The 144,179-nt window shown below is 42.5% G+C and overlaps 6 protein-coding genes across 11 annotated transcripts; 2 read left to right on the forward strand and 4 right to left on the reverse strand.

Annotated features, from left to right (window-relative positions):
* Window positions 1-4,166: 4,166 nt before the first annotated feature.
* Window positions 4,167-47,005, forward strand: slka (STE20-like kinase a). 4 transcript variants are annotated; one of them, XM_046358611.1, is made up of 20 exons: window positions 4,167-5,036; window positions 9,696-9,860; window positions 13,672-13,720; window positions 15,984-16,133; window positions 16,851-16,923; window positions 20,166-20,360; window positions 20,705-20,786; window positions 21,003-21,134; window positions 21,248-22,315; window positions 22,454-22,584; window positions 23,008-23,131; window positions 23,525-23,704; window positions 25,348-25,440; window positions 26,112-26,183; window positions 27,741-27,870; window positions 29,920-30,044; window positions 30,584-30,775; window positions 30,858-30,983; window positions 46,232-46,345; window positions 46,612-47,005. In XM_046358611.1, the coding sequence occupies exons 1-20, from the start codon at window positions 4,884-4,886 to the stop codon at window positions 46,756-46,758; spliced, it is 3,501 nt and encodes a 1,166-aa protein (XP_046214567.1). In that variant the 5' UTR covers window positions 4,167-4,883; the 3' UTR covers window positions 46,759-47,005. The 4 variants fall into 4 exon arrangements, with proteins under 4 accessions (XP_046214567.1, XP_046214568.1, XP_046214569.1 ...); XM_046358612.1 differs by lacking the exon at window positions 26,112-26,183; XM_046358613.1 differs by lacking the exon at window positions 25,348-25,440.
* Window positions 47,006-50,708: 3,703 nt separating this feature from the next.
* LOC124041248 (collagen alpha-1(XVII) chain-like) lies at window positions 50,709-65,422 on the reverse strand. Of its 2 annotated transcripts, XM_046358617.1 has the most exons (28): window positions 65,399-65,422; window positions 65,201-65,263; window positions 64,934-65,039; window positions 64,760-64,822; window positions 61,890-61,925; window positions 61,675-61,728; window positions 61,532-61,567; window positions 60,137-60,172; window positions 59,941-60,003; window positions 59,810-59,845; window positions 59,644-59,715; window positions 59,462-59,488; window positions 59,313-59,348; window positions 59,198-59,233; window positions 59,014-59,094; window positions 58,796-58,831; window positions 58,565-58,675; window positions 58,185-58,307; window positions 57,985-58,047; window positions 57,795-57,854; window positions 57,614-57,640; window positions 57,385-57,447; window positions 56,894-56,971; window positions 56,711-56,758; window positions 54,901-55,029; window positions 54,646-54,777; window positions 54,447-54,567; window positions 54,067-54,198 (listed from the first exon to the last, which is right to left on the reverse strand). In XM_046358617.1, exons 1-28 carry the CDS (start codon window positions 65,417-65,419, stop codon window positions 54,192-54,194), a joined length of 1,764 nt encoding a protein of 587 aa, XP_046214573.1. In that variant the 5' UTR covers window positions 65,420-65,422; the 3' UTR covers window positions 54,067-54,191. The 2 variants fall into 2 exon arrangements, with proteins under 2 accessions (XP_046214572.1, XP_046214573.1); XM_046358616.1 differs by lacking the exons at window positions 56,894-56,971; window positions 57,385-57,447; window positions 57,614-57,640; ... (18 more) ...; window positions 65,201-65,263; window positions 65,399-65,422 and adding exons at window positions 50,709-52,133; window positions 52,238-52,318; window positions 52,415-52,495; ... (3 more) ...; window positions 53,558-53,725; window positions 53,837-53,941.
* Window positions 65,423-85,024: 19,602 nt separating this feature from the next.
* cfap43 (cilia and flagella associated protein 43) lies at window positions 85,025-102,426 on the reverse strand. The gene is given in 39 exon segments (XM_046358618.1): window positions 85,025-88,212; window positions 88,443-88,596; window positions 88,682-88,762; window positions 90,514-90,678; window positions 90,846-91,005; window positions 91,230-91,342; window positions 91,645-91,719; window positions 91,722-91,860; window positions 91,976-92,064; window positions 92,160-92,246; window positions 92,710-92,817; window positions 92,919-93,038; window positions 93,158-93,286; window positions 93,483-93,563; window positions 93,779-93,868; window positions 93,984-94,190; window positions 94,708-94,902; window positions 95,049-95,165; window positions 95,260-95,364; window positions 95,537-95,662; window positions 95,783-95,860; window positions 96,569-96,679; window positions 97,094-97,265; window positions 97,487-97,617; window positions 97,860-98,024; window positions 98,230-98,393; window positions 98,645-98,797; window positions 98,899-99,002; window positions 99,128-99,276; window positions 99,456-99,536; window positions 99,629-99,745; window positions 99,832-99,963; window positions 100,128-100,210; window positions 100,492-100,636; window positions 100,791-100,941; window positions 101,103-101,273; window positions 101,376-101,472; window positions 101,593-101,846; window positions 102,067-102,426. Coding segments are annotated over 39 exon segments (5,058 nt in total). The 5' UTR covers window positions 102,150-102,426; the 3' UTR covers window positions 85,025-88,036.
* sfr1 (SWI5-dependent homologous recombination repair protein 1) lies at window positions 86,360-88,036 on the forward strand. The gene is made up of 3 exons (XM_046358619.1): window positions 86,360-86,725; window positions 87,054-87,419; window positions 87,539-88,036. Exons 1-3 carry the CDS (start codon window positions 86,630-86,632, stop codon window positions 87,728-87,730), a joined length of 654 nt encoding a protein of 217 aa, XP_046214575.1. The 5' UTR covers window positions 86,360-86,629; the 3' UTR covers window positions 87,731-88,036.
* A 10,922-nt stretch (window positions 102,427-113,348) lies between the features above and the next one.
* Window positions 113,349-115,415, reverse strand: LOC124040760 (interferon-induced protein with tetratricopeptide repeats 1-like). The gene is made up of 2 exons (XM_046357849.1): window positions 115,360-115,415; window positions 113,349-115,217 (listed from the first exon to the last, which is right to left on the reverse strand). Exons 1-2 carry the CDS (start codon window positions 115,383-115,385, stop codon window positions 113,900-113,902), a joined length of 1,344 nt encoding a protein of 447 aa, XP_046213805.1. The 5' UTR covers window positions 115,386-115,415; the 3' UTR covers window positions 113,349-113,899.
* Window positions 115,416-133,848: 18,433 nt separating this feature from the next.
* LOC124041251 (inositol 1,4,5-trisphosphate receptor-interacting protein-like) lies at window positions 133,849-139,915 on the reverse strand. 2 transcript variants are annotated; one of them, XM_046358620.1, is made up of 3 exons: window positions 139,782-139,915; window positions 137,671-137,746; window positions 133,849-136,636 (listed from the first exon to the last, which is right to left on the reverse strand). In XM_046358620.1, the coding sequence occupies exon 3, from the start codon at window positions 136,543-136,545 to the stop codon at window positions 134,923-134,925; it is 1,623 nt and encodes a 540-aa protein (XP_046214576.1). In that variant the 5' UTR covers window positions 136,546-136,636; window positions 137,671-137,746; window positions 139,782-139,915; the 3' UTR covers window positions 133,849-134,922. The 2 variants fall into 2 exon arrangements, with proteins under 2 accessions (XP_046214576.1, XP_046214577.1); XM_046358621.1 differs by lacking the exon at window positions 137,671-137,746 and having other exon boundaries at window positions 139,782-139,910.
* Between the last annotated feature and the right edge of the window lie 4,264 nt (window positions 139,916-144,179).

Raw genomic sequence — 144,179 nt, forward strand, 5'->3', positions numbered from 1 at the left:
ATGAGATCAATATCCTTCCAGGATACCCCGGCCAGGTCGATTAGAAAGGCCTGCTCGCTGAAGTGTTTCAGGGAGCGTTTTACAGTGATGAGTGGAGGTCGTTTGACCGCTGACCCATTACGGATGCAGGCAATGAGGCAGTGATCCTGTATAGCTCAGTTGGTAGAGCATGGCGCTTGTAACGCCAGGGTAGTGGGTTCGATCCCCGGGACCACCCATACGTAGAATGTATGCACACATGACTGTAAGTCGCTTTGGATAAAAGCGTCTGCTAAATGGCATATATTATCTTGGTTGAAGACAGCAGAGGTGTATTTAGAGGGGAAGTTGGTTAGGATGATATCTATGAGGGTGCCCGTGTTTAAGGCTTTGGGGGGGTACCTGGTAGGTTCATTGATAATTTGAGTGAGATTGAGGGCATCAAGTTTAGATTGTAGGATGGCTGGGGTGTTAAGCATGTTCCAGTTTAGGTCGCCTAGCAGCACGAGCTCTGAAGATAGATGGGGGGGCAATCAGTTCACATATGGTGTCCAGAGCACAGCTGGGGGCAGAGGGTGGTCTATAGCAGGCGGCAACGGTGAGAGACTTGTTTTTAGAGAGGTGGATTTTTAGAAGTAGAAGTTCAAATTGTTTGGGTACAGACCTGGATAGTAGGACAGAACTCTGCAGGCTATCTTTGCAGTAGATTGCAACACCGCCCCCTTTGGCAGTTCTATCTTGTCTGAAAATGTTGTAATTTGGAATTAAAATTTCAGAATTTTTGGTGGTCTTCCTAAGCCAGCATTCAGAGACAGCTAGAACATCCGGGTTGGCAGAGTGTGCTAAAGCAGTGAATAGAACAAACTTAGGGAGGAGGCTTCTAATGTTAACATGCATGAAACCAAGGCTATTACGGTTACAGAAGTCATCAAAAGAGAGCGCCTGGGGAATAGGAGTGGAGCTAGGCATTGCAGGGCCTGGATTCACCTCTACATCGCCAGAGGAACATAGGAGGAGAAGAATAAGGGTACGGCTAAAAGCAATAAGAATTGGTCGTCTAAAACGTCTGGAACAGAGAGTAAAAGGAGGTTTCTGGGGGCGATAAAATAGCATCAAGGTATAATGTACAGACAAAGGTATGGTAGGATGTGAATACAGTGGAGGTAAACCTAGGTATTGAGTGATGAAGAGAGAGATATTGTCTCTAGTAACATCATTGAAACCAGGAGATGTCATTGCATGTGTGGGTGGTGGATCTAATAAATTGGATAATGTATAGTGAGCAGGACTAGAGGCTCTACAGTGAAATAAGCCAATAAACACTAACCAGAACAGCAATGGACAAGACATATTGACATTAAGGAGAGGCATCCTTAGTCGAGTGATCAAAAGAGTCCAGAGAGTGGAGTGGTTGGTTTCGGGGTCAAGGCGATTTAGACAGCTAGCCAGGACATCGGTAGCAAGCTAGCATAGGAAGGGGGTCTGTTGTTAGCCACCTCTTGCGTTCCATCAGTAACAACAGACCCCCCCTTCCTCGAACTTGCCAACCTGTACATTTCACATACATTCTGCATTTGAAATGTGAGAGTAGAGGCCAGTGAACACCTCTGACAATGTTTTGGTTTGTTTGGCCTACTACACAATCCAAATACACTGAGACTGGAATATTTATTAAAGTAAAACATATTCGTTCACAAAGTTTGAATTGTTTGTTTTCTAATACTTGTTTGTTGTCTTTTGTTTATGAGTTTCTCTCAGTGTCGAATTGCCAGGAACTGAGGTGTGTTCGCAAAAATGGCAAACAAGAACTCCACCTGTTTTCACTGTGTGGACTCTACATTGGCCTTTTTTTTCCACATTGTCCTTTGAGAGGGATGGTATTGGTAGGCCTATTTTTTCAGACTATTAAAATGATTTGTCAATTGTTTAAATCTAATGCTCCTTGAATTATTTAATTGCGGTTTAAAATTGTATATAAAACAAAAAGGATCATCTAAATAATGCATGATATGCTACAAGAATAGGCCTATTCATGTTTAAATGATAGATTTCCTGACCCTACCTGTTGTTGGAATCTTCCAGGTTCAAGACGGAGCTATAGGCCTATAACCAGCTCTGTGGTACGCTTAACGGAAGGGCAGTGGTTGAGATCACACTAGACCTATAGGCAACAGCTATATTTGTTACATTCACCTTCTGGTGAGGTTCCCTATCTGGGCATAATGTTCTGCAGTTTTTGCAGTTATTCCAGTAATCTCCAAATGTTCTATTTAGCTTTGCTTTTTGATGCTATGCTACCAACCGACTTACTTTTTTATTAAATATGTTTGTACAAAGTTCCTGTGAACCTTTGTGCCTTATTGCTCACTGCAATAAGGCACATGTATGAGTAAGACTAGGCCATTTCTTACACATACAGTGGGGCAAAAAAGTATTTAGTCAGCCACCAATTGTGCAAGTTCTCCCACTTAAAAAGATGAGAGAGGCCTGTAATTTTCATCATAGGTACACTTCAACTATGACAGACAAAATGAGAAAAAACATTTTAGAAAATCACATTGTAGGATTTTTAATGAATTTATTAGCAAATTATGGTAGAAAATAAGTATTTGGTCTATAACAAAAGTTTATCTCAATACTTTGTTATATACCCTTTGTTGGCAATGACAGAGGTCAAACGTTTTCTGTAAGTCTTCACAAGGTTTTCACACACTGTTGCTGGTATTTTGGCCCATTCCTCCATGCAGATCTCCTCTAGAGCAGTGATGTTTTGGGGCTGTTGCTGGGCAACACAGACTTTCAACTCCCTATGGGGTTGAGATCTGGAGACTGGCTAGGCCACTCCAGGACCTTGAAATGCTTCTTACGTAACCACTCCTTTGTTGCCCGGGCGGTGTGTTTGGGATCATTGTCATGCTGAAAGACCCAGCCACATTTCATATTCAATGCCCTTGCTGATGGAAGGAGGTTTTCACTCAAAATTTCACGATACATGGCCCCTTTCATTCTTTCCTTTACATGGATCAGTCGTCCTGGTCCCTTTGCAGAAAAACAGCCCCAAAGCATGATGTTTCCACCCCCATGCTTCACAGTAGGTATGGTGTTCTTTGGATGCAACTCAGCATTCTTTGTCCTCCAAACACGACAAGTTGAGTTTTTACAAAAAAGTTATATTTTGGTTTCATGTGACCATATGACATTCTCCCTATCTTCATTTGGATAATCCTAATGCTCTCCAGCAAACTTTAGATGGGCCTGGACATGTACTGGCTTAAGCAGGGGGGACACGTCTGGCACTGTAGGATTTGAGTCCCTGGTGGTGTAGTGTGTTACTGATGGTAGGCTTTGTTACTTTGGTCCCAGCTCTCTGCAGGTCATTCACTAGGTCCCCCCGTGTGGTTCTGGGATTTTTGCTCACCACTCTTGTGATCATTTTGACCCCACGGGCTTAGATCTTGCGTGGAGCCCCAGAACGAGGGAGATTATCAGTGGTCTTTGTATGTCTTCCATTTCCTAATAATTGCTCCCACAGTTGATTTCTTCAAATCAAGCTGCTTACCTATTGCAGATTCAGTCTTCCCAGCCTGGTGCAGTTCTACAATTTTGTTTCTCGTGTGGACCTACATGTGGACCTAACCTATTTCAGACTGACAAGGGGGAGTGGGGTTCAAAAATGGACTGGCTTATTGTTAATAGACAGGAATAAATCAAGCCTTTCAGAAATACATATTTCTACAAAGCAGTGAGCTGGCTGCTTGAACCTCGATGTGAGACAGAAATTGCAAATGACAAAAGAGTGCGTGACAAAACAATTCAGAAGGTGGCGCCAATAGCACGGACTTCAATTATAACTCGCGTCACTATAGTTTGAACAGGGAGGGTGAGGGTCAATCCAATTGAAAAAAAAATTACATCAGTTAATTAAAATTAAAATATGGAAATGTAAGATTTGATGATGAACTGGAATCGTATTTAGGCCTCGGCTAATTGCACAGGAATAAAACATATCAAGCCTGTTAAATTTCAAATTGAGTCAGGTAACTGAATTGAACAAATTGATATGAAGAAGACTACATTTGAGTGGAATTTGTTTAATGTATTAGTAATCGGTTGGATGGAATTTATCAAATGCTTTGTTTGGCCATGTCAAGGCTTTCATTGCGGCTGCGCTTCACGGGTACGCGCTTTCCACAACATCCAGCAAGGAGGAGGTGGCAAAGCACTCTATCAATTCTGAAGTTGGTTCGGTATGAAGAAATATTCCCTATTAAAACCAACCGGAAGAAAATGAAATGTTTAGAAATGGCCACACCATAAATGACTACCGTCTCGTGGAGCTTAAAGTCTGAGAAACTTAATTTCATTCTCGCGTTTATTTTTCCGTTCCTTGTGACGACAGAGGACTTGTATTAGATTGCGTGGTGGGCCGTAACTACGGGTTATAAGTATGCATTTTTTTATGAAATCGCTACCGCTGAACTTCAAGAAGATGCTGCTAGTCTGTTGAGATCCATTTATTAAACCGGTTGTTACATAGTCTAAGAATGACCGTGTGTGTATTGGGGCAGTAACGTTAATCATCCCAAGACCACCCTTGTGAATTTGGTTGAGAATGATCAAATGTAGCCAACGTGTTATGTGAACTGTTTAATTTACAATAATAATAATGCGCGATTGATGTTTCAGCTCATGAGTAAATGCGGGTATTGAATTGTAGTTTATTATTATTGAGTTTATTTCAAGAATCGTCTGTCTACTTGTCTAGCGGCTAAATGGACACAGTGGCGCGAGCAAGCTGCCCTATTACAGCCTGATAGACACTTGGACGTTATTGGGGATTTTGGATTATTCTTCTTTCTTTGTGGGAGTTGCTGGAAAGGCCACTCATACTAAACTCACAGAAGATGTCGTCGTTCTTCAATTTTCGTAAAATCTTCAAGTTGGGGTCTGATAAGAAGAAGAAACAGTATGAGCACGTACACAGAGACGAGAACCCGGAGGAAATCTGGGAGATTATTGGGGAACTGGGAGATGGGGCCTTTGGGAAAGTATACAAGGTAAAACGAAGGGATATATTATCTTTCAATATAAAATCCATTAAGATCAAGTCTGTAACTCATGATACCTTCGTACAGGAAGTTCTACTGAGAGACATAACTCAACCCCTCCTATCACCAGCATGTCAAATATGCCTTTTTTGTCTCAAGTTGAATTCATGGCCCATCTCATTTTGTCGTTTTTGTTCACCCTTGACATGTCAAATACTAGGCTACCTCAACATGAAATATTGCAAGACTCATTACCTGCCTAAACAGTACCTTTTTTTACACAACCCAAGGGAACATGTCTCACAACTGTTCTATGAATGAATATTGAATATGGTAGTGGTATCCTTACTGAATTATATATTACTGGTAAACAATGACATTTTCAATGCTTATATGTGTCAAAAATTCAGTTTTCAAGGAGTCGCTCTCCTAGAACGGGGCCTCCATAATGATATGGTGGGTGATAAGTGAAAATATAAGGGTTCAAGTTCATACTCCCAGAACAGCAGTGCAGTGGGGTATGAAAGTCCTCATGGCCAGTTGGGAAGGGGAACTCTTTGGCTGCAAAACAAATCAGAATAGTTCACATTCAAGAAGAGCTTATTGTTGACTGTGAAAACGAGAGCAATATGGATTGTTTGAGGGTGTGAATTGCAGGCAGTAAACCTCATAGGAAACAGGATACAGTTGAATAGTTCCCTAGATAAGTGGGCCTTATCAGTCAGATAGGTCCCAGCAGTGTAGACACATCATCATTAGTGAACAGGTACTTTGTTGGCATAGCTCAGGGGTGAGCAGGATGTGCGTTAGTACCATATACTGTAGCAGGTTCTCATGTCGGAAGGTCTGTATGTGGGTGGAAATTTGTGATAATGTACATTGGCTATCTACAGGTAACTGCATAAATAATGGAAACATTTGAGTAATTTAGGGATACAAAGTATATAGAAAACAGGTGGCACCTGAGACAGCGTTTTCCATCACCATCAACAAAACATCAAATTATGGAATTTATCGTAAAATAATGGTGTCACGTCCCTCCAATAGAGTTCCAGACACTGGTAGAATCTATGCCAAGGTGCATTGAAGCTGTTCTCGCTCTTGGTGGCCCAATACCCTATTACGACACTTTATGTTGTTTCCTTTATTTTGCCAATTAACAGTTGTATTAGTCTATTCTTGGCTCTGCGGCTAGTAAGCGAAACCATTCAATAGCCGTCATGCTTAGTTAAGGCCTGAACATTACTCTGTCAGGGTTGGGACCAACACACTGTGAGATAGAACTGTTGATGATTTACCCCCTGCTGTACTTTCTTCGTTGTCGTGTTTGGGACGGGTGTCATCTTTGACCGAGTCAGCAAGATGGAGCAGAGGGAATATCACTGTTTGTTGCTGACCTGTTCCTACATGGTATCTGCTAGCGGAGCTTTGATGACCAAGAGAAAAATATACATTTGAAATCGATTTGATTTTTTCCTCGTGTTCATTAATGTCTAATGTAAACAAATTGTTATCGCATGCGCATGTTCAGGTATTCTATAGGTCAGAAGTCTCTTATTCAGTCCTTGGAGCCTTCCGTGTCTGCTGATTCTCTCCTTTTCCTGGAACTTAACTAATCAAATAATGTCAGTGATTAGCCAGTGAGTCAATTCTCCCCAGTTACCCATGTCTTCATTAGCTGATTAGCAGGCAATGACGAAAGCCAGGACTGGAGACACTGCAGCCCTCAAACAGAGATGGGGAAAACACCTACCTGTTGTCATTGTTTTGTAATTATTTTTCTTGTCATCTTCAGTCAAGCATTCTAATGTTTAATGTCTCTGTCAACATAAGAACATTGTTGGTGTTTCTAAACTGGATATCTTTTGTCATTAGTAAACACATCTTGTCAACTGTTTCATTGAGCTCAGCTCTAATATTATCAGTCACAGATTGTACTTATAATTCCTATCCACTCCCAGTCATGGAATGTAGTAAGTTGAGTTTGCCCTAATGGTTAACAATATTTGGTATTTTACTAGGATCACCATTAGCTGTTGCTAAAGCAGCAGCTACTCTTCATGGGGTCCACACAAAACATGACATAATACAGAACATCAATAGACAGAACTACATATATATTTTTTAAAGGCACACGTAACCTACATATCAATGCATACACACAAACTATCTAGGTCAAATAGGGGATAGTCGTTGTGACACGAGGTGTTGCTTTATCTGTTTTTTGATCCCAGGTTTGCTGTTTATTTGAGCGATATGTGATGGAAGTTCCATGCATTAAGGGGTCTATATAATACTGTACGCTTTCTTGAATTTGTTCTGGATTTGGGGACTGTGAAAAGACCCCTGGTGGCATGTCTGGTGGGGTAAGTGTATGTGTCAGAGCAGTGTGCATAGCCGATCACTTGACCAAATCTGTTACCATGTAATAACAATATCATACCCTGTACACTATTATCTTAGTCATCCCTTATCCTACAGCCATTGTTCCACACTGCTGTACCTTAAGGGAGAATTTTGCTCTTTCACAAACAAATCTCTATTTTTGATGTAAGTGCATGATATAAAAGGTTCCACACTCCTTTTTTCACTTGTTCACTTGTTTTTGAGAAACTTACCCCAACCAGCGATTTACTTCCTCATCCTCATTGTGTACTACAGGGGCTCTGAAAAAACATGGAACAAATGCTGCAAAAAACACCCAAATATGTCCTTTTAGAAACGCAAAAGCTCAGTATAGTGGTGCATGTCTTTAGATGTTGTACACGTGAAATTGTCATTCTATACTTTATCCGCAACATTATATTCCATTTACTTGCGAATCAAGCTGTACTTGGTTGTTTTTGGACCATTTTTTCAGTACCCCTGTACTGTACAACGAGGATGAGGAAGTGAATCACTGGTTTTGGTAAGTTTCTCAAAAACATGTGAAATCGACAAAAAAGTATCTGGACCTTTGTATATTACATGCCATGCCAATACGTGTATGTGACCAATAGCGTTTGATTTGATTTACATCAAATAGAGATTTGGTATAAATAAAAGTGATCCTTTTAATATCATATTCCATGTGTTATTTCACAGCCCTGTAGTGGGTGTGTCATGCTGAGGTGTGGTGGTGTTAGAGGTGGCAGCAATGGGTGAATCAGCTGGCTGGGTCTGGGAGGAAGGGGATTCTTGGCATTCAGTCTGAGTCACAGCTCTGAGCTCACCCCATGACGGGCCGTGGAGCACAGCCGCTGAAGTGGGTGTGAGGACAAGCCAAAGCTCCCTGTCACAACGGCTAATAAAAACAACTGATAGCCCTCTATTCACATACTGTAGCTAGGTTACTTTCCCCTTCATCATTTGAGAGTGCATTACCTTCTCTTCTGCGTGCTTGGGGATGTGCCCATGCTTCTTTAATGTAAATCCCTGGACATGTTTTGATTTGGTGTTCTTGCCAGTTTCCTTGTTATGCTTTGCTAAAGGTCAGACTGTTTCTTGGATATGAACCATCAGAGTTCTTGATGGAATGTGAAGGCTCATGCCCAGTAGAACTGAGGTCATAGAGCCCTCTAAAATAGGAAGGCAAATATGCACAGTGTCACAGGTATGACCTCGTGTTGAATGTGTGACTGCTAAGGCTAGGGCAGGCGTTGCCTGGTACAGACAAAAGGGAGTGACTATGTGTAAATATACATTCTGATGCAGTTCGCTACACTGACACACCCTCTTTCCCTCCTTAACTTTCCTTAACTCCACTAGGTTGGGTCTGTATCCATAAACATTACGGCCAAAGCTTAGCTCAAAATAGCAGCCCCGTCTGCATGAGCGAGAGGAAGTGGAGAATGGAACAATGTGTCATTCTCCCCTTTACATGTCTTCATTTTCAACTAGGTCAAGCCTTTGCAAGTAGCCAAAGGAACATGCATGTATCTATAAGCGTTTGACCATTACACATGGTTGCTTGTTTATGCTTCCTAAAGCCATAAGCTAATACCTTTTTCTATATATCTAATCAAACTTCCTCTTTTGTCAGACCTTGAGCTGGATCCTAAATCCCTTCTTTTTATTGTAATTTCCTACTGTCAATATTTGTGTCTGTTATATGGCTACTGGTCACAGTAACTTAACTGTCATGACAATGTTGTTGTTTTAAAAGCGGAAACATGCATATATTGCTATTAAACAGTATATAAAATATGTTTTGGCAAATGTTTCTACAGTAGTTATCACCGAGGATAGATGTCATAGCTTGGGCATGTGGTATCCGTTGTTCCTGAAATGAAACACATAGGAACAGTTAACCTTGACTCCACACTGTAATTGTCCTGACCCCAGATGCGAATTTGGCCTCTCCTCAAGCTGATTTTCCTGCAAATATAAAGCCTCTTATGTTTTTGTGTCTGAATGATGAAATACGTTCAGAGAAAGATGTGACCTTTTAAAAAAATTGCCTTCAGCTGCTCTACCATAAACCACTCCAATGCTAAATGCTCCAACTCCAAAATGGCAGTGGCCTTTTCATGTTATCGTTACCGTTCATAAATGTCTTTACATTAACCACTATCCATTAGTACGGCTATTAATCTGTTGCTCTTTTTCTGCGGTATGAGTTTGATCGAATGGTGCTTGTTATCAGGGGAATATATTCACTCATTTCCTTTGTCGGTGTCTTTGTTTCAGGCCCAGAACAAGCAGACTGGGACCCTGGCTGCTGCCAAGGTGATCGATACCAAGACAGAGGAGGAGTTGGAGGATTACATGGTGGAGATAGACATTCTGGCCTCCTGTGATCACCGTTACATAGTCAAACTGCTGGATGCCTTCTATTATGAAAGCAAACTGTGGGTAAGTGGGCTCCCTCTGGAGGGATTGAGTTTCTCAGATGTGGAGAACAGGGCCACTGACAGTGTTCACAGTTCACACCACTCACACACTTGTGTGTATACTCATGATCCTGCTAAAGGTCGGGAGTTCACCGTCTAACACTTGAGAAACATCAATCTATATGCACCTCACACAAGTCAAACATGATGATATTCCTAATTTATTCACAAACCAGTGCTTGAGAGATTAACCTTATGATTTAAATAAGGTCACCTCACATTCTCTTATCAATGTCGCCCCTTATTCTCTCTCAAGCCCCAGACTTCACATGGGGATAGTGCTGAGCGACCATTTTGTTTTTATGCATTTTTTCGATCATTTTCGGTTCAATTACTTGAATTCCGTTTAGTTTGTATTTCTGTGATCCCATTGTGCCGTTTCTCTAGAGAGAAATCAGATAATTCACAAGAGAAGTCAAGAACTATGGGACACTGGGTTGAAGGGAGTTGAAGTTTTCACTAAGGAAATATTCAACCTAGTTCAGAGCAGAAACGTGGAAATTAACTACAATGACCAGAATCCACTGCGCTGATTCTTTCGGATACACTTTTACACTGCTATGTAAGGTTAGATACACACAGAACGCATGAGAGAGGAATGTACACAACGACGAGAGGGATAGAGACAGTTTGTGAAAGTACCTTTTCTACTTTGAAGAACTAGTAAAAGGATTTTGTCAGAGAGCTCTGCAGCATCCTTAGGCAGTCTAGTGTATCTAAATAGGATGGCTAAAGACAGTACAGTATGGGGAGCACAGAGATAATGTTAGGTGGTCTGACTGCTACTGCCTGAGCAGAGATTAAATGATGACAAAGTCCTCAAATAAAAACAAAGTAATATACTCAACATAAATATCTGATTTTTTCATAGTAATTTCCTATTTCTGTATTTTTTTAAATCTTTATTTAACTAGGTAAGTCAATTAAGAACACATTCTTATTTTTAATGATGGCCGAGGAACAGTGGGTTAACTGCCTGTTCAGGGGCAGAATGACAGATTTGGACCTTTGTCAGCCCGGGGGTTTGAACTTGCAACCTTGCGGTTCCTAGTCCAACCACTAGGCTACCCTGCCGCCCCAGGTATTGATGTCTACCCAATGTGGACCTGACCTGAAATAATCATTGTCTTTATTTCATAATGCATTTACATTTTTGAAAAATAATCAAAACTGAAGCAAAAACCGTGATTATTTTTTCATAAATGAACCAACCTCAAAAAGCACTAATCACCATCAACTGCTGTGTGAACGCTGTCAGAGGATCCTGTCACACTGTTGGTGTGTTTGGAGAGAACAACAGCGCATTTATGTCCAGGTGGTATCATGTGATCCCCCGCTGTGGGGCTGCAGCCATGGGAAGATAATGGACTGCTACTCTGGGCTTGAGAAAGTGCTAATGAATAATTTAGAGACATCAAACCTTGTAGTGTGTGCCACTGGTTGAGTCCTGAGAGAGATTAATGTGTAACGTATGCCTTTAAAACATGTCAGGCGTTTAGTTAATGTGTGTGAACATTCCATTCAGCCAAAAAAAAGGACTCATTCATACCGAACCCTGTGCAACAGTAAGTGAATGTTGTGAAATATACATAAGGCAGGCACTGCCAGTAAAATGGTAGCTAGCGGCTGATGTCTTATGGCACTGTTAAGGCATAGTAATCAACAATGGAGATCTTTGCTGCTGTAAGGATAATTGTATCATATTTAATTCATGATAACATTAGTAAACCGTTTCAAATGGTTCATTATTGTAAAACGGTTAGCCCTCCATTGATGTGTATCATTACATAATGGATCACCAGTCTTTCCATCCTCTTTGTTTAACTCACTGAATGGGCGTTGTTCAGTGAGGGTTTTGATTGATTTGTGCATCCGATACCTCAAGCTGCTGTTTGACACGTCCTGGCTATGCTCTCATAGATCAGGTGATATAGTATAGTTCACAATAGCTTTTATCAGAGGCTGGTCAGTTTTCACATCTCCAAAACTGCATTAGTTCATGACATCACCTGATAAACCAGACGGAACCTTACCAGTAGGTTAGTGCGCTTACCTAATCCTGTGCAAGTCAAGAATTGCATTAGATCAGCTCGATGCGATGTCTTTGAATAATCGCAATGCACACGATAGTGATGTTTAGCCATGTTGGGGATGTGCATTTCAACAGAGAAATAAGGGTTGCGTTCAGTAGGACTCGGTTGTGTTCAGCAGCAGCAAACGGACAAACTTTTTAAAACGGAAAATGAGTGTTCTTATGTGACATGTTCCTGTAGTACCTCCTCAAAGCATTTTTTTCCATGGTGTGCCAACTGAACACAACACTGGTTTGAGGTTCTGTTCCTTCAATTTACAATTTGCTAAGCCCCACCCCCCTTGGTTACTGTTGCAACCTTGGACAACATTTTCCCGGGAAGCCCAATTCCCCATCCAACCACTGGCGAAATCCCCTCACAATGATCTCAAACGTTTAGCTAGCTACTGAAGGGCTCTGAATTCACTGTCAGCACGCAGTCAAAGCTATATCTACTTTTGGAGATAACTAGTGCTCTCAAATCGTATCCTGTTGTCGACAGCAGATTGGAGATGTATTCATAACGTTCCTAGCTTCGCTAGCTAACATATATTTTGAGAGAAAAAAAAACGTTATATTAAGTGGCCTAGCTAGCGTTAGAAACTTGGGGTGGTCAATAAGACAGAGCTAGCAAACAATATAACAAGTGTAATTTCAGATTTTAAAAAATTATCCAACAGGTGCTGCATTTCAGGAACAACAAGTAGCAAGTACCTCTGGCCTACTGTTCAATTATTTAGCCATTTAAACATACATTTTTAAACAGTTTTTGCCATATCCCTCACTGGCTTTCATGCAATACAAACGTGAGTTTGTCAGAGTTGTCAGATTTTACACAGTTGCTATCTATTGGAGTGCTGCAATTGGTTGCCCGACATTCTGGGATGGGGCTTAGCAAAGGGTCAATTGATAAAGTTCTGTTAATAGTTGTTGTAGAAAGTGTTGGAATGGTTCTAAGAGGTTATGTAGAGTAGACCTCTCATTCCTCTGCTGTGTGTGTGGACCATTGTATCTGAGGCAAGGGCTGCTACAATGACTCTTCCTCTTAGGAGCAACACTGGAGCAGAGCTCAATAGAGTAGGCATTTGTTTTTCCTCACATCTTCCTGTAATACAAATAGAGTGGTCAGATTTGAATTGCTTGCAGTGATGTTGTCTGAGGACTCCACACTTTCTTTGAAATAGAGCTGATGTAAAAACTTGATGTCGTTTCGGCTGCAGATTTATTGGCAGATTAACATCAAACATGCATGCCTAACTGAATCCCTTACAAAAAAAATGAGGAAGTCCCCTTCATGAAGTCTCACACTTGATAAGTTATTGCACTGGTTAGCATTGACCACGAGAATTTGAAGACCTTTCACAAGGTTGCTAAGAATTTCTGCTGTGAAGGATATCTGTAATTGAGTTGTCCCTTTTTTTACATGTGAATTAAGCTCACAGTTTACATACTAGAATGTGAATATATCCACTGTGAAACTCACTCATCTTATTAAATGACACGTTTGTGCATGCAACAGAGTAGGTTGAATCAAACTGTCTCGCAAACGCCTTTTGCGAAGTGCTGTTTTTATCCAGCGCCAAAGAATTTGACCTCAAGACTCCCTCAATTAAAACGTTGTCTTCTGCTTTGAGTGTTACTCTGAAACGCACATAACATTGGGGGGACACATTGGTACAGTAACTGTGTATTTTTCTCTCAGATTCTGATTGAGTTCTGTGCGGGAGGTGCTGTCGATGCAGTCATGTTGGGTGAGTATGGATTTTCAAAAAGGAATACATGGAAAATGTCACTCATCAGTCAGATCAAATGTTTTTTTCTATTTCAATACATTTCAACCAGTGTAGAATGTTCCCTCCACTCAGTGGTGGAAGTGTATCATTATCATAGTTCCAATTTCTTGGACTGGTTAGTCCAGTTTTAATGCCTCAGTACTTTCCTTTGTGTTATTTGGAATTTAAGGAACCTCCCACCATTGGTTTAGCGTTGTATTGGGAATGGCTGATTTGATATTTTAGTCATTTAGCAGATGCTAAGTCCAGAGCAACTTACAGGCGCATTTCGCTTTAAGTGCCTTGCTCAAGGGCACAGACAGATTTGACAGTCTGCTCAAGGATTTAAACCAGCGGCCTTTTGGTTACTGGCCCAATGCTCTTAATAATCGATAGGCTACAAAATTAAGCCTGCAGATGTAACTGGGTGTTACGAATCGCTTTGGCTCATAACAGTGAAAAAGTGAGAATAACCACAGACAACTTAAATTTACCGTCAAACACTCATGGTTTATTTGGTAAACACACAGTAAAGTGGGGCAGGAAAAGGGCCTGAGCTGGACCCAAAGAAAGAAACAAATCTCCCAAAAACACCCCTAAGTTAGTTAGCTGTATTGAAGTAGGCTAGTCTAACTAACCAAAAATACAGTGGGTGGTCCACCCAGTTCTAACTAGTGTTCTTAGACAAAGTATTCCTACGGGTGGTGTATGCCCATGGGCGACTTGTCTTGGTACCCCCTTTTCCCACCATCAAACAAACAGTCAAACACCATAACAAAACAATAATCACAGGATAACGGACAAAGTGACATGTAGTTGCTAAACCAAACGAGAGATTGAGCTCCAGAGAAGGCAACTGAATGGGTTTTTAAACCAAGGGAAAGGGAATGTGATAGGGTAAGGGAAAAGGAGCAGGTGTCTTCTGATTGATGATTGATTGGTGACTGATTGGGGAATGATGATTGTCACCTGTGAGGGGAGAAGGAGAGAAAAGAAATACACACAGGATACGTGTATCTTTAACACTGGGTGTCAGTCTTTACACTGTGATATGTAAGATATTAAATTAATCTGAGTCTTTGAGTTGAGACCACATGTCCTCCATTTTGTAACAACACCCTGTCATTATATTGTACCACACAGTTTATAGTGAGTAGATCACAATTTACACAGGCTGATAATGATAGCACAAATAGCCTGCTTGGGTAATGAGTTGACATAGGCTGCTACCATTCTTCACTCTAAGCATGTAAGTCACAGGGGGTTGGTGGCACCTTAATTGGGGAGAACGGTCTCGTTCTAATGACTGGAGCTGAATAAATGGAATGGTATCAAATACATCAAACACATGGTTTCAGTTTGTAGGTGTGTTTCCTGACCGATTCCGCGTTTGGTTGATGATGTTTGTCCCCCGTGAGACATGGTCGACATTAAAGCCTATTTCACTTCTTCAAAATCCCCACAACAAATCTAAGATAAAACAAGACATCTGTCATTCATTTTTATGTTTTTGCTGAGATTGTTTGAGTTGCGCAATTTGACATCTTAAGGAGTTTGTTGCAGGATTTCGCAAGTAGAAAATGTGCGACATGTTCTACTATGTAGATAATGCCAGGCTGCTGGGCGGGTATGCCTCATCGTGTATGCTATTGGATAGAGTGCAATCACCACAGCTCTTCACCCCATGTTAGTGGACAAATGGACATCATCAAATGAAATCATTTACCCGTTGTAACGCACGGATGGTCCAAACTCCGTTTTAGGTTAGACTGACTTAATCACCTAAATTATCCTATTTACACTTTGTAGTCAATTTTGACACTGGAATAACTGTTTCTGACTCATATTGATGCCACAGGCTGTTTTTCAAAGAGATTCTTTGCTTTTTAAAAGCATTCACTCTTTAAACAGAGAGGAGATGTCATGGTTGAACCTCTTCTGTTGGATCAGGAGTGGTCTAATGGTGTGACTCACTCTACCATGCTGTTGGTCCAGTTATGACTGCTGGCTGTGGGAAGAAGGGCATGGAACAGTGCTCTTTTGCAGTTGATAAGGGTTACAGCCCCATGTCTCCAAATTGTTATGTTTAGTGTGTGTTCACCATGTACTATGAAGGATACAGTACATAAAAGCATTGGTAAAACCTTCATGAAATGTCAACATACGACGCAGAAAGTTCCAGTGGATAGAGATTTTATGGTACACTAAATTCATGTGGATGCTTCCATCTTTGCCTCTGCAGAGCTTGAGAGGCCTCTGACAGAGCCCCAGATCCGGGTGGTGTGTAGGCAGACGTTGGAGGCCCTGGCCTACCTTCATGAGATCAAGGTCATCCACAGAGACCTGAAGGCTGGGAACATCCTTTTCTCACAAGAGGGAGACATCAAATTGGGTAAGGCCTTGCCTCGCTGGACTTCTATTGGCTCTTTGTCTAAGAATATCTCCCACTGTATTTCATGAGTAGTAGGCTGTCCTCTGTTGACTTGCGAATAGGTTTAACTGGTATCCTGAAAAGATATTGTTCAAACGTGACACTCCTAACAGGCTTTAGGCTGGAAAAGTGCTACCCCTTTGAGTGCCTTTGCATCCAGCCCAGTAGAGAATGTAGTGGACTGGACACTGGCCTGATATGTATTGTTCAGAATACAGGTTTCATGATGTGGGCGATTCATCATCATTATTGGCAACATGCAGGCTGCAAATGTATGCAAATTAAGCCTTGGATATGTAAATGATTGCAGTTGAGTTAAGTGATAGCATCCATAGCTACAGTTTCCATGGTGATTCATATGATGTAGGCATACAGAGGGTCATGACGGGGCTAGGCGTAGCCTTAATTAGCAGGCAGTCGCTAGCTACACAACGCTTCATTTGACCTCTCAGATGTACTCGAAGACTGCGTTGAGACACACAGTAACATTCTGAAATAATCACAAGGTACTGTAGCAATGACAGTAGAAGTAGTACTTTATTATTCATATAATGTGGATGTATACTAACCTATATTAACCTTTTCTTATAAAAACAATGAAATGCATTAAGTCTCTTTCATTCTCCATCTCTACCCAACTGCCCAACTACTAAATTCTGAATCGATGTCTGTTTTCAGCTGACTTTGGCGTGTCCGCTAAGAATACCATGACGCTGCAGAGAAGAGATTCTTTCATTGGTACTCCATATTGGTGAGTCATACTGTTCTGATTATAGAGCTTCTGATTTGAACTGAACAAAACTTGTGTGAGGGGTATTTCATTGCCACGGGGCAACCATTTGTTTCGCAGCGATGATGTCAAGCTAATTACCAGTATATTACTGTAGGGGTGAATGAAAAAGCTCTTTCAGAGTGTCCAAAGCACTGACTCATGTTCCCAATAGTACATTATTTGAAACTAACACCAGAACGCACACTCGGTGTACACAAATGCACACCAGTTTTCACCACACACACACACAAATAATGGTACTTGTGGGCACTCACTCACTCACTACACACACACACACACACACACACACACACACACACACACACACACACACACACACACACACACACACACACACACACACAGAGGGTTTTCGTTAGGGAAATGTGGTGCCGGACATTTGACCAGCAGCATTTTAATTTACTGGACATTTGATTCATTTACCAGACATGTATGCATTGGTGCGTAACCTGATTAGGGTGTCCACCCACGGTGCTCAGGATGACAGAAATCAATTTTAGATTATGGTCATTTATATTAACAGAAGATGCAACTCGAGAACGCAACGATGTGAGGTCTGTACATCATTCTGATGCGCACTTTGAAGGTGTTAGAATAACTGTCCACATTTACATTAGCCAGCAAGATGAGTAACGAACAGCAACATCACTAGCCTACGTCAATCTACTATTCCCCATTGTAGAAAAGTGTACAGAGTCGATTGGTCAGTTTGTCGAGAAAGAAATGGCCTATTCCAAACAGACCCTGGGACAGTCGTGTGACAACAACCAGTAGACCTAAGCTACATTTTAAAAAATGTGTCTGATGCCTCAGATCAGAACATTCAGCTTAAAATGTTGAAGAACTATTATTTCTTCACATTATAAGCTTAACAATGTGCACAAGTCAGTAGGCTACGGGGTGAATGTTTGTTCCATAATGCAGTTATGGGGAAAGCGCACTGCACATGCGAGCGGCGTCAATTGACAGAGATGGAAAATATCTATTCAAAATGTAGAGAGGGGAGATCTAATAAGCAACAACTAGCATGGTTTGCTAATACTGTATGAGTAGGATTGTGCGTTTGGCTACTGGATAATGAAAGAAAGTTTATATAAAAGAATTGCCTCCACAGAGATGGTCTGATTTTTGGCCAGGTTACTTTGAATCAAGGTGAGACATGCCTCATAATGTGTAGTAAAATATTCAGGTTTCAAACAGTTAAGTATATGTTTTTAAAATGCATACTGCCTCCAGCTCATTGCAAAGTGGGGTGTGACGCGCTGATGAAGCCTGCCTTCTGTTGCCTGCCTTCTGTTGCCTGTCTTCCGTTGCCTGTGCATTTGCTGTTTGAGATGCTGTAGCAGCAGCAGCTCCCACGTGGTCTTACAGATTTTACACTCAAAGGCTCTGTATCTGTATGCAGTACGCCTGGTAAATAAGATGCATAACGAATATACTGTACACGAGCTAATTTAACTAAATGATGCAAATTAACCTATAGACCGATAAGCATGACCGGTCAAATGTACAGCCTTATTTTAAAATATATCGATTTTTTTTATCCTCAAGAATCTACACAAAATACCTCTTAAATCGAAAACTTTATTATATATTATTAATATTATTTTTTTTATATATTTTTTTTAACCTTATTTACATAAGTATTCTTGACCCTTTGCTATGAGACTCGAAATTGAGCTCAGGTGCATCCTGTTTCCATTGATCACCCTTGAGATGTTCCTACAACTTGATTGGAGTTCACCTGTGGCAAATTCAATTAATTGGACATGATTTGGAAAGGCACACCTGATTGGTGGAGGACTGCACACCTGATTGGTGGCTTGGTTTTTGCTCTGACATGCCCTGTCAACTGTGGGACCTTATATCTATATAAGCAGTATCATGCTGTGGGGATGTTTTTCAGCGCGGCATGGACTGGGAGACTAGTTAGGATCGAGGCAAAGATGAACGGAACAAAGTACAGAGATCCTTGATGAAAACCTGCTCCAGAGCGCTCAGGACCTTCGACTGGGGCAAAAATTCACCTTCCAACAGGACAATGACCCTAAGCACACAGCCAAGACAATGCAGAAGTGGCTTCGGAACAAGTCACTGAATGTCCTTGAGTCTGGACTTGAACCCAATCGAACATCTCTGGAGAGACCTGAAAATAGCTGTGCAGCGATGTTCCCCATCCAACCTGACAGAGCTTGAGAGGATCTGGAGAAACTCCCCAAATAAAGGTGTGCCAAGCTTGTAGCGTCATACCCAAGAAGAATCGAGGCTGTAATTGCTGCCGAAGGTGCTTCAAGAAAGTACTGAGTAAAGGGTCTGAATACTTATGTAAATTTTATATTTCCTTTTTGCAAACATTTCTAATATCCTGTTTTTAATTTGTCATTATGGGGTATTTATTGTATGTAGATTGATCAGGGGGACAACAACAATTTAATCCATTTTAGAATTGTATTTATTTATTTTTCCAGTTATGTTGACTGAGAACACATTCTCATCTGCAGCAACAACCTGGGGAATAGTTACAGGGGATGAATGAGCCAATTGTAAACTGGGGATTATTAGGTGACCATGATAGTTCAAGGGCCAGATTGGGAATTTAGCCAAGACACCGGGGTTAACACCCCTACTCTTACGATAAGTGCCATGGGATCTTTAATGACCTCAGAGAGTTAGGACATCCTTTTAACGTCCCATCCGAAAGACGGCACCCTACACAGGGCAGTGTCCTCAATCACTGCCCTGGGGCATTGGGATATTTATTTATTTATTTTTGACCAGAGGAAAGAGTGCCTCCTACTGGCCCTCCAGCACCACTTCCAGTAGCATCTGGTCTCCCATCCAGGTACTGACCAGGACCAACCCTGCTTAGCTTCAGAAGTAAACCAGCAGTGGTATGCAGGGTGGTATGCTGCTGGCAAGGCCTAACAAAATGTGTAAAAAGTTAAGGGGTCTGAATAATTTCCAATGGCATTGTATTTCCATCGACTGGTATTTCCATCAATGAATAGGCTAAAAAGTATGATTTCGCATTTGGGAATTGGTTTCTTCGTTTCCCGGACAACAGGCCGGAGCCAATTTTCTTCATCCTCTTTAAAAATAAAAAATAAATACAGTCCAAAAGCCAGCTATAACCGGCTAACTTAAACCCTGACACACACGTACACATACTAAAACAACCTCTCTTTCCTCTGGTTCTCCAGGATGGCTCCAGAGGTGGTGATGTGTGAGACATCTAAGGACCGTCCGTACGACTACAAGGCTGACATCTGGTCCCTGGGGGTCACCCTGATTGAGCTGGCACAGATAGAACCTCCTAACCACGAGATGAACCCCATGAGAGTCCTGCTGAGAATAGCCAAGGCTGATCCGCCCACACTCATGCAGCCTTCACGCTGGTGAGAGTGTAGAATAATTTTGTAGAGGGGGAGCGGTGATGGAATGAGTCAGGACTAGTGTCGTAGAAACAGACCCTAGACCAGGTGACGAAAGAGTTTCATTGTATGGGGCGGTAGGTAGCCTAGTGGTTAGAGCGTTGGACTAGTAACCGAAAGGTTGCAAGATCAAATCCCCGAGCTGACAAGGTAAAAAAAAATCTGTTGTTCTGCCCCTGAACAAGGTAGTTGACTCACTGTTCCTAGGCAGTCATTGAAAATAAGAATTTGTTCTTAACTGACTTGCCTAGTTAAATAAAGGTAAAATAAAAAGTAGTCTTAAATATGTTTCCCCCTCTGTTTGGCAGGTCACCAGAGTTCAATGACTTTCTGAGGAAGGCACTGGATAAGAATGTGGACCGTAGGTGGTGCACAGCCCAGCTCTTGCAGGTGAACGACTCGGCATGTCCGATAACCTGCATATGAAAAAAATTGTTTCCAAGCCTTCTTTCCCTCTATTGTCACATGCGAAGAACAAACATCTGGAATACCCCACCCTAACACCTAATTTAAATGATATGCAGATGTCACACGTATGCTCCTGTATTGACTACATATTGTGGGATAATTTACTACCTTGTATTGTTTCGCCACCATTCCATACAGCATCCCTTTGTTAGCAGTGTAGTTGACAACAAACCCCTGAGAGAGCTGATTGCTGAGGCCAATGCTGACGTCTTAGAGGAGATAGAAGAAGGCAAAGAGGAAGATGAAGAAGAAGAGACGGATGCAACTCTGGTATGTAGTATAGCGCACTGTTTTCATAATATGTAATGGAATAGTGTTGTACAATGTCATAAAAGGTCAAAAGGTCTCACAGCATTGATTGGCCATGTGTTGTTTCTGTGAAGGTGGTGCCCGGACATAAGCGAGCGCCATCAGACACCAGCATGGCCAGCTCTGAGGATGAGAAGCTCTCTGAGACCACCTCTACACTGGACTCAGTCACAGAGAAGACAGAGCCTGAGACTGCAGAGGACAAGGCCAGTGATAAGCTGTCTGACGAGGGCCTTGGGACCAGCGTGGGCGACAGGGCAGAGGGTGAGAAACTGAACGAGGTGTCTGATGCCAGTAATGAGGACTTAGTCAATGGACAGGTGAAGGCCATGGAGCCCAAACCAGAGGAAAGCCCTGCTGGAAAGCCTGAGGAGATTCCTGACCATCAGATCACCATTGTGCCAGAAGCACCATCAGACACACAGGAGAGTGTGATTGTGAGTGAGGAGACGGGGGAAGAGGAGAAAGTAGAGGATGGACCTCCACAAGTATTCCTGAAGGAAAGAGGAGAAGTAGAGGAGAAGAAGACGGAGGAGGATGTGAAGAAGGAACCAATCGAAGAGGAGCCAGAGGTGATTCTCCAGCCTCCCACCAAATTCACAGATCCAGGGGACCAGCCTAGGAGTGCTTTAGAGGAGCCTCGCGCCGTATCGACCGAGGTCAATGCTAAACCAGAGGAGATTGAGAAGGAGACGCTCATTGAGGAGATGACAGAGGAGGTTAAACCAGAGGCTGATGGGGTCACAGACATAAACACAGACACCGACTTGAATGAAGACACAGACAACACAGAATCGGACGTCAACACAGACGCAGAGGTAGACGCAGCTGAGGGCTCCACAGAGGTCTCTGCGGACACAGAAGCCCAAAGAGACAATAATGTAATACCGGTGGTGATTCTTGAGGAGGTGACCTCAGACGAGAGGGAGGAGAAGCCACCAGATGAGGAAGCTCCATCCCAGGATGCTGTTTCGGAGTCAAAGACCGACCAGGAAAGCACTCCTGTTAAGTCGGAGCCAGATGTGGAGAAGGATTCTGACTCTGGGAGCAGCTCTGCAGCAGATAGCAACAGCATGGACCTCAACCTATCCATCTCCAGTTTCCTGTCCAAAAAGGCTGAGGCGGGGTCTGTGTCCATACAGGTAACAAGGACCAATGATGACAAATGTGTCCTATATACAGGATATACATAGTGCCATTCAAGTGAACATCCTATTTAAGGGGCCAACACATGCACTTCAATTCAGATATTACGTAAAACAAACTCCTTTTCTCCACAGGACACGAGACGGCAGAAGAAGACTCTGAAGAAGACCCGTAAGTTCATGGTAGATGGAGTGGAGGTCAGTGTGACCACGTCAAAGATAGTCACCGATAACGACACCAAGAACGAGGAGATGAGATTCCTGAGGTATTTCTCTCCTCTCTACCGTGACTAAATATGGCATGTGACCCATTTCGGAGCCCTGCCATAAATAGTTGTCATTCATTGCTCAGTTCCCTGGCTTTTACAACTCCAAGATTGATGAACAATGATGATGGGTCGACTTTTATGGTCTATTTTGGCCTCTGTATGTTTTAAAAAGCAGTGAAAAAAATACTCCATCTCAAATGTCGTCTGCTGTTCTTCTGTTGGTGTCTTGAGTTGAGAGCTGGGTTCATTCCATTTTGACTCCATTTCGAGTCAAATCAGGATATTAATCGGTCACCTTACTCACCTATGGACAGATTCCGTGCCCCTCCCGGGAGTGAAATATAATACGTTATTATTCATTAGTTGAAGGTGGAAATCTGTTGAGTCCAAATGTGAAGTGTTGTTGTTGTGTGCTGTCAGGCGCCAGGAGCTGAGAGAGCTGCGTCTGCTGCAGAAGGAGGAGCATAGAGCCCAGCAGGCGCTCAGCGACAAGCTGCAGCAGCAGAGAGAACAGATCTACCGCCGGTTCGAGCAGGAGATGACTGTAAGTCACCCATCCTGGTGCAGCTATCTGTGCATGCCATTGTTGTTGTCTAGGGATGTCCCCTTGGAAACCAGATGATTCATATCAATGGGTTTTTATCCTGCACACGTATTTAGATAGAAATTAATAACAAAATGAGCAACTGTTATTCCTTTGGGACATGTTCGAATACTTTAATAATATACATCCCTCAAGAGTCAGAATCTGTTGTGAATGTATTGTAATGTTTTTAAAATGGTATAAGAGCCTTCATTTTGCTGGACCCCTGCCTTGGCAGCAGCGAATGGGGATCCATAATAAATATAATCAAAAGAAGCATTTGCCATTCCACTAAGGATAGGCATTTGTCTTTGTGAAGGCCTGATCTTACTAATCCCATGTGTGTTCCGTCAGGGTAAGAAGCGTCAGTACGACCAGGAGGTGGAGAATCTGGAGAAGAAACAGAAGCAGACCATCGAGCGGCTGGAGCAGGACCATACCAACCGGCTGAGGGACGAGGCAAAACGCATCAAGGCCGAGCAGGACAAGGAGCTCTCCAAGTTCCAGAACATGCTCAAGAACCGCAAGAAGGAGGTAAGGGGCCGTGGGTCTGTGCATGTGCAATGCCTCAAACTCTTGTCATGAGTGGAAAGTGCATGAGACTGTTGGGGACTGGGGCTTACTTACCAGAGCTGGTGTGCTGATATCTAAATAAACTCCCATTTTCCTTGCTGTTGATACCTTCCTTACATTTGGGTATAATTTATAAAGGGTTTATAAGTGGTTTATAAACTGTTTATTATAGTCTATAGCCATAATAAGCCTGTATCATGCATTTTTCATGATTTCTGGGGATGCAACAGGGTGATTCTCTGCTCAACAGCTTTGGCATGCAACTCTTGCCTTATTTCTTGGTACTAGTCATGCATACAATGTGCTTTTAAAAAAATTCATGCCATACATCTGAAAATGATGTGGCTTCTTTTTCCAAGTTCTGTAAATGATGCATTCTTTGTTCTGTGTAGAGTACAGGCAATGTAGCTTAGCTTTACTGTGTCTAATTTATGCTGCTCTTATAGCTCCATTAGCTATCTGGGAAGCTTTAAGTATTCTGCCATGTTGGTGAAGTGTTCTCAGGCAACTCTCATAGCCAAGCCTATCTAACTCTGTGATGGTGGTTATTTCATACATGCATGGCAATCCTACACACCTGATTAGACTGACCGTTCTCGCTGCTCATCTGAACATAGCAACTACTTCGAACCTATACAGGATGTGCACTGGCTCCTGGAATGAATCTTTAAAATCCATATTTATTTCTGGCATAGTTGTTTTATATATTGTTAAATTTCATATTGTATTATATGGCTATTTATATTGTATTATAAGTTATATTAGTCCATAAATGTATTTGACTGTACTGTATTTATGTGTAAGTAACCATGTTGCTTGTGTGAGTGTGTGTGAGTTGGGCTTGGTGATGGGATGACAGGTTTTGGGAAACTCATTTTGTTAAAGGCTCATAGGATTACATCTTTGATGAAACACTTCAATGGCCCTGTGAAGTATGGTAGCAGTTTAGGCCTTTTCCTATTGGGGATTTTCTTACTGACCAGTGATCCCAAGATTGATGCACATTCAAATACCAAGCTGTCTCAAGAGAATGTCTTGACAAAAGAATAACTGTGGTCAGGAGAAACCTCTGGAAATGATTTTGGTGCCATGTCTCAACAAAACTGCCTTAGCTGTCTGTGGTCAAAACTAAAAATATATTTTACAGACTGGAATTGGAGTGTGCACCTTCTTTTGAGATCACTGTGGAAGCATTCTGTACATAAGATGAAATCTCTCTAAAGGACTTGCATGGTGGGAAGTTAACACTAGGGAATTATTCCAGACAAGCTTGTTTTCCTATTTAACACTGCAAGCTGATTTAATCATGCAGGTATCAAGTCTGTCAACAGAAACTAATCAACTCTAATCCCTCAAACACTGGAAACATGTCTTTACGCTTAAAGGTTTTGGACACTCTTCTAATCAAACAAAGCAAAACATTTCCTCATTAAATCGAACACCGACCCCTTGGAGATCTAGCGTGGAGACACTATCAATCAAACCAGGGTTTGTGGATATCTAAATTAATTCATCAGGTCCTTGCATGACTTTTCCCCGAGTTATTATGGCTGCCGTACATAGCTGTCCAGGAAACTACAACTCCCAGTTTTCCCACACTATAGGTGAAACAGGAAGTTGAACAGTCACCCAAATTCATGAGGAGAGCGCTCATGAAACTCTTAAAGGAAGATCTATCTCTCATTCAGACTCCAAAGGTAAATGTTCACTCACTCACTCACTCACACACACACTTTCTCAAATCTTGTCCCACAAATACACGCCTCTTCAAATGTCTCTGAGCGTTGTTGAGGACAAGATCTCATCCCCCTTGTTATTCTTTCCCCCTCCATTTTTGAAATGATTGTTTTCAGGAGTTGGTTAGCTCAGTTTTTTACCTGACCATCAAAGGAGCTAATCAAAAAGGGAGCATGGAAGTTTAACACAGTTTTGTATTGATCGCTGGAATAGAAGTGTGACTAGTAGTTCCTACTGCACAGGCAACTCAATCTGACCACGCATGAATAGGACAACAACGACACTAACCCATCCTGTATTCGTTATGCATATGAATAACCTGAATTCGTCCTCCTACTGTGCCATGCGCCTCACTCCTGCTTTTAGTCTACCCCTAAAACAGAAAAAGGTTTAGAAACTCCGGGAGAGTGTGTCTGGTGTGTGCGTGTGGTTGTTCCTGTTGACTGGATTGTCTTTGTGTTTCTCGGCCTGTGTCGAGGCGAGTGTCTGTCTTTGGGTGTGCGGGAGTGTTTCTTTAGCCTGTGTCTGTCGGTCTTTGTGTGTCTTTTGTGTGTGTTTTCCTCAGCCTGCTGTGTGTAGCGTGTGCTCTCTCCCTGATCTGGATGAGTGCGCTGTGTGCTCTCCTCCACAGGGTGTGGCCCAGATTATGATACAGTCTTTTCAGTTGTCCTCATGTGCTCTCTTCAACGCTCAGATGCAGGATGTAAGTTGTCACCCCCTCTCCGTCTCTACCGGCCACCTGCTCACATGTGTATGTCTTCGTCAAAGTGTAAACCTGATTGAGATTGAGACTGCACATGCGAGCATTGTGGTGTCGATGTATTGCAGTGTTGTCACTGTGTTGCCACACTGGTACTTCTCCTTCTGTTTGGTATCTCTTCTGCCACGCACTGTAACTGTAGATGTGTCCTGTATGTTACGCCTCCACCTGTGACATCACACTGTTTGGGAGACTGCAACAGAGCTGAACCTTTTTTTTGTGGTGTGATCCAATGGAGAGTATTTTATGGTAACTCTAGGTTATGCTAACGCTCTTGGATTAAAACCTAAGAAGTTAATAAGTATAATATTGTAAATGTTAATAGTAGTGTAGCCTGCTGAGAAATATCATAGAATAAATCATTGTTAAATCTGCAATATGTCACTTTCTAGACGACCCGACCAAATTCACACGGAAATGTCAGTTACAGATCTGGCATTCTCGTTGAAAGCTTGTCTAAGAAGCGGTAGATCGGTTCTATGTGCGTTATTTCTGTGCTTTCGGTTCTTAAGTTTAGTTTTTGCGTCTTACTTTCGGTTTTGTACACCAGCTTCAAACAGCTCAAAATACTATATTTTTTTGTTATGGAAAATATACTTCACTGTGGTTTAGATGGTACAATGATTCTCTACACTATACTGGCTTGTTTTGTCACAAACTGAAATGAGATATTACTATTACATCCAGGAAATGGCAGAGCAATTTCTGCATAGTGAATCTTTAAACTTAATTTTCTATTGGAAAGCTTTTCCTCAATGATGGCTTCAAAAGGCATGACCAGGACAATAACGTTGGTTTCATGTTTAGTAATCATGTAAAACATACCCCTCAGCAACAATAACCAGGCATATTATTTTACCGTAATGATGTTATGTATAATTGACTCTTTCTGTGAATGTCAATTTGGATGTCGTCATACATGGAAACTGGATCTCGACTGGGTTGTTAAATGTTTTTCTCTCTTTCCATCCATTCCTCAAATGTTGGATCATTCCCATGACTTCTGACTGTCTCTTTGCCCCACTGACTGCAGTCAATGATGTGCTTCTTCTTTGGAGTGTAGTACTGTACTGTGTTGATCTATAGTAGTGGTTGGCATGGTATTTATGAAAGTTCCTTCATGTAGTCTGCACTGTTCTGGCTGTCCCTGGTGTGTGATGCACAATAAATCAAATCACTCATGTTTGCCTCTTTCCTTCTCTCTCCCCTCTCTGTCATCAACTCTTAACCCCCTGTCCTTTCTAAATGTTCCTTATCCCCATGCCTCATTTCTATACCTCACTCGCACCATTTGTCTGTTTTTTTACCCCACCATCTCCTGCATCCCTCCTGCCCATGTCTCATCCCTCCATCTTCTGTCAATGAACCCCCATCTACCCACGTATTGTCCTCTTATCACCCTCTGATACCTTTACCTTGCCCCACTTCCTCCCCTTATCCCTGCTCACTCCCCTTCTGTCCCCCATACCCCCTCTCTCTCTCCCTTCTCTCCATCCTCAGGAGCAGGAGTTTCTGCAGAAGCAGCAGCAGGAGTTGGATGGAGCCCTGAAGAAGATCATCCAGCAGCACAAACATGAGATCGCCACCATCGAGAGAGACTGCCTCAACCACAAGCAACAGCTTATGAGAGGTGAGAGAGAGATTTACAGTACCATAGAGCGCTATAATACAGCAAACTTAACCACATACAACAGCTCGCGAGAGAGAGATGTACAGTACCATAGAGAGATATGAAATCAGTGGATTCAGAAAGTATTCAGACTTGTTGAATTTTTCCACATCTTGTTGCGTTACAGCCTTATTTTAAAATGGATTAAATTGTTTTTGCCCACATCAATCTACACACAATATCCCATAATGACAAAGAACATAATTTTTTTTTTTGTGCAAAAAAAAAAAAAATTATCACATTTACAGAAGTATTCGGACCATTTACTCAGAAATTTTGTTGAAGCACCTTTGGCAGAAATTACGACCTCAAGTCTTTTTTGGTATGACGCTACAAGCTTGGCACACCTGTATTTTGGGAGTTTCTCCCATTTTTCTCTGCAGATCATCTCATGCTCTGTCAGGTTGGATGGGGCAGCGTCGCTACCCAGATATTTTCAGGTCTCTCAAGAGGTGTTTGATCGGGTTCAGGTCTGGGCTCTGACTGGGCCACTCAAGGACATTCAGAGATTTGTCCCCGAAACCACTTCTACGTTGTCTTGGCTGTGTGCTTAGAGTCGTTGTCCTGTTGGAAGGTGAACCTTTGCCCCAGTCTGAGGTCCTGAGCGCTCTGGAGCAGGATTTCATCAAGGATCTTTCTGTAATTTGCTCCGTTCGTCTTTCTCTCGATCCTGACTGAGTCCCAGCTTCTGAAAAACATCCCCACAGCATGATGCTTCCACCACCATGTTTCATCGTAGGGATGGTGCCAGGTTTCCTCCAGACAATACTTGGCATTTAGGCCAAAGAGCTCAATCTTGGTTTCATCTGACAAAAGAATCTTGTTTCTCATGGTCTTGAGAGTCCTTTAGGACTCCAAGCGGTCTGTCATGTGCTTTTTACTGAGGAGTGTCTTTCATCTGGCCAGTCTACCATAAAGGCCTGATTTGGTGGAGTGCTGCAGAGATGGTTGTCCTTCTGGAAGGTTCTCCCATCTCCACAGAGGAATTCTGGAGCTCTGTCAGAGTGACCATTGGGTTCTTGGTCACCTCCCTGACCAAGGTCCTTCTCACCCGATTGCTCAGTTTGGCTGGGTGGCCAGCTCTAGGAAGAGTCTTGGTGGTTCCAAAGGTCTTCCATTTAAGAATGATGGAGGTCACTGTGTTCTTGGGTCCTTCAATGCTGCAGAAATGTTTTGGTACCCTTCCCCAGATCTGTGCCTCAACATTATCCTGTCTCGAAGCTCTACGAAGAATACCTTCAACCTCATGGCTTGGTTTTTGCTCTGACACAGTCAATTGTGGGACCTTATATAGACAGGTGTGTGCCTTTCCAAATCATGTCCAATCAATTGAATTTACCACAGGTGGACTCTAATCATCCCAGGGATGGTCAATGAAAACAGGATGCACCTTAGCTCAGTTTTGAGTCTCATAGCAAAGGGTCTGAATACTTATGTAAAGGGATTTCTTTTTTTAAATTAGCAAAAATGTCTCCAATCAGTTTTCAGGTTGTCGTTATGGTAGATTTGGAAAAAATATATATTTTATGTAAAAGGGAATGGGGAATTAATGCTTTCCGAATGCACTTTTCAAACTTAACCAGATACAACAGCTCATGAGAGGTGAGGGAGAAATGTACAGTACCACAGAGTCTTATGAACACAGCAAACCTAGCCACATACAACAGCTTTGTGAAAAAATACATATACCTACCACAGACTCCCATAAAGAGACTGCCTAAGAGAGAGATCTCAATCATTTAACATGACTTCACCTTGGCTTCCTCAATGGGTGAATGCCTTTTGCTATATGAAGGATTTGATAGTGAAATAATACTATTGTAAATGGTGAAGTTCTCAGTGGAGTTTTGTGTTATAACTTTCCCACCACAGTGATGCAATTTCCTGAATGACTTATTTGTGACCAGCCTGTCTTGCCAGATGGTGCTCTTTACCGGAAATGCTGCTTGTGTGTGTGTGTGTGTGTTGCGTTACCACCCCGCCTGACGTGTCTCTGGCCTCCTCCCTCAGCTCGAGAGGCAGCCATGTGGGAGCTGGAAGAGCGCCACCTGCAGGAGAAGCACCAGCTGCTCAAGCAGCAGCTCAAAGACCAGTACTTCATGCAGAGACACCAGCTGCTCAAGAGACACGAGAAGGTAAGGGCTCTGGGACCTACTGAACAGCTCTGGTGAAGTACAATCCAGTATTGGTATTATCTACATCAGGTAATCTGGACTGAGGCTAGACTGTGAGGTGCATTACATTTTGACATGAATGGGTGATTTGAAAGTGTGCTGAAAGGTTAGAGCTCTCATTTCAATGCATTTTATTGTGGATCCAGATAAAGTATTGAATGGACACTCTTACTGACATTTGTGGCTGCTTCGCGTGATGTATTGTTGTCTCTAACTTCTTGCTGTTGTCTGTGCCCAATAATGTTTGAACCATGTTTTGTGCTGCTATCATATTGTGCTGTTGTCGTGTGGTTTTGCTGCCATGCTATGTTGTCGTCTTATGTCTCTCTTTATGTAGTGTTGTGGTGTGTCGTGATGTGTGTTTTTGTCCAATTTGATTTATTTTTTATCCTCGCAGGAGGCCTTTTTGCCTTTTGGTAGGCCGCCATTGCATATAAGAATTTGTTCTTGACTGACTTCCCAAGTTAAATAAAGGTTAATAATTGAAATGTGTCGTGTAGGAAATGGAGCAGATGCAGCGCTACAACCAGCGTCTGATTGAGGAGATGAAGAACAGACAGGCCCAGGAGAGAGGTCGTCTGCCGAAGATCCAGCGGGGTGATGCCAAGACACGCATGGCCATGTTCAAGAAGAGCCTTCGCATCACCTCTGCACCTGGCACCCCGGAGCAGGAAAGGGAGAAGATCAAACAGGTATTTTATAGTGTGTACGGTACACACACAGTTATATATTTTTTTCAACAGAATAATGTGAGGTGTTGTGTTTTTGTTCCAGTTTGCGGCCCAGGAGGAGAAGAGGCAGAAGAACGAGAGACTCCATCAACATCAGAAACATGAGAACCAGATGAGGGACCTGCAGCTGCAGTGTGACTCCAACATCAGAGAGCTGCAGCAGCTTCAGGTACACACACACACACACACACACACACTACCCCTAGCCCAGAATGTTCTTCGCATTATTCCATACAGTGAAACGGGAAACTCAACATCATTTCGACCAGGTATCACGACTTTCCTGAATTGGATCCTTTGTTCATACCTTCCAAGGCGATTGAACTTATTCCAGAGGCTAATCCAAGACGCCGCCGGTGAAGAGGTTTTCGGAGGGGACTTTTAGTCCAACTCAGGAGGCGTACACACCTTCCACCGCTTCTGAGTATATTACTCGCTAATGTTCTGTCCCTGGACAATAAAGTTGTCGAGCTCAGGGTGAGGATCTCCTTCCAGAGAGACGTACTCTGTTTCATGGAATAATGGCTCTCTCCGGATGTACTGTCCCCATCCATACAGCCAGCTGGGTTTTCAATACATTTAGGATAGGAATAAAGAACTCTCCGGGAAGAAAAAAGGTGGTGTATGTTTCATGATTAACTACTCATGGTGTGATTGAGGTAACGTGCAGGAACTCAAGTCCATTTGTTCACTCGACCTAGAATACCTCACAATCAAATGCAGACGGCATTACCTCCCTAGATAATTTTCTTCGATTATCGTCACAGCTATGTGTATTCCCCCTCAAGCCGATACCACGACAGCTCTCAAGGAACTACACTGGACCTTGTTCAAACTAGAAACTGCATATCTGAGGAAAACGCTACCGAAGTTCTATCAACACATTGCCTGTAGTACTCGCTCTTCAAAAACTCATAACCATTGTTTCTCCCCCTTCCAGGATGGCTACAAGGCCCTCCCCGACCCCCCTTCGGCAAATCCGATTACGACTCCATTTTGCCCCCCCTCCCAGAAACTAAAACAGGAAGTTCCTGTGCTGAGGTATATTCAATGCTGGTCTGACCAATCAGAATCCATGCTTCAAGACTGTTTTGATCACGCGGACTGGGACATGTTCCGGGTTGCCTCTGAGAATAACAGTGACGTATACACTGACACGGTGACTGAGTTCATCAGGAAGTGTACAGGCGATGTTGTGTACAGGCTATCCAAACCAAAAAACGTGGCAGCAATCGCACAAAACCTAAAGTGGGACCACTGCATTTCCCCACAGCAAGGTGACTGGGAATATGATTGCATACAAACAGTCCTGTTATGCCCCCCCGTAAGGCAATCAAACAGGCAAAACGTTAGTACAGAAACAAAGCGGAATCTCAATTAAATGGCTCAGACACGATGTATGTGACAGGGACTCCAGACAATCACGAATTATAAAGGGAAAACCAGCCACGACACTGACGTCTTTATCCTTGACAAGCCAAACACCTTTGCCCGCTTAGAGGATAAAACAGTGCTGCTCACACTGGCCGCTACAGAGGACTGTGAGCTCTTGTTCTCCGTGGCCGATGTGAGTACAGGCCCAGACAGCACCCCGAGCCGGGTCCTCCCAAGTGCGCAGACCGACCAGCTGGCTGGAGTGTTTACGAACATATTCAATCTCTCCCTATCCAAGTCTGCTGTCCTCACTTGATTCAAGATGTACACCATTGTTCCTGTACCCAAGAAAGCGAAGGTAACTGAACTAAATGACTATCGCCCCATAGCACTCACTTCTGTCATCAGTGCTTTGAGAGGCTAGTTAAGGATCATATCATGTCCACCTTACTCGACACCCTAGACCACATATGTCAGAGTCAAGGCCCGCGGGCCACATCCGGCCCGCGAGAAGGTTTTTTACGGCCCCTGGGATGATCTTGATTTGTTATTAGAACCGGCCCGCAGACCGCAGCAAGCCGGCAGCCCGCAGATCTTTTACACGCACCAATACTACATTTCCCACAATGCAACGGTGACGCACCGAGCAGTAGGCTGCTTCATTTCAATATTTATTGGCACAGCAGTTGTCAGCATCACAGTAAAATTAACTTTCAGATACCCATCAAAAATGGCAAAACGGAAGGTGGACACTGAGAACCGGGGGTTTCAAACAAGGTGGGAGTCGGAGTATTTGTTCACGGAGGTAGCTGGAAAACCTGTGTGTCTTCTGTGTGGAGAAAGTGTGGCGGTACTGAAAGAGTATAATCTGAGACGACATTATGAAACGAAACACGCGGACAAAAACAAGAATATGGACATGGAACAAAGGCTACAAAAGGCAGAGGAATTAAAACGAGGCCTCAAATCTCGACAGGCTCTGTTCAAAAAAGCCAAATCACAAGGCCAGGCTGCTGTCAAGGCCAGTTTTATTTTGGCAGAAGAGATCGCTAAATCAGCCCGGCCATTTACGGAGGGGGATTTCATCAAAAACTGCATGATTAAAGTTTGTGACGAAGTTTGCCCAGAAAAAAGGCAACTCTTTTTAAATGTGAGTCTGAGCAGAAACACCATTGCCGAGAGAGTAGACCAGTTGTCCATCAATCTAAAAGAGCAGCTTGTGAAAAAGGGAAAAGATTTCATTGCATATTCCTTGGCTGTGGATGAGAGCACCGACATTTCTGACATTGCCCAGTTGTCAATTTTCATCCGCGGAGTGGACTCCAGCCTAAGCGTGACAGGAGTTTTTGGCTTTACGTCCTATGCATGGCACAACTACGGGGCATGATTTGTATGAAGAGGTGTCAAGATGTGTAAATGAGATGGAGCTGCCTTGGGAAAAACTCGTGGGTTTGACAACCGACGGAGCACCTGCGATGTGTGGACACAGGAGCGGACTGGTGGCAAAGATACGGGAAAAGATGCAAGAGGAAAACGCGACAGGTGAGCTGACAGCTTATCATTGTATCATACACCAGGAAGCGTTGTGCGGTAAAGCCTTGAAAATGGAGCATGTAATGAGCATCATCACGCGCACAGTTAACTTTATCAGAGCCAAAGGTTTGAATCACCGCCAGTTCAAGGCATTTCTGACGGAGTTAGAAACGGAGCATGGTGATTTGCCTTATCACACAGAGGTGCGATGGCTAAGCCAGGGAAAGGTGCTTCAAAGATGTTTCGAGCTTCGTGAGGAGATTTGTCTGTTCTTGGACAGCAAAGGGAAAGACACAACACAACTCCGAGACGAAATGTTTCTGTGTGAAATGGCTTTTCTGTGTGACATTATGAGTCATCTGAATGCAATGAACTTGCAGCTGCAGGGTCGGGATCGTGTCATCTCTGATATGTACAGTACAGTGAAGGCATTTAAAACCAAACTGACTCTGTGGGAGACGCAGATGCGGAAAGAAAATTTGAGCCACTTTCCCAGCTGCCAGACCATGAAAGAGAAGCTCTCTACCAGTGCGTTCCCGAGCGCACAGTTGGCTGATAAAATAGGTATGCTTGCCGCTGACTTTCGACGCCGATTTGCTGACTTTGAAGCACAAAAAAGCAGGTTGGAACTGCTCGGTAACCCATTTGCTGTTGACGTGGAAAGCTCACCACCAAACCTCCAAATGGAGTTGATTGACCTCCAATGCAATGATGCACTGAGGGCAAAATATGCGGCAGTGGGTGCTGCGGAGTTCGCCCGTTTCCTCCCCGACACAATGCCCCAGCTGCGCATCCAGGCTGCTCAAACGTTGTCTATGTTTGGCAGCACATACCTGTGTGAACAACTGTTTTCTTTGAACTTGAACAAAACATCACACAGAAGTCGACTTACTGCTGAACACCTCCACTCAATTCTGAGGATTTCCTCAGCTCAGAGCCTTACCCCGAACATTGATGAACTTGTGGAAAAGATGGGACACCACCAAGTATCACCCTCAACCTCAAACAAGTGAACATTACTGTGCAATCACATATTTAGAGTTTTTACTCAGTTCAAGTTTAAAAGTTAAAGTTTATTTGTTTTCACTGCATGTTACTTCTCCTTAAACAAAGTGTTGTTTTTGATTAATAGATTTTTGCACTTTATTTTATTGTATTTCAATCCAATTATATTTTAAAAATATTTCAGTTGAGTGGATGATAGAAAATTGCTATTATTGTTTTTTTCTTTGAAGTAAATTTAGCCCACTTTTGCTAAAATAGAAAATATAGGCTACTGATGGTGCCTTGAATACCGGTTTCTTTCATTTAATGTTCATGTTATGGGGATTTTTATATAAAGGAAATTTGTCTTTTGTGTCTGTTGAAAATTAAAGATTACTGACAGAGCCATAAGAAAATATTGCTTTATTTATCTGATCATATTGGAATATATTTGTTAGGCAGAAATTAAAACAAGAGGCTCCCACGCTGAGGTCTGTCCAACGCTGGTCAGACCAAGCTGACTCTACACTCCAAGACTGCTTCCATCACGTGGACTGGGACATGTTTCGTATTGCGTCAGATGGGAATATTGACGAATACGCTGATTCGGTGTGAGAGTTCATTAGAACGTGCGTCGAAGATGTCGTTCCCATAGCAACGATAAAAACATTCCCTAACCAGAAACCGTGGATTGATGGCAGCATTCGCGTGAAACTGAAAGCGCGAACCACTGCTTTTAATCAGGGCAAGGTGTCTGGCAACATGACTGAATACAAACAGTGCAGCTATTCCCTCCGTAAGGCTATCAAACAAGCTAAGCGTCAGTACAGAGACAAAGTGGAATCTCAATTCAATGGCTCAGACACAAGAGGCATGTGGCAGGGTCTACAGTCAATCACGGACTACAAGATGAAATCCAGCCCAGTCACGGACCAGGATGTCTTGCTCCCAGGCAGACTAAATAACTTTTTTGCCCGCTTTGAGGACGATACAGTGCCACTGACACGGCCTGCAACGGAAACATGCAGTCTCTCCTTCACTGCAGCCGAGGTGATTAAGACATTTAAACGTGTTAACCCTCGCAAGGCTGCAGGCCCAGACGGCATCCCCAGCCGCGCCCTCCGAGCATGCGCAGACCAGCTGGCCGGTGTGTTTACGGACATATTCAATCAATCCCTATACCAGTCTGCTGTTCCCACATGCTTCAAGAGGGCCACCATTGTTCCTGTTCCCAAGAAAGCTAAGGTAACTGAGCTAAACGACTACCGCCACGTAGCACTCACTTCCGTCATCATGAAGTGCTTTGAGAGACTAGTCAAGGACCATATCACCTCCACCCTACCTGACACTCTAGACCCACTCCAATTTGCTTACCGCCCAAATAGGTCCACAGACGATGCAATCTCAACCACACTGCACACTGCCCTAACCCACCTGGACAAGAGGAATACCTATGTGAGAATGCTGTTCATCGACTACAGCTCGGCATTCAACACCATAGTACCCTCCAAGCTCGTCATCAAGCTCGAGACCCTGGGTCTCGACCCCGCCCTGTGCAACTGGGTACTGGACTTCCTGACGGGCCGCCCCCAGGTGGTGAGGGTAGGCAACAACATCTCCTCCCCGCTGATCCTCAACACGGGGGCCCCACAAGGGTGCGTTCTGAGCCCTCTCCTGTACTCCCTGTTCACCCACGACTGCGTGGCCACGCACGCCTCCAACTCAATCATCAAGTTTGCGGACGACACAACAGTGGTAGGCTTGATTACCAACAACGACGAGACGGCCTACAGGGAGGAGGTGAGGGCCCTTGGAGTGTGGTGTCAGGAAAATAACCTCACACTCAACGTCAACAAAACTAAGGAGATGATTGTGGACTTCAGGAAACAGCAGAGGGAACACCCCCTATCCACATCGATGGAACAGTAGTGGAGAGGGTAGCTAGTTTTAAGTTCCTCGGCATACACATCACAGACAAACTGAATTGGTCCACTCACACTGACAGCGTCGTGAAGAAGGCGCAGCAGCGCCTATTCAACCTCAGGAGGCTGAAGAAATTCGGCTTGTCACCAAAAGCACTCACAAACTTCTACAGATGCACAATCGAGAGCATCCTGGCGGGCTGTATCACCGCCTGGTACGGCAACTGCTCCGCCCTCAACCGTAAGGCTCTCCAGAGGGTAGTGAGGACTGCACAACGCATCACCGGGGCAAACTACCTGCCCTCCAGGACACCTACACCACCCGTTGTTACAGAAGGCCATAAAGATCATCAAGGACATCAACCACCCGAACCACTGCCTGTTCACCCCGCTATCATCCAGAAGGCGAGGTCAGTACAGGTGCATCAAAGCTGGGACCGAGAGACTGAAAAACAGCTTCTATCTCAAGGCCATCAGACTGTTAAATAGCCACCACTAACATTGAGTGGCTGCTGCCAACACACTGTCATTGACACTGACCCAACTCCAGCCATTTTAATAATGGGAATTGATGGGAAATGATGTAAATATATCACTAGCCACTTTAAACAATGCTACCTTATATAATGTTACTTACCCTACATTATTCATCTCATATACATATGTATATACTGTACTCTACAACATCGACTGCATCCTTATGTAACACATGTATCACTAGCCACTTTAACTATGCCACTTTGTTTACTTTGTCTACACACATCTCATATGTATATACTGTACTCGATACCATCTACTGTATGCTGCTCTGTACCATCACTCATTCATATATCCTTATGTACATGTTCCTTATCCCCTTACACTGTGTATAAGACTGTAGTTTTGGAATTGTTAGTTAGATTACTTGTTGGTTATCACTGCATTGTCAGAACTAGAAGCACAAGCATTTCGCTACACTCGCATTAACATCTGCTAACCATGTGTATGTGACAAATAAAATTTGATTTGATTTGAAAAAAAAAAAGGTTTTCAGTAGGTTCAATTAGGTTCACTAGACTATATGCGTCATTTAAAATTTTTCAATGAACATTCGAACAGTCCGGCCCTCGGCTTGTAGCTAAATTTTTTATTTGGCCCTCCGTCCATTTGACTTTGACACCCCTGCCCTAGACCCACTGCAATTTGCATACCGCCCCAATAGATCCATGGATGATGCCATCGCACTGCACACTGCCCTATCCTATCAGGACAAGAGGAATACTTATGTAAGGATTCTGTTCATTGACTATAGCTCAGCTTTCAACACCGTAATCACCTCCATTCTCATCATTAGTCTTGGGGCCCTCAGTCTGAACCCCAATCCTGTGCAACTGGGACCTGGACTTCCTGACTGGCCACCCCCAGGTGGTGAAGGTATGCAACAATGCCTGCACTATGCTGATCCTCAAAACAGGGGCAACACAATGGCGCATGCTCAGCCCCCTCCTGTACTCCCTGTTTACCCATGACTGCGTGGCCATGCATGCTTCCAAATCAAGTTTGCAGACAACTTTGTAGTCCACAATTATCTCCTTGGTCTTGATCACGTTGAGGGAGAGGTTGTAGTCCTGGCACCACACAGCCAGGTCTCTGACCTCCCTATAGGCTGTCTCGTTGTTGTCAGCGATCAGGCCTACCACTCTTGTGTCATCGGCAAACTTATTGAAGGTGTTGGAGTCGTGCCTGGCTGTGCAGTCATGAGTGAACAGGGAGTATAGGAGTGGACTGAGCATGCACCTCTGACGTGCCCCTGTTTTGAGGATCAGTGTGGCGGATGTGTTGTTACCTACTCTTACCACCTGGAGGGGCCCATCAGGAAGTCCTGGATCCAGTTGCAGAGGGAGGTGTTTAGTCCCAGGGTCTTTAGCTTAGTGATGAGATTTGAGGGCACTATGGTGTTGAATGCTGAGCTGTAGTCAATGAATAGCGTTCTCACATAGGTGTTCCTTTTGTCCAGGAGGGAAAGGGCAGTGTGGAATGCAATAGAGACTGCATCATCTGTGGATCTCTTAGGACTGTATGCAGATTGGAGTGGGTCTAGGGTTTCTGGGATAATGGTGTTTATGTGAGCCATGACCAGCCTTTCAAAGCACTTCATGGCTACAGATGTGAGTGCTACTGGCCGGAGTCATTTAGGCAGGTTACCTTAGTGTTCTTGGGCACAAGGATTATAGTGGTCTGCTTGAAACATGTTGAAAATGTCAGTGAAGATGCTTGCAAGTTGGTCAGCGCGTGCTTTGAGTACACATCCTGGTAATCCGTCTGGATTATTATATTGACTTGTTTAAAGGCTGTGGAGAGCTTGATCACACAGCCGCCCAGATCAGCTGATGCTCTCATGCATGTTTCAGTGTTACTTGCCTCGAAGCGAGCATAGAAGTAATTTAGCTCGTCTGGTAGGCTCGTGTCACTGGGCAGCTCTCGGCTGTGCTTCCCTTTGTAGTCTGTAATAGTTTGCAAGCCCTGCCACATCCGATGAGCATCGGAGCCGGTGTGGTTCGTCAGAGGGCATAGCAGAATTTCCCGCTCCTTGAAAGCGGCAGCTCTACCCTTTAGCTCAGTGCGGATGTTGCCTGTAATCCATGGCTTCTGGTTGGGGTATGTACGTACAGTCACTGTGGGGATGACGTCATCAATGCACTTATTGATGAAGCCAGTGACTGATGTGGTGTACTCCTCAATGCCATCAGAAGAATCCCGGAACATATTCCAGTCTGTGCTAGCAAAACCATCCTGTAGCTTAGCATCTGCTTCATCTGACTATTTTGTTTTTATTGACCAAGTCACTGGTGCTTCCTACTTAAATTTTTGCTTGTATGCAGGAATCAGGAGGATGGAGTTATGGTCAGATTTGCCAAATGGAGGGCGAGGGAGAGCTTTGTATGCGTCTCTGTGTGTGGAGTAAAGGTGGTCTAGAATTTATTTCTTCTATGGTTGCACATTTAACATGCTGGTGGAAATTTGGTAAAACGGATCTAAGTTTCCCTGCATTAAAATCCCCAGCCACTAGGAAAGGTACAAATCCCCTAAATTCGAGACCTCAACTGAATCTGGTAATGAATGGTGTGGCTGTTGATCAAGTTGAGGAGACTAAATTACTTGGTGTTACTTTAGATTGTAAACTGTCATGGTCAACATATAGATTCAATGGTTGTAAAGATGGGGAGAGGTCTGTCCGTAATAAAGAGATGTTCTGCTTTTTTGACACCACACTCCACAAAGCAAGTCCTGCATGCTCTAGTTTTGTCTTATCTTGATTATTGTCCAGTCATATGGTCAAGTGCTGCAACGAAAAACCTAGTTAAGCTGCAGCTGGCCCAGAACAGAGGGGCACGTTTTGCTCTTCATTGTAATCAGAGGGCTGATATTAATACTATGCATGCCAGTCTGACTGACTGCATCACTTCTTGTTTTTATAAGAAATGTGTTGGAAATGCCAAATTGTTTGCATAGTCAACTTACACACAGCTGACACACACACTTACCCCAGCAGACATGCCACTAGGGGTATTTTCCCAGGTCCAGAACAAATTCAAGGAAACGTACAGTATTTATTTTGTATTTTTTTCACCTTTATTTAAGCAGGTAGGCTAGTTGAGTGCAAGTTCTAATTTACAACTGCGAGCTGTCCAAGGTAAAGCAAAGTAGTGCGACACAAACAACAACAACAACAGAGTTACACATGGAATAAACAAACATACAATCAATAATACAATAGAAAAAGTCTATATACAATCTATATGCAATTATACAGAGCCATGACAATTTGTAAGTCGTTCTGGATAAGAGCGTCTGCTAAATTACTTAAATGTAAATGTAAATGAGTGCATGGAACTCTTTTCCATCTCACATTGTGAACAGCAAAACAAATGAAGCAACACCTCACTGCACAACGTTTCTCCCCCATGTGACCTACTTGTTGTGTGTATGTATTGACATGTACGGTATGTGTAACTGATAGATGCACACTACATGTTAATGTTTTTAAATGTATGTCAATTATAAACTATTTTGTCTGTCTTTATCGTTGTGTCGAACCCCAGTTTAGACTAGCTGTCGCCATTGGTGTCGGCTAATGGGGATCTTAATAAATATAGTCAAATCATAGAGAATAAATAACGGGGACTCTTTATGTAATGATAAATCAAATTGTATTAGTCACATGCGCCAAATACAACAGTGAAATGCTTACTTACAAGCCCATAACCAACAATGCAGTTGAAAAAAATGCAAATAGTCTGGGTAGCCATTTGATTAGATGTTCAGGAGTCTTATGGCTTGTGGTTAGAAGCTCTTTAGAATCCTCTGGGACCTAGACTTGGCACTCCGGTACCGCTTGCTATGTAGTAGCAGAGAGAACAGTCTATGACTAGGGTGGCTGGAGTCTTTGACAATTTTTTTAGGTCCTTCCTATGACACCGCCTGGTATAGAGGTCCTGGATGGCAGGAAGCTTGGCTCCAGTGATGTACTGGGCCGTTCGCACTACCCTCTATAGTGCCTTGCGGTCGGAGGACGAGCAATTGCCGTACAAGGCAGTGATGCAACCAGTCAGGATGCTCTCGATGGTGCAGCTGTAGAACCTTTTGAGGATCTGAGGACCCATGCCAAATCTTTTCAGTCTCCTGAGGGGGAATAGGTTTTGCCGTGCCCTCTTTACGACCGTCTTGGTGTGCTTGGACCATGTTAGTTCGTTGGTGATGTGGACACCAAGGAACTTCAAGCTCTCAACCTACTCCACTGCAGCCCCGTCGATGAGAAAGGGGGTGTGCTCGGTCGTCTTTTTCCTGTAGTCCACAATCATCTCCTTTGTCTTGATCATGTTGAGGGAGATGTAATCATGAGCATCCATCAAATTGCTGCATCAAACCAACCTTTGCCCATCCACTCTGTTGCCTCAGCTCTTGTATCATGTATTCAGTCAGAAGAGAAATTGGTGAAAATATATATTATGACACTAACACGTTTTAATCAGTTTTAGAATAAAGCTGTAAGGTAACAAAATGTGGAAAAAGTCTAGGGGTCTCAATACTTTCTGAATGCACTGTTAAAATAATGGAGCTTGTGGTAACTCCAAAGTGTCATGCACTGGCGCACACACAAGCAATGTTTTAGCACCATGGACACCTTCCACGGTCAAACGCTAGGTAAAGCGGATAGCTGATCGCCAGTTTCAGCACCATGGCTGCTGAACAGCGCAGCTCACAGCTCAGAATGGGGCAAATCCTACATTCCACCAATGATGAAGGCCTGCGGATAGACATTCTGGCATGTTTTGCGATTGTCCTTTCCTTAAAACACGGACTGTGATACAATTCCTTTTAAGGTAGCCTAGCGGTTAAGAGCATTAGGTCTGTAACTGAAAGGTCGCTGGTTCGAATCCCTGAGCTAAGTAAGACATTTAAACGTGTTAACCCTCGCAAGGCTGCAGGCCCAGACGGCATCCCCAGCCGCGCCCTCAGAGCATGCGCAGACCAGCTGGCCGGTGTGTTTACGGACATATTCAATCAATCCCTATACCAGTCTGCTGTTCCCACATGCTTCAAGAGGGCCACCATTGTTCCTGTTCCCAAGAAAGCTAAGGTAACTGAGCTAAACGACTACCGCCCCGTAGCACTCACTTCCGTCATCATGAAGTGCTTTGAGAGACTAGTCAAGGACCATATCACCTCCACCCTACCTGACACCCTAGACCCACTCCAATTTGCTTACCGCCCAAATAGGTCCACAGACGATGCAATCTCAACCACACTGCACACTGCCCTAACCCACCTGGACAAGAGGAATACCTATGTGAGAATGCTGTTCATCGACTACAGCTCGGCATTCAACACCATAGTACCCTCCAAGCTCGTCATCAAGCTCGAGACCCTGGGTCTCGACCCCGCCCTGTGCAACTGGGTACTGGACTTCCTGACGGGCCGCCCCCAGGTGGTGAGGGTAGGCAACAACATCTCCTCCCCGCTGATCCTCAACACGGGGGCCCCACAAGGGTGCGTTCTGAGCCCTCTCCTGTACTCCCTGTTCACCCACGACTGCGTGGCCAATCATCAAGTTTGCGGACGACACAACAGTGGTAGGCTTGATTACCAACAACGACGAGACTGCCTACAGGGAGGAGGTGAGGGCCCTCGGAGTGTGGTGTCAGGAAAATAACCTCACACTCAACGTCAACAAAACTAAGGAGATGATTGTTGACTTCAGGAAACAGCAGAGGGAACACCCCCCTATCCACATCGATGGAACAGTAGTGGAGAGGGTAGCTAGTTTTAAGTTCCTCGGCATACACATCACAGACAAACTGAATTGGTCCACTCACACTGACAGCGTCGTGAAGAAGGCGCAGCAGCGCCCCTTCAACCTCAGGAGGCTGAAAAATGTGGCTTGTCACCAAAAGCACTCTCAAACTTCTACAGATGCACAATCGAGAGCATCCTGGCGGGCTGTATCACCGCCTGGTACGGCAACTGCTCCGCCCTCAACCGTAAGGCTCTCCAGAGGGTAGTGAGGACTGCACAACGCATCACCGGGGGCAAACTACCTGCCCTCCAGGACACCTACACCACCCGATGTTACAGGAAGGCCATAAAGATCATCAAAGACAACAACCACCCGAACCACTGCCTGTTCACCCCGCTATCATCCAGAAGGCGAGGTCAGTACAGGTGCATCAAAGCTGGGACCGAGAGACTGAAAAACAGCTTCTATCTCAAGGCCATCAGACTGTTAAACAGCCACCACTAACATTGAGTGGCTGCTGCCAACACACTGTCATTGACACTGACCCAACTCCAGCCACTTCAATAATGGGAATTGATGGGAAATGATGTAAATATATCACTAGCCACTTTAAACAATGCTACCTTATATAATGTTACTTACCCTACATTATTCATCTCATATGCATATGTATATACTGTACTCTACATCATCGACTGCATCCTTATGTAATACATGTATCACTAGCCACTTTAACTATGCCACTTTGTTTACTTTGTCTACACACATCTCATATGTATATACTGTACTCAATACCATCTACTGTATGCTGCTCTGTACCATCACTCATTCATATATTCATATTCAGGGCTCCGGGCAGCCAAGCGGAAATGGAGGAAAACTCGCCTCCCTGCGGACCTGGCATCCTTTCACTCCCTCCTCTCTACATTTTCCTCCTCTGTCTCTGCTGCTAAAGCCACTTTCTACCACTCTAAATTCCAAGCATCTGCCTCTAACCCTAGGAAGCTCTTTGCCACCTTCTCCTCCCTCCTGAATCCTCCTCCCCCTCACCCCCTCCTCCCTCTCTGCAGATGACTTCGTCAACCATTTTGAAAAGAAGGTCGACGACATCCGATCCTCGTTTGCTAAGTCAAACGACACCGCTGGTTCTGCTCACACTGCCCTACCCTGTGCTCTGACCTCTTTCTCCCCTCTCTCTCTAGATGAAATCTCGCGTCTTGTGACGGCCGGCCGCCCAACAACCTGCCCGCTCGACCCTATCCTCTCTTCTCCAGACCATTTCCGGAGACCTTCTCCCTTACCTCACCTCGCTCATCAACTTATCCCTGACCGCTGGCTACGTCCCTTCCGTCTTCAAGAGAGCGAGAGTTGCACCCCTTCTGAAAAAACCTACACTCGATCCCTCCGATGTCAACAACTACAGACCAGTATCCCTTCTCTCTTTTCTCTCCAAAACTCTTGAACGTGCCGTCCTTGGTCAGCTCTCCCGCTATCTCTCTCAGAATGACCTTCTTGATCCAAATCAGTCAAGTTTCAAGACTAGTCATTCAACTGAGACTGCTCTTCTCTGTATCACGGAGGCGCACCGCTAAAGCTAACTCTCTCTCCTCTGCTCTCATCCTTCTAGACCTATCGGCTGCCTTCAATACTGTGAACCATCAGATCCTCCTCTCCACCCTCTCCGAGTTGGGCATCTCCGATGCGGCCCACGCTTGGATTGCGTCCTACCTGACAGGTCGCTCCTACCAGGTGGCGTGGCGAGAATCTGTCTCCTCACCACGCGCTCTCACCACTGGTGTCCCCCAGGGCTCTGTTCTAGGCCCTCTCCTATTCTCGCTATACACCAAGTCACTTGGCTCTGTCATAACCTCACATGGTCTCTCCTATCATTGCTATGCCGACGACACACAATTAATCTTCTCCTTTCCCCCTTCTGATGACCAGGTGGCGAATCGCATCTCTGCATGTCTGGCAGACATATCAGTGTGGATGACGGATCACCACCTCAAGCTGAACTTCGGCAAGACGGAGCTGCTCTTCCTCCCGGGGAAGGACTGCCCGTTCCATGATCTCGCCATCACGGTTGACAACTCCATTGTGTCCTCCTCCCAGAGCGCTAAGAACCTTGGCGTGATCCTGGACAACACCCTGTCGTTCTCAACTAACATCAAGGCGGTGGCCCGTTCCTGTAGGTTCATGCTCTACAACATCCGCAGAGTACGACCCTGCCTCACACAGGAAGCGGCGCAGGTCCTAATCCAGGCACTTGTCATCTCCCGTCTGGATTACTGCAACTCGCTGTTGGCTGGGCTCCCTGCCTGTGCCATTAAACCCCTACAACTCATCCAGAACGCCGCAGCCCGTCTAGTGTTCAACCTTCCCAAGTTCTCTCACGTCACCCCGCTCCTCCGCTCTCTCCACTGGCTTCCAGTTGAAGCTCTCATCCGCTACAAGACCATGGTGCTTGCCTACGGAGCTGTGAGGGGAACGGCACCTCAGTACCTCCAGGCTCTGATCAGGCCCTACACCCAAATAAGGGCACTGTGTTCATCCACCTCTGGCCTGCTCGCCTCCCTACCACTGAGGAAGTACAGTTCCCGCTCAGCCCAGTCAAAACTGTTCACTGCTCTGGCTCCCCAATGGTGGAACAAACTCCCTCACAACGCCAGGACAGCGGAGTCAATCACCACCTTCCGGAGACACCTGAAACCCCACCTCTTTAAGGAATACCTAGGATAGGATAAAGTAATCCTTCTCACCCCCCCCCCCTTAAAATATTTAGATGCACTATTGTAAAGTGGTTGTTCCACTGGATGTCATAAGGTGAATGCACCAATTTGTAAGTCGCTCTGGATAAGAGCGTCTGCTAAATGACTTAAATGTAAATGTAATATATCCTTATGTACATATTCCTTATCCCCTTACACTGTGTATAAGACAGTAGTTTTGGAATTGTTAGTTAGATTACTTGTTGGTTATCACTGCATTGTCGGAACTAGAAGCACAAGCATTTCGCTACACTCGCATTAACATCTGCTAACCATGTGTATGTGACAAATAAAATTTGATTTGATTTAGCTAGCAAGGTGGAAAAATCTGCTGTTCTGCCCTTCAGCAGGGCAGGGAACCCTCAACAATTACTACTCCCCAGGCGCTGATGATGTTAAGGCAGATCCCCACACTTCTCTGATTCAGAAGGGTTGGGTTAAATGCAGAAGACCCATTTCGGTTGAATGCATTGTTTTTTAACTGACTAGGCATCCCCCATTATGTATGTATGTAGGTAGCTCCAGTAGGTCACCCTGTTCCTGCTGTTGTGTGTTTCAGAATGAGAAGTGCCATCTCCTGATTGAACACGAGACTCAGAAGCTGAAGGAGCTCGACGAAGAGCACAGCCAGGAGCTGCAGGAGTGGAGGGAGAAACTGCGGCCCAGGAAGAAGGTGAAACAAAGACCTATCCATGTTTACAACCCTCTTATGTTATCATCCTTTAAAGTTTCATGCTGCGTTTCGATTCTCCTAAAATGCACTTGCATGGATGTAACAATGGTGGAAACTTCCTCTAGCCAATGATTACACCAATCCATTGCTTTTGACTCCATGATTGGGAGTTTGTAAGTGCACTGTGTGGAGAATCATGACATAGCCTCAGTGTAAGTTGTTGTTTTGGATGTTTGAGTCTGTTGTCTTTCTTCTGGCACATGTAGGCCTTGGAGGAGGAATTCACACGCAAGCTCCAGGAGCAGGAGGTCTTTTTCAAGATGAGCGGGGAGTCGGAATGCCTTAACCCCACGACCCAGAGCCGAGTGTCCAAGTTCTACCCCATCCCTAGTGTGCACAACTCTGGTTTATAGCCCTCCCCAGCACAGGAACATACTGGCTGGGCTCATAGACTGTGTCCCCATGGTGGTGGGGAGGACCTCAGCCCTGTTGTTATCTGGAAACTAGCGTTGGTCTATTGTGGATCTTAGGCTAGTGTGATGTCTTCACACAAGCATGCACATACACTAATGTTCAAAAGTTTGGGGTCACTTAGAAATGTCCTTGTTTTTGAAAGAAAATATTTTTTAAAATATCCATTAAAATAACATCAAATTGATCAGAAATACAGTGTAGACATGAATGTTTTAAATGACTGTTGTAGCTGGAAACGGCAGATTTGTTTTGTAATGGAATATCTACATAGTCATACATTGCCCATTATCAGCAACCATCACTCCTGTGTTTCAATGGCACATTGTATTAGCTAATCCAAGTATATCATTTTAAAAGACTAATTGATAATAATGTTAGCACAGCTAAAAACTGTTGTACTGATTAAAGAAAAAATAAAACTGGGCTTCTTTAGACTAGTTGAGTATCTTCTGCATCAGCATTTGTGGGTTCGATTACAGGCTCAAAATTGCCAGAAACAAAGACCTTTCTCCTGAATCTCGTCAGTCTTTTCTTGTTCTGAGAAGTGAAGGCTATTGCATGTGCGCTGTTCTGTGAAGGGAGTGGTACACATTGTTGTATGAGATGTTCAGTTTCTTGGCAATTTCTGACATGGAATAGCCTTCATTTCGCAAAACAAGAATAGGCTGCAGAGTTTCAGAAGGTCTTTGTTTCTGGCCATTTTGAGCCTGTAATCAAACCCACAACTGCTGATGCTGAAGATACTCAACTAGTCTAAAGAAGGCCAGTTGTATTGCTTCTTTAATCAGTACAACAGTTTTCAGCTGTGCTAACATAATTGCAAAGGGGTTTTCTAATGATCATTTAGCCTTTCAAAATGATAAACTTGCATTAGCTAACACAATGTGCCATTGGAACACAGGAGTGATGGTTGCTGATAATGGACCTCTGTACGACTATGTAGATAGGTTTCCTGCTACAATAGTAATTTACAACATTAACAATGTCTACACTGTATTTCTGATCAATTTGATGTTATTTTAAAGGACAGAAAATGTGCTTTTCTTGAAAAAACATGGACATTTCTAAGTGACCCCAAACTTTTGAACAGTAGTGTACATATGCAAGAGCACACACTTATGTCTACACACACACACACACACACACACACAGCAGTGTCAGCTGTCATATAGAGGGATGCAATCACAAAACTTTCCTTTTCAAGCCTTTATTTTTTCCTTTTTCCCCCCTTACAATTTCACCCTTCCCAGCTCCAAGGAAAATGTTGTCAAAATTGTACTTTCCTGAGCATGGTTATGTTTTACCACTTTTTAAAATAGCTCAGGCAAATTTCAAACCAATTGCAAGTACCAAGTTTATAAAGAACCCAGTGCCTAAATGAATTGACATAATGATCGTGCTTTCTCCAGACTTGCTCTCTTACCTGCAGCCCAGTGCTCCCCTGAGGCCTTTTGCACTAAAATGGCTGGAAATTTGTACAAACCATGAAATATCATCAAACCTTTATTTTTTAGTGATCCATATAAGCTGGTGGTTGAGTTCATTCTAAGGTCGTTGATTGATTGGATATCTGTTGACAAATAAAAGTCATTTTTTTGGTAAATCGTGAAGTGCTCATTCACGTGATGTACTATGTATGGAGTTGTGATTTATTTTAGATACTGTGCTGTTGAATCAATCAAATCGAACTGTCCTGTATATTAGAACAAATGTTCCCACTTTCTCCCTATTGTAATCCGTAGATAGTTTTTGTTAGACTTCTGGGTTGTCGTCATGTCAGTCACCTTTCCTGTTAAAAATCGACACAGCTTATTGTCTTTTGGTTATACTTTGAACACATTCTTTTGGATGTGGCAGACATACATATTATTACGCTGAAAGGAATGTAAGCCGCTGATCATCATTTTTCACTGTTTTATGTGAACTGAGAATATGCAGTAATGAACTGTTATGTATGTACAGTGAGCTCCAAAAGTATTGGGACAGTGACACTTTTTTTTTTTGCTCTGTACTCCAGCACTTTGGATTTTAAATGATACTTTAACCCTAGAGTCATTGTACTCTGTATTTGAAATGATACAGAGCTAAAACAACAAAACGTGTGTCACTGTCCCAATACTTTTGGAGCTCACTGCGTCTTACAGTCAGTAAAAAAACGAGGGTCCACTTGGATTAGTTCTATTTTCAAATGACTTTTTGCCACCTCGACCCAAATCTATTTTATTTTCAAATGAACTGAATCATTCAAAGCTGTGGCGCCTTGCATTTTGTTCTGTATTTATACTTTTATTTTCTATTTGAAATATGTCCTTACTATTTTACTGGGATGGGGTCAATTCTAATTTAATTTAAAATTCCAATAAATTGTTTGAATTCACTCATGAAGTGGAGAATTTTTAATTAAATTCTCATTTTTAAAAAGTCTTCAAGCTATGGAATTGAACTGGAATTCGATTGTATGGACTTTTTGAATTGGAATTGTAAAACCAGTGAATAAAGTGAATGCACATAGCATCAAACATTGATTGTATGATTTGATTTTAATCATTTCAACTTTTATTTCTATATTTCAGGTATAGCTAGTGATATGGTCAGCCTCAAAGCCTGAGGGAACTGAATTAAAATTGGAATTTGTTGAATTGTTGCGATAATATTGAGTTGAATGGAATTATCTCTGAAATTAAAGATTGATCGGAACTTGAATTTAATTAAATGGGATTTTCAGGGAGAGCGATTTGAATTGAATTTCTGGAATTGATCTCATCCCTGCTATTTTATGATTACCAGTTTCCTAAATATGTATACATGTTGTATCAATGTACATCTCAATATAGTCTTTGGACATTGTTTTTGGATGGACAATATATCTGTAAATGGAAGTCATTATACTGTCCTAATTAGTTGATTCAAATAAGAATGTATGTACTGTATGTATTTATAATATGGACAAAGTACTGCTGACCCCTTCAAGTGAGTCCCCTTGACATGATGGCAAGCGCTCTATAACAAACATATTCTTATAGCATGTCATGGTTTGTGTATGACGTCCTAATAAAACATAGATGGCATGCAAAGGGTGAATGCTGTTATTTTAGTACAATGACATCTCGTCTTCAATTCTGGATTTGTATTGGGATTGTGGGTAATATTACCCACAATGCACATTAGGTTCAGGCCATATCGCTAGATGGGGGTTTCATCTTTGTATCTGGACCATTATAGCATCTGTGACAGCATGGGCAGTGCCATTGTGGCAATCTCCATTTTGAAGTAGTCAATTTCCTTCTTTACGATTGGCTGATCACTCCTGATGACCCAGATTAGACATGACTCGAACAAGGCCACCAAGAGGGTTCAGCCACCCAGTTGACTACATTAAAATGGTGGAAGCCCTCAATGGTGCTGCACATGCTAATACAGCATTTTGACCACTAGAGGACTCTGTAATTCTATATGGTTCAGGCATGATCATATTTCTATTTTCTTTGTTTTACAAGCAGTTACTTTTTCAAATACCTACAGGCACAAAACTATTGCAAGTAATTGGATATTGAAAATCAACAGGGGTTGATTTAATATATAGCACGTCATGAGCCTATTGTTGCATTTAGATATAATGTGGGACATCTTATCATCCTGAATAAACATATGCATTTTTGAGGTCAGGTAAACTGTATATAAGATGTTTAATGGACATTTGTGCTGTAAATAAAACAATAATTATGTTAAACTGTGTTCTTGTTTGTTCTTACTAATAGTATTTATTGTTATTTGTAGAATTTACTTCAAGGTACAAAAAGCTGGTCAACATCAACATGACAAGAGTCCATTTCAGTGCAGTTTTCTTTTCTCCACACAAAATACATTGCAATAATTTTCAATACATGGCTTGACAAGGAATAAACATTTATTGAAAATTAAGTTTTCTGAAGTTTTAATGAAAATAAAGAATAAATGACAATTGTTGTTTTCAGTGGTTCAAAAGTGCCCAAGTAACACTTAAACATTTTGGGTGAAAAATACTTTAATGTTATTAATAAAGCTAAGATCCATAACTATCATTATCTTTTTGAAAAGTACATTTTCCCATGAGTTCCCTTGAGAAAAAGAACTAGAGCTTTATTAAGGTAAACACGATACTCCCACATACTAACTAGAATATCAAAGAGTGCAACCACAACCATGACCAGCAGCCAATGTATCACTCTACTTCAGACTGTTAAACACATTCTTTAGTGCAGGGGTCTCCAACCTTTTCTAGCATGAGAGCTACTGTACTTCAAAACTATTTTTTACTTTCAAATAGGCACATTCTTCTCTTCACCTCTCTTCCCCGGGTCCTTGTTGTACAATATATGTGTTTTCTAGTAAAAATAATTGTTAATAAACAACTCTAAGGGGCTCCATAAAATTACTGTTTTATGTTTTTTTTAAATGTTTTTTACTCTTAATATTAGAGTTATTCATAGAAAAATAACTAAAATGTATGTTTTGAGTCCATGTCAATGCTTAAATCACATCAGACTACCAATTTTGAGGTCTGGAAAAAAAGCATACATTTCGATTTTTGAGTGTAATTACCCTTTAATTGCGCATTTAGAAAGAGAGGAATGTCTGAGTCTATCAATGTCTATGTTAGGCCTACTTCTGCAGCACCTCATGGCAGAGTTTTAAAAAAGGACACCCAATTGATACGAATAATCATTATATATTTCTGTCAGGTAGGCAGAAGGTTTTTGGGGAAAGTCTCTGTGTACCCACAAGACGGTTATCATTACTAGCATCGCTAACAGGTTACATACAGAGTAATAGACACATTTGGACAATGTGCAATATTGCTTGAAATTAATTGCCAGATATTGTGTTATATTTGGCTTTTTAAGCCAATAGTGGCTAACCAGGGGTGGGATAATGTCAATGTGGCTTTGATTGGATGGTTGCCAGGAGCTTTATGTTTATGACAGTTTGCAATGGAACACATTTTTAAAAATCTGTGTACTTTCAGAATTACTTGGCGACCTACTCGTAGGTGGGCTGCGAGCTACTGCTAGCTCGCGACCTATAGTACCTGTCGGAGACCTCTGCTTTACTGCCATTATAACATTTCCATATCATTCATTGTATTCACACTCAAAAAATAAACTGTAATTGAATAGGCAAGCAGGCATATTCTAACGTAATGTATGATTTTGACTATGCACAGGACAGAAGAGCTGAATAGAAATAAAGCTTTATCGGATAGATTTGGTTAAGCTGAAAACACCTTAAACACCGATGCTCCGACGCCGACGACCAACCCTAACTTCACCTGCACCTGGAAAGAAAACAAGGGAATGAAAAACAGTTGCTGAGCTGCACGTGATTTTGTTTCTGGTTTCTTTTTTTTTGTTTTTGGTGCAAGCAAAGTGAAATGTTTACCTTTCTCTCCCTTCTCTCCTCTGTATCCATCCTGACCATGTAGCCCCTGCAGTCCTGGAGGGCCTGGGTGACCCATCTCGCCTGCAGATAGATATACCATAGTCATGTTATGTCCTAGTGTCAATCCCTGCTGGAAATGTAATTCAACAGTATGACCCTGTAGTATGACTACCGTACCTCTGTCTCCTTTGGGTCCGAGGTACCCCCTGTCTCCTTTCGGACCAGTATTCCCTGGGGGGCCAACAATGGTGCCATGGGCTAGAGCAGAGAGCACACGCCATGTCAGAGGACAGGAGGCAAGGCCACAAATCTTTTCAGCAAGCATTTGCTTTGCAATTCTTCTGGGTACCACAATTCAATTCACAACTGTGGATTAGTTTAGTATTTAGAAAAAACTGAGAGTTTGCCCCAAATCTTACTTCTAAAGAAGTCCATGAGGTCAGCAGTTACGTTGCCGTAAGCTCCAATGACACGGCTATACCCGGGAGGTCCAGGAGGCCCAGGAGGTCCTGGGAGGCCTTGGGACTCCCAGGAGCCTCCTCGCTGGTGACTCTCAGACAGGATGTCCTGCAGTAAGCCCTGGTCTGGAGGATCAGAGGATAGACTGTTTATATACTGTCTGTTTTAACCTAAAAGGTCACAGCACCGTCTAAGCCACTGTGCAAAGTCAATTAAAGCCTCAAACCCAATCTCAAGTCTCAGCAGAAGCACACAGTTACAGAGACACGCTATTGCTAGTCATTCACTCACTCTTGATGTAGTCTGTCACTCTCAAGGCAACGTTGGAGTAGTCTAGTGGCTCTGTCAATCTCCCAATGTCACTCTGGCGCCGCTCAAGGTCAGAAGAGTAACGTGGGTCACTCTGGGCATAACTCTGACGGTTAGTCTGAACCCCACCAGGTTCTCCAGGGTCTCCTTTGTGACCACGGGGACCCTGAGACCCAGGAGGACCTGGTTGGCCAATGAAGGAGTGCCGTATACTGTCACCTGGGAAATAACACAACAATAGTTAATGCGATGTAAAGTGTCAGGTTAATATCTATTCCAATGGATAGGGAAGAGGTCAACACACTGCTGAGGTACGCCTGGAGTTCTGTGCGGATGCTTTCTCGCTGGTAGTTTCCGATGTTTCTACTATCTCCATAGGAGACTACTCCGTGAGAGTTCCCTGGGGGCCCCTGAGGTCCTGGGGGGCCAGGTGGGCCTGGAGGACCACTGTACCCAGAACCTGAGATGAGACAGAGACAGATGTCGAACCTTCATGGTCTTTGTCGACTGAGCGCAGAAGGATGGAGAACCTCTTAACTGAACCAGACTCACTTTGTAGGTAATGCTGGACATCCTCTATCCTTAAACCCCCTGAGGCTGAGCTCCTGTAAGATGGCCCTCCTGGGGTACCAGGGGTGCCTGGGGGTCCTGGGATACCTGGAGTACCAGGAGGACCAGGGGCTCCAGCAGAGCGCCCAACCATCGCACGGAATTGTGAATCTTAGAAAGCGGGAAAGTAGGAAGAAGACAAAGAGTAAGCAGTAAATCAAATGTGTTTAGATGATCATAAACACAAGATACCTCTGTAAACCCCAGAGGGTGAGGTCTTACTTTGCAGGAGTGCGGAGATGTCACTAACACCGCTGAAGGAGCCAGGTAGCCCTGGAGGCCCGGTTGCACCCGGAGGTCCAGGCTGCCCACCACCGATCCCACGTTCTAAAATAATCATTTAAAAAATGCCATCCACAAGGTGAGAGATTGAAGCCTGGTAAATAAGAAACCCAGAGACATTCATGTTACCCATCCTGTGCGTGTGTTTTGCTCCAGTAGCCCCTACTTACCGTTCATGATTCTGAAGACGTAGGTAGCCACTTCCTGTGGGTCGTAGTTTGCCGTACTTCCTCCTCTGGCTAATGGTCCTGCTGGGCCTGGAGGTCCGGGTGGGCCCATTACATATCGCCGTACATCATCCCCTGAACCAATCAGTCAATAAATCAATTGTAAGTATTTATACTTTTTTTTTTTTTGTCCAAACAGCCCAAACATAGTTTTTACAGGTTTTTATTTTTGTACATTCTAGACACATATTACATATATGGCACTTTTTTTCACAGTAGTTACAAAGTAGAAATAACATAGTATACATTATATATTGTGTCATAACTATCAACAGTAAGTTGCTATGGATAAGAGTCTGCTGAATGACCATGTAAGTACTCACTCTGTAGCATAACAATGAGGTCGTTGACAGACATTGAGCCAGAACCAGAGCCAGAGGACCCAGGAAGTCCTGGGGGGGCCTGGAGGACCCTGAGCACCACCGCCGAAGCCTGATCCTGAACCTGAGACAAGACAGTACAATCATTTGGCTGCTTCCACTCTTCCACAGAACTACAAAATTGGACAGGAAAGGAACTTACGCTGCAGATAAGCAATGACACGAGAAGATATGTCCTCCACAGAACTAGAGGATCCAGAGGATCCAGGGGCTCCTGGGGGTCCAGGGAGGCCACGGGGGCCAGGAAGACCAGAGGACATAGTCCTAGCATTAACTGCAAAGGACAACCAGCACAAGTTCATCTAAGTAGAGTATAAGGCAGCTCGTCACGATATTTCATGTGGGAATTATTACTTCATGACTTAGTGTTCAATGTGCCTTAGAAGAAGACTCTTACTTCGGAGATAGTCGTTGACATACTGACGCAGATCAGGAGGAGCAGAGGCTATGCCTGGAATGCCTGGGTGTCCGGGAGGACCCGGTGGACCAGGAGGACCTGGGAACCCTGGGCCGGCCGCCACAGTGCCTGTCAGAAATTAGATAATTAGATACAATAGTCTTTATTTAATGAGAAGTATCTGCATTCACGATATGGTCAGCTATTTAAAGTTGTGCGCATTGCTTCAAAAATGGTTGTTAAACACAGTCGTGGCGAAAATTCCCATTAACTCCTCATGTCTAGTTTTAACCCAGCCTTAGTTGAACGAGCGGATGTTCGGCGTAATCAACGGACTTCCCTACTAACGGGCCCTTCGGAACGCTCCCAACCGGTGACGGAAAACAGGGGAAATTGGTACTTCAAGGGGTCCCTTGACCCAGCCTGTACTCCTTGGAGCTCACCATGTTTGAAAATGATGTAAGGCGGCCAGTGGCAAAAACTCCCTATTAGTCGGGCCCAGCGGAGAAACCCTGGGAGGACCCGGCTCCTTCGAGTGGCCCTTCCTCTGAGGCTGTATTGGGTCAAGATAAGAAGATTTCACCAGTGGTACCCAACCCACTAGCGGCACCTTTTTCCGGCTATCAGGAGGTGCGTCCTGCATTACTTAGCTCACTTCGCAACCTTTTTTCCCTGTGGTGTCCGCTCGAGGTCGCGCCTGGTTTGGCATGTCCAGGTTTTTGATTTGTTCTCACTGCATTCGTCACCATTATTAGGTGTTGGGGTCCTGTCTACAGGCCCCTTTGTAAACACATTTGTACTCATCACCTTTATTAGGTGTTGGGGCCCGGTCTGAGGGCCCCTTAATTTATAGATTTCTTGCCCGCTATATATATTTTTTTATTGCTGGCACGGCCCCATAGCTTGGGCCTTAAACTTGTCTTTGTACTGAATCCCCATTAGTGGGTGTTGGGGTCCGGTCTGAGGGCCCCTTTATTTATAGATTTCTTGCCCGCTATATATACATTTTTATTACTTGCACGGCCCCATAGCTTGGGCCTTAGACTTCTCTTTTTGCTCCTCACCACAATTGGGTGTTGGGGTCCTGTCCAATGGCCCCTTTGTTCATACATTTCTTGCCCGCGAAATATGCATTTTAGTAGCTATATTATGTTGTGGCCCTCCGGTTTTCTGCCAATTATATTTTGGTTTTTAGTTCCCATTTCTTGTGTAGTATTGTGTTTGCTTGCCCACGCTTCACTATTTTCCGGGGCTTTTCTTTTTAAACAGTCGGATTCCCCTGGTCGGCACCAGTTCTAAGTCAGCTGCTAGGCGGCGGCCGAGGCAACCCGCCAGAGACCCCACGTGAACGAGGCCAACGAGCACTGTAGCTGGGGAGATCCGCGAGAAGGGCCCAGCATGTGTCCAGAGTCGCCGCTGCCAACCACCAACCCATTCCCCACCGATCCACCTTCGGCACGCCGACAGACACCACCCAAATGAACCCCCATAAGCAGCCCCTTACGAGACCACAAACGAGAGCCCACAAGTTGGACCGCACAACGAACTTCCAGCAGTGGCGAGAGAAGGGAGGCGGAGCAACTGCTCCCCCAGCCGGGGCTCGAGCCCAGCCCCGCTTCGCACCCTAGCCCAGACCGACCCAGCCCTTAGAGCCAATCCTTATCCCGAAGTTACGGATCTGACTTGCCTACTTCCCTTACATACATTATTCTAACATGCCAGAGGCTGTTCACCTTGGAGACCTTGATGATCTAAGTGTATCTAATGTTGTGGGTGGAATATTGACAGCAGGTCAAAGATGAGTGTTTACCTCTTGCAGAGCCAGGAAGACCAGGAGAACCGGGAATTCCAGGTTCGCCTTGGAAATGTGGAGAATAAGACAACTAGTTATTTCAAAGACTGAGTCTAGACCTGTTACTTTTACAGGCACCACAACCTTCAGAAGCTAAGTGTATTTGTTTCTAATTAAGATTCCCAAGTTTTGGTAGTTTACCTTTCCGTCCCTCTGGTCCAGGAATCCCTGGAGTCCCTGGGGGCCCAGGTGGCCCATGTGTTCCACCGTATGCTGATGCTGTGTGGAACAAAAGAGCAAAGCAATTAATCAGAAATATTTTGTCCTACTATACATACTTCTAGACTTATTGCCCGTTAACAATGTTTTGACTATGATCTATAGCAGTGGTTATCAAACCTCTCTTCTGGGCCCCCCAGCCGTTCCATGTATTTGATCTATTCCAGAGCTAGCACCCCCTGATTCAACTTGTCCACTTATTATCAAGCCCATGACTAGGTGAATTAGTTGAGCTAATTTAGAGATGAGCTAGTCTGTGGGTCCCAGAGGAGAGGTTTGAGAACCACTAGACCAGTGGTAGACTATGGTGGGCCACAATAATTACTGGGTCAATAACCTCCTGTATCAGAGTTGGTCGTGTTTTCTTTCAATCGCTGTTGGCTTAGCCTTGAGTTGAACCAAGATAAGCTCACCTCTTTCAGAGCCTCCTCCTGGTCTTCCTGGGCTCCCTGGTAGACCAGGCTGGCCTGAATCTCCTACAAGGGAACATGGGACACAGGGATGAAGGACAGAGGATTAGTGTTTCCAATGGGAACAACCAATGTGGATCTAGATAAGTAGTTCATTCTGTTATATAAATTGATTTCCACCAGATTTCCACCAAATGTAGCTTTTTAGATTGTAGGGGGACAGACCACATACCTTGGTTTCCTCTTGGTCCTGGTGTACCTGAAGTAAGAATATTTTTAAAATACTTTTAGATGAAGATCATAGGATTAGGAGATTACGTTTGTGATGATAAACAGAGCCAGTTTAGAGTGTGCTGTCAGTACGCATCTGCAATGCCTCTGAAAGGCAGGTGAAAGGTGTCTGAAAGGCCTACCAGGTGATCCTTTTGGCCCAGATGGCCCGGGAGGTCCAGGGGGTCCAGAGAAGAATGTTCCTGAAAGAATTATAGTGACAAGCACAGCATTACAATGCAGCCCAAAAAAAAAGCTCTACAGAACTGTAGGGTCACTTCTTGAACTCGATTGTGTTCTGGGTTTGGTCATGTAAGTAATGTTGTTACGCACCTGAATTGGGTACAAAGCTTCCTGACTCTCCTTTCTCTCCTCTAGGACCAGGTCTGCCATATCCTGAGAGGCAGAAGCACCAGGAAAATCATACGATGACATCAAGACTCAACATTTAGCCTAATCAACAAACCAAAAAAATCAGTAACTTGTGTGTTGTTGATATTCATTCTTAACATGGACACTTCTCACAGGCTTACCTGGCTCTCCTGGGGGACCAGCTGGTCCTGGGAGTCCTGATCTTGAGTCACCTGCACGTCCAGGGGCTCCAGGGGGTCCAGGGGGACCAGGGGGACCTGGTTGTGCAGGAAGACTGAACTGTCCTGGATGAGGATATCAAGAAGAACCATGAGGTTACACAAGCATCTGACTGTTTTATCCGAAACGTTATGTTTCACTGTGTTGGACTCGAGTGATACTTTTCAATGTGTGCATGCTTGGGCAATAAGGCAATAAGCATTGCTCGAGTCCACAGTGTCTTCTATAACATGCCATTTACATAAAAAAATGTTTATTTGGTTGAAATAATATGAACTTATCCTTTAATTAAATTATAAGCATCATTGAAATGAGTACTCACTCTCAGCTCTGGATGAGCTGACGGTTTCACTGGTTTTCACTGAGATACCTGCCTCTCCCTGGAGTCCCTGAATACCCATCTCACCCTTCAGGCCTCTCTCACCTTTAGGACCTGGGGAAATAAGCATACATACAGTACGTCCAGGACTCTTGGCCAGAAAATAGATAGCATGTATAAGACCAATACTTTAGCTATCCACAGCTCCACAGATCCATAGGTTATCTGACTTACCAGACTGGCCAGGAAGACCAGCAGGGCCAATGGGGCCTGAGGAGATTGAAAAGTTGTATTAGAAAACATGTCATTCATATTGACCAAACCAACATAGGTTCACAGCTAGGTAAACTACGTACCGTAGAAACTACATGGTATCGCTATTACAACTTTGTTATGTTGTAGTTGTAACAAACCACAGTGCTACAAAGCTAAACAGGAAGTCTATGTCTGACCTGATAACCCTGGGGGTCCGGCTTGACCGGGTGCTCCGGGGCTTCCTGGGGGGCCGGGGATGGCCACAGAACTGGATCCCCCTGAGGAATCACCACAAGCAGTTTTAGGTACATACTGACAGTCATACAGATGTATAGCTACTGTAAACACATCGCCGCTGTTATGCAATAGTCAACCGGTTACCTGCATTGATGATTCTTCCTGGTTCTCCTGCCTCACCTAAAAGAAAGTTACACAGTCATCACAATATCAAAGTTTAGAGCCCTCCATTTTCTAAAAACAATGTCAGCTGTTTTACCCTTGGCTCCTGGTTGTCCAGGGTTCCCTGGTATTCCTACAGAGGGGAGAACACTTTAGAGGAAAACTGATGACAAGAGTGATGAAAAGACTTCACTTGACCTTGTCCTCATAATTCGGTTATTACACTAAATCCCAACTGCAACATACCTGGTGGCCCTTGAAGCCCGGGTGTTCCTATAGGGAGAACGATCAGTTAAGATGCATTTCAATCTTCTCTTTCAAGTGGATACAATGTGATCATTTTTTCTGTAGAAAAGCCAAGTCAGGATGAACAGGAATGTAAATAAGAGAGGTGTTCAGGGAATATTGAGCGTGACACAGTAGCTTACCTGGTAGGGCTGAGTCCCCTGCAGGCCCAGATGGACCTCTGATCCCTGGTAACCCAGTAGGACCGTGATCACCTGAGGATGACATCATCGTTATATAGGCCTATTGTACATAACACTTGATGTATTGTTTCCTGTCTTTTTACATAGAACATATTATTCCCTCTACCTCTTTGGCCTTTGTCACCATCAATTCCAGGAGTTCCTGTTTAAGAATTAAATAAATGTATTAAACCACGTTAAGCTCTAGAATGAGTTTGGGGAGAATGGTAGAGATTCAAAGCGCAGTAAGCCACTCACCTGCAGATCCTTTGGGTCCTTTCTCTCCGGCTGGTCCTGGCAAGCCTGATAGTCCTGGGTCACCTGAGGGAAAAGACAGTTGATTGGAATACAGTACCTTCAATGCCAGATGCTGCATCATGGGTCATTTAAATACTGAATATGTTGCTTGGGATGAAAGTGCCTTTAGTATATCTATATCACGCCAGATACGCACCTGCGGCACCACGAGGTCCTTTCTCACCATGGTCACCTATTATAAAAAAAATAAAGGTTACTACTTAGCTACTGTATATCATATGGGAAAAACACAGGCATGTTACTGACTCTCTTAGTGGCAGTGGAGGCTGGTGGGAGGAGCTATACGAGGACAGGCTCGTTGTAATGGCTGAAATGGAGTGAATGGAATGGAGTCAAACATGTGGTTTCCATATGTTTGATGAAGTTTAAGTTTTTATTGAAGACTCATCAATTCAGTAGGTCCTATGATTGAGTGTAGTCTGGCCAAGGGGTGTGAAGGTGAACGGAAAGGCACTGGAGCAACGAACCATACTTGCTGGCTCTGCCTGGCCAGTTCCCCTCTCTCCACCGGGATTCTCTGCCTCTAACCCTATCACGGGGGCTGAGTCACTGGCGTACTGGTGCTCTTCCATGCCGTCCCTAGGAGGGGTGCATCACTTGAGTGGGTTGAGTCTCTGACGTGATCTTCCTGTCCGGGTTGATGCCCCCCTCGGGTTCGTGCCGTGGGGGAGATCTTCATGGGCTATACTCGGCCTTGTCTCAGGGTAGTAGGTTGGTGGTTGAAAATATCCCTCTAGTGGTGTGGGGGCTGTGCTTTGGAAGATTGGGTGGGGTTATATCCTGCCTGGTTGGCCTTGTCCGGGGGTATTGTCGGACAGGGCCACAGTGTCTCCCAACCCCTTCTGTCTCAGCCTCCAGTAATTATGCCGCAATGGTTTATGTGTCGGGGGGCTAGGGTCAGTCTGTTATATTTTGAGTGCTTCTCCTGTCTTATCCGTTGTCCTGTGTGAATTTAAGTATGCTCCCTCTAATTCTCTCTCTCTGTCTCTTTCTCTTTCGTTCTCTTCTCTCTGAGGACCTGAGCCCTAGGACCATGCCTCAGGACTACCTGGCCTGATGACTCCTTGCTGTCCCCAGTCCACCTGGTCGTGCTACTGCTCCAGTTTCAACTGTACTGCCTGCGGATATGGAACCCTGACCTGTTCACCGGACGTGCTACCTTGTCCCGGTTCTGCTGTTTTCAACTCTCTCTCTCTACCGCAACTGCTGTCTCTAACTCTGAATGATCAGCATTGCTTGATGTTTGGGGTTTTAGGCTAGGTTTCTGTATAGCACTTCGTGACATCGGCTGATGTAAGAAGGGCTTAATAAATAAATTTGATTGACTGAAAATTTGATTGATTTGACACACCATTTGACACGGTTTAATTTATCCCATTCCAGCCATTACAATGAGCCCGTCCACCTATAGCTCCTCCCAATAGCCTACACTGCTTAGCAGTCAATGAATAGATCAATGTTTTCCACTGCCAAAAGTAAAACCACACAATAGATTGTGTCTCTATGTTAACACATAATTCCTCAGACATACCTTTGATTCCCTGAAATCCAGCAGGACCCCTCTCCCCTGTAGCAGAGAAAATGCATTATTGAACAGTTCAATACTAGTATTCATTAATTCAATCAATGATCTCTGGATCAATTAGCCCCACATAATGTAAGGTCATACTGTACCCTTCGGACCAGGTAGTCCTGATTCTCCACGGAAGCCTTGAGATCCTGGTTGGCCTAGAAGCATATACACAATAACAAGGTTTTAACCTTTCACTGAATGTGCTGTGGAATAATTCCAAAAGGTCAACGCACACTTAATTCAAACTTTCATGTAGGCTACTCAGAGTTTATATCTCAAGTTAGGATTTAGCCCTAAGTGAATGAAGGAGACTGACCTGGCGTACCAGGAGTACCCGGAGCACCCCCTGAGCCTGGAACAGAGATTTAGAAAGGATATTAGACACCTGATAGAGTGTATGCAATACCCTTCATTTTGAAATACACTTCAGAAGCACAATTTTGTATGGCCACCCTCAGTTTGACATTGGTAGTATACTGTAAAAATGCCAACTTAACCAATTTTTTAATCAGAGTTATTCTGTGAGTTGAGGGGGACTTAAAAACAGTGGAGGTTGCTGAGGGGAGCGCGGCTCATAATAATGGCTGGAACGGAGCAAATGGAATGGCATCAAACACCTGGAAACCATGTGTTTAATGTATTGGATACCATTCCACCTATTTCACTCCAGTCATTACCACCAGCCCGTTCACCCCAATTAAGGTGCCACCAACCTCCTGTGCTTCAAAAGGACAAGAATCAAGCTAATGTGTTAAAGTTTGTTTACTCAAAAAACTCTGCTCGAAGTGAGCTGAATATGAAAAAGCTGATTGAGTAAAATTAGAAATTCATGTTTGCCTTTGGAAGGGAACGCTGTAAAAAAGCCATTATTGACCAATGGCTAAATCAGCGTTATTATGTGAGTTGAGTGGACATCAAAAGGACAAGAATTTGAGCTAATATGTTAAAGTTTGTTTACTCAACACACAGATCGACGTGAGCTGAATTTGAACAAATTACAGGAACTACTCATTCATTTTTGCTCAAAACCACAAAAAAACATGCCCATCATTATCATATTTCCCAGCATACTCTATTGCAGGTTGGTTTTCAGAATTGCTTGTTTCAATACCTGTGTTTTTGTATGTACATTGATTGGTTGATTAATCTTGTGCTACAGAAACTAATCCAATCTGTTAGTAGTTGCAGTTTATATTCATCTTCTCAATGCAGGTTGAGGGTGATTAAAAGTTCCAGTTGTTGGATATCCTCACGCTGACTGGATTCCAATAGGAATAACCTATCACTTTGTAAGCCAGCATAATGTGACTTGCAGGTTTGATGTGGACTGTAAAAGAGTTTCAGACCACTGTGTTAGGTGGGTCAATTCAACGTCTATTCCACGTTGGTTCAACGTAATTTCATTGAAATGATGTGGAAACAATGTTAATTCAACCAGTGTGTGCCCAGTGGATAGGATCTCAAAGAAAGACCTTATGATATACACTTACTATACCAAACATTAGGAACACCTTCCTAATATTAAGTGGCACCCCCCTACCCCACCTTTTGCCCTCAGAACAGCCTCCATTTGACGGGGCAAGGACTCTACAAGGTGTCGAAAGCGTTCCATAGGGATGCTGGCCCATGTTGACTCAAATGCTTCCCACAGTTGTGTTAAGTTGGCTGGATGTCCTTTGGGTGGTGGACCATTTTTGATTCACACGGGAAACTATTGAGCGTGAAAAACCCAGCATAGTTGCAGTTGACACAAACCGGTGCGTCTGGCACATACTACCATACCCCGTTCAAAGCCACTTGCATGTCGTCTCTTGCCCATTCACCCTCTGAATGGCACACATACACATTCATTACATTACATTTACATTTAAGTCATTTAGCAGACGCTCTTATCCAGAGCGACTTACAAATTGGTGCATTCACCTTATGACATCCAGTAGAACAGTCACTTACAATAGTGCATCTAAATCTTAAAGGGGGGGGGTGAGAAGGATTACTTATCCTATCCTAGAGTTCTTCGTATTGATTGCATAGAACGTATTCCTTAAAGAGGTGGGGTTTCAGGTGTCTCCGGAAGGTGGTGATTGACTCCGCTGTCCTGGCGTCGTGAGGGAGTTTGTTCCACCATTGGGGGGCCAGAGCAGCGAACAGTTTTGACTGGGCTGAGCGGGAACTGTACTTCCTCAGTGGTAGGGAGGCGAGCAGGCCAGAGGTGGATGAACGCAGTGCCCTTGTTTGGGTGTAGGGCCTGATCAGAGCCTGGAGGTACTGAGGTGCCGTTCCCCTCACAGCTCCGTAGGCAAGCACCATGGTCTTGTAGCGGATGTGAGCTTCAACTGGAAGCCAGTGGAGAGAGCGGAGGAGCGGGGTGACGTGAGAGAACTTGGGAAGGTTGAACACCAGACGGGCTGCGGCGTTCTGGATGAGTTGTAGGGGTTTAATGGCACAGGCAGGGAGCCCAGCTAACAGCGAGTTGCAGTAATCCAGACGGGAGAGTTCCATGTTTCAAATGTCTCAAGGCTTAAAAATCATTCTTTAACGGTCTCCTCCTCTTCATCTACACTGATTGAAGTGGATTTAACAAGTGACAACAATACGGGATCATAGCTTTCACCTGGATTCAACTGGTTATCTATGTCATGGAAAGAGCAGGTGTTCTTAATGTTTTGTATAGTCAGTGTATGTAATGTGTTGTCATACATTTTGCACCGGGAAATATGCAAATAAGTTTGAATAAATTCTCAAGTTTAAATGTATGTTCACTCAACCTAAAATCTTAAATTGAGTGAACATACAATTCAACTTGAGAATGTATGTTGGTTCAGCTATATGCCCAGATGTTAAGCCAACTCGCAATCCTATTGCAGCTGGTTTCCTTACAAATATACATTGAATCAATATTTTTTTTTTACAGTGTAGAGCATATCTGTGAAACTCATTCCACGGAGGGCCGAGTATCTGTGGGTTTTTTCTCCTCCCTTGTACTTGATTAATGAATTAAGGTCACAAATTACTAAAGAACTCCCATCACTTAGTTGTCTAGGTCTTAAATGAAAGTAAAAAGCAAAAACTCACAGACCCTACTGTAGGTCCTCCATGGAATGAGTTTGACACCCCTGGTCTAGGGTGAAGCGCTACTGTGTTTATGATCCTCTCTGAGACACACAGTCCTACTCATAGCCCTACCTTTGGGCCCAGCCGGGCCAACTGGACCAGCAGGACCAAGAGATCCTGATTCACCAGGAGAACCTGTGAGAACAAACCCAAATTGATGATCATATATCTCTTTTTTTACCTGGAAAGTGAACCATGTGAGTATGCAGTCTATATAAATGAGGAAAATCTAAATTCACAACCTACCTTTCTCCCCCCTTCTCTCCAAACCCTGAGGGTCCTGGCTCCCCTCTGGGCCCTCCAGGCCCCTCTCGGCCCCTGAGCCCTTGTGGCCCCTCAGCTCCATGGTCACCTACACACACATGCACACACACATGCACATGTATAAGCATACACATAGTTTGACTTGTAACCCACTTGTTTAAATGGATCCATATTAGCTTTTTAATAAAAGCTGGTTTCAAAATTAATCAACACAAGTAATAATTTAAAAAAGGGTTAATGTTATTGTACCTTGACTTCCTTTTTGTCCTTTGGGTCCTTCGTGTCCTGGGTGACCAATGACACCTGGAGGACCTGAAGTCAAAGTTGAGAGGACAAAAATGTGTGACATAAGTACCAAGTTATTCTTAAAAGTCATACTGTACTGTCAATTCAACTAGTACTGAACCAGCATAATGGTAAATTCCACATCATACTCATTGTCCTTACCTGGCAGTCCTGGGAAACCATTGTCACCTGAAACAAAGAAAATGACGTTTACACACTTGGTGACAGCAAACTTCAAATTAAAGTACAATAAATACATGTATTTTTTAAGTCTTAAAAAAACAAACCTTTAATTCCATGATTCCCTGCATCGCCTGAAGCAAAGTAAACAGAATACATGAAACAAAGCAGAAAGAGCATTGAGACAGAATAACTCCTTAAAGTATCAGTGTAGAGACATAATTCTTTGAATATCCTTGGATTACACAATTGTCTCCATTGTTTGTACTCACAAAATACACATACTGACAATATTTTCACAAGAGATCTTACCTTTAGTTCCTGGCTCTCCTCTGTCCCCTTTCATTGAAGAGGTAAGAAGGGCTGTGAAACAAAATAACAAAATAAGTACAAATTGGGGAAAAAAATGAATGCTTAGTGAATTCAGTAAATGTTTAATGTACATATACCATAAATGGTGAATGTATTTCTTATGTTCGAGTTCTAGTCATGTTCATGTGTGTACAATACCTCTGAATGACTGAGACTGCATCTCAGCTCTCAGTAGTTGCTGGATGGTCCTCTGGAGGGCAGCATTGTCTGTGTGCCCGGCGATGCCAGTGCCCGTGCCAGTGCCCATCCCCATGCCCAGGCTGGTATCCAGGTTCAGGGTGTTGTCGGAGCGGGCCGCGCCCCCAGTGTCCATGTAGGTGCCAGACTGGGGATTGTGGATGTCGTTATTGGAGGCTGACAGGCGGCTGGCATGAGCAGCGGTGGAGGTGGACTCCAGAGCTGCCACTCGAGACTTCAGATTCCTCACGTCCTCCGCTGTGGAGGGACACAGAGTGTGAGAAATGTTTCTACAGGTAAAGATGATTGTATACAAGTTCACTATGTTCGGTATCTCTACATGTTTTGACTATATTGTGTGCATTGGTCCTCGTTAACTATACAGATGTAGGATCTTAATTTAATCACTCTTTTGTTGCAGAGAGCTTCGTGATTTACATAAATTCACTGAAAACCCACACAAACACACGGTTTTATTACAGTTTTTTTCAACTGCTAATATGCGTTGGTCAAAACTGAAGTCCCATTGTCAAAACTCTTCACACAGTCAGCGAAAAAGAAGTGCATGTGGTCCAAACTGTGAATCATTTTTCATTGCTTTCACACAAAATGCATTCAATGACCACATTCTCCGAAATCCATGAATCCATCCTCTTTTCACATTCATACTCCACCACCTGCAAAACTATATATTTGCAGCACGTTTTTCAAATGCTAACACATTGTTTCCAAAACTGTTAAAAACACATTCAAAACAGAATGATGGCAAATGTCGCGCAGTTCTGCAGTAAACATATAAACATATAGAAAATCTCAGCAGAATAGCTGATCATTCCAAACACAGCTGATTGTAATTTTAGCTGAAAGTCTACCCAAGTGTCCTGTTTTTAGTCTCGTTACCAAACAGACAAAAGAGGACGGCTTCGAAATAATTTAATTTGTAAACATAAACATGGATCAAGGAAGATAGGTTGGTGGGGAAAGAAGAGTGGCAGAGAGAGGGAGAATATGTGGAGGACAAAGGAGAGGAAGACCAAGAGCGGTGGTCTCTGATGAGATAAGGGCCACAATTATTGGCCATGTTGTAAACCATGGTCTCTCTTTGAGAAAGGCCGGTTTAAGGATGCAACCAAATCTGCAGCGTTCAACAGTTGCATCAATAGTATGAATTATCTGGCAAAACAACAGGTGAGATGTGCATCCTTCAATGATAATTGAACTACATACTACAGTACAATACAGCATGTTCACATTTTTACATGTACTTACATTTAGAAATATATTGATTGTTTTGTGTTTCTCAGTAGGATCCAATGGTTGAGGGAGAGGCAGAATATTATTAGGGGGCAGGAAGGGCAGGAAATGTCCATTGTTGACATGGTAATTGGCAACAATACAATAAAATGGCGGGTAATTCGGGACAGAGTGCTGGCAGACTAGATCATTTTTGGCAATGTGACTACGGTCAGCAAAATGACAATTGCTAGAGTCCTAGAGAAACAGAAAATAAGGATGAAGCAGTTGTTCACTGTACCCTTTGAGGGAAACGGTGAACCTGTGAAAGAACTCCGGTATCAATATAGCCAGGTAAGATGTTGGTTCAATAACCAAACAAGGTACACAGCTATTCATAATGTCAAGTACTGTAAAACTGTGGATTTACTGTATTTTAGAGATTAATGGAGATGGAAGCCAGGCAAACTGCATATACATTCATCTTTGTGGATGAAGCTGGATTCAACCTGGCAAAAACACGCCGCAGGGAAAGAAATGTGTTTGCACTTTGAGAAACCGCGGATGTCCCAGGCCAGAGAGGAGCTAACATCACAATGTGTGCAGCACTGTCCAATGATGGTTTGTTTTTACACAAACCACTCATTGGCCCTTACGATACAGAGGCTCATGTGGTCTGGATGACCTGCATAATCGACTTGTGCCGGTGAAAGAGAGAGGGGCAAGAAACTCCCCTACCTTCGTTGTTGTGTGGGATAATGTGGCATTCCACCACTTTGCTGCAGTCACAGACTGGTTAGCTCCACATCCCAGGATGTCAGTACTATTCCTGCCTCCATACTCCCCCTTCCTAAACCCCATAGAGGAGCTTTTCTCTGCTTGGAGATGGAAGGTTTATGACCACCATCCACATGACCAGATGTCCTTACTAGATGCCATGAATGCGGGGTGTGGAGACACTTCTCCTGAAGACTGTCAGGGTTGGATTAGACATGCCAGAAGATACCTCCCAAGATGCATCGCCAGAGAAGACATAAGATGTGATGTTGATGAGAACTTGTGACCAAATGTAGGAGAGAGGGAGAACTAGAACCCTCACAGTACTGTACAGTATGAGTGATTATACTATACATGTTGATGAGAACTAGAACCCTCACAGTACTGTACAGTATGAGTGATTATACTATACATGTTGATGAGAACTAGAACCCTCACAGTACTGTACAGTATGAGTGATTATACTATACATGTTGATGAGAACTAGAACCTCACAGTACTGTACAGTATGAGTGATTATACTATACATGTTGATGAGAACTAGAACCCTCACAGTACTGTACAGTATGAGTGATTATACTATACATGTTGATGAGAACTAGAACCCTCACAGTACTGTACAGTATGAGTGATTATACTATACATGTTGATGAGAACTAGAACCCTCACAGTACTGTACAGTATGAGTGATTATACTATACATGTTGATGAGAACTAGAACCCTCACAGTACTGTACAGTATGAGTGATTATACTATACATGTTGATGAGAACTAGAACAGTACCAGTATGAGTGATTATACTATACATGTTGATGAGAACTAGAACACAGTACTGTACAGTATGAGTGATTATACTATACATGTTGATGAGAACTAGAACCCTCACAGTACTGTACAGTATGAGTGATTATACTATACATGTTGATGAGAACTAGAACCCTCACAGTACTGTACAGTATGAGTGATTATACTATACATGTACAGTATGTTCAGTACTGTTTGATTATACTATACATGTTGATGAGAACTAGAACCCTCACAGTACTGTACAGTATGAGTGATTATACTATACATGTTGTTCTTGTTTGTAATTATTATTATTATTATTATTTTTTTTGTATCAACTTTTTATTTTCCACCAGTAAATTACTATGTGCAAAGATATAGAAAAATAAAGGCTATTGAAGCAAATTGCTGCATTTCTGATGAATTCTTGTTACATATACTTTAGTACAGTCAATAAAGTGAAAAGATGCTATTCTTATTCCATAATCAAATACTGATTTATGTGACAAATCATTCAAGCTTCAAAGAGAAAAGTTCATCATTTACGTAATGCTCCCTGTTAGTGTTTTTTAGGTCAGTGTGTTATGAGTGACAATGTATGCTTTCTGAGTGAGAATTGTTTTGAAAAAGTGGCTTCAGTATTGACAGATGCTTGTTTGCAATTGAAAAAAACTATAACAGTATTGCACTTTTAATGTCGCCTACTTTTGTTCAGCTAATAGCCTAACAAAACATTCAAATCCTGTTGCTGCAGGATTATTTTACTATGACCATACTGGTCAAATTAGGATCCTACATCTATAGGTCATAAGGTCAGGGGAAACTCTTGTCCCTAAACATGACTGACCCAGGGCAATGAGCCCGAAGAGCAGGCCCAGGAGCAGCAGGGAGAGCAGGAGCAGTCCGAGCAGCCACTTCCACCAGGAACAGCAGGAGTCCTCACACCCACAGCAGCCCCCACCTCGTCCTCCGCTGCTGTAGTAGTCCCCCTCTTTTTGGATCTCTGACAGGGAGGGGGAACAGAGAATATGATAGGTGGGTTATGGATGAAGTGTGAGATACAAATGGCCAACTACTGACATATTTAAATCACAAATACCTGCATATGTTGCTTTGTCTTTTGTTGACACTAGGGGTGATCCATCTAAGGGATAAAATGGTGATGTATCAGCAGCATTCTCTTCACTGTGTGCATGTGTGGACGTAATAATAAATAATAATAATATAATAATATATGCCATTTAGCAGACGCTTTTATCCAAAGCGACTTACAGTCATGTGTGCATACATTCTACGTATGGGTGGTCCCGGGGATCGAACCCACTACCCTGGCGTTACAAGCGCCATGCTCTACCAACTGAGCTACAGAAGGACGTGTTTAACGAGCTATACTTGTGGGGACCAGAAGTTCCTACAAGAATAGTAAAGAAACAATTTGACCAACTGGGGACGTTTTTACATTTCTAGGGGGTTCAGGGTTAAGGTTAGAATTAGTGTTAGGGTTAGAATTAGGTTGAAGGTTAAGAGCTAGAGTTAGATTTAGGATTAGGGTTAGGAGCTTGGGTTAGGTTTAGGGTTAACGTTTTCAGGTGTGTGTGTGTGTGTGCGTGCCTGTGTGTGAGTGAGTGCACATATAAACATGGTGCTTACAGTATGAATTGGACTCAGACTTCAGAAGGACTGGTGCAGTCTCACTGTAGCTGGACACCATCTTCTCCTTCTTTAGAGAATCACCAGACAGTGAACCTGTGATAACATACACAGACGTTAATATCACATCAACATTAAAAAGCAGTGAATACTCTGATATTGAAGGAGCTGTCTTACCCCCAACACTGCGAACACTACTAGTGAAGTGTTTTCCACTGTCTTTTGTGAGGGTGAGCACCTCAGTATCTCTCTTGACTGGAACATTCTCCTTCTGCAGCACAAGGTACTTTAAGTCTTTCCTGTATGCGTCATCAGTGTGAGACCTCAAAGCAGACACTATGGAGAAACACAAATAGTCCTTTAAAAACATAAGTTGCCATAAACATGGTTCTCTAATTCAGTATCACAAATCTATACATTAAGTTCAGCAATCCTCTAAACTCTAGACTTACTTGCAGAGGTTGACACTCCGGTGCTGACGAGACCACCACCATTCGATATGTTCTTCTGCACTCCATATCCTGCTTGCACGCACGTACGCACGCACACACACACACACACACACACACACACACACACACACACACACACACACACACACACACACACACACACACACACACACACACACACACACACACACACACACACACACACACACACACACACACACACACACACACACAGAGACACAGACACACAGTGTTAATTTCATGAGTGTCTAAGTCTATTAAAATGTATACTGTCTGTAGGATGAGGAGGTTCTACTACCATACCTGTCAAAGTGCCTGAATGTGCGTTAACTCCACTGGTAGTGAGGACACTACTGGACGTGGGCGCCAAGTTATTCTGGAATCCATACACTGCAGCAGTCACAGACAACACACAGAATTGTACTCAAAGCTGTGAGACTTTATGTCGAAACAGAACATTTGCTTTACATTTTCCGAAACATGAGAGAATGCACTAGAGGAGCGCTTGCTAAACTGTGAGGTGAAGATATACACCCAAAACAATTTACTGAGTTCAGACGAATCAATAAGAATCATGAAAAACATACAGTATGTAGTACCCAATATAGCTAAGTGGGGGGCGCTTTTCTGAAGGCAGCATCTGCCGTCTTATTGGATATAATTGAACTGGATCCAAATTTGGTTGCCCTAACATCATCCAGAGTGTTGCTCAGTACTCTCATTGGTTGTCTCACCTGACAAGGAGGAGGGTGAGGTGGTGTTGAGCAGGGAGGACCCCAAGCCTGGAGACATGTTGTTTGTGTTACTATGGTAACCGTATGCGCTGCTGCTGTTGCCAGTGGCAGAGGAGATGGGCAGCGTAGAGCTAGTCCAGCAGTAGGAAGAAGGTAGGCTAGAGTCCAGGGTAGTGGTCTCATACTGCCCAGAGACTAGAGGGACCAGGGAAGAAAGAGTCTGTAAATTGAGGCTTTTTATATGCCCCAATAGGAGGAGGTAGGGGGGACAGCAACAGCAAAAACCATATCCAGCCATAAATCTATGGTAAAACAAATAAATATAACCTAACCATCTGACTCTTGATGACTCCTGCAGGTGTGTGTTCTTGTTTAGCATGCTACAGGTGTGTGTACATGGTCTGTGTGTGAACTGCGTAGCTTACCTGACTGGGAGGCCTGGGTGACAATCTTGGCCTCGACGGTGGCCTTCCTGGGGACAGGCAGGGTGGAGGAAGCGGAGGAGCGGGTGGGGCTGACACTGTTGGAGCGTCCTCCCTTCACCAGCCTCTTCACATCATCCAGCTCAGTCCCTTTGTGGAAGTCAACTGAGTCAGTAATGCTATTACTGAAATGGTAACCTCACATCACAACTGATCCACCAGATCAAAATTAATCAACTAAAATGGTGTCCAAATAGCTCTGTCAGATAAAAAATAAAACTCCCCATGCTGCTATTCATTGTCACACAATATCTCAAAAACAACAGCATGACATATATTTGATGAATTGTGTCGAGAAACAATTTTCCTGAAGACATATCAACTCACATCTGCTAGCACTGGGAGAGGCACTCTGCAGTCTGGCTCTGATTTCACTCTCTGGAATATCAAACACATTATTATTACTGGTGTTTTATAGTCACCTTGTCAAATCAAATCAAATCTAATTGTATTTGTCACATACACATGGTTAGCAGATGTTAATGCGAGTGTAGCGAAATGCTTGTGCTTCTAGTTCCAACAATGCAGTGATAACCAACAAGTCATTATCAGTATGACAGGGTAAGGGAGGAATAGAGGTGAGAAAGCAGAAATAAATAGAAGTGTTGGTATACCTCTGCTCTGGCTCCTCCCTATTCTAGTGGCACCTGACCCTGCTGAAAAGAAATACACATATTGATATCATGTAGCTTTTGACTAAATTGGATTTTATTGAAATGTCAGTGTGATCCCTATAGTCACAATGTAGCTACAATAAATACTCCTATACATAATTCTAAAATGTATTGATATAAAACAGTTACCATAGTCTTTCCGTGTAAACTCGGGGGAGGAGTTGCCACTTGAGCTTCCTGAATGAAAACAGGTCAAGACAGAGTAGTCATTTACACTAACACACATTTAGAAGCTGCACATACACGCACGAACGCACACACACACACACACACACACACACACACACACACACACACACACACGCACGCACGCACGCACGCACGCACGCACGCACGCACGCACGCACGCACACACACACACACACACACACACATACATATCAAAGGAGGCTGGTTGGAGGAGATATAGGAGAATGGGCTCATTTTAATGACTGGAATGGAATCAATGGAATGGAGTCAAACACGTTGTTTCCATGTGTTTTATGTGTTCGGTGTCATTCCATTGATTTTATTCCAGCCATTACAATGAGCCCGCTCTCCTATAGCTCCTCCCACCAGCCTTCTCTGACACACACACACACACACACAAAATCAACAGTGTGATTGGTTGGATCCTCCCTTACCGTCGTAGCCTCCTGAGCGACTGGCCATACTCTTCCTTTCCAGGAAGCCAGGCGAGAGACCCCCAGGCGAGGCAGAGCTCTGGGCTCTCCTGGAGCACCCTGACGAGCTGCTCTTTACTTTTGACCCGGGGCTTCCTCCATACACTCCTCCATAGCCTGAGCCACCCCCACTGCCAACACCTCCGCCGCCTCCTCCACCTCCCCCACCTCCACCACCTCCCCCTCCACCACCTCCCCCTCCACCATCTCCACCACCTTCAGAGTAGTCCCCATGTAGAACCCTGATGAGGAGCTGGATCCTCCGGCATTGACACCCACAGAAGCTGGAGGGGCAGAGAGCATGGGTTAATCCCCCTAAGTATTTTCAGTCATAGCCCAATGTCCATGTTCCAGATTAAAAATGTACAAATGAACATTTTAACAGATCTATTCTCACATGAGGAAAAGTTAGTTCCACTGCTGTTCTGGGTTAAAATGTTCTTTTCCAACCACAGGCCTCCAGCATTGCTGGACATGGTCCTGTGGGTACTACTTTTTGATCCACTGCCACCCTCTGGTAGATAAAGAGATACATGGCCACATTCTTCAACAGTTCTTTCAATGTGTTAGAGCAGTCCAACTCTCAGAATATTCACAAAAACATAGTGTGAAATGATAATCAAATTATTACAAATTCTGCATTACCAATACCTTTAATCAAACAATTTAACAGTTTGAGGGGAATTTTAAGAGTACAGAAAACTTACTTGGAGGTAAAGATACCAATCTACTTGTCGAGGTTGTAGTTTCTGTCACAACTGGAGACAAAGAGAAGAAAATCACATACAAATGTGTATTCAATTTATAAGATCCTATATCTGTGTTTGGTTATCACATTTTACAGTCACAAATAGACACTTGAAAAGGGTCGATTTGGGATTCAGCAGAGGATTTGCAATAACTTTAAGAAGCCACTGGGTGGCACCTTGTATCTACAATATCGACTGTCCAATTCAATCAATTCAAACAAAAACATTCCACAACACCTCCCTGGGCTACACCCTTCCCCTAGCAACAACCCCCTCTGTGTTCAGGATCTACCAAATAGGTGCAAGGAACATAGTGATGATGACTTCACCCAGCCCACTAATAGGCTGACTGGAGATAATTGCTTTCATCTAGACATTTCACATCTGTGTATTAAAGGTGGAATTAGAATGGTTTATTCAGACAGGAATGGAACTGGAAACACAGTAAATCGCATGCCTAGCATTTAATGACTATCATAGATCTCTACTATACATACAATAGACAAAATAATAAATATCTCAACAAGGTCGACATTAGAACTGCAAGAAGGCAATTCTCACCCTTTCCCCCGGAGCTTCCTCCTGAGTGGTTTCTCTTTCTTGTTGTTAAGTCATCCATCCCATGTTATCTGGAGAAGTGAGACCACATTTAGGGAAAATAATATGTCAATAGCATTAGCGTATTAACTGACTTCAACAACTGAACTAAAAAGCTTTTAGTTGTGTGGTCTAGCATTTTTTTTGTTACCATTGTATTTTTTTGCTAAAATGAAAGGTTAACAATGAGAATAAACAGCTTCATTTCTTAAACCAGTAACACTCTCAAAAATACAGCAGCACACAAGTCAAGTATATGTCTGAACACATACTGTACTCAATTTTTATATTCCTGAGGGCAGAAAATCACCTCCCGCAGTCACTCCTTTCATGAAAGCACTTTTAGACACAGCTCATTATAAACTAGATAACCTCAATTGATCTCAAATAACAACATCAGTGATAGTTTACCAGCATATTAAGTGTAGATTAAACACAGACTGATAACATTTGTTTTGCTTTTCAAAGAGTTATCAGCTAGTAACTGCAACTGATCATTTTACAGTAGATACTGAAAATTGGCCTATTTAAAGTTTCCTCTTAGTTTAGTTAACATGCACAGCACAGCATTATCATTCTTACAATATAAATTATAATCGCACAAACGGTTCCCAGGCCAAATCTTAGCCGTTGCACCAAGAGAGCCAAACCTCTTGACAAGGTTGCTACAGTAGGTGTTGGGTTAAGGTCACTACATTGTAGAGGACCTGGATTTTCAGATAGGCCTTCTCATGCAGGCATTACATGTTACACAGAGACCATCCATAATTGTTGTAGGGAGTAGCCTAGTTTGGTGTTTTACAAGCAGATTCATGAAGCTTTTTGAGCTTCTCCTATTATTTTGTTTGCTGTGTTCGTTAGAGGCATTTACACATTTACAGCCAGTGCATGAAATTGAATAGCATAACTACTTAGCCTACCCCAGGAAAAGCCCTCAATTCCCAAAAGGAGATTATGTACACCTGAGCAAGCAGCTTTTGAATGGACCTGAGGCCTGAGGTAAAATAACTTTGCAGTCTTCTTTGAAGATCCCATGGTAATCAAAGAACAAAAAACCCTGGTGCATTGTACTGTTCTGAGGACACAAAGGATCATCCTTTCTAACTGTGGCTCGTCTCTCTACCACACCCAGATCTATAGAATGCATTGGAGACTTTGGGCATTTTGAAAATCAGTTTCAGACCCCTATCTACAGACCTACTATGATTTAATATCATTTCCATTTCATTAGGTTAGGCGTATCTTCAGTTTCTGTGTCCGCACGCTCAACTCAAATGTCCATGGTCAAAACAGAATGTGCTCAAACAGGGACTAGAATACCTGCTATCATTCTAAAATAGGACATAAACACCGCACAAACGGCACATCTCAGAACAAGTTTTTGGTCATTGAATAATGTAGCTACATCCCTGTTAGACTGCAATAACATTCATTCTGTATGACTGCTTATTATTAGCCCATGCCCGTGAGATAAAAAGGCTTAGCCTATGTATATAAAAAAAAAGAATTAAAAAAAGAAAGAATAACAAAGCATTTGTTTATTAAGCTCTTCAATTTCTTCCAAAGAAAAGGTCCTATGCCTCCCATAAATGTAGTTGCAACAATCAAAATACAACAAACCCAGAATTTAGAAGACCTGCAGGTGCGGTCAAACAAAAACATTGATCATCATGAAGTGGACGTATACCTTTACATAGTGTCTCAACCAAGGAACTAGACAACAGACAAAATAGTCCTACAGAAGAAAGTGATACACCAATCTCTAAAATTATAGGTGTCCTAATGCCAAGGTATTTAAAGTTAGTGACGCCTAAAGCCACACAACCATAATTAACCTGCTGTCTTTGTGTCTTGGGGAACTAACTAGCCTACCACCTACCTTTTACAGTAATTTACAGCAACAAACAACAGCTAAATCAACATTTTTCTCCCAAAAAGTATTTTTGAATTATCAGTGGAATATGCACTTTTAAAACCTGCAAGTTCATCAAACAGTCAAACAACAAAAATATATCATCACAAGTGGACCCGTGGCATACCTTTAGTGTGTGTCAATTGGAGAATCTTCAGTCAACTTCTGAAGAAGATAAATAAAATCCACTAAGATAGTCCAACTGATATCCGTCAGGTAGTGAATGTTGTTGATGTTACTGTTGCAGGGTAGGGAAGTGGTTTGTCCTTATACCTGCCTCTTTTTTTATTTTCTCTCAACTTTCTCAGGCAAGTCATAACAGGGCAATGGGCTTTTGTCCCAATCCAACCACACCCATCACCGTTGCTTGGCAGGTAACAGGTAGGCTACCCAGCACGGCTTGAAAGAAACAGTGCCCTCGGGAATGACCAATTAACTTTTCACACTCAAAACATGTGCATACTCGGAGATAGGAGTTTGAGTAGTGTCTAGATATTCTAGAGCCTTTAACTGTTAAAAAGCAAACCAAGAATCTGCTTTTGGATAGTTTTTTCTCTTTTCTGGACTGACATTCTACCTATTTTACTTTATAATTCTAAATGAACTTTTTCAGATTTATATACATTTCACACGCACGCACGCACGCACGCACGCACACACGCACACACGCACGCACACACACACACGCACGCACACACACACACACACACACACACACACACACACACACACACACACACACACACACACACACACACACACACACACACACACTAACCTCCCATGCCTGGACAAGACCTACTTTAATACTGATTTCAAAGTTACAGAAACATGCAGTTGAATTGAATGGTGCCGATTTATGATGGTGAAGTTGTTTCCCTACAGGGTCTTGTAAATTGCCTTATATAGACCTACTGTGTGTATAAAGTTCCACAACCTAGATAGCTATGCTTTGTTGATGATTGAGAATAGGAAAAGGAACATTTGATAGCAAAGGCTCATTGAATGGTGTGTTCTACCAATGTCCATTGAGTCCAATATAACAAGATGGAGCATGTGCAAATGCCTTTTCATTGATTCCTTATTGCTGTGAAGGGGAGGATGGAACAAATGAGGATGTTTCATTAGGAGGGCTGCCCAGGATCCCGGCAGTCACAAGTCTTCTCCTCTGCTGTCCTGAGGGGTTGGTTGGCTGCCACCCTGCTCTCGTCGGGTGGGTACCAGTCTCCACCCACCACACCCTCCAGAAACAACCACCCACCCTGCATGACTCACTCCGGGATACACCTCTTCATCTGCAATTATCAGTGAAAACACATTGTGCTCTTCAGCTTTTGAATGATGAATGATTCACAGGCTTGAATGATGCATTGCTGAGGAATCTGTGTTTGCTCCAAATCGGCTATTTAATGTCCAAAAAAAGTGTGGTAGAGGTTTTTAAGTGGTTCTTCACATGCATTTGGTATTTGGACGCCATCAGCTTCTTCAGTGATAGTTACCATAAAATGACACCGGTATTTTTATTATAGTATACACAAAGAGGAACTAGTGATTGTGGATTCATCTTGCTTACACAGCATCTTAACCAATTAATTATAGATAAAGATACAGGACAAAGTGATAAACCCATCCCAAAAATTATAGGTGCCCTAATTCCAAGGTATTTTAAAGTTAGTGATGCCTAAAGTCACACAAACATAATACGCCTGCTGTCAACACCACCACTTACTTTACAGTAATTAAATGTTGCCTACCAGACTACTGTAACATGAGTGTCAGAAAATGTGTATGGGTAAATCCATTTGAATACATTACATTTTGTACAGCGTCCCTTTTGATTCAAAAAAAATGTTCCATACATGTTTGTCCATGTTGGTCAGAAAGTGACCTTTTGAATCTGAATGACAAAACATGTAGGAGATAAATGCGGTCCAAGTTGACCAATATTGCATACACCAACATACCATGAGACATGTTTCTTCATGGAAAAGATAAATGGTTGAGTTTGATATAATTGAAAAGCTTACAAACATGGTTGTCAAACTACTCCATAATTTAGTTTATAAAAATGTCTTTAAACTTTAATGTCAATTATCTAAAAATGTGTGAACTCATTTTTTGTTTCATATTCGAATACAGTACCAGTCAAAAGTTTGGATACACCTACTCATTAAAGGGTTTTTTCTTTATTTTCCTATTATCTACTAGGGAAGACATCAGCACTATGAAATAACACATATGGAATCATGTAGTAACCAAAAAAGTGTTAAACAAATCAAAATATATTTTATATTTGAGATTCTTTAAAGTAGCCACCCTTTGCCTTGATGACAGCTTTGCACACTTTTGACATTCTCTCAACCAGCTTCATTGAGGTAGTCCCCTTGAATGCATTTCAATTAACATGTGTGCCTTGTTAAAAGTTAATTTGTGGAATTTATTTCCTTCTTAATGCGTTTGAGCCAATCAGTGGTGTTGTGACAACGTAGGGATGGTATACAGAAGATAGCCCTATTTGGTAAAAGACCAAGTCCATATTATGGCAGGAACAGCTCAAATAAGCAAAGAGAAACGACGGTCCATCATTACTTTAAGACATGAAGGTCAGTCAATCCGTACAATTTCCAGAACTTCAAGTTACTTCAAGTGCAGTTGCAAAAACCATCAAGGGCTATGATGAAACTGGCCAACATGAGGACCGCCACAGGAACGGAAGACCCAGAGTTACCTCTGCTGCAGAGGATAAGTTCATTAGAGTTACCAGCCTCAGAAATTGCCGCCCAAATAAACACTTCACAGAGTTCAACAGACACATCTCAACATCAACTTTTCAGAGGAAACAGTGTGAATCAGGCCTTCATGGTCGAATTGCCGCAAAGAAACCACTACCAAAGTACACCATAAGAAGAAGAGACTTGCTTGGGCCAGGAAACACGAGCAATGTACATTAGACAGGTGGAAATCTGTTCGGTATCGGTGCTCATCGGCCATTGGACATAAACTATACATAACAAGTTGGAAATCGCAAATTAAACAATGAGTGGTTTGGAATGAATCAGTGACAGTGGCTATGTGGTCCCAAATCTGTGATTAAGAGGCGCTTTTCCAAGTTTAAAATCATTAACATTCAACATTGGCCATGCTGTCAATGAAGCATGATTTGTGACGCGCTCAAAACAACTGTTAACTCGGAGGGCCGCCGCACCACCTACCTGTTAAAGTGAGTACACCATGAACAATGTGAGTCCAAAAATGTATTGTATGCTGCTTCATAAATTATGGAATATGCCAGGGATATATGTATACTGTAGCTAAGATAGTAATACTATGTGTATGTTGTGTAGTAAGATGTTAGTAGCCCATGTGCCTCAATAATTTGGTCTATTTACCCCTCTTAATTTCACCTACTGTTCTGACTGTTCTACTGTAGCCTATAATCTGTTTTAGAGAAATGTAATCATTGAATATTGTAAGAGCTTTCATTGTCTGCTTATATGTCCCCTTTATTTATCCTACGGTTCTGACTTGGTGTACAGGGAAAACATTGTGAGAACAGCCAGTGTTCTGAATTCTGTCGCTGTACATTTCAAAAGTGCTAAACAAATAGTTATATTGACTAACTGTTCTAGCTCGCTCATTAATGTGATCGAAATTATGTATTGCCTCTTATACGCTAGATGTCTTCTTATGTCATAGTTTGTACATCTAAGGTGTCATTAGAAACCACATTTGTTTAAACAAGTCAGTCATATCAGCTATGTTTCTTTAAAAGGCAGTAAATGAGACTGAATGAACTGTTTCGCTGCCAGATAAGTCTCCGATGATAGCCAGGTGTAACAGTGGTAAGATGTTGGGACTGCTGTTGGGACAGCTTTATGTAGGCTCTAACAGTTTGTGGGCACCGTTTGTCACCGTTATAGCGCAATTAATGTATTATTTAGTGTTGTGTTGTGTAGTGGCTTTGCTGGCTGGCATGCATTCCACTCTTTTTTTTACACCACTGATTAAGAGTGACTTTAATGCCCTTAAAGCATGAATAGATTGATGATTCACCACTCAATTAAATCATATGATTATGTAGGTGTTGCCAGGACATCGCAACTTTACCTCAGATACACCAGAAAACATCAGGGATGGTACACTGGTTAACTGACAGCAAAAAGGCTGGGTAGATTGGTTTAACATCACAGCTCATAGCAACAAAGACATCCCACCAGAGATACTGTTTGGCCTACACACCCTATTTACATTCATTAATTATGTAAGGAACTTTGCCATTTGTTTTCTTAAATTATTGTGTGTTTTGTCTATCAATCTCTCTTGGAAAGGGTCTAAAAGCAAATGTCCTATTTACAGATAAAATGCTAAATGTCCTTTATCTTTAGCCTTTTGGTTCCCCCCAGAATCTTCTAGATCTTTCCTCTCCCTGACATTTCCATTCTTACAGAACCTCTGACAGAATGAATGCTACCATTTGAAATATATGCAGACCTGAAAGATGGACTTGGTCATACTGTTTTTTTATGCCCATGTCTGCAAATCCTTGACTAATAACACGAGTATTCATATAGGTCGTTCCATGAAAATGAGTGCTTTTGCATCCCTTTGATATTTTAATGAAAAACTATGCACCAATAATGAATTTTAATAGCATGATATATGAATAAGGACTTGCTAAAGTTACAAAATTGTGCATTTTGACATGTCCCTCCGCACACCCTCAATCACTTCTAGGAAGATTTTAACCCACTTCACACCAACATTTCTCCAAATATTCACCATCATTGTAAAGCCCTAGTTATTTTGTTGCTTTGACAAAGTAATTTATGAAGATGATTATTTATTTCATGTGATTAGTGATTAATTTACGTCTGTCCCTCATTTTAAGCACAACCCTGTTACATGAACTGAGCTCTCGTTATAATTATGGTGAAATTATTCCTTATAAAATATTTTTCTCAAAAGAAACATTGAACAACTAATAGTCAAATCATAGTGTAAAGGCAGGTGAGCTGGTTATACTCGTTTTGGCCATTTTCTGAAATTTTGTGGTGTATAACTGAGTGGGTCAAGCATAACACGTCAACCCTGTTACCCATAGATAGACAGGCTAGAAATGTTTTAACAATTGTTATTTGTTTTTTAAGCTTGCATTCAATTTCCCCTCCCTATTGTACAACCTTTCATTCCCCCTGGCACAAGGATTTATGGCTGATTTAAGATGAAATCGTCAACCCTGTTACAGTCAATCATTTTAGTCAGCCCTGTTACTTTATTTGACACATAATAGGCACTTACTATGGTCATTTTTACATTTAAGCTCTTAAAATGGGAAAATTGTTTTTTTTATGAAGTTGAACATGTGCTCTTTATGACAGAATGTTTAAATTATTTAAAAAATGTTTTACCAAGTAACCATGCTCAAAACTGCACGAATTGGTGGATGACCCATATACTATAGAAACATGTTTATTTATCTAGCCCCACTTTGGAATGTCTGATGGTCTCTGAATGTCTATATTCTCTCAACAGTCCAAGAAAAAACGAGTCATGCTCTTCTGTCAACAACTTCCAACGGTTTAATTCCTGAAGAAAAAAAGTTCTGTCTGCTTACTCATTCAGACAGAGTAATCATCATCAACCTTCATCTCTAGGAGAATCAACTGCAGTATAAAAAGTAAAAAATTCCCTCCCCTAAGGTGTGTAATATAAGACAGCCAGATGCTGATGTTCAAGTCAAGACAGGATATAATTTCAATCCACACCTCTCCCCAAGGCTATACAGACCAGTAGTAATGGTGTCTTTTCATAAACACTAACTCCGCCATTTTTTTTTCACCTTTATTTAACCAGGTAGGCTAGTTGAGAACAAGTTCTCATTTGCAACTGCGACCTGGCCAAGATAAAGCATAGCAGTGTGAACAGACAACACAGAGTTACACATGGAGTAAACAATTAACAAGTCAATAACACAGTAGAAAAAAAGAGAGTCTATATACATTGTGTGCAAAAGGCATGAGGAGGTAGGCGAATAATTACAATTTAGCAGATTAACACTGGAGTGATAAATGATCAGATGGTCATGTACAGGTAGAGATATTGGTGTGCAAAAGAGCAGAAAAGTAAATAAATAAAAACAGTATGGGGATGAGGTAGGTAAAAATGGGTGGGCTATTTACCGATAGACTATGTACAGCTGCAGCGATCGGTTAGCTGCTCAGATAGCAGATGTTTGAAGTTGGTGAGGGAGATAAAAGTCTCCAACTTCAGCGATTTTTGCAATTCGTTCCAGTCATAGGCAGCAGAGAACTGGAACGAAAGGCGGCCAAATGAGGTGTTGGCTTTAGGGATGATCAGTGAGATACACCTGCTGGAGCGCGTGCTACGGGTGGGTGTTGCCATCGTGACCAGTGAACTGAGATAAGGCGGAGCTTTACCTAGCATGGACTTGTAGATGACCTGGAGCCAGTGGGTCTGGCGACGAATATGTAGCGAGGGCCAGCCGACTAGAGCATACAGGTCGCAGTGGTGGGTGGTATAAGGTGCTTTAGTGACAAAACGGATGGCACTGTGATAAACATTTACATTTACATTTAAGTCATTTAGCAGACGCTCTTATCCAGAGCGACTTACAAATTGGTGCATTCACCTTATGACATCCAGTGGAACAGCCACTTTACAATAGTGCATCTAAATCTTTTAAGGGGGGGGGTGAGAAGGATTACTTTATCCTATCCTAGGTATTCCTTAAAGAGGTGGGGTTTCAGGTGTCTCCGGAAGGTGGTGATTGACTCCGCTGTCCTGGCGTTGTGAGGGAGTTTGTTCCACCATTGGGGGGCCAGAGCAGTGAACAGTTTTGACTGGGCTGAGCAGGAACTGTACTTCCTCAGTGGTAGGGAGGCGAGCAGGACAGAGGTGGATGAACGCAGTGCCCTTGTTTGGGTGTAGGGCCTGATCAGAGCCTGGAGGTACTGAGGTGCCGTTCCCCTCACCGCTCCGTAGGCAAGCACCATGGTCTTGTAGCGGATGCGAGCTTCAACTGGAAGCCAGTGGAGAGAGCGGAGGAGCGGGGTGACGTGAGAGAACTTGGGAAGGTTGAACACCAGACGGGCTGCGGCGTTCTGGATGAGTTGTAGGGGTTTAATGGCACAGGCAGGGAGCCCAGCCAACAGCGAGTTGCAATAATCCAGACGGGAGATGACAAGTGCCTGGATTAGGACCTGCGCCACTTCCTGTGTGAGGCAGGGTCGTACTCTGCGGATGTTGTAGAGCATGAACCTACAGGAACGGGCCACCGCCTTGATGTTAGTTGAGAACGACAGGGTGTTGTCCAGGATCACGCCAAGGTTCTTAGCGCTTTGGGAGGAGGACACAATGGAGTTGTCAACCGTGATGGCGAGATCATGGAACGGGCAGTCCTTCCCCGGGAGGAAGAGCAGCTCCGTCTTGCCGAGGTTCAGCTTGAGGTGGTGATCCGTCATCCACACTAATATGTCTGCCAGACATGCAGAGATGCGATTCGCCACCTGGCAAACTGCATCCAGTTTGCTGAGTAGAGTGTTGGAAGCTATTTTGTAGATGACATCGCCGAAGTCGAGGATCGGTAGGATAGTCAGTTTTACTAGGGTAAGTTTGGCGGCGTGAGTGAAGGAGGCTTTGTTGCGGAATAGAAAGCCGACTCTAGATTTGATTTTCGATTGCCGATGTTTGATATGAGTCTGGAAGGAGAGTTTACAGTCTAGCCAGACACCTAGGTACTTATAGATGTCCACATATTCAAGGTCGGAACCATCCAGGGTGGTGATGCTAGTCATGCGTGCGGGTGCAGGCAGCGAACGATTGAAAAGCATGCATTTGGTTTTACTAGCGTTTAAGAGCAGTTGGAGGCCACGGAAGGAGTGTTGTATGGCATTGAGGCAGGTTTGGAGGTTAGATAGTACAGTGTCCAAGGACGGGCCGGAAGTTTATAGAATGGTGTCGTCTGCGTAGAGGTGGATCAGGGAATCTCCCGCAGCAAGAGCAACATCATTGATATATACAGAGAAAAGAGTCGGCCCGAGAATTTAACCCTGTGGCACCCCCATAGAGACTGCCAGAGAACCGGACAGCATGCCCTCCGATTTGACACACTGAACTCTGTCTGCAAAGTAGTTGGTGAAGCAGGCACGGCAGTCATCAGAAAAACTGAGGCTACTGAGTCTGCCGATAAGAATATGGTGATTGACAGAGTCGAAAGCTTTGGCAAGGTCGATGAAGACGGCTGCACAGTACTGTCTTTTATCGATGGCGGTTATGATTTCGTTTAGTACCTTGAGCGTGGCTGAGGTGCACCCGTGACCGGCTCGGAAACCAGATTGCACAGCGGAGAAGGTACGGTGGGATTCGAGATGGTCAGTGACCTGTTTGTTGACTTGGCTTTCGAAGACCTTAGATAGGCAAGGCAGGATTTGTTGGACAAAGTCTATGGGGAAATGTATTTTCTTTTTGTAGGGTTTTTGGATCAACTCCGAAAATAAGTTCTGTGGTAAACACAGGCTTAGGAGATCTTGTACGTTTTGTTCTTTGAGATAATTTTCATCACTTTTTATGGATTTTGAAGCATTTATGTAATCAGAAAAAGCACATAAAGTCTTCATAATCCATAAAGGTCATGTTAACTGACTGATATTATTTCATACAATAAATCATATAAGATCTCCAAAGCCTGTGTTAATAACCTCAGACCTCATTTCTTTCCAATTATGTGCATAAACCCTGGATGACTGGGTTCTGTATTGAAGCCAATGAGCGGCCATCTTGGTACTCATCCTCCGTTGTAAAAAAAACTTTAGAAGCTATAGAAATGCATTTAGTATTTGACACGGTTATTTTATTATAAACACTTTAATGCATACTTTTAAACTACTTTACATGAGCTAAACATAAAAAGTATGAAAAATATTTGAAAACATTTTCTTCAAGTATTTTTTTATATAGAGTACTAATGTTACTTAAATACATGTAATTTTGTCTTTGAAACATTTAATTGAAATACTGTAGAATTCCTATGGAGTACAAACGGTGGCTTCAAATACTTTCAATGGCCAACACATAGCATAAGCAATCCAGGGATTATACACATTGATTCTTTCACCATTTATTATCCCCATAGGAATGGTTGAACAAAGCAGAGTTAGCTCATGTCCGTTTTTAGGACTACAGACTGGCTAACTCTATTGAAAGACAATTAATACAATAAGGCATCGCAAAACTCTCACGAATTGAAAACCATATGTGGCCATATTTGAGATTAGGGAATAAATCCTTTAATAGGGAATTAAAATGTTGTTTTGTTGAGCTGAACGTAATTGCAACAAAATATTGAAGGCCTGATCAACTAAAATAATCCGGGGAAAAAACAGACATGTTTTCAATTATTTTATTTCTTCAACACCACTGATTAAATAAAATAACGCAATATGTGTTGTTGATTTCTGTACAAAAACAAAATAGATGTTCCAGTTGAAATATTCATAAATACATTGCCCTGAAACGAATTAAATCTGCTTTAGGATTGATATACTACATCTCCCAGTTATTTTCTGTAAACAGGAAATATAGAGTCTAACTTTCAACCAATCAAAAGGTTTCTCATTAGTTACCACAGCCACAAAGTCAAAATGGGCTATATCGTAAAAGATCATGGAAACAACAAGTGGCTTTTTGATGTTAATGTAAGGTTAGTGTTATGTATAAATTAGCAGTGTGGTTAACGTTAGTTTTAAAATCAGATTTTAAGAAAATAAATTGTAGAAATGGGCGGAGGCTATGACTTTGTGACTGTAATAATTACCAATAAAAGCTTGGAGGTTTGCATGAGCTTGTTGTTAGCAAGTTAACCCTGTGAAAAACTTTCGTGAGGCCAATTTGTAACCTACGCGTTGTAATTAAAGAAATGGAGACCACACCGAAGACAACCAAATCAAAACCTGTGTACGACACACCCTGTTATTTAAAATCAAGCCCATGTGAATCCAGTAGTGTGCAAAAGGTAAGGACGGTCTACAGTACCAGAGCCAGGCATGTTGCAATGTAATTTACAGTGAAATCTAGCTAGCTAAGTAGCTAAAATTACCTAACTTATATATGTAGCAGCCAGTAGCTAATCTAATTTGTTTCAAACCCATCTAATTGTGCTGAATACACACAAAGATAGCTACAGTATAGTTAGATACCGTTTTTTAACGTTTGTCAAACCCCTCTAACATGCATATTTAACGTACTGCTGTTTTTCTACATGGATTTTCGTATTAAATAATGGGCCTCTGGCATGTTTCTAGCTGTTCATTGTTATTCACAAGTGTCAAACGTTTTCTCAGCCAAAACAGCAGATGAGTTCTTCTCTGAAGGAACGACTGAAAAGATCAAAACGTTCCTTCACCTCTCCTGTTTCCGTGGCCAAACGTCTTAACATCGATGATGACCAACTTCCCTCAACAGCAGACAAAGAGACCGAGCATGGTGCCAAAACAGACAGACCAAAGAATATTGAGATCAACAGAAATGAGATCACGCCCAGTGAATGTCCAGAGACTAGAAGGGCTGGGGTCCCTGGCCCCATGCCTGAATCAGCTCAACCCACTCATATAGACTTGCTACAACTACGAGACCAATTGAAGAGAGAGGTTAAAGAAAGGACCGAGAGACTACGGCGACTGAAGATGGTTAAAATGTACAGAAGCAAGGTAACCGCTAAATGAAAATGCTAAATGACATGGGTGTAAAAAAAAAAGGTGGTATAATTGGTTGTGAATATTCAACCACTTTTTATTGTATTCCCCATCTCTCACTTCTTTCTCTCTAGAATGACCTGACACAGTTGAGAGTTTTGATTGACAAGTGGCGGAGTTGTAGTCAGGCTGCGTTGTATGAGCTCCAGTCAGATCTCCCCATAGATGGCAGGAAAGCCAGCATCTCCCAGCTAATTGACCTCTTTGGTGTAGAGGACGGCATACTGCACTTTAACCGCACAGAAGAGGACTTCACCAATGCATAGACCCACATGCCTTGTGTTCACATTGTCACAAATAATATTAATTGTTGATATCAGATTTATCATGCAGATTTTCTGCTTTTTTTGTTGAATAATCTCGATTCAATCTTATGTACTGGATGTTTTTCACCCTAAATTTACTATGATCCACAAGTAATTTGAGTGAAAAAAACACGTTAATTTGCCACTTCATCAGTTTAATTTCATACTGTTACCTACCATAGTAATTTATATTAGTTCTATATTTAAACATGAAAATCAGTTTGACGTTTTGTTAATTTTTAAAAAATAAAGTGTTTCCTAAATGTGTCAGTTATGGTTTAGCTGAGCGAGAGCGGGGAAGGACTTCATTCTCATGCGTTCCACCTCTGCCCTGAGGGTAGCCACCTCCTCAGCCTGGGCCCTGGCTAGCTCCACCAGCTTCTTCCTCTGGATGATCTCCTGGTACCTCTCCTCTGCATCACGCTCATGGTTCTCCTCCATGGCTGAGCAGAGCAGCAAATAGCATCACAGTTCATTAGATGATTCAGTGGAAGTGTTATAGGAAATGAGGCATCAAGGGGCATGTTAGGGGTTAAAAACAATGCAACGGAACAATATACACCATGTACACAGTGATGCCAATAAAGCTCCTGATAACATCACAGTTGAAGTAATGACCTACCTAAAATTGTGTAAACCTATACTGCAATGAAATGTGTAATTATTACAGTACCTATGGCTTCACAGATGTGTCTCCTCTCAGCCACAGTCACTTGCATGTTGGTCAGCTGCTCATCCAGAGCAGAATTCTTCGATGCCTTCTTTGCTGCCTGTCTGTTCAGCTGCTTGATCAACTTCTTACAGGTCAGCACATTCTTTAGGTGAGTCTGAAATACACAAGCATTATAGCTGATATTTTAAGCACTTGAATAAATGTAATTGATATGAAATTATTAACTCTGTTCACATTACCTTTTCCTGTAATGTTATGGTTTTCTCCAGAGTTGAAACCTGCTTTGATATGCGGTTGTCATGATCCGTCTCACTGAGATACTTGGGGCAAAAAAGCTTTGTTTAAATAATGATCTCTTAGTTTGTGTGGAAAAACATGCATATTTCATTTGACATAGATTGATTCTACATCCCCCGAACGATACAAGCTCTCACTGTCAAATGTCAGAACAAAAAAAGCAGGTTGATCATTTTATAGCTCAAAAATAGGTGGTGGTTCAGGGTATTTTTGATATGTCAATGGTTTTTGGCCATGTGGAAGAGGCAATGCAGGTATTTTACATTGTTACAGTGCAGACACTTTTTCAGCATAACCTATATTACAGCCAATGAGATGTCTTGTGGCCTATAGAGGGTTCATACTTGTACCTGCAACTTTGGTGTTGCTAGCATTTTGCTCAAACCAGCTGAGCTAACCAGACCACAGTATGTTGTAAAAACGCTAAACTTGGATTAGCTAACACAAGGCTAATTGATCATTAGAAAACCCTTTTGCAATTGTTAGCACAGCTGAAAACTGTTGTACTGATTTTTAAAGGTCCAATAAAGCTGGCCTTCTTTAGACTAGTTGAGTATCTTCAGCATCAGCATTTGTGGTTTTGATTACAAGCACAAAATGGTCAGAAACAAAGACTTTCTGAAACTCGTCAGCCTATTCTTGTTCTGAGAAATGAAGGCTATTCAATGTGAGGAATTGCCAAGAAACTGAAGATCTCGTACAACGCTGTGTACTACTCCCTTCACCAAACAGAGCAAACTGTCCCTAACCAGAATAGAAAGAGTGGGAGGCCCTGGTGCACAAGAGGACAAGTAAATTAGTGTCTAGTTTGATAAAGACTCCTCACAAGTCCTCAACTGGCAGCTTCATTAAATAGTACCCGCAAAACACCAGTCTCAACGTCAACAATGAAGAGGTGACTCCAGGATGCTGGCCTTCTAGGCAGAGTTCCTCTGGTCCAGTGTCTGTTATTTTGCCCATTTTCTTTAATCTTTATTTTATTGGCCAGTCTGAGCTATGGCATTTTATTTGCAATTCTGGCTAGAAGGCCAGCATTCCGGAGTCAACTCTTCATTGTTGACGTTGACACTGGTGTTTTGCGGGTACTATTTAATGAAGCTGCCAGTTGAGGACTTGTGAGGCGTCTTTATCAAACTAGACACTAATTTACTTGTCCTCTTGTGCACCAGGGCCTCCCACGTTCTATTCTGGTTAGAGCCGGTTTGCGCTGTTTCTTCTGAAGGGAATAGTACACAGCGTTGAATGAGATCTTCAGTTTCTTGGCAATTTCTTGCATGGAATAGCCTTCATTCCTCAGAACAAGAATAGACTGACGAGTTTCAGAAGAAAGTTCTTTGTTTCTGGCCATTTTGAGCCTGTAATCGAACCCACAATGCTGATGCTCAACGGTTCTAAGGCCAATTTTATTGCTTTAATCAGAACAGTTTTCAGCTGTTCCAACAATTTAAAAGTGTTTTCTGATGATCAATTAGTCTTTTAAAATTATAAACTTGGATTAGCTAACACAATGTGCTATTGGAACACAGGAGTGATGGTTGCTGATAATGTAGATATTCCATAAATCTGTTTCCAGCTACAATAGTCATTTACAACATTAACAATGTTTACACTATTTTTGATCAATTTGATTGTCTTCATGGACAAAAGCATGTGCTTTTCTTTAAAAAAAAAAAAAGGATATTTCTATGGCAACTTTTGAACGGTAGTGTACTGTATGCCTTTGCAATTAACCATTGTTCCAGGGAGAACTGTCCCATGGTAAGCTTTAGTGTACCTCCTGCAGCTCCTGAGAGACGCGCAGCATCTGGATGTCCCTGGCTTTGTTGTTCAGGTCCTCCTTCTGCATCCTCATCCTCTTGTGCTCCCACTCCTGCTGGATGATACCTTTACGGAAGTCCTTGCACTCCACCATGCTGGCTATCTTCTGCTCTCCCAGAGCCTGACAGAAGAGCACAGGTCAATACATAGCCTATGCATCTCATCGGTGGAGTTCCTCATGACCCATTTTTGCCCTGTTTGTCCCCATTTACAAATGTTTAACTTATGCTACAATGTTAGCATGATTCTGCTCACGTAAATGAATAAATGAATGTCTATGGGTCTCACTCTGATGGTCCCGTTGAGGTCCTCCACCACACTCTTATGGAGCAGCAGAGAGTCAGAGTAGTCCGCAATGAAGTCTCCGTTCTCCACCTCCACCTGGCCCTGCTTGATCAGGATCTGAACCATGATGTCCAGGCGGAAACGCATCTTCTCCTCTCGTAGCCTGGAGACATCAAGAGTTTAAAGACCATGCGCTATCAATGAGTCACTCCTGAATTAGCCTTGCGTGCCAAGCTTATTCGTGCTCAGACAGACAACTGTTAAGAAAGACTACACCTGTATAAAGTGTTCAAAAGAATCATGGGGTGGAAACATTTGTGTTTAGTGAAAAATGTACTGCGCTTTTAAGAATATAATTGATGTACTCTCACGGTATGACACTCTTACCCATTGATGTCATCCATGAGACTTTTCATTTCCAGTCTTGCACTCTCATCCTCATCGGTCCTCTTCTGCAGAAAGGCTTGCATTTCAGCCAGAGTCAAAGCCTTAACTTTCACCTGAGTAGGACAAGACACAAAAGATGACATTGAAATTAACTAGACCTACTACCAATGTTTAACAAAATGGTATAATTAACTGGATCCAATCTCTCCTTCTCTGTTCCACATTCTTTGTGTCCTGTGTTACATAACACTTTAATAAGGCAGACTTACCCTGGAAGTTAAGTACGTTTATATATTCTATGAAATATACTGTAGGTTTCAAGGTGCTGGAGAACATCAATGACAAGGAAATGCATGTACTGACACTAATATTTCCTCAGACTACCTCACTTGTTCCGTGGCTGGTTTTCCATTACCTGCTGCTCACTCTCAACTTTGGCTCTGCGGGCCAGGCAGAACCTCTCCCACACAGACACGTCTAGGCTTTCAGGTCAGGTATGTTCTCTGGAGCGTCCAGCTCCTCCATGGCCTTCATCATCTGACAGAGACCCTCTGCTGCCACTGGGCCCGGTAGGGGCCGCTCTTTAAAGGGGCTGGTACTGTTGTCTGCCTGGGTCCTCATCCTCTGGACCCTGGGCAAGAGGGTACTGGGATGTTGCACCCTATTCTAAAAATCTGAATGGCAAAAACTATGTACAGTATGTATTGAAGATACTATGACCCCTTTCTCTTTTTTTTATGCAGTACCTGGGTCTGCGCTTGTATAGTTTGTACAGCTGATCAACAAGATGGCCTGGGACATCAAAGAACTCCTTCCTGAATCCCCTGTCGAGAAGCTAGGGATACACAATATGTCAGATAGTACCCAAGAACAATAAGTGTCTGGACAGTATCTGACATGAGATAGTAGACGTGCTACTGCCAGTCGTACTTTGTCCTCGGCCACAACATTGTCGTAGGTCTCCCGGAACATTTCTACATCCTCTTTGTGCTTCTTAAGCTCTTCTCCAATCTCATTCTGTCAGGAGAATAAGGCATGTTAAGCGATGGGAACGCAAAGTACAGGAACTAACAAGAACAGTGTTGAAGGGAAACCAATTAAGATGCCACACATGTTGAAGCTTGTAAAACACAGTCGAAGACAGATACAAGATAATATCTGACTGGAATGTGTAATAATATGGTTGTATATAATAGAGATAGGATAGCTAACATAAAATGATCTCTAACCCAACCACAGGAGGCTGCTGAGGGGAGGACGGCTCATAATATTGTCTGAAATGGAATGGCATCCAACACATGGAAACTCACTCCGCTCCAGCCATTACCACAAACACCAACCTCATGTGGACTAGAGCATGAAGGCTGGTAGGAGGAGGTATAGGAGGATGTGCTCATTGTAAAGGCTGGATTACAATGAGCCCGTCCTCCTATAGCTCCTCCCGCCAGCCTCCATTGGCATTAATATAACGACATCTCACCTTATAGACCCTGTTTTTTTCTAGTTTGAGACTGAGTTCTCGCTCTCTATTGAGAACCTCCTCCTCTATCAGAATGGAGTGAACTAGATTTGTAATCTTCAGCTCTTCCTACAAAATAACATAGCAAGAAAACAACAATGGCACATGGAATGTACTGTATATTTCTTTAATTAAATCTTGATCTGTGTGTGTGTGTGCTCTGTCTTTACCTGGTATATAACCATCTCAGATTTCACCTTCCTCTCAAAGAGCTTGGTCAAGGTTTCATCAAACCCCTGAGTGGAGTCCATGATGGAAGTCTGTAGTTTATTCATTTCAGCTTCCAGAGTCTGGAACAAGACAATGGCAACTGAACTTGTTTAGTAAATAAAGTCTGGGTCCTATTATGATGGTGTATTTCTTTTGAATACAACATTGAAAAGCAGATGTTTTCACACAAAAATCACACCTTTCTGTACTTCTCCTGTTCCTCGCTCAGTTCTTTGGCTTTCTTCTCATACTCTTTATAGATCTTTTTCTCTTCCTCTGTCCACTGAATGTCCGGTTTGGATACAATGAACTCAGGCTGAGGCACCTCCTGCATGTAGAAAAGTACAGGGTCAGAAAATACATTCAAACACATTCTCTACATTCTGTCATTCAAATACTTTTCTTCAGGACAATCACGTTTAATAAATGTTTATCATGTTAACGGTAGATGTATTAAATGTTAATGTTGGATATTAAATTCATATCCATATTTCAGATTTTTCCTTTTTTGACCACCGCCATACCACTCTCAAGATGTCCTCTTTTTTTAGCTCGAGTACTCCACCCATCATTTCATCCAGAGCTCGCTCTCTGATATTGTCACTCTAAGGAGAACCAGAATGTGTTTCAATGGGTACCCAAGCCAATAACATCAATTCACACTGTATTTTTACTAAGAAAACAGCTCAGTTTTCACAATTTATAGGTTAGTGATTAAGACCTTGCTTGGGTTAGTAATGGTTTATCGGCTGTTAGAATGACCCCTAAGAGTAAACATTTAATAAGTGGGAGATGGGAAAGGTAGGAAGTTATACACTACCTTGGCCGTCTGCCGTCTTTGTTCCTCCTCTTTCTTCTTCTCCTCCTCTTTTTTTCTCTGCTCTGGGGTGAGGTACTTTTCAAAATGAATCTGGAGACGGAGTCATAAGTCATAAATTATCATTTGATGTGCATTAACTTGTGTTTTGGTGGAAATCTAAACCATTAAAGTAGGTCAATAACAAAAAAACGGCTTCAAGTCTAACCTCAGAGTCCTCCACAGACAGTGCCCTCTCTGGCCGCTCGTTGTCAGACAGACTGGGCTCCCACAGCTTCATCTTGTGGTCCAGCTCTGACATGATCTCCATGATGCGACGATTCTTATCTTTCACTCGATTGATCTCCTGCTCCTTCTGCTTGTGCACCCCCTTAAAGTCTGTGTTAAAGGCTGTCTTCACTTTGTAGATGACATCCTAGTGTGTGAGTGAAGGTGAGAAGTCAAATGGAGAAGGAGGCTGTTATAGGCAATTAAGTGAAATAATTAGCTAAACTCAATTTGGTTATTTAATGCTAAACACTAATACTTTAATCATTAAAGGGCAATTCCACCACTTTTCAACCTCACATTCATTATCTCAAGCACAATACCAGTGTCTACATATGTGAAAACGGTGTGTTTATGTTTTGTAGTAAAAAAAAAATTTTTTAAATTATTTTCAAACACTGAGATTCACGGTGACATGAGGAGCAAGAAAAGACCCTGTCTTTGGCAAAAACAACTTGTTACAGGTTTTGCAAATCGTGGATTTTTTAAATAATTTCAACCACAGATCATAGAAATGTGCTGTGTTCGCATATGTAGACACTGTTGATAGCGTGCTGGAGATAATGAATAAGAGGTTGAAAAGTGGTGGAATTGCCCTTTAAATGCTGAGTATGTATACATTGGTTATTAAAATCCTAGTACATATTGTCAAACTGTTTGTTTACCTGTAGCAAAGTGATCTGGTTGATCTTCTGCTCTCTGATGTGCAGGTTGAACTGATTGTAGAGGTAGGGGTTTGAGCCTCCATACTGGGCACTGAGGCTACCTGTGAGGGAAGCACTCTCCATCTCACGGCCTTCCTCCTCCTCCTCTTCTTCCGTGGTGGTCTTGGTCTTCTTCTCTAGAATCTCCTGCTGGAGCTAGAGTGTTTTGGAAGAGAATGAGTGGCATGCAAAACAAAAAAAACATATCGCTTGGCACTATTGCCAATGAAGGTGTATAAAATTGGCAAAATCTCTAGCAATTGCACTGTAACTAAAGGGACATACAGCACATTCTAACTCACATTACTGTCAGCCCGTTCAATCTTCCTCATACTCTCCACTCTATGAAGTTCATCCAGCTCCTGCTGTGTCCGCTCCTTCATGGGGTAGTTCTTCACCTCGTGTTCAGTGTGGAAGGCCTAAGGTAAAGCCAACAAAACACACAATCTCAAAACATATCTGTTGCTGCACCTTTGAAAACGAACTCCATTTTGGTTATGACTCTCAACTTACCTTGATAGCTTGCCCTTTGACCTTCATGGAATCCCAGCATTCTCTCTTAAGGACGTCACGCAGGTAGCACTTGGCTAGGTTCTCCAACTCAATCTCATTTCGGACCTGTAAGGGAGTCAATAAGAATACTATCACACTGTGTGTGTGTGTGTGTGTGTGTGTGTGTGTGTGTGTGTGTGTGTGTGTGTGTGTGTGTGTGTGTGTGTGTGTGTGTGTGTGTGTGTGTGTGTGTGTGTGTGTGTGTGTGTGTGTGTGTGTGTGTGTGTGTGTGTTTTACCCTGGTGACCTCCTGCTCCCCCTCGGCTTGCAGTCTCTTTTGCTCATCTACATCCAGGTTGAACTCCTGCTGCTCCAGCTTCTCCATGTCAGGCAGCGTCTCGTTCTCACGCATCATTGCCTGGATCTGGGGTCGACGACATGGTCACATTAGCCATTAACATTTTGATGATATTGTATCTAATTTTACACTCACGCATGATTCATTAAGCAAAGTAAATAAAAAGAGGATTAGAGCTCTGCTTACTGTGTCACGCAATTGTTTGACATTTTTCCTCAGGCTTTTCTTTGTCTGTGAAAACTGCTGGATCTCCTCATTGATAACCTGTGGACAGTATAATGGTACTAGCAGGATGTGTGTATTGTCTGATGACAATTTGTTGTTCTGTTTTGTATCCCCATACTCAAAGCACGTCAGTGGATACATTTATCTGGACTACCTGAAAAACAGTACATTGTTTTGCAAGCATATCTTTCAACACTGACTTTCACCAGAACTGTTGTCATATATTTCACAATACATCAGCTATAACATTACACCCTACTAAATGATTCTATACTCAACATGATGGGACTTGAATGGAATCAAACACATCACCACACAAATAATAAAGCAGGTAATGGCACAGTGGCTGAACGTTACCCAACTATGGCTGTTTCATGTTATCTAACTGTAATCTAATTGTGATCTACAATGTGCAAACCCACAACACAATGAATGCCACAGCTTTGATATCAGTTCAGTGTTATCTACAATCTCCGAAATGTTTATCTGCCTTTCTCCCAATCTGCACCTGATCTTTTCACCCAGGAAGAATGTGCCAACAGCAACACAGCTGTTTTGTGAATCAGGTATTGAAGTATTTGTCACGGGCAACATCAGTATTTCTCCCATCAGTACTGGAGTGAAACTGAGTACCAAATCTATATTTAAATATGCAAGTCAGTTAAGAACAAATTCTTTGCGACAATGACGGCCTACAATGACGGACTAAAGCTCTTGTGCTGAAGTGACATCAGCAGTGTTACTGACCGCTTCCAGCTTGTTGTCCAGCCAGGTGGAGTCTGAGGCTGTGGCTGAGGGCAGGTTGGTGGAGCTCTCATCCTGTTCCGTCACATCAACTATCTGTCGCTTATCATTGGCCTAAAGACAAGAGGTGAGGACAAACAAATGAACTACATTTCATGTGTAAATATGAAACATCACATATCTGACTCCATAAGATTTGATGGATCTGAAATGATCTTCATTACACTGATGCAAAGGACAAACCCTGTGTGAATAGCGTCAACTAGGATGTATTTAGCTGGCGCAGTGAGGCGTAAGTTCAGATGGAGGATGTCAAATCTATATGAATCACAGGAGGCTGCTGTGGGGAGAATGACTCATAATAATGGCCGGAACGGTGCAAATAGATTGACATCAAACACCTGGAAACCATGTGTTTGATGTATTTAACACCATTCCACTAATTCCGCTCCAGTTATTACCACCAGCCTGTTCTCCCCAATTAAGGTGCCAGCAACTTCCTGTGATGTAGCCATGGTTACCATTCACCTCTTCTCTGTGTAGATCTGCTGACCCAGGAGGGGACAGGGCCTCTGGGTCCCAGTCAGCCATCCTACTGAGAATAGGGTTCTCTGATGTTATCACACTCTCCTGGTATTTGGCTATAGACTGGCTGTACTGTGTAGCTGCATTCGCTTTGCCAACACCTGCCATTTTCAGCCTTCATGGAAAACAGAAAAATACATAGACAGAATACAATGTCTTACAAATAAAAGTAGTCCAATTGCATTATAATGAGAGAAAGGTTCTCCTTGTTATAGTAGAAATTGTGAAATGTTTTAGAATGATCTAATAATCTTTGAAATTCCACATCTACATGAACTACAGTGCTCTCTGGTGTTCAACACTGCATTGCCGTCAGACTTGTCCCCGTTGACTTACCTTAGTCTTGTACAGACCATAGAGCCGTCTTTCAGGCCTGTAGTGATCATTGTCTGACTGTCTGAGGTAAAGGACACTGTCCTCACCCCTCCCAGCCAACATGAGTGGCACTGCATCTGAACATACCGGTCCTGTACATGACAATGACAACATACTCAGGTTAATAGCATTACGAGTGGTCATAACACAAAGATAATGTGTTATCATCAATATTTTGTTCTCACAGATTTCCTCTTTTGAGATTCACTCTCTTAAGAACTACATTTATAATACAATACTGTTTTTTTTATTCAGTATATTTCAAATGAGCTCTATAAAGCTGCATGTTATGTTCAATGTAACATGCAAAGCCTGAAGTGAAACAAGGTCGTACCAGACTGGAGATCTCCCGGATGCGCAGCAGTCCGTCTTGGCCCACTGAGGCCAGCCAAGACTGGTGGGGCGACAGGAGGACGGAGGCGGGGCCCATAGGGTGACCCTCCACCTCCTTCTCTGGGGTCAACTGGACCACGTCCTGGTCAGAGGACCTTTCTGTGCTCTAGGAGACAGACATGGCACAGTGGTCACGTGTATTGTGTTGTGTTTATGCAAATGTTATTGGTATTGTGTCAAATTTGGTCATACGTCATGACCAAATAAAAACTAAACAGCAAACCACCCATCATCAACAAATGTTCAGATGTTAGATATAGGATTTTTGGGGTTTTAAACATAAGTCAGACTGGTAATGCATGGGACCTTACCTCAGGTAGCTGGAATCTCTGGAGAGCTTTCCTCTTTTGGCAGTAGCCAAAGATCTTATTGGCTCCCAGGGCAGAGGAGCTGAGTGGGTGAGGGACCTCATATGTGCACCGCTGTAGGACATTATTGGAAAGACATCCTCTCAGGTCTGCACACACTCCTGCCCCTGCAAAGCAACAGCAGTACACAAAGCAGTACACACAGATGTGAAATAAAATGGAACAAATCTAAAGTCAGGCAGGATGATTAACAACAGCTTCTTTCTGTGGACACACACACACACACACGCACACGCACACGCACACGCACACGCACACGCACACGCACACGCACACGCACACGCACACACACACACACACACACACACACACACACACACACACACACACACACACACACACACAGCCCAGTCAGTACCCGTAAGCTCCTGCACAGGCAGAGTGAGCAGTGTAAGCAGACTTCCCTCCCCTCGGCCTATGTCCTTCTCTCCAGCACACAGAGCCAGCAGTTTGACCTGCTTAATATCCCGGCTGTACTGGGTAGACAGGGACACGATGGCTCCTTTAGCACCTGGAGAGAACAACACTGCTTTAATCAAACATAATGGGTTGAAATGAGTTAAAGAAATACCAGGAGAAACATATATGGACTTTTGTGGAGCATTAATGTACCTGTGTAACCGATTACCTCAAATACTCTGGAAGCCCTTGCATTTAACACATATATATTTGCATCCGAGGCACCAGTGATAAGGAAGTTTCCTCCTTGATCAAATCTGTAAACCAAAAACAATATGAAATCCTATATTACTATTGAACATTGATAACATTAAAAGGCTCATTTTACAATAAGAACAACCAAAATGCAAATAACAACAGTAAACCCATTGGAGATACTTGCAGTAGGTGGTCCACAGGGGTGTAGTAGAGGTGAACCCTGTGCACCAGACGAGGCTGCTGCTCCCTGGTCAGCTCAATGAACAGGACATGCCCCGACACTGTTCCCACGGCAACGTATTGAGCAATCGGACAGCAGGCCAAACTGGTCACCTAGACACAATAGTAGTTGATTTATTATTATCTTTTTATTATTGTTCTATTGTCCATGAAGTTTATATGAGACTTTCACTTAAATACTGTAACAAGCACAATTCACAATTGACTATGCCTACTTACTGTATTATTTAGCATAGCTGCCCTAATACTATTGTAATTGAATGACTATTAACCTTTACTTGAAGAGATATAGAGCCGATGCAGAAGCCAGCATCTAGAGACCACAGCTGCAACTCTCCCGAGTCCCTCACTGACTGTAACGAGGAGAGAAAGCCAACATCATTATGAATGAGGATCCATTACAAAACATTTACATCAGTTAAACATGACATCAATGATCTCTTACCACACATAAGTTATTATCAGTATACAGTGAAGCTGCTGCCACAAAGTCTCCACTGAGAACGTCCAGGACTTTCACCACCTTCTCGCACTGGGATCGTTTATACCTGTAGATGCGCCCCTGGAAAAAGGCAAAAGCATACTATAACAAGAGCCTATAAATAATTAAAATATGTATCCATTATACAGTACAATGTATGCACTCACTGTACTGGAAGCTAAGAGCAGTGTTTCATAGTCTGGTGAATATATTATGGTTGTGGCTGGTTCCTCCAATGTCCAAGTTTGTGTAACCTCCACTTGGTTCCCCTTAATTTTTAAGCAGCGTAGCACATTCTCCTGTAGAATAGAAAAGCCTATTTTAAACAATATAAATCTGGAATATGTTGTTGTTGGCTCTAAATAGGTCGTTTAACAGACCAAATTGGAATGCATCTGGGTAAGTTGAACTCTAAGACCCAGACGTATCCATCCTCCAATCAATGTGAAGAGCAGTTTGTTACCTTTCCTGACACAAATAGTCCATCCTTGTGCAGGGCTAAGCTCTGGAAGCTACCCTGCTGGAACCCAGGAATGTCATCTGCAGCTGAACGATAGTAAGCACACATATTTTATCATATTGATATGAACATGCAATATAACACTACACATATAATTGTGATCATTGACGTGATATGTCAGTGCACAATTTTTCGAACCAAGTAGATTCTTTTCGGCAATGTTTCTAAAATTGGTGACTGTCAGTACATTTTTGTTCCCCATGAACCTCAATATGAGTGTCTGACTGATACTCATCTGGAGTGAGAGCCAGTGCACAGCAGGTCCCCTAGGCCAGAGTAAAGAACGCTATGAGACAGCAGGGTGTACCTGAGGGGTTGAAGAGGACAGAGACAGCCAGAGAGTCTGGGTCAACCTGTAGCAGGTGGCCTTCCTGGCAGCCCACATAGAGCTCTGATGAGGCTGTCCAACAGATGGTGCTAGGTCTTAGCCTGGTCTTTATGCGCTCTTTGGGCTTTCAAAACAGGGATAGTGAACTTGTTTTGAGATTGACAAGAGTACAATTGCACATTTTTTAATACATTTTTGTACATAAGCTACTCACTACAGAGTGAGACAAAACCTGTGCAATTAGTTCCTGCAGTTGAGAGGTGTTAAGAAGACAGTACCACAAAGGTTTCTGCCCTGTCTTCTGCAAGCCCTGCGATGGCTGAGTTGGGCATCTGAGGTCCGAAGTAGGTGAGTATTCCAGTGGGGACATGAGAGGGGTTAATCTCCCTCTCAACCAGACAGCCATCAGTCGCAGGGAGATCTATCACACTGACAATTGACAATGTAATGAATAATACATTAATAACACATGAAATGTACCCATTAAATGTAATTCGTAGTGAAGACATGGATAACATTTATTGTAGGTATCAATTGTGATTATTGAAATAACCAGCAACATTTATGTAGTTACAATTAACCTCAATTACCCTGGTTTCATTATGTGAAAGCTGTCACTCTTCTCAATGGTCCAAACTGTAAGGGATGATGATGCACTCAAAGAGCAAATCTGGAGCCAGTTCATTGGGTTAAACACCAAAGAGGTGATGTCTTTTCCAGCTTGTGGTTGGTTACAAATTGGATCCCCAGTTTCCCAGTTCCTACAAAAAAGCATTGGTATTACCACAAATAGTGAGTGTACAAAACAGAGGTCATTTAAATGAATGTGGAAGGAGGATATCAAGTGGAGTGGTTTCAGTTACCATACTGTTATGGTGTGGTCTGGTATTGATGAGCAGCAGGCCAAATAAGGACCAGCATCACTTAGTGCCAGAGATGTGTAGTCTACACGGGCTGTTCCTGTAAATGAGAAAACACTTTAGTAATATTGCTAACTGGAGGAAGTATTTGAATAGCTAATGCAATGTATATAACTCTTTAATCATGTTAATAATGTCAGTGTTTCAGATAAAGACTTACCCTTCAGTTCATTCTTCAGAATAAGTTCAGGGTAGTTGTACACAAATATGGAGGGATTTAGTTTATGGTTGGAGAATGCAAGTGTCCTGCAATGTCCATTTGCTGTGAAGGCACCAATACCTCGACCAGGACACTGTAGCACACTTCTAATTTTCGTCTCTATATTCAGGAAAACTATGTAATTCCCACAAATGTAGCAGGCTGTTTTCTTGTCAACAAATTCAACATTTTGGCTTGTCAAACCCTGAGCCCACCTAAGAAACAAAACACACAGACGGAAGAACCATTTTTTCTAAGAGTGCATTATAGTAGCTAACGTTAGCTAGTAACGTTAGTTACTGTAACGTTAACGTGAATATAGATACATAATTTATATAGTTTGTTATCTTACCATTTCGCTAACACACATAATTTTAGATGAACTAAGATACACCACGCATCACCAAACGAACAAACCAATGCATTTTAACTTACCTGACTTCTAAATTTCCCAATAGATCCATTTCTGGAAATGTACTGAATAAACTGAGCTGTGCAAGACAACTAACAGCTAGCATGTAACACAGGAGCAAATGTTTGGTTTTGTTGTCTTGACAACTACAATTTCCCTTCCACACCCTCCACCTACATGCGTTTTAACCATTTGTTGATTTCTAAATCCGTCACACCCAGGAAAGTAAAATACATACATATATTTGACCACTTGTTCTTTGAATGTAAATTCGTGTCAGAATTTTGGGAAAAGCTTGGAGAATACTTATTTACCATTATGAACACTACCCATGTTGTTGACATGAAGGATATAATATGTTGCTCTTGCAATGATAACAATACCACTGAAATGATGAAGTGATTTTTAAAAATTCTTGTTGCCAAATACTTTATACACAAACAAAAATCCCCAAATTCTATACCAAAATTACACATATTTTTGATTGAATTTAACTATCTTCTTAAAAGATTAACCCCAGTGAATAACAACAGGAATAACATTTTCCTGAATCATTATTATTATTATTATAATGATATTGTTTCAGAGGATTACAATTGCACTATAATTGTTTTTTTATTTTATTATTTCATTGATATTTTTTGTGTTTTAGTATTTTCTGGTTAATATTATTTTTGTTTGATGTAGCAATGTAAGTTGTTGATCTGCATTATGAATTTTTTTTAAAGACAAAAGAAAAGAAAATTACCAAAATACCGCGGCTATGGGCTATTCTTAGTCACGACTCAACGCCTGGATACAGCTCTTATATTGGCCATATACCACAAACCCCTGAGGTGCCTTATTACTATTTGAAACTGGTTACCAACGTAATTAGAGCAGTAAAAAGAAAAGTGCTGTCATACCCATTGTATGTCAGCCAAGCAGTATTCAGGGCTCAAACCACCGAGTATATACTTTTTGTTAATATATTTTTTTTATAAATAAATAAAATAAACAAATGTTTGACCATACCACAAAAAAACATATTTGTCCATACTCTTGTTAAGACGGTAACTCTGTGTTAAATCCACAGACCTCGGAAACACGGTCAAAACAAAGAGGAGAACGTATCATTGCCAAGTATATTTATAATAACTAACACTATAACTAGCTCCTTGTTCTATCTGTGACTTTAGTAAAGAAAATAATGTTACCTTGGTATTAATTTAATTTGACAAAACATGTGCACAAGGAGTGTTTGCCTTGTAATGTTTCTATACAAGTGTGCAACGTGTTCGTTTGTCACTTAGAGACTCAGAGTAACCACAACTGCTCATCTTCCATGACCTCCATGACAAAAATCTCAAATCTATTTAACCCTTGTGTGGTGTTCAGGCCTGTGGGACCCATTTTCAATGTTTACTAAATTAAAACTTATACAATTAATTATTTTTTCAACTTAAGACTGGCTAATTTTCTGTGAAGAACATGTAAAATAACACATTTTCATTGAGTGCACACTGTGAACCCCCCTACACATTTATATTACCTATGTGGTGTTCAGGTCTTCCTGGACCCGAGGGTAATAAAAGTGTGGAAAAGTGTGTGTGTCTCCCTCCTCCCTGGGCTGGCTGTTTCAACATAGCACCAAGCACCTGTCTGTCTCGCTGCCAGTCTGCCTGTCTCCCGCTTTTCTCATACTCTTTACCCTTTGTAGTGTGTGAAACTACACAATATCCTGCGGGAACTTGCACAATGGTATTACAATACATTATTTCGAAACATTGTAAAAAATGCAGTATTTTCCCACACTCTACCCCAGCCAGAGCTCCCACCTCAGCTGTTGAATACACGGAACAGGCCTATCAATTCCTCTAAGTTTGTGTTAACGACCGACACGTCCCTATTTTCCTGCGTGCCAAAGAATGGCAAAAATGTGGTACTCATGAGTACGCTGAATAGGGATGACCAGAAAAAAACTGAATTATTACAATGCCATAAAAGGAGCGGTGGACAATTTTTAGATAAGCCGGTGACTGGCTACAGCTGCAAAAGAAGAACCCTACGCTGGGCACTTGGACATTTTGGCGTACAACGTGTTTGTCATCTTGACAAATCCATCGTGAAGAGGATTCAGGAGGAGGATGCTTGTGCCCCATCCGCATGACCCACAGAACCGACAATTCACACAAGTGTGAGTGATGATGCATGTGTGTGTCTGACTCTCCTACCTTGGCCTGCTGCAGCTATATATGTGACTGAGTGAGTGAGATGTTCGTAAAATTCCTATACTAAGTGTTTTCATCATACTAGATTGCAGCCAGTAGCAACAAGAAGAAGCGCTGCGATGTGTGTGGACCCAAGAAAGACAGAAAGACACAGTACACATGCATCAAGTGCAAGAAATGCTTTGCAACACACACGCACAGTAAAACTATGTCCCTCATGTGGTGTATAGACCGGCCTTAATTTGTGTTCAATGGGGCTCAATTTATAATTTCCCTAAAATACTGTACAGTGGGGCAAAAAAGTATTTAGTCAGCCACCACTTGTGCAAGTTCTCCGACTTAAAAATATGGGAGAGGCCTGTAATTTTCATCAAAGTCCGTGTTGCCCAGCAACAGCCCCAAAACATCACTGCTCTAGAGGAGATCTGCATGGAAGAATGGGCCAAAATACCAGCAACAGTGTGTGAAAACCTTGTGAAGACTTACAGAAAACCTTTGACCTCTGTCATTGCCAACAAAGAGTATATCACAAAGTCTTGAGATAAACTTTTGTTATTGACCAAATACTTATTTTCCACCATAATTTGCAAATAAATTCATTTAAAATCCTACAATGTGATTTTCTGGATTTTATTTCTCATTTTGTCTGTCATAGTTGAAGTGTACCTATGATGAAAATTACAGGCCTCTCTCATCTTTTTAAGTGGGAGAACTTGCATAATTGGTGGCTGACTAAGTACTTTTTTGCCCCACTGTATGTAGCATTTGTTCTTCCAATTTGTTCAGTTCGAAGCAACAAACATCAATAGTTATGAAAACCTTATTTCATTTATATTTGTTCCAGATCAACATCATTTATTCTACCCATGTGTTGATTATAATAGATTTTTGTTGACAAAATCTTTTTATTTTTTTATTTTATGAATAGAGCTTTTCTTGATAAATGTGATCTAGCAGAGGTAAATGGCAAATATTAACCATGTATGATGTCTATATTGCTTATAATTGATATAAGTCAACATTTAAGTATTAAATATTTTTAAGTAAATTGTTATTGCTGTATTGTTTTAATCTTGTTTTAGTCTCATTTTCAAAACTCACATAAATATAATCTCTTATTTCCGGTCACAACTTGCAGACTTGTTTATGTGCTGCTCACTCAACTTTTTTTTTTGCGTTTTGTTGCTAACCTTACTTTGCTACCTGACAACTTTAAGGTTTTTACATTTGAATTACCGTGTATATCTTTTTGTTTTTCCCTCACCCAGCTTTTTTTCATTCAACTTTTTCACCCCGGACACTTTATCTGGACAGGGTTCGTCAGGACCTCCACCACCCGAAGCTAAGTAGTAACAGTGACACGATGCCTTCTAATTGCAGTCACTGTACTCATAATATACAGGAGAAAGATCGCCTTACGGCGAGGATAGCTGTGCTGCAAGCCCAGCTTCAGACGCAATCCTTAGGCAAGGGTAATTTCAGTGTAGGAAAGGATGAAACAGCGTCTGTGCCACCAGTAAGTACAGATAGTAGTAGAAATCCCCTCGTATGGTCCCCTTAGCCGGACAACTTTCTCATGGCTTCTGGAGGGAAATGCTGTAGAAATGCTCAACCTGTGTCACTCATTCAGCCTACAGAAACTTTCAACCCATTCTCCCCATTAAGCAGCGAGTCGGGGTCAAAGGCCGAGCCTTCTCTGGTCTCTTCTCCTCACGTTACGGGGTCTGAGACGCCGAAGCCTCCCACCATTAGCTCTGATAAATTGAAAACCCTAGTCATTGGCGACTCCATTACCCGCAGTATTAGACTTAAAACGAATCATCCAGCGATCATACACTGTTTACCACTGGGCAGGGCTACTGACGTTAAGGCTAATCTGAAGATGGTGCTAGCTAAAGCTAAAACTGGTGAGTGTAGAGAGTATAGGGATATTGTTATCCACATCGGCACCAACGTCAGAGGTCACCAAGCGCAACATAGCTTCAGCGTGTAAATCAGCTAGAAAGATGTGTCTGCATCGAGTAATTGTCTCTGGACCCCTCCCAGTTAGGGGGAGTGATGAGCTCTACAGCAGTCTCACAACTCAATCGCTGGTTGAAGCGGTTTTCTGCCCCTCCCAAAATATAGAATTTGTAGATATTTGACCCTCTTTCTGGGACTCACCCACAAACAGGACCAAGCCTGGCCTGTTGAGGAGTGGCTGACTCCATCCTAGCTGGAGGGGTAATCTTATCTTATCTACGAACATCGACAGGGCTCTAACTCCCCTTGCTCCACAATGAAATAGGGTGCATGCCAGGCAGCAGGCTGTTAGCCAGCCTGCCAGCTTAGCGGAGTCTGCCACTAGCACAGTCAGTGTAGTCAGCTCAGCTATCCCCATTGAGACCGTGTCTGTGCCTCGACATAGGTTGGCCAAAACTAAACATGGCGGTGTTCGCCTTAGCAATCTCACTAGAATAAAGATCTCCTCCATTCCTGCCATTATTGAAAGAGATTGTGATATCTCACATCTCAAAATAGGGCTACTTAATGTTAGATCCCTCACTTCCAAGGCAGTTATAGTCAATGAACTAATCAATGATCATAATCTTGATGTGATTAGCATGACTGAAACATGGCTTAAGCCTGATGAACTTCTTAAGGATGTAGCAGAATACAGTTCCCTGGCAGGAACATCACTCAGCGGTTTTTGATAAAACTCAAACTGTCATTAAACTTTCATTAAAATACACATTCAAGGTAGTGAATTAAAGCTACACTCGTTGTGAATCTATCCACCAAGTCAGATTTGTAAAATGCTTTTCGCCGAAAGCATGAGAAGCTATTATCTGATAGCATGTAACACACCAAAAGACCCGCAGGGGACGTAAACAAAATAATTAGCATAGTCGGCGCTACACAAACCGCACAAATAAAATATAAAACATTCATTACTTTTGACCATCTTCTTTGTTGGCACTCCTAGATGTCCCATAATCACTATTGGGTCTTTTTTTCCGATTAAATCGGTCCATATATAGCCTAGATATCGATCTATGAAGACTGTGTGAACAACGAAAAAAATAGCGTTTTCTAACGTAACGTCATTTTTTTAATTAAAAAAGTTGACGATAAACTTCCAAAAAACACTTCGCCACTTCATAATGCAACTTTAGGTATTAGTAAATGTTAATAAGCGATCAAATTGATCACGAGGCGATGTATATTCTATAGCTGTCCGTCTGGAAATAATGTCCGGGTAAATCTCAACCAAAATATCCGGTCGGATACCTGAAGAAATGGGCTGTCTCTTCTTCGTTTGACCAATAAACAAAGCCTAGGCAAATGACAAGACTGTTGACATCGTGTGGAAGCTGTAGGTATTGCAACCTCGGCCTCATTTAATCTGGGTCACCTTTAACAATTGGTTGAAGTGGCGAATGGATATATTTTTCCATTTTCAGTGATCAGATTTTCCTGCACTTTTCGATGAAACGCACGTTCTGTTATAGTCACAGCCGTCTGAGTGTTTTCTATCCACACATACTAATCATATGCATATACTATATTCCTGGCATGAGTAGCAGAGCGCTGAATTGTTGCGCGATTTTTAACAAAAAGCTGCGAAAATTCGCAGCCTCCCTAAGAGGATTTATAAATGCGGCCTCACCTCCTGGTTACACTAGTGAACATATCCCCCGCGCATCCCGCAAAGGCGGAGGTGTTGCTGACATTTACGATAGCAAATTTCAATCTACAAAAAAACATTGTTTTCGTCTTTTGAGCTTCCAGTCATGAAATCTATGCAGCCTACTCAATCACTTTTTATAGCAACTGTTTACAGGCCTCCAGGGCCATATACAGGGTTCCTCACTGAGGTCCCTAAACTCCTATCGGACCTTGCAGTCATAGCAGATAATATTGTAATTTTTGGTGACTTTAATATTCACATGGAAAAGTCCACAGACCCACTCCAAAAGGCTTTCGGAGCCATCATTGACTCAGTGGGTTTTGTCCAACATGTCTCCGGACCTACTCAGTGCCACAGTCATACTCTGGACCAAGTTTTGTCCCATGGAATAAATGTTGTGGATCTTAATGTTTTTCCACATAATCCTAGACTATCGGACCACGATTTTATTACATTTGCAATCGCAACAAATAATCTGCTCAGACTCCAACCAAGGATCATCAAAAGTCTGTGCTATAAATTCTCAGACAACCCAAAGATTCCTTGATGCCCTTCCAGACTCCCTCTGCCTACGCAAGGACGTCAGAGGACAAACATCAGTTAACCACCAAACTGAGGAACTCAATTTAACCTTGCGCAAAACCCTAGATGCAGTCACACCCCTACAGATAACATCTGAGCTCTGAAGCAAGCTTCCAGAAAATTGGAACGAAATGGCGCCACACCAAACTGGAAGTCTTCTGACCAGCTTGGAAAGACAGTACCGTGCAGTATCGAAGAGCCCTCACTGCTGCTCGATCATCCTATTTTTCCAACTTAATTGAGGAAAATAAGAACAATCCTACATTTATTTTTGATACTGTCGCAAAGCTAACTAAAAAGCATTCACTTCAGCCACATGTTACGTACAACAGCTGGTCTGTTGTAAATATAATAAAGACAGATCTAGCTGGTCTGTCATAATATAAATGAGACAGTAGATCTAGCAGGTCTATAATAATATATTCAACCTTATGCTCCCTGTACTATATATATATGCACTATTGTAAAGTGACTGTTCCACTGGATGTCATAAGGTGAATGCACCAATTTGTAAGTCGCTCTGGATAAGAGTGTCTGCTAAATGACTTAAATGTAAATGTAAATGATAAATTCATGAACTTCTTTGAGGAAAAGATCATGATCAATAGAAAGCAAATTACGGACTCCTCTTTAAATCTGCGTATTACTCAAAAGCTCAGATGTCCTGAGTCTGCACTCTGCCAAGACCTAGGATCAAGAGAGACACTCAAGTGTTTTAGTACTATATCTCTTGACACAATGATGAAAATAATCATGGCCTCTAAACCTTCAAGCTGCATACTGGACCCTATTCCAACTAAATTACTGAAAGAGCTGCTTCCTGTGTTGGCTCTCCTATGTTGAACATAATAAACGGCTCTCTATCCACCGGATGTGTACCAAACTCACTAGAAGTGGCAGTAATAAAGCCTCTCTTGAAAAAGGACAAAAATTAAATTAAAAAAACTACTGGCCTATATCAAATCTCCCATTCCTCTCAAAAAAAATTGAAAAATCTGTCGTGCAGCAACTCACTGCCTTCCTGAAGAAAAACAATGTATACAAATTACTTCAGTCTGGTTTTAGACCCCATCATAGCACTGAGACTGCATTTGTGAAGGTGGTAAATTACCTTTTAATGTCGTCAGACCGAAGCTCTGCATCTGTCCTCGTGCTCCAAGACCTTAGTGCTGCTTTTGATACTATCGATCACCACATTATTTTGGAGAGATTGGAAACCCAAATTGGTTTACACGGACAAGTTCTGGCCTGGTTTAGATCTTATCTGTCAGAAAGATATCAGTTTGTCTCTGTGGATGGTTTGTCCTCTGACAAATCAACTGTACATTTTGGTGTTCCTCAAGGTTCTGTTTTAGGACCACTATTGTTTTCACTATATACTTTATCTCTTGGAGATATTATTCGAAAACATAATGTTAACTTTCACTGTTATGCGGATGACACACAGCTGTTTTTGACATCTCAATGAAACATGGTGGAGCCCCAAAATTGCCCTTGCTGGAAGCCTCTGTTTCAGACATAAGGAAGTGGATGGCTGCAAACTTTCTACTTTTAAACTCGGACAAAACAGAGATGCTTGTTCTAGGTCCCAAGAAACAAAGAGATATTCTGTTGAATCTGACAAATAATCTTGATGGTTGTACAGTCGTCTCAAATAAAACTGTGAAGAATAAGAGCGTCTGCTAAATGACTTAAATGTAAATGTAAGAACCTCGGCATTACTCTGGACCCTGATCTCTCTTTTGATGAAAATATCAAGACTGTTTCAAGGACAGCTTTTTTCCAACTACGTAATATTGCAAAAATCAGACATTTTCTGTCCAAAAATGATGCAGAAAAATTCATCCATGCTTTTGTTACTTCTAGGTTAGACTACTGCAATGCTCTACTTTCTGCCTACCCGGATAAAGCACTAAATAAACTTCAGTTAGTGCTAAATATGGCTGCTAGAATCCTGACTAGAACCAAAAAATGTGATCATATTACACCAGTGCTAGCCTCCCGACACTGGCTTCCTGTTAAGGCAAGGGCTGATTTCAAGGTTTTACTGCTAACCCACAAAGCATTATATGGGCTTGCTCCTACCTATCTTTCCGATTTGGTCCTGCCAAACATACCTACACATATGCTACAGTCACAAGATGCAAGCCTCCTAATTGTCCCTATAATTTCTAAGCAAACAGCTGGAAGCAGGGCTTTCTCCTATAGAGATCCATTTTTATGGAATGGTCTGCCTACCCATGTGAGAGACGCAGACTCGGTCTCAACCTTTAAGTTTTTATTGAAGACTCATCTCTTCAGTAGGTCCTGTGATTGAGTGTAGTCTGGCCCAGGAGTGTGAAGGTGAACGGAAAGGTACAGGAGCAACAAACCGCCCTTTCTAACTCTGCCTGGCCGGTTCCCCTCTCTCCACTGAGATTCTCTGCCTCTAACCCTATTACAGGGGCTGAGTAACTGGCTTACTGGTGCTCTTCCATGCCGTCCCTAGAAGGGGTGCGTCACTTGAGTGTGTTGAGTCACTGACATGGTCTTCCTGTCTGGGTTTGCGTCCCCCCTTGGGTTGTGCCGTGGCGGAGATCTTTGTGGGCTATACTTGGCCTTGTCTCAGGATGGTAAGTTGGTGGTTGAAGATATCCCTCTAGTGGTGTGTGGCCTGTGCTATGGCATAGTTTGTGTGGTTATATCCTGCCTGTTTGGCCCTGTCTGGGGGTATCATCGGATGGGGCCACAGTGTCTCCTGACCCCTCCTGTCTCAGCCTCCAGTGTTTATGCTGCAGTAGTTTATGTGTCGGAGGGCTGGGGTCAGTCTGTTATATCTGGAGTATTTCACCTCGCCGCACTGGTCTGGCTACGGGGAGCATTCAACCAGGTAAGGTTGGGCAGGCTCAGTGCTCGAGACCTCCTGTGCGCTTTCGCGGTCCGATCTAGCTGGTGCCATCTCCACGTACCAGCCCTCTGGTGGCAGCCCCCCGCACCAGGCTGTCTCTCCGTCTTTTCCCTACAGGTGCTCCCGCCTGTCCAGTGCTGTCAGAGCCTTCCTCCTCTCCAGCGCTGCTAGAGTCTCCTGTCTGTCCTGAGCTGCCAGAGTCTCCCATCTGTCCTGAGCTGCCAGAGTCTCCCGTCCGTCCTGAGCTGCCAGAGTCTCCCGTCCGTCCTGAGCTGCCAGAGTCTCCCGTCCGTCCTGAGCTGCCAGAGTCTCCCGTCCGTCCTAAGCTGACAGAGTCTCCCGTCCGTCCTGAGCTGCCAGAGTCTCCCGTCCGTCCTGAGCTGCCAGAGTCTCCCGTCCATCCTGAGCTGCCAGAGCCGCCAGTGCGTCCTGAGCTGCCAGAGCCGCCAGTCTGTCCAGAGCCGTCAGTCAGCCAGGAGCTGCCAGAGCCGTCAGCTGCCAGAGCCGTCAGTCAGCCAGGAGCTGCCAGAGCCGTCAGTCAGCTAGGAGCTTCTGGAATCGCCCTTCACTCCGGAGCTGCCGGAGTTTCCCGCCTGTCCGGCGCTGCCGGAGTCTCCCGCTTGTCCGGCGCTGCCCGAGCCTCCCGCTTGTCCGGCGCTGCCGGAATTGTCCTTCACTCCAGCGCTGCCGGAGTCTCCCGCCTGTCAGTAGGTGGTTACTGCCCTGGTCAGTTTTTACTAATTAAAATGGACACTTACCACGCTGCAAATTGGTCCGATCTATCTTACTCCTCATCAGAGGAAGATGACGAACATTACACTGAGGTTAACACAAGTTTAGGAGTTCTTTTACGTTTTGTTCTGTGAGATTATGTCAGTTAACATGACCTTTATGAATTATGAAGCCTTTATGTGCTTTTTAAATCATATAAATGCTTAAACATTCACAAAGGGAAGTTAGCTGATAGATTATCTCATAGAACAAAACGCATAAGATCTCCTAAACCTGTGTTTACTACAGACCTTATTTTCAGAGTTTATCCAAAAACACCATTAGTTTCCACATAGGCTTAGTCCAACAAGCCATGCCGGAGTGAGCGTGCCTAGAAAAATATGCCATTAATATTTCTCTCTGTAAATATAATGGATAATTTGTGCTTCTGCCGAGTCCTCTAAACAGATGTTCCCGTTTTCAGGAGAAATGGAAAGAGAGCCTGTGAGGTCGAATACGCTTTTGGACGTTAACAAAGCGACACTCCATTTTAAGTCCACATTTACTGGATTGGTGGAACAGTGCAGAAGAGAACCCTGCAAGTTTTATTTTATTTTTGTCAAGACCAGAATATTGGGGGAATCTAGTTTCAGGCCTTTCTGTTAGGCCTGCTACATTAGTTTAGGGGAGAGATAACCAAATAGAGAAAGAAGATAAATGATCTAAGAGTACAGGACATCATGTAAATAAACGACCCCAGGGTTCACATAATCTTGGAATGAGAATCTTTAAGGCCAAGAGTTTTACCTGACTACTTGACCAGACCAGGAAAATAGATTGACCAATATTTCACAGCAGCAATGATACTGTGATTTCTGGAACAACTTCAGAGAAGGTGATGGATGTATTGTAATGTCTATTGATACTTGTCACCCTTCATTCCCCCATTGCTTCCCGTTGAAACATTCTGTGCTATATTGTGGTGTTCTCTGTCTCTGACTGTGTACGCTGACCCTGACCTTGTACCGTATCCATGACCTTATAACCAATCAAACTCAGACCATAGCTGATAATAGTCAATGTATGTAGTCGTACAATTTCAACTGGATATCCACAGCTATGCATTAAGACATTTTAGTAACCTACTGTGATAGTGGTTTATAATTATAAAATGACTTGTTGTTTGCTGTTACTGTATTTCTTTAATTAATTATCTCTTAATAGAATAGAACAGAATACCTTTATTTTCACAATAACTTTCAAGATATTAAACAGTACAATATTAGACATTAAATACATTTACCAGAAACAGAATCTATTGTGCCAGGTCCGCAATTTTTTTTTTAAAGCAATAAGATCCTATCTGGATAGACAGTCTGTAAGGCTAAACAGGGCCTCTCTACTCTATAATGCAATATTGAAGAACAAAATATTAGTTTGTCTACACTACATTAGTGTGCAGCAAACCTTTACAGATACAATTGAAACTGTGGATTTGAGACAGATGTTTGTCATGTTAGGTCTACATATTTATAGGATTTACAATCAGCCTTGAATTTTTACTTTCTATTTTTATTATTGTTGATCATGCAAATAAATCCCTGTAGCCAAATTAAGCGCAGACATTTTTAATACTAAAGTATTAAATTGTTACTGAATAAAATATTGTCCTAGATTTGTCCTAGTGGTATAGTGAATATATTTTCCACATTAATCAATCATAAACAGGTGATGCAAAGTTGACTTATTCGGCAGGCAGTTCTGGTTAATTCAAGCCTTTATTGTAAAAAAAAGGTCTAGAACTGGCTGACAGCACCTTCTCCATCAAGTCCATCCAGAAAGTCAACAATTTCCTCAGCTCTGTCTCCTCCACTACGGACAATGGACAACAAAACACGAACACTGCTGTCACATTGGCCAGTGGGTAGCATAATCTCTACTGCCTTCTTGTGGATATCAATTGACCTGGAAGCATCTTGTTTGGCATAAAACAAATACTGGGCATACCAGTTGTAGAATTTTTGTAAATCCTGTGGTTCCATTCCTTCTATTTCAAGAAGCAGGGCCTCAAATATCTTATCTGCTCTATCAACTCTGCCAGATTCTTTGTACATGGCAGTCAGTTCCAGTTTAACTGCAAGGGATTTGGGGTAGAGTGCGGCCACCTCTTCATAAAGGCTGACTGCATTTTCAATCAGAATATGCCTCATCGGGTTCCTTTTCTCTTCCAGAGAGAAAATCTTCCATTTGTAACACTTCCCAAGATGTCTCTTCAGCTGGCGTGAATTGGGGTGTCTCTCCAGGGTCCTTCTTGCCAGGTCAATGCTTGAATCATGAGAGATGTATTCTTTGAAAAAATCTAGCAAGATTCCAAATCCGCCAAAGCAGTCCAAAGCCTTCTCTGTCACGTCCTTTGCAAGTTTACATGCTTCCTCAACCTGGCCACTCTCTGCAAGCCTCTGCAGGTACATCACTGTGATGTACAAATCTTCTGGATCCAATTCTCTAGCAATCCGTAGGTGCTCCAACATCTCAGATCGCAGCCTCGGGGTAATGTCTTTCCTATCAACAGATTTATTAAATGCCATGGCGTAGCCACAGCGCAGCACCTTGTTCTCAGGGTCCTCTTTTAAGGCCATCCCGAAGCAATATACTGCTGCCTTCCTCTTGCTTACATCAAACTTATTCAAAGTCCAGGCCCTTTCGCCCCATACTACACCTGGGCAGGGCGAGGGGTTGTCCCGCAATAGTCTCCCCACCTTCTCCACATAGGTCTGGCTCTCTGTTAGCTCCCCTTGGTGATAGTGCACCCAAGCCAGGTTCCCATAGTGGACCACCAGACTTAGCTCCCCGCCATCTTGGCTGCTTTGGCGAATGGCCTCTTCAGCCTTCTTCAGGCAATGAAGAGCGTCCTCTGTGAAGCCCAGAGCATAGTGTAGGTAAGACAGGAAGTTGTACAGATAACCCGCCCAGGAATATTGAACATCCTCTCTGTTGCTGATATCTATCATCGTTTCTCTGAGGCTTTCTAGTTTAGATCTGCTGTAGTCCAGCTTCCAGGTGAAGTGGCATTCCAAACCCTGCAGCCTAATTTTCAAGGAGGTCTGAGCCATTCTGGTTAAAAAAGACAACATTTTAATTGTATACATTTTTTTCATGAACAATACCTAAGAGAGATATTTAAGACCTGGATGGTGAACCAATGACTAATTTCAGTCATGAGAGAGAGAGAGTGTGCTAGAGAGATATCACTTACCTCATAGTTGGACAAGAGAAAGCCATCTTGTGGTCTCTGAGTTTCAACACAGAGCAAATGAGTGTCTGATTGGATACCTCACGGATTCTATCCTGATTTTATACCACATTATCTTCCAATGGGCAAGTTATGCTGATATTACCTCACTTTACAAACAACTATCATCATTTTGTTTCTAGCAAATAGAGACTAAAGCAAATTAGTGTTTGCCAAGGGCTTTTACGATAACCATATTACCGTCACATCAGCAGTTATGAGTCATGAAGGCAGTCAAATTCCACTTGACCGTTTAGTCACAGTAATTAGTCTCATTCAAGCTCTGATGCTAATGATGGTCATTAGTAGTTTACCAAACACGCTAACTGCCTGGTACTCAGCACTCTATTGTCCCTCTAATCACTCTGACGTCAATGCAAATGTCATCGAAAATCTAATCTAACACTTCATGAGAGCCCATGAGCTTATGTTGTGCAACATTTCTATAGTCTATGCAATTGCGTGAGAAAACAGAGTGGTGGCCTCTATTAAAAAGAGGAGGATTCCATCAGCTTTCTAAACGCATACAATATTAATTTCTCAACTTTCCTAATATTAAGCAAATTGCTTCTCTTTACAGCAGGAGTATAGCCTACCTGGCTGGCATTAAACAATGAACCTCCATTTGCTATTTAAGTGCATGGATGACATGTCTTTTTTCCCCCTGCCCCTGTTTTGAGACAGGTGTATGACAATGGTCCATGTTAAAGTATGATATGTTAGGTAAAAATAATAAAGACAGACACAAATGTCAAGTTCAAGCATTGTACATGTCCCTACATACGGGGTCTAGGGAATAGCCCAGCTATCAATTACCTATCTACTAGACTCCGTAACATCATCCTTTTCAATAGAAAGTGCAAACATATCAGAACAACATTAAGTTCTTATTAACAGTCAAGTCATAACAATTGAAAAAGCATTACATTTTCTATTTACGTCAGTTGTCATTTTCCTCTTTGTTTTTACATTTGATATTTTTATATAAACAGAGGACAAGTTACCACAGTCTCTTGCTTACAGAGTAAGCCTGTCCGGTGGCTTACACAGTTGACCCACCCGTGAGTAAGTATGGGCTCTGACAGGGGTAGGTTTAGGGCCACGACCTGGAGAGCTTGGTGTGCTAGAATCCTCACCTTCAGTTGGCTCCTGTCTCAATTATGTGCCCCTAGCCTTTAGGCCTGGACTGAGATCCAACTCATCTAGGTGCATGAATGGCATGTTCTCATTAGTTGTCTGCTCTGCTACGTGCAGATCCACCTGATTGCAACACTTTGTAGGCATGTATCCAGACTCCAAAGTCCTGGGTGGTCTCCGGCAGTGGTTTCATCCTTATTGTTTCACCCACCTCCAGCTCTGGTAAGTCTCCAGCAGTCCGGTTGTAGAAGCACTCAGTGAGCTGCTTTCTGTGCCACAGTTTGTCCGTGATCCCAACCATGACGCATGGCTCAAGTAGCTTGTTAGCTATGGGGATGGTAGTCTTCAGAGGTCTGGACAGCAGGTGTTGCACTGGGCTTCTGTCCATGTTTCGGTGGGTGTATTCCCCCACTGTAAGATGGCTTTCCAGGGGTCGTTGCTGTCACGCAAGGCCCCCCGTCACAGGTTTTTTGCAATCTTGACAGCTGACTCTGCCTTGCTATTTCCTTTGGGCGTGGAGGTCACATGGTCAAACTCCCATTCTGAGGCAAAACGCTTGAACTGTGCAGTTGTCCGTGATGACCTTGTCAGGCTGGCCTTACCTTGCACTGCGCCTTGAAGCACTTTATGACTGTCTCTGCAGACAAGTCAGGGAGCCGTTCAATTTCTCAAAAGTCAGTGTAGTGCTCAAAAATGAGAAGACAGTGCTTTTGTCTGTGGCTGAATAAGTCCATGCTGATGATTTGCCAAGCCCTTGTGGGCAGTTAGGGCGACATCATGGTTCCCTTTTGCTGTTTAAGAGTGTACTCGTTGCATGTGGTACAGCTGCTGACAAAGTCTTTCATTTCTGCTTGCATTTTTGGTCAGTATAATGTTTCATGTGCCTGGCAGTAGCATGCGTCACCTCCAACGTGACTCGAGTGTATGCGAGTAAGCATCTCTGGACTTAGTGATTTGGGAATAATGACATTCTGACCTCTGAACAAGATGCCATTTTGCACGCTGATCTCATCTTCAAAGATCCAGTATTCTCTCACTGTGAAAGGTGTCTCCTCTTTCAGGTATGGCCAACATGTGAGAGCCATGGACTTCAGTGACTGTTACGTTTAAGTAGTCTGCTTGATTGCTCTGTTGAACATATTGTTGTTCCTGCTGTAGCGAACAGATGGCATGCTGCTGATAGGCAGTGCCTCTGCCTGTATATTGTGCTGTTGCCCTGCTCATTGTGTCGCTGATGTACATCTCTGGCCTTTTCTTGTAGACAACCTTCAGGTTGTAGTTTTGCATAGTTATGAGCATGTTTTGAAGCCTCTTGAGCGCGTTGAGGAGAGGTTTACTGAATATGGCAATGAGTGGTTTGTGGTCCGTTTCATTGGTGACCAGCTCTCGGACATATAAGTAGTGATGGAAGCACTGGCAGGAGAAGACTATGCTGAGGCACTCTTTCTCAATTTGTGCATGTTAGGTGGGGGTGAGCGATCTCAAAGCGAACCCAATGGGCTGGCCTTCCTGTATATAGCCATGTTCTTGTTATTTTGTTGTGTTACTTTTAATTGTTTTTTACTGTAGTTTATTTGGTAAATATTTCCTGAACTCTTCTTGAACTGCACTGTTGGTTAAGGGCTTGTATGTAAGCATTTCACGGTAAGGTTGTTGTATTCGGCGGACGTGACAAATAAAGTTGGATTTGATTCCTGCATAAGGCAGCATCCAAGTTCACTTTGGCTGGAGTCCCGCAAAACTGGCATGGATGAAGCCAAAGATTTAATCTCCTGCACTATGGCCTCATGTTTGGTTAGCCAGTGCCATGGTGTGTCTTTGTCCAGCAACCAGCGCAGAGGCTCACAGACTGCTGATAGGTGTGGCATGACCTTTGCAAGATATTTTGCAAAGCTGATGAGACGCTGCACTCCATTTGCATCAGACAGATTTGACATGACGAGGATCGCTCTGGCTTTGACTGGGTCTGGCTTCTTCAGGCCTTTGACCGAGAGAATTTGGCCATGGAATTGGACGTCTTTCACCTTGAACTGCAGCTTCTTCATGCCAAGGCGTAGCTTAATTTATGGGCAGGTGGGACGGTAGCGTCCCACCTGGCCAACATCCGGTGAAATTGCAGAGCGCTAAAAGTCTAAATACACCATTTGTAATATTAAACATTCATGTAAATACATGTGTTACATCATTTAAAAGCTTAATTTCTTGTTAATCCAGCCGCTTTGTCAGATTTCAAAAAGGCTTTATGGCGAAAGCATACTATGCGATTATCTGAGGACAGCACCCAGCACACAAAAGTATTACTAGCATTTTCCAACCAAGCATTAGCGTCACGAAAATCAGAAATATCAATAAAATAAATTGCTTACCTTTAAAGATATTCCTCTGGTGGCAATGCCAAGTATCTCAGCGATACAGTGAATGTTCATTTTGTTTGATAAAATCCATTTTTATAGCCTAACACAAAACATTTGTAAACCGCTTGTGTCGTGAATTCCGTCTCATTCAACTTTTGACGAAACATTTGATGTAATTACACACACTAAACATACGTTTATCCAGTCATGGTTGGTTTCATTGCAATTCTCTGGTTGACCGAAACAAACCGATTTGAAGACACCAATCAATGACCTCATTGCGCACCAATGATAGGACCAGTCTTTCGTCGAATGACTATATTTTGGCCCAATGACCACTGATCATCTTGAAATCTTGCTTGGAAGATAGCCAATGAGCTGAGGTAAAAGGCAATATGTAAATGTTATACGTTCGAAGACCAGCCTTTGTCGTAAACTCAGGCGTAAAAGAGGTTCATTCGCCATTGCAAATCATACTTGACGATGCCACGAGTGTTACACATAGCAGTACATAGTAAAGAGCATTTTCATCGATTTTTTATATTTAAATTGTGGCGAATAAATCTGGAAAAGCAAAAACAAAGTCTAGGCATACAGATTTTACCCAAATTATAGATTAAATTGATAGGGAAAGCGAGACAGAGTTGCTTCAGAAAGATGAATCAGTCAACGATGATAGTTTTGACTCACAGGCAGAAGACATGTTTCTGCTTGGAGAGGATGCCATTTTGGACTGGTAAGTACTTGTCATGCTAATGCTGTTGTTTGAAATGAATAACATCAAATATTATTAATTTGAGATTTTTTAAAGATTTTCTTATTTTATTTGCAATATATAAAAAATATCATCAGTAATGAAATGTGTAAAGTAACATTGGCTATACATTGTGGATGTATGTGTGTGTGTGTGTGTATATATTATATATTTTTTAAATGTATTTTATATAAACATGGAATGGAGTAGAATGGAACAGCACTTCACCATAGTGATTATGTTCCCTGTACTCTAAATAATATATATATATATATATATATATATATATATATATATATATATATATATATATATATATATATATATATATATATATCTGTTAATTTTACATGCTGATACAGGGCTCATAGGTGAAAGTATTTTACTGATTTTTGTTTTTGCCACGCACTCTGAATATGAGCCCCCAATGTCAAGGTGTCCATCCCCCACTGACGCTGGTTTATCAAGCCGGACCCCTGCAGTTTCCGGCTCCACACCTACCCGGCCATCTAGAGGTGTGAAGGCACTGACAAAGAAGTGGAGGAGGGAAGTGTGAAACCTACAGAAGGTCGTTGGCACACTGTATTAGATGAGGATGTGGAGCCACTTCCACCAACATTCAGACCGAAAAAAACACCAGGACCGCAGCTGGACATGACCTCAAAGTATTCAACGTTTTCAGCTGTTTTTCACCTCGTCTGTTATTGATTCCCTGGTGACTAACACCAACAAGTATGGGGCTAAGAAGCAGGCAGGAAAGAAAGAGGCATGGAAGACCATTTCCATGTCAGACCTTTTCTGCTACCTTTCACTGGTCATTTACATGGGGCTGGTGAAGTTGAAAACTCTGAGGGACTACTGGAAAACATCACCTCTCTATCTACTGCCTTTCCCCATCACTGTCATGTATTGTAAAAGGTTTCAGACTATCTCACGGGCGCTTCACATCAGTGACCCAGAAGTTGATGTGGAGAATGACAAGAAGAGAGGCACAGCAAGGTTTGATAGGCTCTGCAAAATCAAACCTCTCTACCCCAACATCGTTGACGCCTGCAAGAGCCAGCCTGGGTCTCCATTATGGAGTTATTGGATTTTCAACTGTTGGGGAAGGGCTACAAACTGTTTGTGTACAGCTTCTACACAAGCCCTACCCTGTTTACAGACCTGAGGAAGCAGGTTGTGTGGGCTTGTAGCACCATTCGGACCAACAGAGTGGGCTTTCCAAAAACAAAGGTGAACGACATGCCTAAGCGGGCTGATCGGGGTACCATGCGATGGATTCGTGAAGATGGCCTGCTCTTTGTAAAGTGAATGGATACCAGAGAGGTGGTCATGTGCACAACTATCCACAAGTCCTTCAGTGGTGATCACATCGTCTGGCGTGTAGGTCGCTACTGGGGCATGGGCCACAAAAAATGTCCCCATTCCAGCTGCTGTAAAGGACTACAACAAGGGCATGGGAGGTGTGAACCTGTCAGACGCGCTGATAGGCTACTACAATGTTCTCCACAAGACAATGAAATGGTACAAGACATTGTTCTATCATTTCATCGACATTGCTGTGGTGAATGCCTTCATCCTCCAGAAGGAAATGGCTAAGAGCTGTGGACAGCCCCCCATCTCACAGCTAGCCTTCAGAGAGCTGCTCATCCAGGAGCTTGCTAGCTACAGCAAGTCCACTGTAGCACCTTCTGTCCCCTCTACCTCTGTCCCTTCTGCTCCAACCAGTGGTGTTCACCTGCCCAGATTCATCTCTGCAGGCATGAATGTGCCACAGGGAAAAAAGGGCACAGTAGGGAGGTTATCGTTGTGTGCTTTGTCACAGGAAATTACCCATCACATGCACCACTTGTTCAGTAACCCTCTGCTTTACAGCAGAAAGAGACTGCTATGGGCCATGGCATCAGCAGCACAATATTGTGTAGAGGGCTGAGGGTCTTCACAATATTGTAAATTGAAAGTGTGTAAATAGTTACCCTTATTATTCTTTATTTTTTATTTTAGGGGGTGTTTGAATAGCATTTATGTATTTTGTATATAGTTATTTGCTTCCAAATGTATCACTGTACCAATTCGGCCACTTAGGTACATTTGGGTACATGTGTGTGGGACACCTGGGTGACTTCATGCTCAATGTCACGTAGCTCGATCATTCCTGAAGTTATCTGTCTGAAACTTTGCTCAACTATTGTTGTCTTCTTATGTTCTTCATTGGAATTATCCCCAGCATCCTATCTGAATGTTTGGCTGTTGTTATTCATTTGAAAGATGATGCAACAATAATAAAATAAAAAACATGTTTTTTCCTTGTGTTATCTTCTACCAGATCTATTGTGTTATATTCTCCTACATTCAATTCACATTTCCACAACATTCAGAGTGTTTCCTTTCAAATGATACCAATAATTGTCATATGTCTATGTGAAACGGGTAAGGCAGAGTCAGGCACAGGACACAGGGATGAGTAATAACCGTTACTTTACTCAAAAACAATATTCCCAAAACGAGACAACTTGACAATAACAAACACGCACAAAACCAAGGTGGAAACCAGAGGGTTAAATAGGGAACAATGATTATGGAATGGAAACCAGGTGTGTATAATGAAGACAAAACAAATCGAAAATGAAACATGGATCGGTGGTGACTAGAAAACCGGTGACATCGACCGCCGAACGCCACCCGAACAAGGAGAGGGACCAACTTCGTCAGAAGTCGTGAAAAGAATATGCATAACCTTGCTTCTGGGCCTGAGCTACAGGCAGTTAGATTAGGGTATGTTTTCAGGCAGAAATTGAGAAGAAGGGGGGGCTACCCCGAAGAAGTTAACTGATCTGCAGTGCTCCCTCAGTGCCAGGAGCTTCACATCGTGGTCACATTCTGCTTCTTTATCTGTGTCAACACAGCCAACAATCAGCACCTCATCAACAATGGGTTCAATGCCCTTGAGCCCAGCCAATAACTTGTGCTGCTTACGTTGGTATACCTCAGGCACCACTGAGACACCAAACGGGAGCTTGAGTCAGCGTTTCCAACCCCAGGAGGTCCAGAAGGTAGTCATGAAGCTGCTATCTTCGTCCAGCTTGCATGGAAGGAATGCATCTCGGGCGTCCACCAAGTTGAAAATCCTGGCCTTGGGTAGCTTGTTGAGGAAGTCCTTCAGTGTCAGCATGATGTAGTGGGAGCTTGGTGCTTGGTTCAGATGCTTTGGGTAGATGCAGACCCTCAGCTTCTCAGTTTTTTTCCACTACGACCATATTGCTGATCCAGTCAGTTGGTTCAGTCACAGATGTCATGTGGCCATCGGCCTCATACTTGTCCAGCTGTGCCTTCATATCCAGTTTCATTGCAATGGGCACATTGCGAGGGGCACACTGGACTGGAGGGAAGCTCTCATTCAATTTACCTTAAAAAATAGTGAATCTTGCCCTCACTCACCCATTTTTTGCTTTTGAGACACTTTTGCAAAGGGATAATTAGTTCCCCAAGCAATGCAGGTTTTCCGTTGGCAGTGCAGTGCACTTTGCCTTGTGTGTGGGGTTTCAATGTCCATTGCTCTCATTCTCATGTCAGTGACTTCGGCAGTGCAGCACATTTCAATGGCAGTAACTAATGTTAAGCCTATCTCTCTTAGTAGTCGCCCCCGGCTCGTGTTCTCATTTGCAATTCCCAGTACTATTTTGTCACGAATCAATTCATCTTTCAATCCCCCGCATTCACAAGTCGCTGATCTTTCTCTCAAACGGGTTACAAAGTTGTGTACTGACTCACCCTCTTCCTGTTTGCAGCTTCCAAAAACAAACCACTCGTAAATTACGTTCCTGGCGGGTTTGAAGTAATTCCCTAATGTATCCAGTATGGCCTTTGCATCACCCTGTTGTTGTGCTGTAAGGGTGAGATTGTGCCTGTAAATATGCCTGCATTCTCTCCCCATTAAGCTCCTCAGAGTTGCTGCTTAGACCTCTTTGGGTTTCTCTTGTAGACCGGTCGCCAGTGCATAGTCTTTAAATTCATCCCTGAAGTTGTCCCAATTAGTATTCCAGTCCCCTGTGAGAACCACAGGATTTGGTGGCAGAATGCTCACTGCCATAGCTATGGAATAGGAGATCTCTTTGCCTTCAGCCATCGAGGTAGGTAATGATGCTAGCTAGCCATCTAACAATGAGTTGATCAGTGGTGTGACTAACATTGGCAGTAGGAAACGGTGTATGTTAACATATGGAACGTAACTGCGCCTAAACTGTACTTAGCTACAAAAATAACAAACATGGTTTTTGAGCCTCTTCTGATACCATGTTTCAGTATGATATATTGGATAAACGAATAAAGACAGACACAAATGTGAAGTTCACTAGCCTTGTTCAAGCATTGTAGTCCCTACATACGGGGTCCGGGGAACAGCCCAGCTAGTCGATTACCTATCAACTAGACTCCGTAACAGTCCATTCTAAATCAAAACAAATTTCACACATATTATTTAGTGTATGTAAATGTAACGGATGTGAAACGGCTAGCTTAGTTAGCGGTGCGCGCTAAATAGCTTTTCAATTGGTGACGTCACATGCTTTGAGACCTTGAAGTCGTAGTTCCCCTTGCTCTGCAATGTCCGCGGCTTTTGTGGAGCGATGGGTAATGATGCTTCGAGGGGTGACTGTTGTTGATGTGTGCAGAGGGTCCCTGGTTCGCGCCCGGGTATGGGCAAGGGGACGGTCTAAAGTTATACTGTTACATAAAGACAAGAAAATAAATCAAGAATAGTCTGATTGAAAAATTAGGGATGCACCGATATTACATTTTTAGCTGATACCAAAATCCAATATTTTCTTGCCAGAAAACCCGATACGATGACCAATATTTAAAATTTTAGAGGCCTTTTAAGCGCTATAGTACAGTTAAATAGTTGAAACACACTCACTGACCAAAAAGTTATTTTGTTGGCATTTACTTATGTCCCCATTCCCAGTAAAACATAATCAAAACCAATTTTTTTCACTTACTTGCTGGCTGTTTCGCTGTTCATTTGCTCAGTCGTTTCATTCTCAACCAGGATTTCATCATACATGTCAAGTAGTGAAGTTTCAGCTCTGTGTGTCCTTGGCTTCTCTTCCTCTGTGCGCACTGTCACTGTGTCCGTTTCCAACTTGTCCAGCTGTGTCTGTAACATTTCACGTAAACCCTGTTTCTTGTCTGCATTGAAGTAGCGGTCCTTGTACCTAGCATCGAGCATAGTGGTGACACAGTAAAGAGGCTCAGAGAGAATGCCACCGAATCACTTGTTCACAGCCTCTAGTAGAATACCTTTGCAAGTTTAACCTCACGGTCTGTCGGAAGTTTTGTTGAGCAGGCATTTCAATGCCATGACAGAGGGTATTACGTCTGCTGCAGAAGCAGTTGATGAGCTTATTTCTCGAGTCATTTGTTCGAATGGAGCTAGGAGTGTGTTCATGTTTCCAAGTTTCAAACATGTTCTCAAATGCCATTGAAATGGCAGCAGCGGTATGGGTGCCAGCACATTCTTGAGCATGCAATACGGCATTCCTCAGTTGAAATCCTTGTCGACCCACTGTGCTGTCAGACTCAGCATGCTCATGGGGATGACATCGTTGGTCTAAATGTCAGTTATCACGCTAATAGCAGTGACGCCCATAGCAAGTAGTTCATGGATGTGAGTTTCAACAATACTGTGTAACTCCGGTAGGGCAACATCTGAAAAATAGCGGGGGCTCGGGGTGCTTGACCAATCGGCGAAAGCCAACATCATCCCCGACAGAGAACCGTTGATTGTCAAGGGCAATCAATTTTATTGTCTTGGCATTAATGGATTTTGCCTTTGAGTTGTCTTGCTAAAATGTTCTTACTCTTTCAAATGACTGCTCGACTTGAACTTGTTCAGTTGTTGGAAGTGTGCTCTTAATATTTTTCTGCTTTTGTTCTAAGTAGTTGCTGAACATTTACATTTACATTTAAGTCATTTAGCAGACGCTCTTATCCAGAGCGACTTACAAATTGGTGCATTCACCTTATGACATCCAGTGGAACAACCACTTTACAATAGTGCATCTAAATATTTTAAGGGGGAGGGGGTGAGAAGGATTACTTTATCCTATCCTAGGTATTCCTTAAAGAGGTGGGGTTTCAGGTGTCTCCGGAAGGTGGTGATTGACTCCGCTGTCCTGGCGTCGTGAGGGAGTTTGTTCCACCATTGGGGAGCCAGAGCAGCGAACAGTTTTGACTGAGCTGAGCGGGAACTGTACTTCCTCAGTGGTAGGGAGGCGAGCAGGCCAGAGGTGGATGAACGCAGTGCCCTTATTTGGGTGTAGGGCCTGATCAGAGCCTGGAGGTACTGAGGTGCCGTTCCCCTCACAGCTCCGTAGGCAAGCACCATGGTCTTGTAGCGGATGCGAGCTTCAACTGGAAGCCAGTGGAGAGAGCGGAGGAGCGGAACGTCTGGGGGTCATGCACTTTCAAATGAGTAATTAGGTTTGTGGTATTAAATGATGTCACTTTCTTTCCTCCTCGGGAAATAAACAAACGTTGCATATGGCCTTTTTGTTATCTTCCTTTGAAACTTAAAAATAGATCCACACAGTAGACATTGTGGGCTAGGTTAGGATTGCTGTGTTGCACGTGTAGAGCTAAATTTGTCATGACATCATTAAGTCATCGTAGTATTCAACCCCTTGGCATTTTTCCTATATTGTTGGAATTAAAATAGATGTAAAAAAAATTTTTTGGGGGGGGTTCATTTGATTTACACAACATGCCTACAAATTTGAAGATGAAACATATTTTTTATTGTGAAACATACAAGAAATAAGAAAAAGAAAACTATACACTTGAAGGTGCATAACTATTCACCCCCCCCCAAAGTCAATACTTTGTAGAGCCACCTTTGCAGCAATTACAGCTGCAAGTCTCTTGGGGTATGTCTCTATTAACTTGGCAAATCTAGCCACTGCGATTTCTGCCCATTCTTCAAGGCAAAACTGCTCCAGCTCCTTCAAGTTGGATGGGTTCCACTGGTGTACAGCAATCTTTAAGTCATACCACAGACTCTCAATTGGATTGAGGTCTGGGCTTTGCCTAGGCCATTCCAAGACATTTAAATGTTTCCCCTTAACCCACTTGAGTGTTGCTTTAGCAGTGTGCTTAGGATCCTTGTCCTGATGGAAGGTGAACCTCCGTCCCAGTCTCAAATCTCTTGAAGACTGAAACAGGTTTCCCTCAAGAATTTCCCTGTATTTAGCACCATCATTTCTTCAATTCTGAGCAGTTTCCCAGTCCCTGCCGATGAAAAACATCCCAACAGCATGATGCTGCCACCACCATGCTTCACTGTGGTGATAGTGTTCTCGGGGTGATGAGAGGTGTTGGGTTTGCACCAGATATAGCATTTTCCATGATGGCCAAAAAGCTCAATATTAGTCTCATCTGACCAGAGTACCTTCTTCCATATATTTGGGGAGTCTCCCCAAACACACTGAATGTGTTCGCTTATTTTGTTATTTATTAAGCAATGTCTTTTTTCTGGCACTCTTCCATAAAGCCCAGCTCGGTGGAGTGTACGGCTTAAAGTGGTCCTATGGACAGATACTCCAATCTCCGCTGTGGAGCTTTGCAGCTCCTTCAAGGTTATCTTTGGTCTCTTTGTTGCCTCGCTGATTAATGCCCTGCTTGCCTGGTCCATGAGTTTTGGTGGGCAGCCCTCTCTTGGCACGTGCCGTCATCATTGCTTTGCACAAAAAGGTTTGTTGTGGTGCCATAAGGTTTGTTTTACAACTAAAGTGGCCAAATAACTTCTTAAAATTAAGCACATTAATCCGCTTTACAAGGGGTGTACAGCCTAACTGGCATTCATAAGCAGTGCGTGAGTTTCAAATTTGGGGAAGATCATTTTCACAATAAAAACGCACCTTTATAATAAAAGCATTACTTGAGTAATCGCATTTGCGGTCACTTGATAATGGTGTTTTCCCGCTAATGGACCGTTCACACTTATAGCCTACTGCTGTGTGTGCATTGCTGCATTTATAATGTGAAGAAATAGCCTAATAGTTTATCAACATTTTAAGCTAAATGTTCTGATCTGTTGAGTCAGCCTCATTGAGTAAAACTGTTTTTTTATGCTAGTAGTTGTATTAATTTGGGATCTATAGCTTCCCACAACTGTCCCAGACTATGTTTGGAATATTTTTTCTCACACAGAATAGAATAGGTAAACTTTTGTATTATGGAGGATAGTGGATTGACATAGGCTAGTGCTTTTGCTGTTTGTCAGGCCTACTTATCATGTTGGCTGACAAAATTGTAAATGTGGACAGATCTTCCAGTCTTCCAATACCTTCAATATGCACCTCGGAATAGGATAAGGACGCATGTAGTTGAGTCCCCGATGTGTCTGTCTTCACTTGTAGCCCGTGAGAAAGTAGACCTAACAACACCCGATCAGATAATGGAGAGCCATGTGAGTGATAGGTGCTTCGGAACATGCAGCACTCAGTGAGAAGGGAATAGTAATTTATTATATTCAGCGCAAAGGCATGGATTTTGTCAGGAGGCATTACGGACTCACAAAGGGGAAAGTCGAGGCATTATCATGTGCTTGTCAAATTGTGAATGAGAGACTGATGAAGTGTGTACAGCCTGTGCAAAAAAACAAAGCACAGCTCATGCAACTTTTTTCAAATCATCATTAATCTCATTCTGCAGCCTTACAATGTATTCAAAATCAAAACATATAGCCCAGTGTTTGTAGAACAACTAAATTAAGCATATAGTAGTACCTACGATCCATTCAGAAAGTATTCAGACCCCATACCTTTTTCCACATTTTTGTTACATTACAGCGTTATTCTAAAGTTTATTAAATAAATACAAATCCTCATCAATCGACACACAATATCCATAGTGACAGTGAAAACAGATTTTTTTTTTTAAAGAAATTGCCAATTTATATATATACACACACAGTCATGGCCAAAACCTTTGAGAATGAGACAAATATTCATTTTCACAAGGTCTGCTGCATCAGATTGTATGATGGCAATTTGCATATACTCCAGAATGTTATGAAGAGTGGTCAGATGACTTGCAATTAATTGCAAAGTCTCTCTTTGCCATGCCAATGAACTGAATCTAAAAATAACATTTCCACTGCATTTCAGCCCTGCCACAAAAGGACCAGCTGACATCATGTCAGTGATTCTCTCGTTAACACAGGTGTGAGTGTTGATGAGGACAAGGCTGGAGATCACTCTGTCATGCTGATTGAGTTTGAATAACAGACTGGAAGCTTCAAAAGAAGGGAGGTGCTTGGAATCATTGTTCATTCTTTGTCAATCATGGTTACCTGCAAGGAAACATGTGCCATCATCATTGCTTTGCACAAAAAGGGCTTCACAGGCAAGGATATTGCTGCCAGTAAGATTGCACCTAAATCAACCATTCATCGTATCATCAAGAACTTCAAGGAGAGTGGTTCAATTGTTGTGAATGAAGAAGGCTTCAGGGCACCCAAAAAAGTCCAGCAAGCGCCAGGACCGTCTCCTAAAGTTGATTCAGCTGCGGGATCGGGGCACCACCAGTACAGAGCTTGCTCAGGAATGGCAGCAGGCAGGTGTGAGGCGAGTGGACAAACAAAAACCCACACATTCTGACAAACTCCAAGCATTGATTATGTAAGAATGGGCTGCCATCAGTCAGGATGTGGCCCAGAAGTTAATTGACAGCATGCCAGGGCGGATTTGCAGAAGTCTTGGAAAAGAAATGTCAACACTGCAAATATTGACTCTTTGCATTAACTTCATGTAATTGTCAATAAAAGCCTTTGACACTTATGAAATGCTTATGATTATACTTCAGTTTTCCATAGTAACATCTGACAAAAATATCTAAAGACACTGAAGCAGCAAACTTTGTGAAAATGTATATTTGTGTTTATTCTCAAAACTTTTGATCACGACTGTATATATATAAAAACTTATTCACATAAGTATTCAGACCCTTTCCTATGAGACTCAAAAGTGAGAAATTGAGCTCCGGTGTATCCTGTTTCCATTGATCATCCTTGAGATGTTTCTACAACTTGATTGGAGTCCACCTGTGGTAAATTCAATTGATTGGACATGATTTGGAAATAGCACACACCTGTCTATATAAAATCCCACAGTTGACAGTGCAAGTCAGAGCAAAAACCAAGCCATGAGGTGGAAGAAATTGTCCGTAGAACTCCAAGACAGGATTGTGTCTAGGGACAGATCTGGGAAAGAGTACCAAAACATTTCTGCAGCATTGAGGGTCCCAATAACAAAGTGGCCTTCATCATTCTTAAATGGAAGAAGTTTAAAACCAACTCCACCAATCTGGCCTTTATGGTAGAGTGGCCAGATGGAAGACACTCTTCAGTAAAAGGCACATGACATCCTGCTTGGAGTTTGCCAAAATGCACCAAAAGGACCATGAGAAACAAGATGCTCTGGTCTGATGAAACCAAGATTAAACTCTTTGGCCTGAATGTCAAGTGTCACGTTGGGAAGAAACCTTGGCCCATCCCTACGATGAAGCATGGTGGTGGCAGCATCATGCTTCAGGGATGTTTTTCAGCGACAGGAAGACTAATCAGGATTTAGGGAAAGATGAACGGAGCAAGGTACAGAGTGATCCTTGATGAAAACCTGCTCCAGAGTGCCCAGGACTTCAGACTAGGGTGGCCCAGTCTTGAACCCGATCATTCTCTGGAGAGACCTGAAATAACTGTGCAGCGACGCTTCCCATCCAACCTGACAGAGCTTGAGAGGATCTGCACAGAAGAATGGGAGAAATTCCTCAAATACGAGTGTGCCAAGCTTGTAGTGTCATACCAAAGAAGGCTTGAGGCTGTAGTTGCTTCCAAAGGTGCTTCAACAAAGTACGGAGGAAAGGGTCTGAATACTTGTATTTTTAATGCATTTGCAAAAAAAATGAAGACCTGCTTTTGCTTTGTCATTATTGGGTATTGTGTGTAGATTGATGAGGGAAAAAAACAATAAAGCTATAACTTAACCAAATGTGGAAAAAGTCAAGGGATTTGAATACTTTCCAAATTGACTGTATTTCTACAGTATGTTAACAACTCAACACAGAATAGGTAAGTGTGCGCACTCCCTCAAATCGTTTGGAGAAAATATCCTTTCTATTTTTTCTGCTTAGTTCAATTGTATTTTTCATACTATAAAATAATGCCACAGAATTCTAAGCAAATCTTGTCTGCTAAATTAACTAGCGTAGCCCACTGCCAAATGGCATAGCCAGATCAGGACCTAACATGAGGACAACTCAGAGTATGCTATTCTGTTCTTCTGAAATAGACATTTTCTTCATCATGTTTCTTTAGACTTATCCAAAATAAATAATGGATTTATTGTGAAGATGTAGGCTATATCACATGGGTTTATTTGACTTTTTAAAATGTAGATGTTCCAAAGGTCTGCATCAGTAGCTTGTGTGGAAGCCTGGATATGCTAAATGTGTTTGTTAATTAACTGTCAATTACCGTGAGACCGGCAGTTATTTGCTTGACAATCCCCAGCTGACGAAATTTTGTGACCGCCACAGTCCTATGTGTGCCACTTAAGAGTGCACAATATTCGTGCTGAAACAGGAAAGGGCCTTACCCAAACTGTTGCCACAAAGTTGGAAGCACGGTATCGTCTTCTAGAATGTCATTCTATGCTGTAGTATTAAGATGTCACTTCACTGGGGAACTAAGGTGCCTATTCCGAACCATGAAAAACAGCCCCAGACCATTATTCCTCCTCCAACAAATAAAAAATGTGTCACTATGCATTCAGGCAAGTAGAGTTCTCCTGGCATTCTCCTGGCATCTGCCAAATCCAGATTCGTCCGTTTCCAATGGCAGCGAGCTTTAGAACACTCCAGCCGACGCTTGGCATTATGCGTTGTGCGGCTGCTTGTGCAATGTTGTATGCAACATTACCAGCAAGTGACTTGATCTTGATTCCTGTGTGCCAAAACTATTTAAAGTTGTAGAACGAGAATGAGGAGTGTGTTGATATAACGGTGATATTGTCAAAATTCCGCTTTTAACAACCATCAGCATTAGTATAAACGTTTAAAATCATTTTTGCCTGACATGATCACTTTGCATATTCTTAATTATGGATGACTATGTTGGCATGAAGAACTTTTTTAAAAGCAATTCTGATGGTTGTTAAAGCGGAAGTTTTACAATATTACCGTTCTATCAACACACTCATCACTCCAGTTTTACAACTCTAAATCGTTTTGGCTGACAGGCATCAAGATTAAGTCACTTCCTGATAATGTTGCATACAACATTGCATACGTTTGAAACTGTCTATTATTTCCATCGAACACAATCAAAGTTAACATAAGCCCTAGATGCCTTCAATTCCCCAACTTTAGGCATGCACAATTGTGTCACGGCCTGACCGTAGATTGCTTTGTATGTTTCTATTTTTAGTTTGGTCAGGGTGTGATGTGGGTGGGTATTCTATGTTGTATGTCTAGGTGTTGTGTTTCTATGTTTAGACCTGGTATGGTTCCCAATCAGAGGCAGCTGGTTATCGTTGTCTCTGATTGAGAACCATACGTAGGCAGCCTGTTTTCCTACTGTGGGTAGTGGTTTTCTGTCTTTGTGTGTCTGCACCAGACAGAACTGTTTTGGTTGTTCCGCTTTGCTTTGTTTTTTTTTGTTCTAGTGTTCAGTTTCTTTATTAAATTTACCATGAACATGTACCACGCTGCACATTGGTCCTCTTCACCTTCTTCCACCTACGACAACCGTTACGAATTGTAGAAATATTTGTTTTACGATGTGATGTTGCGCTCCAAAGGGATAACTTGAAACAACATGATGCAGGTAATTAAATGATTGAAATAGTCAAAAGCGCAAATACTGTTGCATGTACTTCTAGATTATTTATGGATGAAAATATCAAAACATTTTAACAACTCCAAAGCAATTGCATGTGGTTCAGAAACCACTGACTCAATGCATTTTTCTATTATCAAGACACCTGCTATTAAAACATAACTGGTTAGGACAGCTCATGAGGTTCCCTAAAAATCTATTTTTACCCATAAAACTAGGAGTAAAATGTCTCTTCTCAGAACTTGCAACCAATTTTCCCCTCTGGGGTGCTTTGTGGATATGGGCCCTGGGCCCCCCTGATCATATGATTGTGTGATCATACTCCTACTCTGAAAAGCTTTGTGAATACTGGCCCTAGTGTATGAATATAATTTACATAATCATTCACATTCTTATTGCGTCTCTCAGGTATTATGAGAAGGTCCTATTGCTTGTGTGATTTATATAGTTTGGCTCAACCAAAGTGCACTGCGAGTGACAAGATCTCATTTTCAAAACTCAAATAAAAGTAATCTCTTATTCCAAGCTGTCTGAATGGTACCACTGAGCTCAAGAAGTGGACAGAGTGCATGTTTGAGGATCTAACAGTGAAAGCCACCATGTTCCCCAGTGAGACCTACAAGGGAGCTATGTTGGAGGGAAACCCAATTTTGACCATGGCCTGTAGATACATGGTACAGTGGCAGTTCACCCTTGACCGTCCAGTTTTCCCATTTTAAATGTATTTTATATTCCTGCTATGGTAATTATGGCATCAGTTGTACATGTCAACTTAGTTGTGCAGCTGTTGATCTCATAGGAAACTTTTCAGAAAGTTAATTTCTGTCCTCCTTTCCTTTGTTTACATTTCATTGCATATGGAACATGGTTTGATTACTAGATATTCAGTGAACTCATAACAATGATAATTGAGTTTAGTGTCATAAGTGCTAGATCAGAAATACCGTTGGAACTATGTGAATCATGTCTGTTGTAGCTAAATTCTATCATGCTTTGTCGACACCTGGCAGATATTTATTTTTACATTTACAAAGCATATAAATATTGTTATGTAATAAAGACTGCACAACAAGAGTTCTGGTGTTTTTTTAATTGTTGTTCTGAAATCTGGAAGTGAAATAGGGTGATAGTCATCTGCATTACCTTATTTTCACCACCAGTCCTGACATAAACCTACACTGTACTTGGACAGGTCTGTGAATAGAGGGTGGAGCACTGCCACTGGTTATGCCACTATCTTGCCTGTCACATTGTCAAATCCTATCTTTTATGTCCATGTGCAGAAAAATCAATGGCATTACTCACAACACAAGGAATAGATAGTCCTTCAACATTTATTAATAAAATTACTGCAAAAAAACATACGCTGTTAAAAGTACATGTTGTGGTAAAACAGGCAAGTTACAATGGGTATGAGAGATACAGGTATTACTACAAAATATACATTTTCTTTTAATAAATAAAGTGTGTATTTCGGCTTACAAAATATGTATATGTGTATATACATATACACACACTATATGTATATATACATATATACATATATACACACACATGTATATATACATACATATACACACACATACAAATAAACATTTTTACGAATGCATTCCACTATCTCAAACCATACGTTGTCTATTTTCCATTTAATTATCCTTGAACCTAAGACTGAACTTAAACAGAGGGGATTTTTTCCTTCAATTAGTTAGCACAACCTAACATCTGCTGTGTACATGTGTGTCATTTCTAAGATTGTCATGCTGAAAGGAATTTCTAAAATTATCTTATGTTCCTCATGTACCCATTGTAAAGGAATTTCAACGGAATATCTTTGCTGACATTCTTATCTTTTGGTGAATGACAGCCAAGACATGTAACAGGGAGTCTTCAATTGGTATTTTCAAACTGTTGCACGGCTTACAAAATTAATATCCCTTCATGTCAAACAGCAATTGCTGACAAGTACTGCATCATAAAAACACACATACTACAAAGTATGATGTGGTCTTCTCTAGAATACAAAAATAATACTTATTCTTCATATCAAAATATACTGCTCTAATTTTGTGAGGGGAAAACAGTTTTTGTAAACCTTCATTCAGTAAAATATAATTGCACTTGTGAAACAGCCATATTGAAATAGCAGTTACAGTACTGTTACTAAGAACACACTTTGGTAACTTCCTTGAGTGTTTTAGAAGCTGCTATCAAATAAAACCACCAACCACAAAGTCCATTTCAAAATAACAAAGGAACATTGTTCACCTCTCTTTTCAGTGCCTAGAGAAATGTCTTAAGGCTGTAACATACATTTGTTAATTATTGTTATTATTATTATTGTTGTTATTAAGGATACCTCCACTCATTGCAGTGCATTGAAACAGAGTCCATTACTCAGACTGTGCCATTGAGTTGAATCTGTGGTGAGTGTCGCCATTTTGTAACAGAGGCGTGTACTCCTGAATCAGAACAGGAGCGTTCCTGAGCATCTCCTGGAAATGCCGAAGCGTGTCAGCGTAAAGCTCTCTCTGTAACACCAGTGGCCGGAAAAGATTGATGGGCTCCGCTCTGTGGAATGTTTCCGGAACCCGGACTTCTGGTGGAACTTGGCTGTTCCCAACCAGAGCGTGACAGAGTCTCTTCTCCTGAAGACTCCTGTGAAGGAAGCCTAGCATGTCCCGTAGCCTGTGCTCCAGACTCTCAGAGCCCCAGCTGGACGAGCCCTTACTCAACAACAGGTGCAGCAGGGTCGTCTTCAGGTGGTAGTTGGTCAGAGCACACCTGCCAGTTAGACCCATCTGTTTGTTGTGTAGGAAAGTGATAATCTGAAGGCAGTGGAGGTGGCAGGAATTTTCAGGCAGGCTTTTAGCCAGATGTTTGAGCAGGTTCCTCTCATAGACAGCGAAGGAGAGGGGCCAGTAAGTGTCTGAGGAGGTGCTGCTGTCAGAGGGGAAGTGTGACACAAAGTAGGCATTTGTGCCATCTAGTTCCACAACGGGGATGATGTTCATCACAACAACCTTTCCTGAGCGGAATCGGACCTTCAGTGCTCCAGTAGCATCCAGGTTGCGGAAAGTGAGCTCAAACTCGTACTTGTGAGAAATCCGACCCCAGGCTTTGGTCACGGAGATCTGGAACCACTTCATGACCTGGTCCTTAGCCAGATAAGGTATGTTCTTGGAGCACAGAAGGTCATCCGGGGTGTAGTCTGCTCTAGGCTTTTCTTTTTTGCTGTGTAGCAAGCACAGCATGTCCTCACCCAGGTTGGCAGAGCCACAGAGACATCCGTCCTCATTCTCCCCGACCTTTGTCACCTTGATCCTGCCACAGCCCTGCATGTCCAGGGGCACATCACTGGAGGGGTTGCACCACAGATGGAACTGGAAGGAGTAAGGCTCCGGTGGGGCGAAAGGGACAATGAGATCACACATCAGGGGCTTGCTCACCCTCCACGACTCAAACATGCTCCCAACGCCCACAAAGTCCGCCACCTCCATGTCAGTTTCCCTGTCACACACACTCCTCAGGGACTCCAGCAGGTCATCAGCGAAGCCCTCCACAAATTCCCGCACCCTCCAGTTCTCATGGGCCGAGGTGTGGATGCATCTCTCACAGAAGCTGTTTAGGACTCCCTTATCAAGCTGGAGTGTCTTGGGACTGATGGATCCACCCTCAACAAACCCATCCTCATCATCAGCGTATCGGGCTTCCATGTCTGCCAAATCCTGCCGACACACCTCAATAGTGAAGAAAATGACCAGTGAGAGGGCGCTCCAGAAGTACCAGCCATAGCCGTCCTCTGAGCCAGGGTCCTGCTGCTCCGTGCCTGCATACAAGAGCTCCTGCTCCAGCCGCGCCTGCTCCAGCTCCAGCCTCTTCTCATGCTCCCTCATGCGGGCCAGCAGGGCCTCATCTTGCTCTGGGAGGGTGGTGTTCTCCTGCGGGAACAGCAGCGGATGGTTCAAGATGGCCGCTGCCACCACCACAAACACCCGTGCTATGGCCCCCTGCATCCTGGCTCCCTGGACCTCAGGGGGGAGACAAAACCAGTGTCACCCCTCACGCCAGCATCTCATTAACTCTGATCAAGCTGCAGCCCAAAACCTGAAAAATAAATGGGATTTGACAAAATTATGAAATGTCCTTGCAACTTTTTGGAGGATTTCGTAATCAGCTTGAGAGCTAGTTTACTTCTTCAAACACGTTGCTATTGTGTACTATGCATTGCGAGGTGATTCAGTAGAATCATAACACAAAATCACATGTTAACTCTGAAGAGCCTCAGCCTTCTTGAGGAAGCAGCCTGCACCTCTAAATATAGAGAGAGAGGAGTGACGCACTGTAGCCAAATATTGAACTGTGTGTCATGGAAGGAAGTAAGCACTGCGAGAACCAAACATAACGGATCGCATTGCATCTGTAAAGAATTTGCTTCCAGTAAACAATTAGAGGAAAAGCCTTACAATAACTAATTTGGCAAATGTATAATTCATTTTTAATTATGTGTCAAAGAATCACTATTGCATAGCGGTATTAAGGGAGTAAATAGTAGCTCAGTTCATGTAACATTTTGGTTGTGTTTAGATAGGAACCATAATTTAGCCTAAATAGGAAAGGAAATACCATAATGGGGTGAGCATATAATCAAAAAAGCAGACGTCTAAATATTTGGAGAAATAAAGAAATTGTAGGCATTATGAATGGGTCATGAAATTAACAAGCTTTTTGGGAGTCTGAACATAAACATTCCAAACTAGTGACGCACCAATATGACATTTTTGGCAGCCTTTTAAGCATTCTAGTACAGTTAAATAGTCAACACACACACATGAATGCAGCGGTCTAAGGCACTGCATATCAGTGCAAGAGGCATCACTACAGTCCCTGGTTCGAATCCAGGCTGTATCACATCCGGCCGTGATTGGGAATCCCATAGGGCACTGCACAATTGACCCAGCGTCGTCTGTGGTTGACCGGGGTAGGCCGTCATTTGTAAATAAGAATTAAGTTCTTAAGTGACTTGCCTAGTAAAAAAAAGGTTACACACACACCACACTGACCAAAAGGTTATTTTGATGGAATTTACATATGTCCCCATTACCAGTAAAACATCATCAAAACCTATTTCTTTCACTTACTTGCTGTGCTGTTTCGTTGCTCATTTGTTCAGTCGTTTCATTGTCAACCAGGATTTCTATGGAACGCCGTTTGGGTCTTTGCATGTCAAAAAAGATACACGTCAAATAAGCATGTTGACCAATCAAGACCCGAATATGACTGCACGTCACGTAATCATTTAAGGCGTTCATACATTTTGTTCACGTAGTTATTACACAATCACTCGTATTTCATATGTCACAACGATTCGTCGATACCGATGCTATGATGCTGGTGAAGTTGTCTCACACACCTACAGTGCTGGTCATAAAGAAAAGCTAGCTAGCTCATGGATGCAAACAATGGGTTGTTAAGAGCCACTACACTCCGTCTGAACATTAACACGCATCGCTTGCGGTATGGTTTTGGAAGCATAAGGACCTTTGCTGCCTTTCATATTGGTGAGAAATAACTGCCAAAAAACAAAGGTTTGATCAACTTTATACGGTTAGGGTTCCCATACTGCCATATTTCCATGTCACAGCACTAGTGTATGGAAAACAGATGGAAGACAGAGTGGACTGGCAGAATCTAAGCGATAGAGGTGAGAGAGACATAACAGGAGAGATGGCTAACAACATATGAACATATGAGTAAATATGGAGTGGTGGATTACACAAGCCTTCTGGAAGATCTGATAAAGGAGAAGATGGTGGACAAGAAAGAAATGAGAAAAGTGGAACGTTGTTTGTTTTACCCCATTTTCTCCCCAATTTCCTGGTATCCAATTGGTAGTTACAGTTTTGTCTCATCGCTGCAACTCCCGTATGGACTCAGGAGAGGCGTGAATAAGCAGAGACCAATACAGGGGTATGGGAAGAATGTGCTTGAGTATGGTGGGTTTTCTTAGCATTCATGGCCATGGTTGTCAACTGTACTACAGAAAAAGTAAGTCACAGAAAAGAGGTTGTGTTGGCAGCTGCAAAGAAGTCCTTGGGATTGCGAGGTTTTACTGCAGAAGAGTTGCAGGGGGTGTTGTGTGATAGTATCTGTCTTCCCAGACCGTTGGCCAGTAGTACGATTAGATACGGTTAAATAGTGGTGTTTTTTTGTGAGGGATAATAGTTGGCAGGGTAATTTTCCTTTTTCCACAATTTTGTAGTACTAGAATTTATTGTCGGTAGGCCGTGACTGGCCTCACACTCCTAGACCGTGGGTGGCGGTATATGCACCTAAAAGTTGGATGCGATCCGCCAACCCAATCGCCAACCCAATCCCAAACTCCACAAACGTGCTGTCACTGTAAAATACTGTCGTCTGCAATTGTGTTAAACCGGTTAAACAGTGTACATTAAGTGTGTTTTTTTCATTTGTGAAATTATTTTGATATGAAAGTAGGTGGATTTATGTTTCCAGAGACATACATTTACATTACATTTACATTTAAGTCATTTAACATACAGCAATTGAGAATCAATTTCACATTCAGATGGAGTATTTGTATGGTTCTTTGACAGAGGAGTAACGCTAGCTCCTTTAGTCAAATATTGTGCTACTTACAACCCATAACTTAAAGGGGACAAAATAAAATACACTGACTCAATGGAAAACCATAAAACAAAAACTTTTACAAAATTGCAGTACTCTCTGCCTGAAATAGTAACTGCCTACAACCACACACCATTAGCAGAGTGATTACTGGCAATGATGTTTTGTTATTGTTTCTAGGGTACTTCAAAATAGCCCATAGGCTAATGAAGGATGGAAAAATAGAATGGCACTTCAAATTGGACCACTGACGACTAGCACTACCGGACCTGAGGATGAGTCACAGTGCCAACTTGAAAGAATGAGATGTTTCCATAAATACGGATAGAATACATCGAAGCTATCAAAACAAGCTATATATATATATATGTGTGTGTGTGTGTGTGTGTGTGTGTGTGTGTGGGTGTGTATATATAAGCAATTCACCCATTTTCTTCTGACAATCCATAGATAATTGTGGATTACCGCAATAACTCAAAACGTTTTTTTCCCGTAATAACGTTTAGGCCAATGAATAAACGGTAACACTCGAACGAGAGCCGAAATAAAACATTATCAACTAAACGATAAATTGCATTTTGATTTACTATTTAAAATCACGAACCTTTAAGTGATGTCAGATCTCACATAATTCATTCTTCTGCGATTGCAATTCTTCAAGGCAAACAGGAGATTATTTAGAACCGGGGAAACGCAAACTCTGAAATGTGCGAATGAGGAAGAAGTGGTTCAGCCACAGACAGAACAATAAACACAGATATTTTACTGGATGTATAAATGTGAAGCATCCGGTTGGCGTTTCCACTCCCTAACAAATATGGTAGTGAGAGGAAGAGTACTGGCGTGCAGTAGGAGAAGAGGAAACTATATGGATTTTGGCCGACATTCTGTAAATTTTCTCATCGATTGGACAATTGATTTCAATACAGTTTTCTGTTCCCCAAACTACAATTGGTTATTGACTTTACCCTTTGCAAAAGTTTTTTTTTAATTGCGCTGTTTAGGAGTGCAAAGACAAATTGAGTTATTGCACACGCTTATGTCACAAAGTAGGCGTTCCCTAACGGAAATATGCAGACGTGTACTAGAACGTGCCAATAGGATTTCTTGTTTAATTTATAAAAATCTTTGGTTCAGCCTTCTCATTTCCTTCTTCTTCATTTGGGTTAAACGGCGTTTGGCATCCAATGTTGATAGTACATTAGCTGGACGGGATATTGAAGGAGAAAATACACAAATCCATTGCAGAAAAGTGGGGAAAATTACATCATAAAAATACAAACAATAGACACTTCAACAAACAAAACACATCTCACTTTTTCAATCACAGTCCATTCCAAACTGCATCCCTACACAGGCTCAGGGGCCTGTGAGAGTGGAACATTCAAAGACAAGATTTATTGCAAGGCCTCGGCTGTGAAATAACAAAAATCTAAAAAACATTCATCAGCATTCATAATGATTCCAATTTTCTCAGACGTCTTCTCTGATTGTGCTGTACAGTTTATGACCATTACAATAAATAATACAAAGTCCACCTATTTAACATGTAACATTTCATGATCCCTTGTTTAATGAGAAACTCATGGTGGCTCTACTACCATTGTTTCTTCCCCGCCATTCACTGCTTCCACTCTTCTCACAGCTTCCAGAAAGGAGACACTGGACATCCCTTACTCTTTCCACCTCGGTCTCCTTCACCCTAAAAGGGCACTCCAGGATTTTGAACGCATCATCATATCCACCACAATTGCAGCATTTCATTTAATCTGGCATATGATACTCTTCCCGTCTGCACACATTTGACATATGACCAAATCTTCTGTATTAATGACACTGAAATAGTTTGTGCACAAAAGTCATGAATCCTGACTTTATATGGGAAGGGAAACACTCTTCATTAAAGAACACTAGTATGGATGAAGTAAATGCATTTTCTCCATCCACCATAGGGGTCAGTCGACGTGCAACAACCACTCCATCTACAGTATGTCTTCAGTTATATCATCTGCCCTTACTTCTTGTGCCACCCCAGAAATAACCCTCTTGATAGACAGCCTGCTTCGAAAATCCATACAGGAAGCATTCCATTGATTATCTTTTTGAATATTAAAAGATGCTTCTTCTGCTCCGCAGACATGAAACATCAAAATAAGACCACTTCTTGTGATTCTCACTGACTTAACACTTTCCTTGCTATAGATTTCCCAGGTAGCATTGGTCCAATAACCTCACTCTGACTAAAAATGAGTCTAGGGGTTTCCTAGTTTCCACCACAACTGTACTTTTCTTGTTTCCCTTTTTTGCCACTGTAACCCACTCATTCTCACTCTCTGTGCTATTATCTTCACCTGACTCACTAACAGCTTCAAACAAAACCTCATTTTCCGCCCTCTCGTCAAATACTTATATGTAAAAATGCTGTTCATTGACTATAGCTCAACCTTCAACACCATTGTACCATCATCAAGCTCGGGGCCCTGGGTCTGATCCCCGCCCTGTGCAAATGGGTCCTGTACTTTCTGACTGGCCGCCCCCAGGTGGTGAAGGTAGGAAACAACACCTCCACTTCACTGTTCCTCAACACAGGGGCCCCACAAGGGTAGGACTCATCCACCTCCTGTACTCCCTGTTCACCCATGACTGTGTGGCCAAATACACCTCCAACTCATTCATCAAGTTTGCAGCATCGTTCGGGTTTGGCCGGCATAGGCCGTCATTGTAAATAAGAATATGTTCTTATCTGACCGGTTAAATAAAAAGTAAATAAAAAAGACAGCCTACAGCCTACAGGGAGGAGGTGAGGGCCCAGGCAGATTGTGGATTTCAGAAAAAAGCTGAGGAAGCACACCCCTATCCACATCGAAGGAACTGCAGTGGAGGTGAGGTGAAGTGAGGTGAAGAAGGCGTAACAGCGCCTCTTCAACCGCAGGAGGCTGAAGAAATATGGCTTGGTCCCGAAGACCCTCACAAACTTTTACAGATGCACAATTGAGAGCATCCTGTTGGGCTGTATCACCGCCTGGTTCTCCAGGTGTGGTGCGGTCTGCCCAGCGCATCACCGGGGGAACACTGTCTGCCCTTCAGGACACCTACAGCATCCGATTTCACAGAAAGGCCAAAAAGATTGTTAAGGACATCTACCACCCAAGCAACAGCCTGTTCACCCCGCTATCATCCAGAAGGCGAGGTCAGCACAGGTGCATCAAAGCTGGGTCCTTCGATCTCAAGGTCATCAGACTGTTAAATATGCATCACTAGTTGGCTACCACCTGGTTACTCAACCCTGCACCTTTAAATAATAAGGTTTACATATTGCTTTACTCATTTCATATCAATATACTGTACTCTATTGTACTGTATTTTAGTCAATGCCACTATGACATTACTTGTCCTAATATTTATTTCATTCCATTACTTTACTTTTAGATTTGTGTGTATTGTTAGATATTACTACACTGTTGGAGCTAAGAACACAATAATTTCACTCCACCCGCAATAACATCTGCTAAATATGTGTATGTGACCAATAACATTTGATTTGATTTGAGCTGGCACCCAATTGACTCCCATTCACCCTTTTGAGGGAGAGCCGCTCTGTGTCCCAAAATAGCTCAGAATGCACAGCGCGGCCCTTTGTTTTTTTTTAATATTTTATTTTATTTTTATTAACAACAAATCAATACATAAAGCACATGAGGGAACACAAGCATACATAGATTACAAACAATGGACAATCGAGCTAGGGGGTACAATATCACATTACAATTACACAAGGACCTTAAGGGACATGCATATACTTACAATTCTAACAGCTTTTTTTGTTAGTAGAGCATTTAACCGTCTTAAAATACAGTTCAATTTCTTTTTGTAGGATACGAAAATGTGGTTTTCTGTTTGTAAATTTACATTTGTGTATATGAAATTTGGCCAAAAGAATAATGAAATTAATTACATAAAAATGATTCCGCTTATTTCTATTGTATGTAAAGAATCCAAACAGTATATCTCTCCACAATAGTGTAAAATCTTCATAAATGTGTTCAATTATAAACCTACTGATGTCTTGCCACAGTTTTCTTACATGCATACAATGCCAAAAAAGATGCACAACTGTTTCTGGGTGGTCATTACAAAAGGAGCAATTTGAGTTGATGTTTTCCTTAAACTTCTTCATATAGTGGTTGGCAGGATAATATTTATGAATAATTTTAAAGGAAACTTCCTTAATTTTGTTAACAAGTAGGTATGTTTGTGGCAACATCCAAACTTTTTTCCAATAGATATTGTCAATAAATCCATTCCAATAAGGCATGACATAAGGTAGATAGATAGATACAACATCCTGCTGAAACAAGGATCGTATCGCTCTGTTGTTGAATGGACCAAAAGAGAAACAAATCTTTCCTACTGATGGGTCAACAGGGTCAATAGAAGGTAGGCTCTGAGGGTCAGGTCTTGACATGTTCCTGAATAACATAGCAACACCTGAGGGAATGGCATCTAAAACAATTGCAAAATATTTAGGTGTTACCTTGTAAAGTGATAAGAATTCTTTATAACTGAGTAAAAGACCCTCTGCATTTACCAGTTGGCTCACCAATAGGATATTATTTCTGAACCAATATTCTAAAAACAGAGAGGTATTTTTATACAATATATCCCGGTTATTCCATATATAATATCTGTGTGGAGAAAAATTGTGTTTATAAATAAAGGACCATGACAAGAAAACCTGCCGATGAAAAGCAGAAAGTTTCACTGGAACTTTGTCAATATTATAATTGCAAAACAACATGAAGTTAAGGCCACCAAAAGTAGAGAAGACATGATGAGGAATAAAATTCCAGATAGAAGTGGGTCTTCTTAGGAATTGTTTTATCCAATTGATCTTGAAAGTATTTTTTAAAGTAGTAAAATCCAGAAAATTCAGTCCACCATTCTCATAAGTGTTCATTGCAACAGTTTTCCTAATGTAATGGGTACGGTTTCTCCAAAGAAA

Source organism: Oncorhynchus gorbuscha, linkage group LG08, assembly GCF_021184085.1.
Source record: "Oncorhynchus gorbuscha isolate QuinsamMale2020 ecotype Even-year linkage group LG08, OgorEven_v1.0, whole genome shotgun sequence".
NCBI classification, from domain to species: domain Eukaryota; kingdom Metazoa; phylum Chordata; class Actinopteri; order Salmoniformes; family Salmonidae; genus Oncorhynchus; species Oncorhynchus gorbuscha.

Coding starts and splice junctions, on each gene's coding strand:
- slka (XM_046358611.1), top strand. CDS start 4,884: ATGTCGTCGTTCTTCAATTTTCGTAAAATCTTCAAGTTGGGGTCTGAT. Junction 21,135..21,247: donor AAGAGACGGATGCAACTCTG/GTATGTAGTATA, acceptor GTTTCTGTGAAG/GTGGTGCCCGGACATAAGCG. Junction 26,184..27,740: donor TCAACGCTCAGATGCAGGAT/GTAAGTTGTCAC, acceptor CTCCATCCTCAG/GAGCAGGAGTTTCTGCAGAA.
- LOC124041248 (XM_046358617.1), bottom strand. CDS start 65,419: ATGGTTTCCCAGGACTGCCAG. Junction 61,729..61,889: donor GGGTACTCCTGGTACGCCAG/GTCAGTCTCCTT, acceptor ATATGCTTCTAG/GCCAACCAGGATCTCAAGGC. Junction 59,349..59,461: donor CGGGCTTCAAGGGCCACCAG/GTATGTTGCAGT, acceptor TCCCCTCTGTAG/GAATACCAGGGAACCCTGGA.
- sfr1 (XM_046358619.1), top strand. CDS start 86,630: ATGGAGACCACACCGAAGACAACCAAATCAAAACCTGTGTACGACACA. Junction 86,726..87,053: donor AATCCAGTAGTGTGCAAAAG/GTAAGGACGGTC, acceptor ACGTTTTCTCAG/CCAAAACAGCAGATGAGTTC. Junction 87,420..87,538: donor TTAAAATGTACAGAAGCAAG/GTAACCGCTAAA, acceptor CTTTCTCTCTAG/AATGACCTGACACAGTTGAG.
- LOC124040760 (XM_046357849.1), bottom strand. CDS start 115,385: ATGGCTTTCTCTTGTCCAACTATGAG. Junction 115,218..115,359: donor TTCTCTTGTCCAACTATGAG/GTAAGTGATATC, acceptor TTTTTTAACCAG/AATGGCTCAGACCTCCTTGA.
- LOC124041251 (XM_046358620.1), bottom strand. CDS start 136,545: ATGCAGGGGGCCATAGCACGGGTGTTTGTGGTGGTGGCAGCGGCCATC.